This window comes from Castor canadensis, chromosome 12 (assembly GCF_047511655.1).
Source record: "Castor canadensis chromosome 12, mCasCan1.hap1v2, whole genome shotgun sequence".
In the NCBI taxonomy this organism is placed as follows: Eukaryota; Metazoa; Chordata; class Mammalia; order Rodentia; family Castoridae; genus Castor; species Castor canadensis.
The window spans coordinates 86,729,854-86,874,032 of record NC_133397.1 but is presented as its reverse complement, the minus strand read 5'-3'; the positions used below and the strand labels follow the sequence as shown (position 1 = coordinate 86,874,032).

At 43.2% G+C, this 144,179-nt stretch overlaps 1 protein-coding gene and 1 long non-coding RNA gene across 5 annotated transcripts; one reads left to right on the top strand and one right to left on the bottom strand.

Moving 5' to 3' along the window:
• Positions 1 to 30,754: 30,754 nt before the first annotated feature.
• LOC141415057 (uncharacterized) lies at positions 30,755 to 34,248 on the bottom strand. Its single transcript, XR_012440084.1, has 3 exons — positions 34,157 to 34,248; positions 33,604 to 33,725; positions 30,755 to 32,514 (listed from the first exon to the last, which is right to left on the bottom strand). It is a non-coding gene; the product is annotated as an uncharacterized lncRNA (long non-coding RNA).
• A 72-nt stretch (positions 34,249 to 34,320) lies between these two features.
• On the top strand, positions 34,321 to 143,927 carry Tbc1d8 (TBC1 domain family member 8). Of its 4 annotated transcripts, none has more exons than XM_074050376.1 (20): positions 34,321 to 34,637; positions 85,905 to 86,060; positions 104,147 to 104,265; positions 107,014 to 107,242; positions 109,748 to 109,988; positions 117,466 to 117,673; positions 119,440 to 119,637; positions 120,031 to 120,192; positions 121,552 to 121,702; positions 123,649 to 123,863; positions 124,898 to 124,973; positions 127,947 to 128,232; positions 128,989 to 129,118; positions 129,249 to 129,347; positions 130,651 to 130,719; positions 131,844 to 132,084; positions 132,568 to 132,633; positions 140,416 to 140,505; positions 141,027 to 141,124; positions 142,879 to 143,927. In XM_074050376.1, exons 1-20 carry the CDS (start codon positions 34,511 to 34,513, stop codon positions 143,329 to 143,331), a joined length of 3,414 nt encoding a protein of 1,137 aa, XP_073906477.1. In that variant the 5' UTR covers positions 34,321 to 34,510; the 3' UTR covers positions 143,332 to 143,927. The 4 variants fall into 4 exon arrangements, with proteins under 4 accessions (XP_073906477.1, XP_073906476.1, XP_073906478.1 ...); XM_074050375.1 differs by having other exon boundaries at positions 124,856 to 124,973; XM_074050377.1 differs by having other exon boundaries at positions 34,322 to 34,637; positions 85,905 to 86,015; positions 124,856 to 124,973.
• Positions 143,928 to 144,179: the final 252 nt, after the last annotated feature.

The following is a 144,179-nucleotide window of genomic DNA, read 5'->3' as shown; positions in this document are numbered from 1 at the left end:
AAAGATGCCATTCTGTGGTCACTTGGACCTGTTGCTTTGGGCCTCTGAAAAGGCAGAGTATCATTGCAGAGCATAAATAGGAGCAAAACTGCTCCCTTCATGGAGGCCTGTGAACAGAGAGGGGCCTGGAGTCTCAATATCCTCTTCGAGTGCCTCCCCAGTGACCTTCCTTCCTCTAACTATCCTCTCCTCCTAGTGATTCATTCACCTTCCAATAGAACCACAGGATGCTGACCTTTAACACATGAGCCTTGGGGAATGATCCACATACATAGTATAGCACGAAAAAGGATACGTACACATGTATGTGTGTATCTATGAATTATGTATTCATTTATTTCTTTTTGTGTTGCTGGATATGAAACCCTGAGTCTAGTGAATGCTAGGCAAGTGCTGTGGGACTCATCTACATGCCTAGCAGATTAGTGTGATATCTTGACCAATCATAGCTTTGAAGACACTTTTTACTACTTCCAGTTTGTGTACCCTGCTATGTGACTTAGGGACCCAGGTTCTCCTCTTTCTAGCTCTTCACAGTCTTCTTCAGGTTTTCACCCTCACTTTCTTTCTGCCATCCCTACTGTCTCTGTAGCTTCTTCTTCCTGTCATATATACACTGCCTGCTGTCACCACTGCTACTGCTGACATTGCTACCTGCAGGGCAGTGGTCTGCCACCACTTTCAGTTCCACCATTGCATTTTCCTCCTACCTCTGCTATCACTTCTGCCACTAACACTGCCAGCTACTCTGCCTTGGCAAGAGCTGCCTTGGCCACCAGCACAGCTCTGTTGCTGCTCCTGCTGTTGCTAGCATCATGGCCACTATACTCCCCTGCTGCTCCTGCCTCCATGGCTGCTGGCCTGTTCTGTTGTCTTCATGTTCCGAGTTCAACCACTCTCACTAATGATAGAAATCAAAAATAGGCAAGAAAAGACCACTGGCCAGAAGACTTTATTGGACTTAAAATAGCAGGGCAGCACAGGAGGATGTCACCTGGCTGACTCTCATCAAATGGAGTTAAATAAAATGCTTAGTCAGAAAGGTGATGTGGCAAGAGTTTGCACCAATCCTGGCAGTCCTTTCATGCAAATAGAACTGTGTGGACACCATTCATGGCAGAATTCCTCATATCACCAGGCAAGGCAGCTCCCTTAGTCATATAAAGGCCTATGTTTGCACTAATCACAGGCCTTCTTTTGGGCCACCAGGGAAGGGCTCCCCACTCTGGCCTGTATGGAAATGGCTGTAGAGTCATCTAGAGTTTACAGGGGCTTGTGATGGCCAAAATGTGGTGCAAGTTGTGTGCTGGGCCAGTGCCTTCAGGCAACAGAGTTGTGTTTTGGCAGCAAGCTGTGGTTGTCATGTAGCTTCCTCTATTTGTCCACAGACTGTCCAAAGCAGCTTGCACTGGTATGAGGGGAGTCTGGCTGCCTGGCTGGTAGTCCTTTTTCTTTTTGAAAAAGAGTCTTGCTATGTAGTCCCTGCTGTTCTCAAATTTGCATCCCCTTGCCTGGGCCTCTTGACTGCTGGGATTATAGGTGAACATCACAACACCCAGTAAAAATTTGCCCTTCTCAGAGGGCAAATTGTGTGGTGTTTAGCATATTCACACAATAGGAATCACCACTCTCTAGTTTTAGAACATTTTCATCACTCCAACATGTAACCTTATACTCACTAGTCCTTTCTTTTTATTGTCCTTTCCCCAACCTTTGTTCACCCCCAGGTTACTCTCTGCTCTATGCAATGTCTATTCTAGAGGTTCATGGAAATGGAATCATGTAACAGGTGTGGTTCGGTGACTAATGTCTCCCTTAACATATTTTCCAGGTTCATCCACGTAGCATGGGTCACTGCTTTCCATATTATGATGGAACAATATTCCATTGTGTGGATATGCTACATTTGTTGATCTGTTTATTAATTGATAGGAATTTTGGTACTGTGAATATCACTGTTTTGAACAAAGCGTTTCTATGTGAACATTAGGATGCCTCCATTTTGGGGGTCTTGCTATTTACTAAACTGATTGGCTGACCACATTCAGGATATTCTCTCAATCTGTAAGGAAAGTCAGCGTTGTGGACACAAACTCTGTAGTGCAGAAATCAAGTATTGATTACCAACAATTACACATCCCAAAGGCACAAAACAAAACTGTCACCTGCCATGGATTTCAGGAGATGTGTACAAAAACAAGGAAAGAAGGCCATTACTGCCACACAGCTCAGGGGCTGCATCCTCTGAAGGGGTGTGCTGTCAGAGAGATAGCAAGAAAAGGGGAGAAAGTGACATCTCTTGTCAGGACACTTAAAAATCTAAATGTTTTCTGTCATCTCTTCCTTCATGGGTTTACTTGTGATTTACACCAAACAAGCTGGGTGTAGTGACTCAGACCTGTAATCCCAGCACTGGAGGCTGAGACAGGAGTACTGAGAGTTCAAGGTCAGCCTGGGCTACACAGGGAAACCTGAAAAGACAAAACAAACAAGCAAACAAACAAAAACCATAGACAGGACTCAGAATGAAGACAGTTTCGGGCGTCCACCGGGGTATAAGGTTATATCCCTATGGTTATGGGTAATGACCATTCATCAGGATCCAGTGAAAGATTTAATCACAACTATGGCTTATTTTCTCCGCAGGTTCAAGTTGTGGATTTTCCTGCAATGCAGATAATATAAATGAAGAATTCATTAAAATATTTGGTAAGTCTCCTTCTCCTGTGACACTTTTGACTGTATTTAGAGGTGTGTGCTTATCCTTGGTTGTGTGCAGGTCACCTGTCCCTGCTGCTTTTCAGGAAAGGCAAGCCCTTTTTCCTTCCTTTCTTCCTTCCTTCCTTCCTTCCTTCCTTCCTTCCTTCCTTCCTTCCTCCCTCAGTCCCTTAATCCCTCTCTCCCTTCCTCCCTCCCTTCCTGCCTCCTTCCCTTTCATGGTACTGGGCTTTGAACTCAGGGCCTTGAGCCAGTCTACTACCCCTTGGTTTGTGATAGATTTTTCAAGATAGGGTCTTGCAAATACTTGCCTGGGCTGTATGCCAACAGTGATTCTTCTGATCTCTGCCACCTGAGTAGCTAGGATTACAGACAGGAGCCCAGTGAGAAGGCAAGCACTTTGCATTGTAGCTAGAATCAATTCCTATAATTGTCAGAGTCTCAAAAAATTAAGCAGAACCTGGAAGATAAACACTTGGAAAGAGCCCCATTCCTCAAAGGGTTTGGGTAGTGGAGGCACAGTCCCATCCTTTTTGGGTTTGTCAGGTACCGTGCACTTCCAATATTATGGAATTGTCAGGGTTCTTCTTTCTTTGGTCCTTCTCCGATGTCATAGGGTAGGCATTGCATTTGATCTTGGTTTTGCCTGTTAGCCCCAGAAGGTGTCCTGACTATAATACACTGGCCAAGCAGGGCTTCTGGGAGACTGTAAGTACTAGGTTACACTAGTAACCTAGACTGTAAGCACTAGGTTTGTAATGGAATTGATTGATGCACCCAGCATTTGTGGGTAGGGCCACCGGGAATCTCAGTACATTCTGTGTTCACCCTTATCCAGCTTCAGCCCTCTGTGACAGGCCCTAGTTACTCTTGAAGTCTGCCTCAACAATGACCTTTGTTCTGGCTGCAAGGGCCCATCTGGAATTTTTTTTTTCCCCTCTGTCTGGCCCAGGCTTTGCTGCTCTTGTGTTAGTGTGTCAGGGTGGTCATGTCTGGGTAAACCTGACATGATCTCATGTCACTTCTACCTACATGGCTCAGAGATGCAGATGAGACACCAGGTCACCTTCCTTCCTTGCTAAACCTCCAGCACTTTCTACACTTCTTTTTCTTTGTATTGTATGTCTTTTTTCTTCATAAAACCTATGTGCCATGTGTGCAAGTTTCTAATGAGCAGAAACTAGCCAGCTCGCTAGCTGATGTGGGGGTACCTCTTTAAGACAGGTGTTGATGAGGCATGTTGCTTTCAGCATGAGCCCCATGCTGGTGTTGGATTAAATGTCTTACACACATTGCTTTGCACCACAGTCCTGTGAGTTAAACCATTGCCTCCCTATCCTACTGGTGAGGGAACCAAAGAGCAAAGAGGTGAAGTCACTTGTCCAATATCATGCTTCAAGAACCAGCAGAATCAGGAATTGCTCTAGAACTGTATGCCACAACACCTGGCTCTCATTATAGAAGGATTCCTAGGAGAGACACTAAGGTCTTCAAGATAGAAATGAAGTGTATCCTGTTCATTCATAGGGCAGTGCTCACCCATTATTATGGTTATAATTTTTAAAAAGAGAAAAGAATCCAGGTACCAGGGTCTTACATCTGTCATCCTAGCTACTTCGGGCACTGAGATCAGGAGGAGAGCATTTCCCGGTCAGCAAAGTCAAAAATGTTTATGACACTCCACCTCTCAATGGAAAAAAGCTGGGTGTGTTAGCTGGCACTGGCATGCCAGCAACGTCAGGAAGCTTAAATAGGAGCATTGGAATCCAGGCCAACCTGGGCAAAAAGCAAGACCCTATCCCTACAACAGATCCAAAAGCTAAATGTATATGTAAACAAAAGCATAGTCGCGTAATCGTATGTATTTCAAAATATGGACCCCTAATCGATTGGTAACAGATTTGATACAGAAAACCTTTTGACATATGTTTTGCTTTATTTGTACCCCACAACGTTCACGGTTCATCGCGGGGAATGTATCGTAGGGAAAGACACCAGGAAAGAGAGGGAAAATGATGGTACTGGGCACGAAATTAATGAAACCTGGGGCAGAGTTCCAGCCACGTTTCTCAGGTAGACAGTGTTAACTGCACCGGATACCCAGTCCTATTACAGTTTTCAGAAATGAGTTAGGAAGCTGGAATTTCCCTTAGCAAGACAGGGCATTTCAGAGCATACCATTCCTTTTCCCTTGAACTTGTCACATTTACTGACATATTTAGAGACCTCTTGAGGTACTTACAGAGGAAAGTATGTAAGTCCTCTGTGGTGGTGTTAACCAGTCTTTGTTTGCTTCCCTGAAGTCGAGATTGGATATGGAGTTTCTCACCAATCCATATCGTAAAGTGGACCACAAAGGAGGAAGAACAGCGCAAGAGATTCAACAGCCAGATGGGAATGAAGGCAAGTAGATAGCAGGATGCTATCGTTTTAGCACGTGCAAAGCAGCAACTGGTGGGCAGTACCAATTTGAGATGGAAAGATCTGTCTGTAATCCTTTGGATAAGTTTCTACTCACTATGGATTATGGTCTAAAGTGTGACTATCCATGTGTTTTGGGGTGATCCCTGCTGGGCAGGGTCAGAGAGGCTCTGCCTTTCTGGAAGCCATTCAGAAGACGGGAACCTGATTTGAAAGTGGGACTCACTGTTCCTGGTATCAGAAAGCTAGCAAGCACAATAACTTTCCACTCAATACACATTAAACTCCCATGGGCATGACGTGGTTTGAGGGAGACATGTGATCATCAATAATTCACTCAGTGTACGATGAGAACAAATGTGACTTGTCACACCATAGAAATCACAAAATGAAGAGCATACTCTTCCTCAAAAGCAGCTCCATGTTGTTGCCGAAGAGTATGGAACTAGGACAGGTACATGATCACATGTATTAAAGACAGAATTCTGTATCAGCAACCTGCCATTTGTGGTAAATGTGACCTTAGCATCGGGGGCTGAGCCTGTGTTGGTAGGATGCACACAGTTGTGCAGTCCAGTTCCCAAGGGTCTTTTCCCTCTCAACTGACTGGGCTCCTCTGCAATCAGCAGTCCGGTGACATCTCTCTCCTCATTCACCTATTTCCTTTGAAAAACATTTCTCATACAACCATTCAACTTACAAATGTAAAGTGAAACATGGACCCACGATGCTCATAGGTGTGACTGAAAAAAATCTCTCTCTTTCCTCCTTATCAAAGAATTTAGTATTGTATGGAATTCCCAAAAACAAGAATATTTTCTGGATGCATTGAACAGAATTATTTTGAATAGTGACAATGGATAAAATTGGATTGGGGTTAATACATAATTCCTCTGGTGTGAGTTCAGAACCAAATATTTGGCTGTGCCAGGGCTCTGATAGATGGAGTCACACTCTCCAATAGAAAAATTGGTTGGGTTCTGTGGTTGCTACTCCACACAGAAGAAGTGTGTGCAATCCCTGGTCATTTTGAGGACACTGTGTTACCCTGTGACCATCTCCTTGTGTGAAATGTGCAGGGCAGAATGTCTTTTCTTGGCAGCCACCCAGATGCCAAGCAGGAGAGGGAGAGTGGCACAGCAGCCAACCCTCCTTCCATACATCCCATCTCTTTAGGAGATGGTGGGGCTTGTGAAGGGGCCAAGCACATTCCTGAGGCTAGCCAGAGGAAGACTGTCCATCCCCTGAGGAGCATGGGCAGGTGCTTCTGTCAGTCAGTGACCAAAGGCTCAAATTACTCACTTTATTATGGTGTAGGCAGGTTGGCCCTGAAGACAGACTACTTGGAATGTGGACATAGGAGGATCACTGTCTGAGGCTGTCCCTGAAAAAAACAAGAGACCCTATCTGAAAAACAAACTAAAGCAAAACAGAACTGGGCATGGGTCACATGGTAGAGTGCTTGCTTAGGAAGTATGAAGCCCTGAGTTCAAACCCCAGTACCACTAAAAAATAATAATAATAACTTATTTAAAACAAGAGTTATTTATTTCTAGAGTTTTCCATTTAACATTTCTGGGCCACTGATAACTGAAACGATAGAAATTGAAACTACAGGTAATGAGTGGGAGACTACTAGTAAGATAATATTAGGCTTGGGTGTTTTTGCTAACTCCGTGTTTACCACTCTTCTAAAATATTTTTATCAAGCACCCATTAGGCATAAGATAAAACAGTGACAAAAGACACAGCCTCTAAATGATAAATGTAATAAAAAAATATATAATAGGCAACAAATTCCTTATTTGGATAATTCCAACAAAAGTGACTCTCCAAGTAGATATTCCAAACTGACCTAGGAGGATGTTGGTTTGAGTACCTTGAATATTTTATCACTTTCTTTAGCCAATCAACAGACTGACCACTTAGAAGAAGAGGAAGAAGGTGACCAAGAAGCCTGGATTCTTACCTTAATTAAGAGTTTTTTTGTCTACAAGTAACAAATCTAATCCAAGACAGATTTAAGCAAAAAGGGGAAAGTTAGGTTATTTCGTGGTAAGCCATAGAGTTTGAAGCTGGACCCCGGAAGGAGGCCAGGGTGCCCAGGGCCCACCCTCATAGAAGACACTCCAAATTTGGGCAAGGGTAGAGATACACCGTTGGTGGAGGACCTTGGTGGAGTGTGCACATCCCAGGGCATCACCGGCCTGGACTTAGTGCAACCTGGCAGGGCTTCCACCAGGGGCTGAAAGCAGTCCCGGACACCTCCATGGGACCTGGAGTTCTTCCCTTTTCTCCAGGCGGGGGCCCATTCTGCTACATCACATCAGATACATTCAAGTAGCTGAAAGTACACACAAATACATTTTATAATTTTAAAAGAGTGAAAGATTTTATAATTTGGTATTAGAAATGAATAGAACTTGCAATTCTCCAGTCTCTGCCTCCTGAGTCCTGGGATTACAGTTGCATATTACCACACCTGGCTGATTTTTTAACCATTTCTCTCTTTATATTTTGGGGCCAATAAAAATTTCTTTCCAAGACTTGAATTTTTTCAAGAATCTTGGTGACATCAGTGCTGCTCTCAGTTCTGAACTCACCTCTGTCCCAGAGCCCAGAGCCCAGAGCTCAGTGCTCCCAAAACCTCAGCCCGCCCATTCTGATTGCTTCCTCACCAAAGCCCCAGTTGAAATCAATCCAGGGATGGTATCTGATGGCCAGATTTAATAAAAGGGGCCAGGTAAAAACTCGAGCTGCCTGGGGACAGACTGCGAATCTCAAAGCAGACATACTCTTTCCATTAGCAGCCTCTGAGGAGGCCAATTTCAGCAGAATCATTAAAAGTTGATGATTCTGCAAAAGTCTTCTTGTCTGCTGTGCTGTGTGGTGGGGGACACAGACAAGTGTAGTTTTCCTCTGAAATGGACTGAAGCACCAGGCAAAGAAAGACAGTAAAATAATCCCAAACTTAACCTTAGACTGAGCATGACATTCAACATTTTTAAAGCTTCCAGGAGACATTCAGGAGAAAAGGAGAGCTCAGGTAACCACTGAAGTAGTTCAAGGTCAGCAGATAGGGAAAGGAGGCCAAGGATTCCGTTCAGAAGAAATCAGGGAGAGCGCAGAGGACTTAAGGCAAGCATTATTTTTTCCTCCAAAGATTTTAACCAATCTTGCTTTTTGGGCTTTGGTGTTTGAAGGCACTGAACAATTTACGGGCTATACTGTGATATTTCTATACATGTATATAGTAAGTAATGATCAAGGCAAGGTAATTAGCATTTCGATCTCCTTCAACTTTGATCATTTCTTTGTGTTGGGAAATTTGAATTTCTCTCTTCTAGTTCTTTATAAAATATATGATCAAGGTTGTAAACTATAGTCACCCTACTGTGCTACAGAGCACCAGGACTTGGCACTCTGAATAGTATTTCCAAATGACTCACTAACACTAATAGTTTTGAAACATAGTACTTAAATTTTGCTGTATTTCTTTCCCATAAAGCTAGAGCTTAAGCTCAGTGGTTTTTGCTTATTGAACTACTCTTTCCTGGTTATTTGTCAGAGACCCATAATTGATCAACAGAACCACCGGATCTGGGGGAAAGTGCCTTAAGGGCAGTTTCACATCATAAAAGCCTCTTGCTATTATTATACAGAAGAAATGCTGGTGAGCTCAGATTGCCCTCTACATGGACTAGGAGGGGAGACTCTGTGTTGTGCAGGTTCCAGCCACATGCTGTGCTTGTTTCCTGTTTCTCTCTAGTTGTCGCTGGGAAGTTAGGCATGTGTGCACCTCCTTTTCCAGGTGACCATTGCTAATTGTTCTCCCCTAAATGGGGAAGCTCAGGTGGTCAGGATGTCTCAGCTCAATATGTAACACGTCAAGTAAGGTTGCTCTTGTCCCTCCCCACCCCCTAGGCAGGTGGACTCTTCCCTTGTATAGAGTGAAAGGGCTTCATGTGCTGATGAGGACGCCTTGGGAAACAGGCCTCAGTTCCACTGTCATGTCACCACAGACATGCTGGTTCACCTTGGCAAGCCTCTTAGCTCACATTACTGTTAACTCTACAGAAATTGGAAGCTAACTGAGAAGGTCCCAATCCCACAAACCTGAGCCTGCTCAGCCCAGGCTGGAGCATGGGAGGACACTAGCTCCCCAAAGTGGGAGGCAGCCACCCCTGCCAGGAAACCACCCCATGTTCACACCTTCTGTGAGATCTAGCTGCTCTTTCCCCTTGTCCCATTTCTCTCACTGTGTGAGGAGCCAAGGGAACTGAGACCAGAGGGGGAAGTAAGGGTCACTCCACAGAGGGGAACTTCAGTGGCTCAATAGCTCTCCAAGTTTGTCATTTGTCCCTTGAATGTTTGTGCACTTGAGCTGACAGAAGAAACTTCTGTCACTGAAGCAAAAACAGGGACAGAGGCCAAAACCAAAAGGAGAGCTTTTGGAGGAGACAGCCTGATTTCTCAGATAGTAGCAAGAAATAGGGGGAGGCAAGGGCCTAGGTGCTTAGAACTGTTGTTTATACATCGATTCATGGAGAAGACATCTGTACGGGCAGTGGGGAGAGAAGTAACCAGAATAGGGGCCTGTCTCCAGAGACTGAAAGGACAGTGGCAGCCACATGGTCCAGTTAAAGACATCAGATAAGGCTTCCCACAAAGCCCAGGACAAGTAGAGTTGGCATTGAAGGGGGCAGGTATATCTAGCTGAGGGACAGTCATGTGAAGATGCTGGGGTTGGAGAGGGCCAGGCAGGCATGCGAGGCTCTGCCTGTCAGCGTGTCTTGTACATAGGATGTGGGAGCTAAAGCTATAGGGTGGGGGTGGGGCTATGAGTGGAGTTACTGCCGTGCTGAGGGTTCAGGCTCTACCACCAGTTAGGAGGTAGGAGATGATGAGAACCTTGAATATCACTGGAAATGGAGGTACAGACAGGATGAGATTAAGAAATACTAAGGAGGGTAAATAACACAAGTCATTGACTCAGGTCAAGGTTAAACATTGACATGACTAATACCTGAGGTCACCCTGTGAACAAGAGGCTTTAATGACTAGCAGTCAAGGCAGATACTCTTTCTCATGATCCTACATGGGAATCCAGGCCAGCAGGACTTTGTTGCACTCTGTGGCCCAGGCTCATGGCAGCCCTGCCATTTCCCATTCTTGGCAACCAAAAAAGGCTCCATTTGGTACCATCCCAGCCAGAAGGAGGGGAGGAAAGGCATGGAAAAGAGCTCGTGAAAATCTTTACAGACCAGGCCTGAAAAGGGCACCATCATTTCTTCTCCTTTCACCTGTATCAGGAGAAAAGGGAGTATTTGGTCTCATGGCCACTTCAAGCTACAAGCAAAGCTCTAGCCTTGAGTCCAGGAAGAAGGGAGGACTGTGTTTGTGGTCAGCTAGCAGTCTCTGTCCTGACAGCTTTCATATGGGGGGCATCTGAAGGAGAAAACTAGATCCCAGAGTTATTGGGAATTCCCCAGTCCATTCAGGGCTAGCCTTTCATTCTGAAGACTACCTCTTCCCCCACTCCTGGGGACAGGGGATTAGAGATTTATTTCTTTCCAGGCAGCATGAGCCTCTGCAGGTCTGTTTTCAAAGCCAAGTTCTTCTGTGAGACCATTGGGGTCAATTGGGCTAGATGTTCAGTTAAAGAGACTAGACTCCAGAAACAGCTTTCCTAACAGCAATGCTAGAACATTATTTACGTGAGTCTCAAGGAAGATATGGCCCAGCCTGGTGATAAACTTTAAATATGCTCATCCCAGGAGAGCTCTCAGGAATATCTTTAGTGGCGCTCAGCCTCACAAATGACTCACTTATGCAGTGTAGAAGATGTCTTAAATTTTAAGCCTAGAGTATTTTTTTAGGGAGTTTTTTCTTCTGCCTTACTTATACATGTCTGACCTTTTTCTGAAGTTATGCTTGTGACTGGAGATCAATTTTGGGTACTAGAATTTTGGTATCAGAAGAATGACACTCTTGGACAAGCATGGGTTATATCTAGGTTATTATTATGGGACTTTGTGATCTGAATAGCATGGTTAGCATATGGTTAAGAAGTGGCTTAGCACATGTTTTCTCATATTTGGAAGATAGTGCCAAAAGATAAATACAGACACAAAACCAAACATGATCCTATACACACCTACAGGTGGAATATTTTGGCAATAGTGGAACTATTCTACAGAGCTTGGGGGAGGAGGGAAAGAAAAGAGAATGATACAGAGTCAACAATATTGTAATACTTCACATCTGCACAGGTAAAGGACATAATGTTACAGATTGAAAGACGTCAAATAATGGGGGGTGAGAAAGAAGGGTAAGGGAGAGTAACAGAGGGGGTTGAACTGACCAAAGTCACGTATATTCACAGTGGGGATACATCAAGAAATCCCTTTGAACATTGACTCTGGAATTAATAATGAAAGACAGGACTAGAAAATAGGTACAGTTTGTGTGCGGGGTGGAGTACTTGTTGGGGGAGATGGTGAAAGGAGGAGGTGAAGGTGAAGGAATATGGTTGATGGACTTCATATACAAATAGGAAATAGAATGATGAAACCTCTTGTGATTCCTTTAAGTGGGACAGGGAAGAGGTAGCAAGGGGGAAGATGGAGGGGGCGATCTAACCAATGTACAATGTAAGGCTATTCAGAATTGTCACAACAAATTCCCCTCTGTACGATGAATACATGCTAATAAAAAAAATAAAAAATAAAAAAAGAATACATAAAGAGACCCTCCCCCAAAAAAAGAAGTGGTTCAGTTTATAGTACCACATTTAGATTGCAACATAAAACTCCAAAAACCCAGTGTTGACTGTTTTCAAGTAGTTAGTCTTCACATACCAGGTGACTGGTTGCCCAGGTGTGTATTGTCTGACTTCTTGTCTCTTCTTTCTCTTCATTAAGCCATTTTATGGTTTCTTTGCACTTAACACAGGCATAGACCGGGAAAGGCAAGGCTGTGGAAAGTTAGTTCTAGCTAGAAGAAGTGCTCACCAGTGGCAAACATGAAGATGAAAAGGCTGGATCTAATGCTTTACATCAAGTCCTTGCAGTGCCCTCTGTTTCCTGAGCCTGGTGTGGCCTGTGAGTTACATTGTGACCAGAGCAGGCATTTCAGGTGCAGTGGGTGAGTTTGCTATATCTGGTTCACTTTGTACCCTCTGTCTGATAAGGCCTCCCCTACCCTTTTCTCCATGATGTAATTCACTAAAGACCTGATTAGAGAGGTAAATACAGAGAGGTAGAGAAGACTTCTAAAGCTTACTGAACAACCCATGCCAGAGCTAACTGTTTTTTAATCCTAATGCCTCCTGCAAAGGGAATCAGCCTCTAATTCCAGAATTTGGGGTCTGTAGTTAGCAAGCTCTCTCAGGTAAGGGCTATAAATTACTGAGCAGGGAGTTTCCCTCAAATCTATGAGAATGAGCCACACAGCTGGCAGCTCTCTGCCTGTGCCTGAGGTCAGTCTTGCTGTAATTAACAAGCATCTGGACAATCTAGCATTAGTGCAAATCCCAGAGAGCCCTTGACTTCTGCAAGCATGATTTTCTAGTTAGGCATTTTCCCATGGTGTTTTTTAGATGGTGCAGCTTGTGTGCACAGTGCTAGGGGAACAAAGGCCTCCCAGGGCAGCTGTGAAGCAAACAGAAACAGTCAATCTTGCTTCTCCATTCTGCTTCCCTTTTCTTTGGGTCACCTTAGAGAGGCCGGTTACAGCTGGTTACACACATCTTCCATGAGTGTCCAGGGAAAGCAGTGGAGGGAAGCAAGGGAAAATGAGAGCAAAGTGTAGAAAGCCGATAGGAAAGTTTAGTGGGGGAAATTTTAGTGATCACTGCTGAAACAGAATTATTGTTTTTCACTTAAAACTGCAACTGTTCCCATAAGCACAGAGCTGTATAACTCCATTTAAAATGTTTGTGCAGGCCCGGGGGTAGAGCTCAGTGGTAAAGCGCTTGCCTAGCATGTGCAAGGCCCTGGGTTTGATCATCAGCCCTGCAGGGGGAAAAAAAAGGAGGGAAAGAAGAAAGGAAGGGAGGAAGGAAGGAAAGGGAAAAACTGCTTATGGAAAAATTCCATGTAGGATGGCATATAAAACAATAAAATTCTTTTAGGAGTAAGTTTAATAAAAGAAGCATAAGAGCTGGTGGCTCACACCTGTAATCCTTAGCTATTCAGGAGGCAGAGATCAGGAGGATCATGGTTCAAAGCCAGCCCCAGAGAAATAGTCTGTGACACCCTATCTTGAAAAAACCCATTACAAAAAAAGAGCTGGTGGAGTAGCTCAAGATACAGACCCTGATTTCAAACCCCAAATCTGCCAAAAAAAAAAAAAAAAGAAGAAGAAGAAGAAGAAGCATAAGACCTGTATGCTAAAACCCACAAAATATTACTGAAATAAATTAAACAAGATCTACATAAGTAAAAGCCTGTGTTCATGGACTGGAAGACTTAATATTATTAAAATGTCAATACTATTCAAAGTGGTCTATAGATTCAGTGCAGTTCTTGTCAAAAAGCCAGTTGAATTTTTTATTTCAATAAAAATTATTAAATTGATCTCAAATTCCTATGGAAATGTGAGAAACTCAAAGCAGCAAAAAATAATCCTGAGAACAAAATTGGAAGACTCATGTCTTGATTTCAAAACTCACTACAAAGTTACAATAACCAATAATCAAAGCTGTACAGCTGCCATAGACATAAACATAAATCAGTGGACTAGAATTGAGAGTCCAGAAATAAAACCTTACATTACAGTCAATTGATTTTAGACAAATGTGTCAAAACAATTTAATGGGGGAAATAATAGCCTTTTCACCAAATGGATCTGAGACAATTGGCTATCTACATTCAAAAGAATTTTGACCCATTTGCAGAATTCAACTCAAAATGCATGAAAGACAAAGGTAAGTGTTAAAATGATAAACTCTTAGATGCATGTATAGGTGTACATCTTCATAGCCTTGTATTAAATAATGGTTTATTGTATATGACTCCCAAAAGTACAAGCAGCAAAAATAAAGCATACATAAAACTGGACATCATAAAAGTTGAAAATATCTCTGCTTCAAAGAACATAATTAAAAGAATGGAAAAATCCAGGGCATGGTAGTATATATACCTGTAATCCCAGCACTTGGGAGGCTGAGGCAAGAGGATCCCAAATTTGAGGCCAACCTAGCTACATAGTGAAACCCGATCTCAAAACAAACCAAAAAATGAAGAAATATTCTTAAGAACAGAAGAAAGGGAAGGAAGAATAGAAGAAAAGGAAAGGAGGAGGGGGGAAGAAGGAAGGAATAATGGAAGGGAGGGAGGGAAAGACCACACACAGAAGGAGATGATGTTTGCATATCATATATCTGATAAGGAGTTTTGCTATTATGCACAGTGCTACTGGCTGGATGTCTGACCCTCCCAATCTCATGTTAGGAACTTGATCCTCAAATTCATATATTAATGGTGTTTGAAAGCTGGTATCTGGAAAATCCAGGATTAGATGAGGTCACCAGGGTGGGATACCCACCAGATGCTGAGCAGATGTCAGCACCATGCTCTTGGACTCCCCAGACTCCAGAACTATAAACCAAATAAACTTCTGTTCTTTATAAATTACATGTAGGGTCTCGGTATTTTGTGATAGCAACAGAAAACAGACTCAAAAAGAACTGTTCACTCCTCAAAGTTGAAGCCCTAACTCTCAATGTAACTGCATTTGGAGATAAGGACTTTAAAAGGTAATTAAGGTGAAATGGGACCATAAAGGTGGAGCCCTAATCCAATAAGATTGGTGTCCTTCAAAGAAGAGGAAGAGATATCAAGGGTGCATGTGAAGAGAGGAGAGGTCATGACCTCACACAGCAAGAAGGGCGCCATGTGCAAGCCCAGAAGAGAACCCTGTCAGAAACTACCTTACCAGCACCTGGTCTCATCTTCCAGCCTGCAGCACTGTGAGAAAACACATTTCTGTTGGTCCAGCCACCCATTCTTTTGTATTTTGCTATGGTAGCCTGAGCAGACTAATAAGGACTTGTGTACAAAGAACTACTACTACTCACTAATAAACATATGGCCCATTTAGGCCAGGAACAGTGGCTTAACCCTGTAATCCTAGCTATTTGGGAGGCTGAGATGAGGAGAATTGCAGTTCAAGGCCAGTTGGGGCAGAGGAGGGGGTAGGTGGGTATTTGTGAAACCTCATCTCAACAAAGAGCTAGGCGTGGTGGCACTCATGTGTCATCTCAACTACTGTAGGAAGCATAAATAAGAGGATCACAGTTCAGGCCAGCCTAGACAAAAAGGGAGACACTGTCTCAAAAATAACCAGAGCAAAGAGGGCTGGAGGGGTGGCTCAAATTGTAGAGCACCTAGCTAGGAAGTATGAAGCCCTGAGTTCAAACCCCAGTACCATGACAAATAAATAAACAGATCAATTTAAAGATGGGCAAAGAATCTAAACAGTGTCCCAAAAACATAAACATATGGCTAATAAATACTTGAAAAGATGCTCAACATTAGAAGAGTATAAATCAAGACCATAATGAGATGACATTTCGCACCCACTATGATGGCTACATTCATAATGACAATAAATGCTCCAAGCACTAGCAAGAATGTGGGAAAATTAGAGCCTTCATTCATTGCTGATAGAGAGGTAAGATAGCACAGCTGCTGTGGAAAACACTGTACTAAACAACATTTCCATTTGAGCCAACTATTGTACTCTTAGGTGTATTCCCAAGAAAAATGAAAATGTATGTCCACACAGTCTAGCACGTGAATGTTCATAGCAGCATTGGCCATAATAGCCAAAAGGTGAAAAAATGAAAATGCCCTCCAACTGACAGAAGGACAAATACAGTGTTGTATGTTCATGCACTGGAAGGTTATTTGGTCATAAAAAGGAATGGACTCCATTTCTGTAAAAGTCCAGAGGAGAAAAATCTATAGAAAGCTCAATGGTGGTTGCCAGAGGCTGGAGGGGATGAGGAATGGGAGTGACTATAAATAGGTACAGGGTTTCTTTAAAAATATTTGGCAAGAATGTTCTGGAATTATGTCATGAAGTTGGTTGTACAAACTTGTGAATAGTCTAAAAACCGCCATACTGTACACTTTAAAGGGTGAGTTTTAAACTGTGTGAGTTGTTTCTCAATAAAGCTATTATTTAAAATAAAACTTGAAGAAAGTTTATACAGACACACAAAAGAATCTTCAAAGGGTAAATAGATAGCCAGCCATATTAGTTTGTTCACTAGTTGAAATATTTTGGAAAACCTTTGAGCCCTTGAAGATTTTCTTCCCTGGCCTTGTCTCCTCTTTCCTACATAATGTATGATGGTTTCTTCCCACCTCCCTACCTACAGCTGCACCCAGAAGGCACATTCTCAGCAGACAAGAGGTGCTCTCCGCACCCCTCGTGCCTTCTGCAGGGCAGAGGTCAATGGGAGTGCTGCTGGGTGAGGTCTGGTGTTCATTTCCCTCTGCAGGCTGAACAAGGCTGTTCTCCTCTCTGTACAGATTACACTATGAGATCTGAGCCTTGAAAGAGCTCGCATACAGAAGCATGTAAGTGTGTCTGATGATGTGTATGAGGTGGGGTGAACAGTACATACATTTTTCAGTGTGCAGCATCGTGTGTTGTTTGGGTTGTTGCCATGCATTGTGGACAGAATAGTGTCCTTAAAATTCATATGATGAAGTCTTCGTCCCCAGTACACCTCGGAATGTGATTTATTTGGAGGCAGAGCCTTTGAGCAGGTAATTCCCTAATCCAAGAGGACTAGTGTTTATAAATGGAGAGGGACACAGAGGAAAGGGCTTTCAGGACACAGTGAGAAGTGGCCACCTACAAGCCAAGGAGAGAGGCCTCACTAGAAACCCACCTGCCAGCACCTTGATCTGAGCCCTCCAGCCTCCAGCCCTGTGAGAAGCAAATTGCCTTTCTTCAAGTTGGCCAGTCTGTGGTGCTTTTTATGGCAGCCCAAGCAGACTAAGACTCAGTGTGGACATGGTTTTGTTTTTCCCCTCCCATAAGGTATAAAAATTTAAAACCAAAAAAGATAATGAATGATAAAATGGGGTAATGTATCATTAGTTTTAAAATTCACAGGCTAAAAAAGGTCTTCTTCATCCCACTCTCAGGCACCCCCTCCTCAGCCTGAACTCCTTGTTTTGCTCCTTCTCTGTCTCTCATGTTCCTTATCCCACTCTGGAGGTCCCTGATCTGTTGGCCTCTGCTGAGGAAGGATGTCTTTCCCACCAACCTGGGACATCATCTCCTTGTTTTCTAGACTCTCAGAGAAACCACTGCTCCAACCCTCATCTTAACAGAGAGTCTTGTCTGATTCCATTTGTTACATAAAGTCTGTGGAGACTGGGCCTTTTCAAGTCTAGACAGCTCTACTTAGAAACAGTTCTTTGATTGACTGACTGAGTCTAATTAGCACCTCTAAAAAGAACAGTTTCATCTATTTAGTTGCTTTGGTTAAAAAAAGAAATATCTTAATTTCTGTAGTTGGGAGTTTGAAAGGCTAGTTCTAAGAATAGTCATTTTTAAATAGTTTATACAGAAGCCAGGCATGGTGGCTCACACCTAGAATCCCAGCACTGAGGAGGCTGAGGCAGGAGGATCATGAGTTCAAAGCCAGTCTGGGCTATGTGATGAGATCCTGTCTCAAAAAAACAAAAAGTTTATACAGACTTGATATTAGTCTTTGTTAAAGTACACTGTTCAGAAAGGTAAAATCATGACTCTCATGCAAATATAAAATGAAAACATGTCAAAGATGATGTAACTAATAAGATGCAATATGCACTTAAAGAAACTACACAACTAGACATACACAGGTACACAATGTCATACATTGCTGGTTTAGGTACAGAACTCAATTCATGCCCAACAGGGTCATAAGCCATGACCTTTGGAGTTGTCTGCTCAGCTGACCAGAAATCAATCTGCATTTCAACCTGATGAAAATCTGCAGTTAACCTCTGTCCATACAGACTTCAAAATAGCCCTGACAATGAATTGTCAAGCTCTATGAATGAACACCTGCTGTGTCATTGGTCTGTAACAAATTGCCTTAGACTGGGGACTTATAAAAGCAGAAATGTATTTCTCACAGTTCTGGAGGCCAGAAGTCCATGATCAAGGTGCTGCAGATTGAGTATCTGGTGAGGGCTGTCTTCCTACTTCATAGAAGGTGAGGGGTCTTTCATAAGGCCACTAATTCCATTCATGAGGGTCTACCTTTATGACCTAATCACCTCCAAAAGGCTGTGCCTCCTAACTCCATCGGGATTAAGTTTCAACATATGAACTTTGGACAGACCACAGCACCTGGAAATCTCTTTTGACTGTTCCCAAGCATCTAAAATGATTTTTAGTGATTAATCACTAAAATGATTAATGCTAATGCTACCAAAGGCCCAAACCTTCATTTACTTAGCAAGCAATGGAGAGGAATCTGTGGACTTTGATTACTAATCTTCCCATGGCCATAGGAAATGAAATACAAAAGTTAAATTGGCTCTCCTCTGTGTTCTGAGGGGTAAAATGAGGAAATTATAGGACTCTGCCCTCTGAAATAAAATTAGTCATACCAATCTCTAAATTTTCCCTCCGAATTTATTTTATAAAATTCTTTAGGTTCTGTGTAGTCTTTAAAGTTCTTTTGAAATTTTATATTTAACAAAGTAGTACATCATTTTATAATAAATAATTTTATGACATATTATTCTTTAAACTGTTATTTCTGTTTTTGAGACAGGGTCTCACTATGTAGCTCAGACTGGCCTCAAACTCATGATCCTCTTTCCTCAGCCTCGCAAGTGCTGGAATTGCAGGTATGCACCACACTGCCTGGCTCATTGTTCTTAAATTTATAATGAAAATAACAGTCCCCCTGCTCTATCCTTTCCACCCTGCCATGAGTATGCTCTTTCTTCTTCCTATTTCTAAATAACATACTTTATTACTGGTTCTTGATTTTTAATGTAAGATGTTATCAGCTAACTTTCTATGATAAAGTATGAGGATTTATTTTATTTTATTTGTGTGGTGCTAGGAGTGAACCCAAGGCCTGTTCTTGCATTGCTAAGCATGTCTTCACTGGAATATATCCCCAGGCCAAGGATTTAGTTTTTCTCCTAATCCCTTAACTCCCTCATTCTCCCACCACAGTCATATAACAATGTTCAGTCAAAACCAGCATTAAGTTATTTTGTTTAAAGTAATACTGTCCACAGACAAGCCATATTTATATATTATGGTCACATTTTTATCTCTGTGAAACTTAGTCCCCCTTGGTGATAAACATTCCTCATTTTAAAAATCCACTTAATTATCTCTGTATTCCACACAGATTCTTTCTCAAACTCTCTGCAGAGCTATCAAGTTCCTCTCAATACAGTTCCTCTCAATCAGATAATCTCCCAGGCTAGTAGCTCCCCTGGTACCTTGGACTTCTTGTTCCTCACAAGATCTGGAGCCCTCTGGGTCTTTTGCAATTTCAGCTTGACCCTTGTTGGGGGAGTTCCCTTTGACTTACTTCTATTTTGACTCTTCTACTTTCTGGCTCCCATTTCCTTCTGTTTTCTTGATTTACTCCATTTTTTTTCCTCATGATGGGGTCTCACTATGTTGTCCACGCTGACCTTAAACTGGGCTCAAATGATCCTTGCTCCTCTGCCTACAGAATAACTGGCATTTCCCAATATTTCCTGAGAAAATATGTTTGGCAAGCTTGTTCTACCTCATTCTTGGTGAGTAGTTTGGCTGGGTATAGAATTTCTTACCCTCAGACTTTTGAAGGTTTCACTCCATTATCTTCTAACTTTAGTGTTTCCCCAAGAAGAGTAAGTGGATCTCATTCCTGGTCTTCTGTTTGTGATCTTTTTCTTCTCTCTTTAAGGGCTTAAGGTCATTTTTCTAGCCTGGGTGCTCTGAACCGGCATGATAATATGCTGTGGCATTGGGCTCTTTTTGCCCCATTTGAGGCTATGTGCTTCAAATGGAGCCTTTAAAGTTCATTTTTCATTAAAAGTGGTCCTTGCAAAGTGGAGGCTCAAATTCTCTAGTTCTGGGAAATTATTTTATATTTTTGTTTGTTTTACATTCAAAACAATTTTCTTCTCTCCCCTTTGTCTGTTCTTTGCGAACTCTAATTTGTCAGAGAACTACAGAGGGAAGCTATCTCCTTTCTCCTTTTTTATGTATCTTTCTTTCTTATCTTTATTTCCTGTCTCCTCAACCTCACCCTCCAGCCATTCTATTCAACTTTTCATTTTTGTAACTTTTAAAAAAATTTCAGTCTTCTTTGTTGTCTGTTCTCTCCTACCTTTTTTTGTTTTAAATAGTCTCTGTCTCTAGTGTTATGGTGCAATACTTAACTTAGTTCTCTGAGGAACTTTCATTATAGATTTTTTTTTTTGAGATGAGGTCTTGTTATGTTGCTCAGGCTGGCCTTGAACTCCCAGACTTGAGAGAACCTCCTGCTCCAGCCTCCTAAGTAGCTGAGTCTACAGATGTGTGCCACCATGCCTGTCTTTCACGATAGATGTATTTTTAAAATGTGTCATCTACTTTTTGCATTGTATCTGTTTTTATTTCTTTGTGGTATAATCTGTTGGTTTCTGACTCTCATAAAAAGGCATTTTCTAAGTGTCCTGAGATACTTTGTGGTCCATTCATATTCCAGAATGAATCACTGCAAAGCAAATGCAAGGTGTGTGAACATGCATGTGCTTATTGACTGGTGATCCTCACTGTGGGAACAAGGTACTGAGCTGGCTTTTTCATAGAAGGAGTCCCAAATGTCAGTATATTGGGTCATTTTTATTGCACTGTGCATTTTGTCAACTTTCCTGATTATGTTTTGGGAAAAAGACCCTACAGTATTCCCCCAACATTCAGCCAACACTTCTTATTTTTAGTCACATGTCTCATGCCTACCCTCAGAGGTAACTACGGACATTGAGAACTGATTGTTGAGATGTTCTTTAGCTATGTGTGATGAGAGCCCTCCAGAATCTCTTTAGATTTATGTTTTTATGTCTTCTAGACAATTTTCTATTCCATTTCAACTTCCCAAATGGTATTGCTGTCTAGTCTGCTGTTTTTCTGCTCTTCTGAATTCTTTATCATGGGGGTTTATAGCCTTTGAATCCCATTTATAATAACTCAGTAGGGTTTTAGAAGGGAGAAGAAATAAATGTCTAGATTGATATGCCATAATCTCTTTTTAAATTATTTTTTATTTTTGGTGGTACTGGGCTTTGAACTCAGGGCCTCAGATTTGCTAGGCAGGTGCTCTACCACTTGAGCCACTCTGCCAGCCCTCACGTGATCTCTTGATACAAGAGACACGGGACACAGGAGATGTATGAAGAAGCATACTGGCTTGCAGTAAACTTTTCCTCATACACAAAAGGAATGCAACTAACATCATTATTAAAAGTATAATACTGCAAATATATAAATCAACAACACATTTTTAAATTATATATCAAGTATTTTGTACTGTACACAATGCATGTGTTATACTGTTGCAGGAATGTCAAGCTGAGATACAGGACACTAAGGCAGTTTAGCAGGAAGCAATGTTTTTTTGTGCTGACACAGACCCAGCAGGCTCGTGTCCAAAGGCTGAGCCCCGAGAACAAAGAAGTCTCCTCTTATATACCCTTGCAAGCAGGTTACAGAAGCAAAAGACAAAGCTCAACCCACATATGGCTGCATGTGACTTCATTGGCTGTTTCACTCCCCCAGGGCTATGTGACCTTCTTCATGTTTCAGTTCTTTAAGTTTTATCTCTCTGTTCTGCCATCCCTTCCCCCTGCTACATTATCAGAATATAGCCTGTCTGTTTCTCTTCTGGTCCTCCTTTGATGCTCGGACCCACCTTGGGTCAAAGAGCATCATTTTGATTTAGGGATTTGTATTTTTATAGCATCATTACATGGGTGGCTGTTTTTCTCTCTATAGTGGCCTCTATAATGGTTCTGATGGACCACAAAACCAAGGGAACCAGGCAGGGTAACATCAAATATGCTCCCAAGACAAGACCCATTGCCCCGTTTTCCATGACAAATGTAGCCTGTAGTGTTTTTTTTTTTTTTAACTCTGGAACTTTTAGTATTGCTTACCGTATATGAGCTGATGTAACACCCAACCAGTTGGTGGGTGTATGTTACAAAGTATGGCTGTGGAGGTCCCAACAACGGCTGTCTTGTAACATTCAGTACATGGCAGAAAGCTTGCAAGGGCCAAACCAGAAGGTAAGAGAGTCCAAGTGTGTAGAGGAGAGTAGGGGTGCGTCCCTTGTTTGAGCTTCCACCATGTGTTCATAGGCAGTTTCCGGAGCGACTAGAGCAGGACTATGGTCCCGCTGCAGTGAAGATAGACAAGATAACAACAAAAGGGCCCCTACAATGGGGTTTTAATGGTTGGACATTTTAATTTTTTACCCAGACAGTATCTTTTTTTTTAACTGAGTAGAATTATCATGGCAACAATATATTATCAGTATATATGTCCAAGAAAATGTGTCATTTTGAAAAAGTTAAAATCACCATCTTTAAGTATCAAAGGACGTGTTTAGAGCCAATAAAAATAGTCACTTTGTCTCTAGTTAAGTAGAAGACCCTGTCTAAAAAATATGAGTTTGTGTCTGGAAGGGCTTTAATGCCAGATGGCCACACGTGTATGTGAACCATTTCCTCAATCCTCTCAGCCATGGTTATTTTTGAGAGGTCTGGCATGAGTAACTCCATTTGAACTCTGATGGAATCCCCCCCTTTGTCTCCAAACTGTTTGTCTCTGAGCAGTCTCCTCTGAAGAACTGTCTCCCATCCAAATACTAACCAGGCCCGACCCTGCTTAGCTTCTGAGACCAGACGAGATTGGGCACATTCAGGTTGGTATGGCCATAGACTGAAGATCTTTTTCAATTGGTCAATTTTTTTTTCTTTATCACAAGGATTTGATTTTTCTTGGATTTTGTTTGGTTGTTTGGTTTTGATCCCATGTCGGGGCAGGAGGTAAGTAACAAGCAGATCAGGTGGGAATCAGTGCCAATTAGACCCTTTTGGCCAAATTTAAGCTACAAAGAGGCTTAAAAGGAGTGGCTCTTAGGCGGTGGGCTTCTAGACAAGGACAATACAAAACAAAATCCAACAACAAAAGCAGATATCTAAAAAGCTAATCTGGTTGACACATAAGCACTTATTAGAGTCACTTTTTATGGATTCAGAAGGATCAGAACTGTAATGACAAAAACTTAAAAGAGCCATGGTTAAAATTCTGATGGACAATTTAGCAACTAACAGGACAGTATATCAGTACCATTAACTTTTTGTTACCATGTTTATCTAAATTCTGCATTTTACAAGACTTCACATACTTGAAAAACATAAATATATTTAGTATACAGGAACCAGCAACAGCATCACAGCTCTATAGTGGTTATATGTACATATTAGCTTACTTGTTGCTCTTGAAGTAAAACCTTTGATTTTCCCTTCAGTTGGTGGGGGGGCAGAGAGACAATGTCAGTGACCCCAAATAGGCCAGTCACAGACACAAATTAGGTACCGACTGTCACCCAAGACAACAGTTGTTTAACTGTGAGGTGATCTAGAAAATTTTACATAACCAATTCTTAAATGAACTTTTATTTATTTATTTTTGATTCAATTACCTCAGTAGTCAAAACCCTGACAAAAATCACCAGAGAACACAGGTAAGTAGTTATGGGGACAAAGTGTGGAGTTAGGAGGCCTAATGGCCAAGATCCATGGCTCAGATGTTGATAAGGGATCACATCCCAGATTGTTGACATTAACAGATGGTTCATGACATACAGCAGGATCCCATCAACCTGTAGTCAATGAAGCCGCCCTAAAATAACAGGCCCAATCTGGCCATCCCAAGCCAAAAATTTCCTCTGTCTGACATGTGGAAGGTGTAGGACTAACATCTGCACTCTGTTGAATCTAATAAAAACTGGAGGTCTTGACCTCCAGTGTAGTGTTTCTTTTTGAGCTTTTTTTCTTTATCTTAGGTGGAGGGTGTACTTTGCTTTTTTTTTTTTTAAATAAACTTTTGTTGTCTTGATAAGTTTGTGTATTAGGCCCATGTATTATAAGAGAGAAAAATCCCAGATTTTATTTACGACAGAATGAAACAGGCTAAAGTCATTTTTTTAACCACCCAAATTTTAAGATTTCTGCTGCAGGCTATGGCCCCTTTTCTTTCTTTTTTTTCTCCTCTGGTCTGAGTCATAATGTTAACCTCTGAATGCCTGTATCCTAGTGGACTTGATGAAATAAGTTTGAAAACTGGTTTTCTTAAAAGTAGTAGTATAGAACAGAGTAACAATTTTTTCACATTGACTCTATAATAAGAACCATCCTCAAGATATTTACATATTCATGTGTAAAAAGATTAAGGAATTTATAACAGAAATCTAGCTTTTTATCACCTTGAATATTATATCAACCTTATAACAGCAGTTTAAGAACCATTTTGAAGATGCTTATACACACACACACACACAAAAGTTTTAAGCATGCCAGAAAAAAATGTCAATTTAAGTGTGCATAAGATGACTGGAATTCCAGGAGCAAATTAAATTTTGCCCAATGTTGTAAACAAATTAACACACACAAAATTAGGATGCACTCTCAGAAAAATCTTTTAAAATCATAACCAGAGGGCTATCCCGTGGAATGGTGGATGATGCATCTGTTCTCTGTGAGTCTTCCTCTTTGGAACTGAATTTTTCTTACTCATCCCTTAACCTCAGTTGTGCTTTTTTCAGGGAAGAGCTCAACACCTCCCCTCAACCCAGTACTGGAGGATTCTTGTATTTTACCCAAAGTACTTTCTTTTTACTTGTGTTGGTTCTCATCCTGTTCTATCTTGCTGGTGAGAAAACCTGGTAGGTGCTCAACCTCCCTAATTCCCGGAGGTGACTTACAGACTTTCAGCCAGCTGCCTAACCCTGAGAGACCTGGTTTCACCCCAGACAGGGTTACTTGAGGGTCTCTGGGAGGTGATCAGTTTCCCCTTCTGCCTCCCAAAGGCAGGCCTATTATTTGAACCATGGTTCTTACCAGTCTGACTAGTGGTGCTCCCCTTCCCTTGATGGTTCCTGCACCTCACTGGGTTCCATTGTGCTCCAGAGCCCTCACTCCAGTTCACTAGGAGGATGAGTCCTTCCACCAGATAGAACTGTGCATTAGTGCCTGGCAGGATTGCTTCTCTCGGCAGTCTGGGGGATGCACTCCAGCTACAAGGGAGGTGACAAATCACCATCTCTGCAATCCTGGCAGTGAGCCCCCAAGAAATGTTGCAGGAATCTCAAGCTGAGATTAGGGACACTGAGGCAGTTTAACAGGAAGCAACATTTTATTGTGTCAGTACAGATTCAGTGGACTCCTGTCCAAAGGCTGAGCCTGAGAACAAAGGGGTCTCGTCTTATATACCTTTGCAAGCAGATTACAGAAGCAGAAAGCAAAGCTTAACACATATATGGTTGTATGTGACTTTATTTCATTCCCCCAGTGCTATGTGACCTTCTTCATGTATCAATTCCTTAAGTTTTATGTCTCTGCTATGCCATCCCTTCCCCCTGCTACTTTATCAGAACACAAACTTGTCTGTTTCTTTTCTGGTCCTCCTCCCTGCTACAATAATTTTATACATCTGGCAGTGCATTCAGTTTGCTTACACCTGCATCACCACAAACATGGCAGTAATGCTTTTTGCCAACACCTTATGATGGCTGTATTACTTGACCATAGGGATTTTTCAGCTCTATTAGTCATGAGACCCCCCCAATCATATATGTGGTCCATTATTGACCATAATGTTATTATGCAGGCATGACTGTAATTTAAATTGAAATCTAGGGCTGGGAATATAACTCAGTGATAGAGCACTTGCCTAGCATGTATGAGACCCTGGGTTCCAGTCCCATGATGGAAAAAAAGAAATCTAAATGGCCATACATGTCTAGTGATTACCCTATGAGACAGTAATGCTCTAGAGACTCAGAGAAATTTCCCCTCTCTTTACTTCACGGTATTTTCTGTGATATAAGGGGAATTAAATTTTTAGTCCTGTTATCAGTGAGATACTACCCCTCGATGCATAGACGATATATGTAACAAAGTAATTGGGGCATGAATAGTTTTATACAGATTTGTGTGATTAGGCAGTTGATTAAATAACATGATAACACATTTTTGGAAGAAAATCTTCTTCACACTAATAGATGTGAAGAAGTGAAAGGCAGGGACAAAATATATTTTGGATATACAGGGTAAGAGGGGAGTCCCATTCTTACTGATCTGGTAGTGGCTGAGTTCACAAAGAAAACTTTTTTTTTTTTTGTCAAACTGGAGGCTCCCAGAAAAAATGGTGTAACTCATACCTTGGGAGGATTCTAGTTTATGAAGGTCTTTTCGTGATGCTGGGAATGGAACCCAGGGCCTTGGGCTTGCACTCTACCACTGAGCCACATCCCTACCCCTGTGAAAGTTTTTTGAGTTGATTAGAACTGTTTTCTTTTCACTTAAGAAGCATACTATTGAGCTAGAATTTTGGGCTAAGAGTGTAGTTCAGTGGAGTGCTTGCCTAACATGTTCAAAGCCCTCAATTCAGTTTAAGAGAGAGAGAGAGAGAGAGAGAGAGAGAGAGAGAAAGAGAGAGACAGAGACAGAAAGTGTGTAATGTAAATAAGAGGGTCATTTATTTCATGAGGGTTATTAGTGTAGGTTCTCTGTTTTATAAAGAAATGAAACACACTGGTTATAGAGTCAGGACAGAATTTGGAGTATGATATGACTCATTTGTCCATTTTCTAACTGTAATTTTCCCTGGCAAATGTACTGCAGACCCACAATCATTGTTTACTATTTTGTTTGTTTGTTTTTAAACAGGTTCTATCTATGTAGTCCAGGCTGGCCTTGAACTCATGATCGTCCTGCCTCAGCCTTCCAAGTACTGGGATTATAGGAAAAATGCTATATCCCATGATGAGATACAGAAATTGCTAAGTAGAAAACACAGGATTTGCTTTTCTCTCCCAAGCTCTGATTTCCTCTCTTTTGGTCTTCTTCCTGTGCCTTGTTTGTGCCTTGTTTTTCCAGGGAGAAGACCCTGGCTGGTGTGGAGCCAGGAGGAGGATATCAGAGGACCTGGATATCAGCTGTACTTTCATTGGATGGTTATAAACCTGCTAATATTTTTTTTTTGAAAGTACAGAGACAGGGAAACGCAAGCAGAGGCCAGATAAATTGCCTAGATTATTGAGGCATCTGAGTATGTGCCTGCAAAAGGGGCTGCCATGGTACCTTTCTCTTGCATCAGCCCTGACGAGGGTGCTTTCAATGACTGCATTAACTAGGCCACAGACACAGAGGGCCTGAGACTTAGTTAGAGAAGGGAATGGTTGTTGTGTTGATTATAATTGACCTTAAAAGTCTTTAAGGCAGGCTATAACGTGACACCTTAGAGACAGTGCCAGATATCCTAACACCAATTATGAATACACATTGCAGAGGTGCTTTATGGTACGTGGGTGGAATCAAATGCCCCACTCCAGTTGCCTTTCTTTATAATCAAAGATTTTTGTTAACTAAACTAATGGAGGTTGGAAGATTGTGTGTGTGTGTGTGTGTGTGTGTGTGTGTGTGTGTGTGTGGTGTGGGGATCAAACCTAGGTTCTCCTGCTACTCTACTCAGTAGTGCTCAACTACTGATTTCCATCCCCAAAGAGATTTTATTGGTGAAATTTGTTACATTCAAAGAGGCAGATTGGCTAACACTAGCAAGGCCTTTGCCCCTCACCATCTGGAATGGCATCTAAGGCCTGACCTAACTGGTCCTATGTTCAGCTTCTGACAGAGGATTCTGGTTGCCTAGTGCCAGCTACCAACATTTCAAGAATAGAATTGTGGTTTTGCATTGAGTTAACATTTAATGCAAAGTCTGTTCAGAAACCTGAGACTTCAAGAGCTTACAGAATAGGATGTATGGCTACATTGGGCTCTCTTCCTAATAATGCTTAGTGAATGTTTGAATGTAGAGCAAAATTCTATTGGTGACTTGCTTCCATTTTAACAAATTACTTCTCAGTCCCTCCTCCTTCCCTTTCTTTCTCCCCACCCCATTCTTCCCCCTGTACTGGGGATTGAACCCAGGGCTTTGTGCAAGCCAGGCAAGTCCTTTACCACTTGAGCTATGCCCCCAGCCCTTTTGTTTGTACTTTGTTTCTCAGACAGGGCTCACTACCTTTGTCCAGGCTGGCCTTGAACTTGCGACCCTTCTGCCTCTGCCTCCCAAGTAGCTGGGATTATAGGTTTATAGGTGTGTGCCAACATGCCATCATGCTTGCTGGGCAGATGCTCTACCACTTGATTCACATCCCTAGCCCTTTTTGGTTTAGGAATTTTTCAAAAAGTCCTCCCATTTATGCCTGGGCCAGCCTGGACTATGATTCCTGCACAGCTGGAATGATAGGCATGGAGCGACTGACATGCACCACCAAACTCAGCTTTTATTGGTTGCTGGTGAACTTTTTGCCAGGGCTGGCCTTGAACCTTGATCCTTCCAATCTCTGCCTCCTGAAGATGTCCCTTGTGAGTCACCACGACTGATGACAAACATTTCTTTACTTAACTAATCCCTTAAAATTCATCAGCTCATTCTTAAGCTTCTTGTGACTTTGTGTGTGCTGGACAGAAGGCACTGTGGCAGAGTGTGTGGACACAGAGGGTTCCCTCACTGCACATCACACAACAGCAGCTGCCAGGATGGGAGCAGAATCCAGACCCTGTGTGCTGCCCTTCATAGCATTTAGGTCCTAAGAGGAAATACAAAGTCATGATTTGGAGAAGTAATCAAGCTAGAAATGTGAGCAAAGGTCAAGCCAACAAGATGAACTTGAAAGGAAATCAATAGTTTCAAATGCTCTATCGTTGTGAAGTTAAAAATTAAATCAATGTAAAACCATAAATAACTACATTTAGTATCTAATTAGCAATGAACAGAGCAGTTCTAGTAGAACTAAAGAGTGTTAATTATGAATGGATGCCAGAAATGTGTTACAATTTCTTTCTTGCCTTGGCTTTAACATTCTCAGAATGCTGTTCTTCTTACCCATTTCTCTCTCCTTTTCATTTTTCCTCCTCTGTATGTGGGAAGGGAAGGGCAAGGGGCAGGAAGTGATGTTCAGAAGGCTCACCTGGGCAGGGACCTGGGCTGTGAGTCTAGGAGGAGTCCTAGCCCAGTGACATAGTAAAAGCAACATTCACAGGGATGGATAGTGCTGTGTGTGTGGGTTCCCTCCTGACCTTGAGATATTTTATGGTCATTGTTGCAATTAGTATTTTTTCCTAATTTATTTTTAATTGTACAAATTATTTTCACTGTAGAAATGTAATGGGGTACAGTGTGATAATTGGATACATGTATGCAGAGTGTAATGATCAAATTAGGGTAGTTAACATTTCCCTCTCCTTCAATATTTTAAATAATTTTTTGAGACAGGGTCTTGCTATATAGCCCAAGCAGGCTATGAACTTGAGGTCCTCCTGTCTCAGCCTCTTGAGTGCTGGCATTTCAGGGATGAGCCACCATGCCTAGCACCAATTTTTGATCAACATGTATATTATTTGTTCACATTTTTGGGGTAGTGTGATATTTCAATATGGGCAGACAATAGGTACTAGCCAAATCAAGGCAATTAACATTTCTATCTCATTACTTGTGTTTGGAGCCTTGAAGCTCCTCTGAGAGATTTTTGATTTTTAATGTTTCTCTGCCTGGCAGCAGAGTCCATGTTGCCACAGATAGTGATGGCTGTGAAGTTTTGAACAGGGCATACTTTTATCCTGAGAGCTCATCAGCCAATATTAGGAACGTGTGAACCTTGTTTCTATGGTCGGTCTTATCTGAGGGCATGGCCACAGCAGGAGATGGCACTGGGGCTGTGCGTCCTCAGGGGACAGATATGTCCTAGACCAGGTATGCTTCTCCACATGTCCCGGGCCAAGGACACAGGCTAAGGGACTAGCATCTTCTCTTGGGGTCAGGAGTTATGTTCAAGTGGTATATCTGTATCCTGGGTTGTAAGGAAAAGGATCTTTGGAGGTCATTTTACCTCTCCAGTTCCCATCTTCCAGCTATAACAAAATAATTTCAGCAATCTATCTGTCAAGTATATGCCACTTCTTACTACTAAAGTATAATTTTCAAAAAGTTAAACCATGACTCTCATTGTAAATATAAAATGAGCATGAATGAAAGATTTTATATTCAGCTCCTGCACGGATGAAGGAATCATTCAGATGTTCAAAGGAGACTTTGAAGAAGAAACATAGGTATATGATTTAATGTATCATATATAGTAACTATAAATATAATAAATTATAATAAACATACTTAATAAACAATTATCTATATGAAATCATTATATAACATATAAATTATATACATATAATTAACATTACTTAAGAGTATTTATTAATCATATTACAGAAATCTATATGGACCAAAGTTTATTTGCATTGCTTTGCACAAGAGTCATTTACATTAGTTTTCTACAAGCTACCTTGTAGAGTGTTCAGTGATCTTCAGTATTTTCACAGCATATTCAAAAGCACTATGACATTTTCCAAAACATTTTCATTATCCCAATACATAATATATTAAATCACGACTCACAGGTGAATGTATTTATAAATACTGCTGAATCCAATCTTCTGTCCTTCTTGGTCCAACACTGTGGAATTCAGTCCCATATATGATCTTCAGCCTCTTCCCAATATATACGGGCAGGATTTTCCAATTCCCTGGTGTATGATCTGTTTTCACTCTCCCTCTCCTAACTGACCTTGACTTCTCTTCCTGAGCACTGCTGGGAGTTTACTCTTATTGTGGTCCTGGAATCCACAGCATGCATCTGGGTAGGTTTTGAGAATCAGTATCCACATGGGAGGCAGACTCCACTGAAGTCTTGAAAGGTCTTTCTGTAAGGCTAATTTCCTACTGTGCAGAAGAGTGGTGGCTTCTGCAGGCAAGGGAGGCTTGGGATTTAGAAATTCAGCTTTGTCTGCTTTCTACATGTTCCCACAACACGTCTGTGTTCCTACTCCTTCCCAATCAGGGTTCCAATCTTAGCAAGGGAACTTGCTGTAGCTGAGCACTTAACCTATGCAACAATTCTATAACCTGCAGAACTATATTGAGGATATGAAGTAGAACCTTGTCTGACCTGTGGCTATAGAGATAAGGGATGCCTTGAGTTTCACCATATCTGATGGGAATTTAATACTTCATGTTTATTATTATTATTATTTTGTAAACTCTCCATGGCAGTCAGAAGCAGCCATCTCACTGTATAATCTTTGTAATTATCACTGTTGCCATAGTAATCATGGTTAACAGCAGCAAGAGCCCCCAAGGCCTTGTCCTCCCTCTTCCCCTCACACCAGCTCTAATTTGAGTAATCCTGCCATTGCTCAAGGCCAGGAATTACTAGCATAGCTTTGTCACCTATGCGTTAAGAGATATGTGAGTTACCCAGCCAGAATGCCATATTGAGGAGCTAGGCTTCCTGGATCATTCCAGGCATCAGCAGGGTTTGGCAGGAAACAGAATCCATCTCAGTGGTTGGAAGACACTTGTCACTGAACAGCTATGGGCATGATTAGGGAAGCAACTACTTTCATTTGCTAGGATGGTCGTTACAAAGCCCCACAAACTAGGTGGTTTACACAACTGGAATTTACTCTCTCACAGTTGTGGAGAGAAGTCCAGGATCAAATAGGGTTGGTTCCTTCTCAAGGTGCTAGAGAAGGACCTGCTCCAGGCTCTCTCCTACCTTCTGGAAAGTCTTTAAACACTGGCAGCTAAACTCCAGTATGCACATGGTCTTCCCCCTGTGTTTCTGTGCAAATTTCCCCTTTTATGAGGACCCCACTCATACTGGATTAAGACCCACCCCAAACATAATCTTAACTAATTGTATCTGCACTGACTCTATTTTCAAAAAAGTTGTATTCTGAGGTACTGGGAATTAGGACTTCAACACATAAATTTGAGGGGATGCAATTCAACCCTAACATTACCCAAGTGTAATGAGCACCCAGAAACAAGTGGCAGGGGGAAGTTGTGAGCACCTGTGATCTTTACTCTCTAACAGCCCCTCTAGATTCCCTCTCCAACTTTCTCCACATTGCTCTGTGCCTGGGAGGCTGATCTCTGAAGACTGCATCTTCCAGGATTCATGCTTTCTATCATCTTCTGCTTGACTGAGCAAGGCGAGGCAGAGGCAGAAGCCTTAAGGGTAGAAGAGATAAGTCAGGTACTTATGGTACCCTTCCCATCCCTTACAACTACTTTCAGACTCCTTTCTCTCCAAGCTTCTCTCCTATTTAATATTTGGCAGGTAAGAACTTAATGACATTTACAGTATGGTTAAGTGTCAGTGTGTGGATTGTGTCAGGAGCTTCTGCATACACAGAAAAACACCTGATTTTCCTTGATGACTTACAGTGTGTCTGTCTTCTGCTGCTACTAACAGAATACCACAGACTAAGTAATTTCAAAACCACAAGTTTATTTGGCTTATGGTTCTGGAGGCTGGGATATAGAACATGCAAGGGCCTTCAGATGCCTTGTCCATTGGTGCAAGGTGGAAGGGGAAGACAAAGTGAGGGAGAGGGCCATACTTGATTTTACAATAAACCTTCTCTTATGATAACTTACCCACTCCTGAGATAATGACCTTCATCTATCCATTCCTAATAAGAGGTGATTAGGTCATGTTGGGGATTAAGTTTACACACATGAAGTCTAGGGGACACATTCACACCAGAGCTCAGAGTATTCCCAGTGCTTATACACATGCCCTGGGTAATCTACAGGGAGGTACTAAGGCTATTCCAATTTGGTAACTGAGTAAACTTAGGTACTGGACCTGATGAGGACTTCTGAGCTGGTCCCTTTTGATCCTTCCAACAGTTCCTAGGCTCCTGTGAAGGGGCAATTTGCAGGCATCTGGTGAGGGATTACTTTGTTTTTACTTTCCAGTTCTGTCCTAGGTAACAGTCACATTTTGTCAAAACCTAAGGGACCTTTTGATGGACCTCTTCTCTTCCTCTTTGGTTAGGGTGTTGGGTTTAACTGTCACTCTGTGCAGACCTCTTGGACTGTCCCCACCCCCAGACTACTCAGGGACCGCTGCCATGTGTCCATTACTACCCAGCCTGAAGGAAATACTCATTTCTAAATCTTACCTCCACATGCCCTGTGGCTTTCATTACTACCAATTACTTCACATGTTCTAGCTTTTCACCTGCTCTCAGAACAAACTTGAGGGGTTCATTTCCGAGTAAGGGACCCCGATGATGGCTCAACTATTGGTACCTTGTATGCCTCTGGAGGGATGTTCAGTGTTGAGTTCGGCCTGGTACTTGCCTCAGTTTCCCCCAACATCACTACTTCTTCCACGGCTCAGTCGGATCCCTTGTGAAAGCAAAAACCGTGCTCTAAAAGAAATGATAAACGTTTGAGGTCATGGATATGCCAGTTACTCTGATCAGACCGTTCATTACAGACTGCATACACTCACTGAAATATCATATAGCACTCCACAAATATGTACAATTATTCCAATTGAGTTTTTTTTTTTTTAGGTGTGGTGAGTGTTAAAAAAATCAGAACATATGCTTTAAATTCTTAAAGCTATTTTTGGTTACTTGTAAAAACGTCTTTTGTCATTTTAAAGACAAACACGCTTGCATTCTGTCTTCCTCAAGGTAAATAAATGCTGAGGGCTGGGCAACTAGCAGCTCAGAGAACAAGATGTTTTTTTCGCTAGGTCCTTCCTCCACCTCTCAGAAGGAGGTGCGGGGCAAGGACTCCTCCACACTGAGCTCTCTCCCTCTGGCGAGCGCGGCGGGGACGGGGGGGAGGAGACCTGGCAGCGAGATCGGACTTCCTCCCTCCACTCCGGAACTGTGCGCCCGAGCGGCTGGGACGCGGAAACCCGGGAGGCGCCGTGGGAGCCCGCGGGGCTGGAGCGGCCGGGGGCGGGGCCGCGGCGGGGGCGGGGCCAAGGCCGGGGGCGGGGCCGCGGCGGGGTGCGCTGTGGGAGCGGCGTCCGCAGCGCTCCCAGGACTGCGATCGCTTGCTGGACACCCGGCGGGCAGCTGTCCCCGCGCGCAGCCGCCGCCGCCGCCCCCTCCTCCTCCTCCCGAGCGGGCTCGGCCCCGAGTAGCACGCTACCGGGGCGATGTGAACCGGGGCCCGCGGGCGCGGCCGGGTCGCCGCGATGTGGCTCAAGCCCGAGGAGGTGCTGCTGAAGAACGCCCTGAAGCTCTGGGTGACCCAGAAGAGCAGCTGCTACTTCATCCTGCAGCGGCGCCGCGGGCACGGCGAAGGGGGCGGCCGCCTCACCGGTAAGGGGCGCGCTGGGGCAGGTCAGTCCCGGGCCTCGCTCGGCTCCGGGTCCACGGCCCCGAGCCCCTGGCTGTGTCGCAGGTGGCGACTTCCTGGGAGATCCCGGGCCACGATGCCTGCCTGGGGCTTGTTTTCCTTTCTAATGCATTTCTCTTGCTAGCTCCCGTCGAGGCCGGGCAGGTGCTGTAGCACCTGGAGGTCCGACTTGGCTCGGGAATCGCGGGGGAAACGCCGACTTGGAGAGTAACCAAGGGGCGCGGGGAGGGGGTGTAACCCAGGAGGGGAGCGGGCCGGGCCAGTGTGCCGGGACCAGGTGACAGCGGGGTGCGCCCGGCAGGCCCCGACTGGGCCATCTGGACACAGCTGAGGTTCCAGGTGGTGTCACCGCCAAATCATCCCGAGGCGCAGGTTGGGAGGCCCGGGCAATCCAGGATGGTCTGCTTTGTGGGTCTGGGACCGTCTCTGCACTCCGAGGGGGAAACTGAAGCAGTACAGTTCTCGAGCTTGTGATCTTAGTAGCAAAATTCAGCATTTCAGTCCGTCCCCCCCACTACCCAATGTCTTCTGAAGAATCGTAGGAAAACAAGACCTCAGGGTTGTGAAGTTAATGAAAAGCAAGGCATTTTTTCCCTATAAGTTATGATTCAAGCTTTGTGAAATTGAGACTAGCTTGCATTAGCTAGAACACCTGTTTAAACAGATTCATGAAGGAAAATTCTGTTGTATCTATGAGCTCTATGCTGGTTTCAAATATGGACATCTGAATAAGAGACATTAACTAGATCAGCCTTCTGTGGAGATGAGTGAGAAGTTAAAGGACTGAGATTGGGTCTCAGGGTTAATTATTGATACCTGTTTTTCACTCTCTGGCCAGTCTGTGGCACAGAGTCTGGTGGGGAAACTGACCATTATGCCCTAAAGCCACAGAACCAAGTGCAAAGAGAGTCATTCTGCTGTACTTCAACCACAGAGACAGCTGACAGCTGGATTTGCTAAAGGAGGGGGACTTCCCTGAGACCCCAGGAGTGAGTGGGAGTTGACAGAATTCTAGGTGAAAGGAACAGTGAACAGGGAAGGAATCTCGATGGAAGTGGCGTGGGTGACCAAGAGTTCTTGTAAGTAGCAGGGACAATTGGGACACAGGTGGGTTCTACAGGGAGGGGTTAGTTTAGAAACAGGAGGCCATAGAGGCCTTCCTGTGTCCCTGAGCAGCACAGTGGTGCTTAGTGCCTGCACTGTCAGGACTTGGAGCTTGGTAGCGCCCTACAAGGTGCAGCAAAAGTGAAGAAGCTGGAGAGGATTTTGTGCCCCAATCATTGAGGACAGCGTATGCTAATTTACAGTGTATTAAGTAGGTATCTGGTCTATAAATGGTCTCCTTTAGTAGAAGGTAAGCACAGGGCTTGGAGACTTGTGAAGTGGACGCATAAGGACTGTTTGTCCCACAAATGCAGGACAAACTCATTTTCTTAGTTCACTGTACACTGACTGTGTGGGATGCTCCATGTGCTTCTTCTGGAAAGAACCATGAGGGCAGGTGAGTGAGGGCCCTAGACCTTCAGGTTTGTCACCATCTAGCAGAGGCCAGGCAGGGAGCGCAAAGCTCCCTATCAGTAACTCGTTGAACTTCAGGCCAGCTTCCTGAGGATTTGTGACTCTGGTATCCAGAATCTGTCTGTGATGAGCTCAAAATATTGTGGACCCCTCCCGGTTGCAATCCACAACCAAGCAGGGTTTCATGTTGTAATACCTGTGGCTTTGGTATTCCTTTACTGTGAATATGCAAAAGTTTCTTTTCCTCTTTCCTTCTTCCTCAGCTTCCCGAGTGCTGGGATTACAGGCCTGACCAACACACTTGACTCAGAAATTTTTTTCTTTCTTTTTTTTTTTTTTTGTGATACTAGGGTTCAAATTCAGGGCCTACACCTTGAGCCACTCCACCAGCCCTTTTCTGTGAAGGTTTTTTTTTCAAGATAGGGTCTTGTGAACTATTTACCCAGGCTGGCTTCGAACTGTGATCCTCCTGATCTCTGCCTCCTGAGTAGCTAGGATTACAGGCATGAGCCACTGGCGCTCAGTCAGAAATTTCTTAAAGGCAGCAAGATCAGCCTAAAAAGGGGGAAAGCACACAAAAGGAGATACATTATTTCTTAGAGACCCAGAACCTGTTGTGGATTGTGCAGCACCATCTCCTCTACAGCTGGACACTTGACCTTTGAGTATTTAGCTGGGAAGCAGTGGCATGGCTATGCCAATTGAGCTACCCTGGCTTACCAGATTTTCATTGAACATGGGGCCACTTAGGAATGTGTTACAGTCAAGATGGTATGAGACACTGGGCCGCTCAATCTTTGTAGGTTTTGGAAAATGTATGAATTTGACAGGTTTTTAGCAATTTAAGATTTATGAAAATAATGGGTGCTACGATGATAAGCACTGTGGCTGTTTCTAGACTTTTGTTTGGAGGGAAGCAAACAGAGGTGGCTAAGTGGGATTGGAAATAAAATGTAAGGATCCCGTAATGAAAAAGTGTCTCTTTTATTGTGAAGCTAAATGTGTTATTAGTTAGATATTATATAAATGTCTGGATGTAAAAGATATCTGGATTGCTCAACTTTAGAAATACAAGCTTTTCTTTCAGGGTTATAATTTGCCTACCTACCTACTTACACACACACACTCCCTATACACATCTCCAGTTTTTTTTTCCTTAAGGCTTCTCACTCTCTCGTATACAATATACCTATGTATTTTCTTCATTATTTTCCTTACCAAATTGTCTGTTTATAAGGGTAGGTATTTTACCTGTGATGATGCTCAGTAAACATTTGTAGGATGAAAAGTGGGTGAATAGACACACAAAGAAGGATCCCACCTTTTTCTTATAAGTTAGGTGGGTGTGCTGGCCCAGATTTACTGACCATAGGAACATCCAGTTACTTCTCCACTTTCTGTTTCCTGTTTACCTGGCAGTCTGACTACAGGTGGGCAGTTGGACTGGGTGGGTGGGAAACAAAATCTCCCACCCCCTTTCCCCAGAGCTCCTGCTTTTGAGGGGAAAGGATCATGACACTGACTTCTCAAGTGACCAAGAGGGCAGGCACAGATGGGGCTATCCTTATCACCTCCTGGGGATTATTTCTTGTTTTTTGGGTGGTGGGGGAGGAAGATTGGCTGGAAAATGAAATCTTGGATTGTAGAGGCTGCTATCTCTTCCTCAGGTTAGAACATGGTGCTTTCAGTATCATATGTTTCCAAAACTCTGCTGACAGAAACAAAGGCTATCTTGGGAAGGAAGTGAAGTTATACAATGTTCACTTGGATACAGTCTCCAGCCCCTGGGAATATTTCTTATGAAAGTTCAGTCTTTGTGGGAGAACAGAGTGGGAGAAGTCAGCAAGTGGGAGGCGGTGGACAGAAAAGTACACCATCCCTCCCCCCTCCCCCAGGACTCTTCTGAAACCTTTAAAGCCAGTGGGATAAATGTAACTGAAGACCAAATGTCATTGCCCAGAAACTGCCCCTCCACAGGATTGTATTTTTTCAGTGTTCCCTTATGTGCATTCCTATATAATCTTGCAATTCTTTCCCCAAGGAGGTGGGTCATTATAAAGTTGCAGTTTGAATAAACTTGATGTTTTTTGCTTTGCAGAATGCCTTAAGCCTGGTTCACACCTTTGCATTTGTAATTGTGGCAGACTAACTGATTCCTCAGTTAAGGGTCAAGGAAGGAAGTGTGGGGTAGTGGAAAATAGTGGACAACACTGGCTTTGGAGTCAGGGTAAGTCTGTTGGTTACCAATCTGGGCTGGGAGACCAGGGGCTAGTTTATCAAAGTCTTAGAGCCTGTGTTGTAATTAACCCTAAGACAGAACAGTAATAGAGCTTACTTTAGAGGGTTATAAACTGTTCTACAGCCTGCTCCATTAGTTTTTATTTCCACAGCACAAGGGTTCCCATGAAAGTAAGGCTTAGAATTAAACAGGCTTAGAATTGAATAGTGTACGGCAAGAGCTTATTTGTGCTTGGGCACTCAGTAGGTTTGAAAAGAGAAAAGCCAAGTAACGTTTAAAAATGTGAGTAACATGAAAACATCTGAGACTAAATGTGTAAAGAAGTTTACATGGTAGTGAAGGATATAAGAAATATTATTTATCTGTTAGAAAATGCAGTATTTCCTGAGTGCAATTAGAAAGGTAACTATTTCAAAGCAAATTGGCTAAATATTGCCCAATAGCCAACGAATGGGAAGGCATTTTGCAAGATGTAGGTACGGGGCTTTGACCACATAAATGGAGAACTTCACCTTGGTGTTTGTTCATGCATTGAGTTTGTGCCCTAACACCATGCCTATAGTGAACCATCTATTGCCTTTGGAACAAGTACCCAAAGAGTGGGGGATTCACGTAGGGGTCACCAGACATGTTCAAAATGACTCTGTTGGAAGGGTGGAAACTGGTGAAGCCCACCATGGTGTTACCTTTCTTGGCCACTGTGTCTGCTGTTGGCTGGAGTCCTGCTCAGGTAGCCGAATTTGTTGATGGATTTTGTTTTCAGCAACAATGTAAATCTTTGGTTCAGCAGGACAGCCTGTTGCACTGGGCAGATGTCCCACATGCTGGCTGTGGAAGCTTGCATGCTTTGGTCTTGCTTCCTTAAAGCACTGTAAAAGGAAGAGACCACCAAGAAAGGGAGGAGTTTGAATTCAGGTACATAAATCTGAAGAATTAAATAGGTAACTACAACTTTAAAGGCCTAGAAACTGCTAATAATATCTTAGAGGTTTCCAAGAGTTGCATTTAATGAGAGCACAATAGGGGCCATTTATTTGTAATTAGATAATCAAAGGAGGCATATTCGGTGTCACTACAGGAGGTATAGTTCCTATGAGTGGTGAGTGACCAGACTCAGCCCTTCAGCCTCCCAGGACCTCCAATGAAGAGCAGAGAGTGACTGAGAGAATGGTAGCTTTTAAAGAATTCATTTCCTAGCACTAAAAGGATATGATTTTACAATCTTAACCACACATGTTCTGGTGGCAAAGGAATTATTTATGAATCATTTGTTGAAAATGAAAGTGGGAAAGCTGATAATGTTCCAGCACAGATTTTCCCCTATTTTTAAAAAAGAATCTTTCACCATTTACTTTAAAAAGTAGTGTGAACATATTTTAATTGCTCCTTGTAGTTGCATGAGCTGCCCTGGCCCTATGTCCCAGGCTGCTTCTCCTCCACTTTCTGTTCTTAAGCTCAGACTCTCCAATGTGCTGGGCATTTTTTTCTGCTGGACCTTCACTAGCTGTCCTGGCTAACCTTTGTGCCCCAAGTCCCTTACCTCCCCTGCTGCACAGTTACTTCTTGTGACCCTACGATCTCAGCCTGAGCTGTACTTCCTTAGAAATATCATACGTGCCCCTTCCCTTACCTGGTCCTCTTGTATCACCTGCCTTTATGACACTGATCACTGTTTGTCCCCTTGTGGCACTCAGTAGCTTTATCTGTTTAAAGCAAAACAGAGCATGAGCTCCAGGAGGGAGGTCCCAGGTTTCATCCCCCTCTCTTCTGTTCTCAGTGCTGAGGTGGTTCTTGTCACTGGAGCACTCTTGATAAATGCTTGTTGAATACATGGATGTCCAGTAGCAGTGCCAGAGGGAAGCCTATGGCTTGAGAAAGGCTTTGCATCATCCTGGAATGGAAAGTGAGCAGAGCACAGGAACAAATAAAGGAATGTTGCCCCTAACTTTCTCATGCCCCAGCTGAGTACTGTAGGGACTGGCAGTAGCTTGCTAGCTGTGCCAGCTGTTTGACCTGCCCACTGGTAACCCTGCAAATGATTACCTACGGAGCCACAATAATTCCCCCAGTGCTCTGGTAGCCAATTAGCACAGTGCTGAAAATTTGGGTCATTTGTATTCTTCAATGCTGGGGAGGGTGGGGGAGGTATGGGCTTTATTATTTTTCTGCTGCCTGCCTACTTTAAACAAAACGGAAGAAAAATCAACAGCAGCACAAGATCTCCTTATGAAAAGCACTGCATTTTGTGGTGTGTTTTTAATATGAAATTTTCCATGTGCATCAAAATATATATGTACTGTAAATGTAGAGTACTGGTAACAGAAGAAACACCATATTCCCAAGCACCTTTTACCAATAATGAAGTATTTTCACATGCTCCCTCTCCTGTGGAAACCACTGCCCTGAATTATGTGTCACTGCAGCCTCACTTTTCTTTGTCATATTAACACACACACACACACACACACACACACACACAATATAAAACTACTACGGAGCTGGTGGCATGACTCAATGATAAATCACCTGTCTAGCAAGTCTGAGGCTCAGAGTTCAAACCCCAGTACCACACTGCCAAAAGAAAAAAATTGTAGTAATAATATGTGTATCTTTCTCTACTCAATGTATTATTTAGTTTTATGTGATTTTGTAAGTTTATACAAGGGAATCATACTTTATTCACACTTTATGTATTTTTCTACAGTTTGGTTACCTTCTCCCCTCGATACTTTTCTCTAACATTGAGCTGCAGTGATGAATGTAGCTGTAGTTCACTCATTTTTATCCAAGTATAGTCATCTATTGAATGAATTCACTGCTACTTACTTATGCTTTCTTCTGTTAGTGGATACTTGGGTTCTAGCTGTCATTTTTGCTTTGACACATTCTGCTGCTATAAACATCCTTGTGTAGTGTTCAGACCTGGAAAAGTTTTTCTAGAGAATACGTCTCTCAGTGACCATGGTGGGGTGTATCAGTCGAGATGGGCTAGATTATGCTGCAATAACAAACACCCTAATGTTAGGTCCCATTCATGTGGCCAAGGTGCAGGTGTGAAAGATTTCACAAAGGCCCGAGTTAAAACAGAAGCAAAGTTTTATTTACTTTCTAGAGGAGGAACGGGCCAGATGCCCTAGACAGCATCGCTGCTGTGGGGTAATTGGTGTGCATTTTCAAGGGCTTCTGTGCGGCAGGGTTGTAGGAACATGGGTGGGGAGTGGAACGTGTGGTCATTGGTCTCTTTGACAGATGGTGGGGTGGGTATCCTGATTAGTACGGCCCACTGACCAGGGTGCAGTGTGGCCCAGAGGCATGTCTTTAGAGTCTCTGGCTACTTTGCTTTCTCAGACTAGAACAGAGAAGTTACTAGCTGGGTTTGCTCTGAAAAAGATAAGCAAGGGTAGGCAGGAGCCTGCACAAACAGAGTCCACATACAAAATGGAGTCACTCAGGCCTTCGTTAGCTTTGATACCCAACAGTGTATTTAGTTCTCCTTGATGCTTTACACCCAGTGTGGGGCAGCACAAGGCTTTTCTTGCAGTAGGCACTCAAAGATGGTGAATAAAGGCTTATTCCCAGTGTTTCGGTGCTCATTGGTGCAGGGGGAGGGTTTCCACCTGAGGTGACAGAGATCCCTTGGCTTACATTACACTGGCCACAGAAGCCACATGGCTTATGTGGAACCTCAGAGGCTTGAGGATGTGCTGTCCTTCTGTGTGCTTGGAAGGAGAGAACTGGCATTTGTGAGTGGCCCATAACACTGGATCAGAGGAGTGTGCATTCCCAACCTCGCTAGAAAATCTTAAGCTGTTTTCAAAGTGAGTGTGTGAATTTCTGGCAGCAGTGTATCAGAATTCCCACAGTGGTGCTCCTTGGCTGAGAGCTGTTGTCATTGTTAGAGGTGTTGCCTTTTTGCCAGTCTGGTAGATGTTAAAAGAGTATCTCAGAATCCTGAGAGTATTTCTCTTTATTACTAATTGAGTGAGAGTATTTTTATGTGTGTATTAAGTATGCTTTTTCCTAAGGAAAAGTGTTTGTATCTTTTGCCTGTTTTTTTCTATTGGGTTATCTGCCTTTCTCTTATTTAATTTTTTAGGAGATATATGTGTGAATTTGTAATTTTTTTCAATTAGATATATCATAAACTCTCTCATAAAATAGCCTGCTTTTTTGTTTTTCTTGTGGGTCTTTTGAAGAATAAACATTTAATTTTCACCTGTCAGATGGGTCTATTGTTTTCCTCAAGAGTTCGTTACTAGTTGCTTGTTGAAGAGGAATCTGGGATAATGGATGGTGTGGAAAGGTGCAACTATTCCTCACTTGTAGTTAAGTATCAGAGTCCTCATTCCTATAGCAAAAAACAGCTTAATAAGAGAAAAGCATGACAAATTTTTAAAATCAGAGCTTTTCATGATACAGGAAGCTTCCTGAAATAAAGACCCAAAGACCAGGAAAAGCTGTCTGTTTTTATGCTTGGGTACCAGGAAGATGGGCAGGCAGTGGATATGGGTTGTCAGCTGATAGGATTCCTCCTATCCCCTCCTGCAGTGCCTTCCTTGCACTGGGCAAGAGCAGGACCCTGGGAATGGGAGTTTTCAAGGGAGAGGGAGGGAGGGAGTGACCTTTTTTTGCTTGCTGTGGGTGAGAGTTGCTCTGTGTCTAGTGGCCACCTTGGGGAAGAGCAGTTCTGGTTTCTAGGACTCTTCTACAACTCTCCTGGCAGCAGACAGTAGGATGGGAGGTCAGGAAGACCTTGCTCCTGAGGTCCTTCCAGTCTCCTTTGGTTCAAGAACTCAGCATGCCAAATGCCATACTTTGAGGTGTCATGTTCTGAGCCCCACAATAATGAAAGGTAATGCTGAGATGACAGTGAGAGCTCCTCCAGGTCCGGATTGAGTGAGGGCAGCAGACTGCAGGGAAACTTCTAAAAGACAAGGTGACAGATCACACAGTGTTTTGGCATGTTAAAAGAATATCTGTGCCCAGGGAAGAATTGTCTGGAGAGATTATTATACATAGAGAGGGAAACAAGCCAGAAATTCTGTGACAGCTGTTAACTCTAGGGAAAATGAAAACTTGCAGAGCATAGGAAGGCTTTCTAGTTTTACTATAAAGCTCAGGCCTCACTCATATTTATGCAGTTATAATAACATAAGGACCACCATGTGATGTAGCCAAAATTACCGTGTAATTGGGTCATGAGTGGCGGGCAGCAGTGGTGGTCAGTGAAAGGGAGCTAAGTCCTCCACTTCGGAAAGTTGACAGCTAGTGGCTACATTAAGAATCCAAGGAGCTGGGTGTGGTGGTACATGCCTATAATCCTAGCATTCAGGAGCTGAGAAAAATTTGTGTTCTAGGCTAGCCTGGACTAATAGCCAGACCTTCTCTCTCTCTCCTTCTCTTTCTCTCTCACATGTGCGCGCACGCACACACACACACACACACACACACACACACACACACACAAAACCAAACCAAAAAAACCAAAACAACCCAACCCAACCAACCAAAACAAACAAACACAAAAACAAGGTCTGGGCCTGGGATCAATCTCTAGCATTGGGGAAAAAAAATCCAAGGAGTAGTACTTGTAATCATGTTACTTGGGGATGCAAAGGCAAAAACAAAGATTGGGGGAGGAATCAGAAGAGTTCACTCGGGGAGCAGTGGGGTAAGAGGACTGTCGTTTCCCAGTTAAGTCTGGTAGGGTTTTATGATTCTTTATTTGCACCTGTCACCTTGACAAAACAGGATAGAATCTGAAAGTTGGGACAGCTTTGCATTTTTTGTGGCTGGTGACTCTGTGGCGGTGACCTGGTTTGGGACTACATTGGAGCAAAGGCCTTTTGTTGCCCCATGGACCCAGATGCCCCGTGGAGGCATGTGTGGTCTGTGCTGTGTCCTTGCAGTAAGCCGTATTTAACCTTCAGTTTGCCTGGCATGTGTGGCGTGTCGCTTCACACAGACTTATTCCTATTTTCAGACATGCATCTAACCTAGTCAGGTAAATTTCTTTGAAATTGAAAGAGATCTGTTCTGGATTTTCCCTGCTTTCTTTAGAGAGGAAATTAGTTTAGAGTTTTAAATTCCTGCTCTTCGTCTGGTGCCTCGTCTCAGAGATGTGATTGTGGGACCCACTACTTCTAGAGTCTCAGTTTCTTCACGAGCAAAACAAAACAAAACAAAAAAACACCCAGTTTTTATTTTACAGAAGATTTTGAGCATCATATTTTTTGTTTTCCAGATTTGTTGGCAAAATCAATTTAATTTATTAAAACGGAAGGAGAAAAAAAATCTCAGAACATTTTTTTGCCAAGCCCTGTGCTCTCATGAAGCTTATAGTCTGGAGAGGTGGAGATGGTGGCGGTGGGGTGATTTTAAGCCATGAATACTGCATTATAAATGATGTTGAGTGCAGGATACTCAAGAGAGAATAACAGACTAATTTAGGATGGAGTGCCAGGAAGCAGACCACTGCGGAAGAGGTGCAAGATGGTGTTAACTGGGCAAAAAGTTGAGGAAAGCCTCTTGAGCAGAGCAAATGGCAGATGCAAAAGCCCTGAGGCCACTGAGTCTGTTTGGACAAGTTAAGCCTGAAATGCCTGGGGGTTGTCTAGTAATCTCTGTTGTAGAGGAAACCAGAAAGCAGACTGAGGAATGGCCAAGGCAGCAAGAATGTTTTTCCTGAAGCTAAGAGAAAGTGTGTATGGGAAGGAGGAAGGAACCCACTCTGCAGTGAAATTCAGAAAGGGCTATTTAGACTTTGGGGAGCAGTTTGGGTTCAGGGAGATATTATATAGGAGTGGGATGAAGACCAGTGGGTGATGCAGAAGCAGAGATGGTATATGCAGCAGGCCCCTCTCAAGTGAGATGTGCTTTTTCTCCTGGTTAAACATTTGTTATTTGTCAACAGAGTGTCTATTGAATGCTGATTCTACATGTGTGATGGATTTGGGGAAGACCTGCCAGGCCTTGATGGACCAGGGTAGGCCTGGCGTGGTCAGGGGACTAGGTTAGGCGTAAAGGTGAGGGACCTCAGTGCTCCATGTGTTTAGTCTGTTATTTCTGAGGAATTTTGTTTTAGAAATGAGGTTAAGTACTCTGTATTGAAAAGAGAAAATTGCCTCAAAGAATCTGTCAGTGACTTCCCATGACATAATAAACACACGTTCAGTGTCTGTCCCTGGCTCCTGGCACAGAGCTTCTAGAAGTCCTATCATTTCCTGAGTGCTAAGAGTGTTAGAGACATCTTTTGTTCTGATGGTTGGTTTTTGACCCCAATTGCTCATACTAAGCTCCTAGATATTTAGAATTCCCTGGTGACAGGAGTATCTTTTGTTCTAGTGAGGCAACCCTTGGTGAGGCTCCTAGGTGGGGCTAGTTACCTGAAAGACCAGCCCTGGGAAGAAGCTTGGAGCTTTTAGCCCCAGCTCCCATTCTCCTGGGGCAGAAAGGAGCTTTAGGCTGACCTAGTAATCAACCAGGCCTACATGATGAAGTCTGCATCAAAACCCCCCAACTCTGGGTTCTGGGAACTTCCAGGTTGGCAAACACTCCATGTTGCCTGGAGGGTGGTGCACCCTGACTCTATAGGGATGGAAGGTTGTGGGCATGGATCCCTTCCAGGCCTCACCCCATGTACCTCTCTGTTTGACCATTATCTGTACCTCTATCATATTCTTTATGTTGACTTCTGGTGAACTTAAGTGTTTCCCTGAGTTCTAGGAGAAGATCATGGGAACAGCTGGTTGGTGAGAAGTGCAGCAGACAACCTGAGGCTGGCAATCGGTGCCTTTAACCTCTGTGTGCTGGGACAATTCCAGGTGGTTGGTGTTCTGATTAAATTGTAGGACATCCATTTGGCAGTGGGAGAGTTGGAGAATTGGTTAGTGTAGGAAGAACCAAACACATTGTGTGTCAGAAGGCATATGAACAGTAGAGAAAAATGCAGCACGTGGTGGGATTGTTTTTTTGTTCTCCCCACCCAAAGAAATAATTTACACACACACACACACACACACACACATACATTGGTGGTACTGGGTTTGTACTCAGGGCTTCCTGCTTCCTAAGTAGGTGCTGTACTGCTTGAACCATGCCTTCAGCCCTTTTTGTCTGGTTATTTTGGAGATAGGGTCTTGCTTTTTTGCCTAGGCCAGCCTGGACCATGATTCTGTTTTCCCCTTCCTTTCATAGCTGGGATGACAGGTGTGAATCACTATTCACAACTTTTTTTTCTGTTGGGATGTGGTCTTGTGAACTTTTATGCCTGGGCTGGACTTGAACCATGATCCTCACGATCTTAGCCTCTCAAGTAGCTTGGGATGACAGGCATGAGCAACTGGTAGCTAGCCAAGGAAGTAATTTAAATGGAATCCAAGGATGCTGGCTTAGCAGTGGACAGTGATGGTTTCACCTGGCAAGAAGAATTCTTTGAGAAGAACACAGTAACTTAAAAATTGAGCAATGTGGGCTGGGAGTGAAGCTCATTGGTAGAGATGCTTAACCGTGTCTGAGGACCTGGGTTCAACTCCTAGCACTGAAAAAATAACTTTGGGTAATGTTACTTGCCTGGCATTTGGTATCACATGGTGTCTATGTGTGGGGACACCTCCTGGGCGGTCTTGCCTAGGGTAGATGCTGGTAGGAATCTGATCTGGCACCACAAAGTGTTCTGTCAGACTTCATGTCACAGCTTTGTCGATATCATAGTCTGGGGCTTGGGGGTGTGGCTGTAGTGGTAGAGTGTCTGCCTAGCAAATGTACATATACATGTGTTTTAAAAAATAATATCAGGATTTCAAAAATGTAATTTACTTGTAGAAAGAAAATATAGGTTGAACGTCATTTCTTTTAATTACATGGGCTGACAGGTTTGGCTCTCCTGACTTCATTTTTTTCATTACTGTGACAAAATGACCTGACATAAACAACTTAATGGAGGAAAGATTTATTTTGGTTCACAGTTTCAGAGGTTTCAGTCTGTGGTCAGCTTGTTCCATTGCAGTGGGCCTAACGTGATGCTGAGTGTCATGGCAGGAGAAGGTGGTGGAGTAAGTAGCTCACCTCATGGTCGACAGGAAGGAGAGAGGGGGAAAGGGAGAGTGGGAAACAAGGCGAGAAAGGGAGGGAGGGAGGGAGAGAGAGCCCAGGATAAGATGCAGCCTCTAAGAACATGTCCCCTGTGACTTCCTTCCGTCAGCTAGGACCCATCTCCTAAAGTTTCTAGACCCTTCCATAATAGTACCACTAGCTTAGGGTCAAGCTTTCAATTGTGAGCCTGTGGGAGACTTTTCATATCCAAGCCATAGTAATTACAAAATCCATTTGACAGGGTCTTAAATAAATCTGTGGCCCATTGGTTGGGATACAGGGAAGTTTTAATGCAGAACTATAGTACCGTTCTTAAAATGGGACTTGCTTAGTGAGGAAGAGTTTGGATTGAACTCTGAACATTTTTGCCTTGAGAAGCAGGATATGCATGACAGAAACACTTTTAAAAGGCACAAACACCATTAGCTCAACCACAGAGATCCAGAGAGCGCAGAGAGCTAAAGTAGGGCCAGGGTTTCTGTTAAGTTGCTGTTTTGCTGGAATAAATAACAATCAATGTAAAACCTGAGCAGGGCATTAAGGTTGCTTTTAGAATACATAGCTGTGATTGACCATCTGTCAAGGATCTGATCACTACAAGGATTTGGCTGGAGGGAAGGATCAGGCTAGATGTTCATAAATCCCATGTACCTCAACTGTGTGTGCATGCACAACTGTGAGTTTTTACCTGTAGCTTCCCTTAGATTCTTCAGGAAAATGAGAGTTCAGATACTCATTCAGGTTTCCAAGGGGACCCTGTTTAGTTCCAGGGTAACAGAGCTGCCTGCTAATGTGCAGATCAGCGTACAAAAGCAACATGAAGGACAAAAATTGCTTGAGGTAAAAACGACTTTAGAAACCAGCAGCCTACCTGTCTCTTGATAATTTGGTCATGCTATTAGGAGTTCTTGGGAGATTGTGCCCCAGGAAGGTTCCCTGAGTAATGACCAGTCCATGCAAATTGTTTTCCTCTCTGTGTATTGGCCAGTGGAATTGTTTAATTTGATAATTTACACAAGTTGTGCAGCCATTCCACCACCTACTGCTAGTGAACCTGAGGCAGCTTGGAGACCAGGGAGGCCCAAGGTGACTGTGAGTATTCTTCAATAGGTGTATCACTTGGGAAATTGATATTAGGGAAAGTTGATGGTATTTTTTACTGGAGCAACAGTGATGATTTCTGCTGTTTGGATGGCATAAAATGAAAAGGTCTGTACTAAGCTTATGTTGTATTGTCTTTCAGTCTTTTGCTGGTCCTTATTTATCCAAATAAAATATTTAGATTTGAGGAGAAAAAGAGTTGGAGAGCCTGTTGTACAACTGGAAGAGTCTCACTGATAGAATGTGTGTCACATTGTACAAGCTGTTCTTTCTCCTTGTTTGATTTAACTTCCTATACCACCTGTAAAACCAGATGTGAGCATTCTGTGCTAAAACCCAAAAGTTAAGTTAGACACTGTTAAAATTTGTAGGCTGTCAAGGCTGTGAACTGTACACCCACAGTGAGTCCAATATACCAACCTAATGTGGACTTTAATCATGGTGGGTGAGCTTTGTTTGCTTGCCCGAGGCCCAGTAGTAGGCAATGAACCAAACTAACTGATTGACTGCTTGATTGACCAAGCAGTAGCCAATCAAGTAGTTTTCTATGTCTCACTTCCCATTTCTGTAATTACTTTCAGATCAGGTTGTTTACTGGAGTTTTCAGAACCTATTCTCATTCTGGGGGAACCTACCTGGCCTTGTGCCCCACCTTACTTGCACCTTGTCTCAGTTTGGTTTTGCCCTGCTCAAGTAAACTCTACTAAATTTAATTGTCTAAGGGATTTTCCTTTCAAGAGTTTGGGTGTAGCTGGAGTGGGAACCAGGTAACTAGGCATAGGTTACTTACAGAGCCCATTGTGCTCACTGTCTTCTTGCTGCATCTGGACCCTTGAAGCACCACAGATTTGTATTGGTTCTCTTTTTGAGACTGTGACAAAAAACCTGACATTAGCAACTTAACTGAGGAAAGAATTATTTTGGCTCCTGGTTTCAGAGGGTTGGGCCCATAGTCAGCTGGCTCCACTGCTATGGGCCTCAAATGAGGCTGCACATCATGGTGGGTACCTGTGGCAGAGCACAGCAGCTTGTTCATGGTCGATGGAAAGCAGAGAAAGACAGGATTCAGGACATGCCCCCAGTGACATACTTCCTCTAAGTAGGCCCTACTTCCTGCTTTCACTTCCTCTCAGTGAAGCTGTCATATTATGACTCCATCAAGGGATCACTCCATTGATTAGGACAGAGCCCTCAGAATACAACCACTTCCCAAAAGCACATCAGTTGGCTGCTGAGCCTCAGTATATGAGCCCGTGTGGTGGGGGGAGCGTTTGTTTCATAGTCAAGCCATAACAGAGCTCTCTGAGTTTGAACAGAGTGTTTGGTCTGGGCTGAGTTTGGAAGTTGTGAGAAAAATAAGACTGGGTCCTGTAAGGAAATCTCAGATGTCTGACTGGGCCAGACTGTCCCCATCAAAGAAAAACGAACCTGAAGTGGGTTCAGCAGGTAGGTAAGACACCTGGAATACAGAGAATTGTGGGCTCATGTGGATCCAGGGAGAAAGAGAACTCCACCCTCTGAACTCCAGCAGGGTTAATTTAAGCTGTGAGAGAGCCCAAAACCTTGGGGTTTACCAATGGTCAGTGTATGCTGTGACAGGGCATAGGAAGTTTATGGGATGTGTGGTGACTGCTGGGTTATACAGCAACTGGATTAGGACATGATAAGAATTCCTAGAACCTGTACTTTTTTAGAGGAAGGGGTGCCTTTACCAGCAAGAAGCTGGAACTACAGCGGCCATGATGATGGAGTTTTGCTTTGATAAAATTGTTTCTTTTTAGGGTCCATTAGAAAAGCAGGGATCAAAAACCCATGAAAACAATGAGGTGCATTTTTTGATTTTCAGACAGGTTTCTCACTGTGCAGCCCACGCTTGGCCTCAAACTTGCCATCCTCCTGCATCAGCCTCCCAAATGCTGGGGTTACAGGCTGGGCTACCATGCCTAGCACTGGGATGTATTTTTAATCGTCACATGGAGGCTTTTAAGAAAGTAAACGTGTGGGGGTTGTTTATAGAAGCCGAGCCCTTTGATCAGTGTAATGTGGAAAGAATGGTGGTCTAAGTGGAAGATGTTCTATCGTCCCTCTTTGCTAATGGGCCTCGCCCTGGACCCAGTAATTTAGTTACAAGTACGCAGGCAGTGAGGAAAACTGCCTGGTGTTTTATTTTTTATTTTTTATTAGTGAAGGAAATTTATGTATGCATGTGGAGCGGAGAGAAGATTAAGTCATCGGAAGGTTTTATAATGAAGAATGCAAGAACAAGTGTCACCTTTGACCACTGTGTCTTAACTTGGCTTCTTCCACTTCTCTTTGTCTTGGAAAGTAATGGTATTTAGGCCTAAAATAATCAGTGAAGAAGAAGTTCAGGGTGAATTGATTCAATCTTTCTGAGATCAGCAAAGTGGGCAAGGTGTGAAGAAACGATCCTCAGGTGGAATGGTTTTGACACCATGAGTGGGCCTTTAGGAGAATGGAAGATGGTCTGTGAACATGCCTGATCTCATCTGACCTTGGAAGCTAAACAGAGTCTGGCCTGCTAGTACTTGGATGGGAGAAGAATGGAGGATGGTTTGTACAAAGGTCTGTCTGAATTAATGACATCTCTCTTGAGAGAAGAACTAATCTTTAGAAGATTGATAACAGTCTTTTTTGGAGGTTCTATCTTTAAATGAGGAGAATTCAGCTTTGCATTTTGATATTTTTTCGTGTACCTTTGATTTTATTCAGTATAAATATGCTTATGTAATATATTTTGGATGATACTTCCTGAACTCTTTCAACAGTTAGATTTGTTTAATGAGCAACTCAAGCAGACTTAAGAATGTAGCAAGTATATTAGATGAATGTAAATGGATAGACATTTGTAAATAAGCTTGTCCTAGTTTGGAGAATCTTTAACTTGACGATTTATGTCTTGGAGTTGGGTTGTTTAATTAAGTGGTTGATATTTGTGATATATCTTAGTCATTTTTAAGTAAATTAAAATACTAAAGCTTATTATGGGATTAATGTGAGTCTGACTAGAGAGAGATTTCCTAGTTAATGATTGGGGTAGGCTATTGGAGATAGCTGAAAATAGTTCTGAAAATAGCTGTTCACTACTCTCAGTGAGAAAATGTGGAAAGTGTCCTAATTGGAAAATATGGAGTAATGAAATGATAAGATGGTTGCAGCTGACAATGTGTGTCATTTAACAGATGCTTGGCCATCTAATTGAAACACATTCTACTAAGGTGTGGGAACATAGTGACTAGGGAGGTGTAGTTTCTTCCCTCGTGGAGGTCATAGGAGAAACAGAGGTATGAGTACAGTATAAGTAAGAAAACACAGAAAATCAGGGCTGTAAAGAAGAGATGGCCTACTTCCTGTTACCCATGTTCGCACCTGCAAACAGCTGAAGGGTTGAATTGAGCCCAAGTCAGCAATTTGCACTGTCACTTAGTACCAAACATAGTGCTGGTCTCACAGTGTAGAGTTTGATAATGGGTAAATTCTGCCAATGGGCCATCTTATTTTGTGCAGTATAGAAAAGTTCAGGGTATTTCAGTCTTCTAGTAGACCTGAGGAGTGTTGTCCTATGATGAAACATGTTCCTAAAGATTGTACAAAATGCTGATGCAAAATAGCTCAAAATTGCTGGCTTCCTAGCTTGTCACTAGAAACTATGGTTGCTAGGAATTGAATTCTAACAAACATGGTAATTAAACTAGAAATAACTTCTGTGTGAGGCATCTATGACATGTTTTTGGTAACTGAAGCTGCAAGATCTAACTATGCAAACTTAGAATTTTGCTGGTTGTGTTGAAACAGTTTTCTTGGAATGTTGGTCTGCTCTTGATAGAAAATAGGGCTTGATAAGATCTTTTGATTACTTAGGAAAAATGAGTTTTCTATTGAAGAGCTGAGACTTATCCTGTGTATTTACCTTTGCAGTCTTTTGTCATTTCTTGTTAACTGACTGACTGCTATTCATTGTGACCTGTAATCTATTATGGTCAAAATTTTTCACACTTGATATTGTTGACAAACTTTCAGTCAAGTTTTAAACTTGCTTTGACTTAATTTTGAACACTTTATATTTTTGACAAACTTCTCAGTCACTTTTTAAACTGGCTTTGACTTCAAGCTAAGTTTGGAACATTCTAGAAGGGTTCCTGGACCATCTGAAAGAAGCACATTAAACTAATTCAGTTTTTCTGAGCTATTAAATTGTATGGGAAGCATGTCAAATAAGTGATGCTGTATCTTCTTTGTGTTGTATTTATGTGGATGCATTACATGTTTCTGAAATTATTTTGTAAATTTCTGATAGTCCTGGTATAACACTGGTAAATTCTAGCTACCGTAAAATGTATGCAACGGAAATAGCTGAACATCTTGTCAATTGTGACATTACTGTAATGAACTCTTGAAAAGTGTTTCCTCTTTAAAGACACTCATGGAAAGAACTCTGACAAGTATTGGGGTTTTTGTTTGTTTTATAATTTAGGGATCATATCTTTGGATTGAGAAAGAATTCCTGGAATTCATGGAGAGACTGATTGTTCATGAGAACACAAATCCAACAGAAGGCAGAAGGAATTGGTTGGATACTGGGGAAATACTTAAAAGAGGTCTTCATGCTGCGCTGGCCAGTGCTGAGACAGTTGTGATGTGCAGTTTGAATAATCTCCTTAAGAGTGATCACCTGTAGTAACATAACAAATGAACTATGCTTACACACCTGAAATACAGAAAGAAAACTTGAAAGGAAGTAAATTCATTGTTAAGCATGGACTCAGGGAGTCCCTGAACAGGTGTCTTGTTTTCCCTGAGTCTTTAAAGTTTCCATGGTTTTGCACCCTGACTAACCAGAGTGGACAAAGTGATACATGTTAGGGGAAAATTTTGGTGTAGTGATAGTTCTAAAATGGCTAAAGTGGCTCAGGACTGTTGTTTGGTTTACCACACCCATAATCCTGATGGTGTGGTTCTGCTACCTTTTAGACTATTTGAGGGATCCCGTAGTTGCTGTCATTGATGGGATATGGATATATTCTGGACATAGTCTGTGTTGTCTGGTTTTATAGGTGCTTTCCAAGGAAGAAGTCTGATGTTATAACAGTAATAAAAGTGGGTGTAGCTCAGTGGTAGTGCACTTGCCTAGCAAGCACGAGGCTCTGGGTTCCATCACCAGTACCACAAAAGTTACTCGAATGTGTGTTTTCTTTCTAAGACATTCTTGGAGAGAGCTCCAGCCATGGTGAAACCCATTTCACTAGGTAGACTATGAAGAAAGTATGCCAGGTTCTTCTCACCACCTACACTACAGTAAAGCTTCAGGGCTTAGAACTTAAGGCCACATCTTATATTGCAAGGGAACCCTTTGGACTCCTGGATCCGTTTATCTGAAGGAAACTGTAAGGTAAAGCTGATCAGGAAAAACTTCCCCAGAAGTAGAAGACATCTTAGATGTTGACACCTTTTCCCAGGATGCTATTTGCATTCATGAAGGTGTTTAGAATCAGAATTATATAAATTAGGCAGTTTTCTCATTACTTCAACTTCAGAGAGATGAACATTTTACTATAGAGCATTCTTTTAAAAATTATAGTTTTTCAAATAAAAAGTAGAATAAGTAGAAAAGTGTGCACCTAGAAGCAGTCCACTTTGATTTTTAATAGTGTAATCTGTCAATTTGAATAAGATCGTAATATTTCAAATATAAAATTTTTACAAGCTAAAAACATGGGGACTTTTCAGAAATGTCAGTCATAAAGGACAAAGGCTGTGAATATGTTCCCAATAGAGGAGACTGTAGACACGATAAACTCCCCTCTTTGGGTGGATACTAAGTACATGGGAAAGTGCTGGAAGGACATCTTGGGACAACTGCAAAAACTAGAATAGCAATGATAGATGAAAATATTGCATGTGTAAAATTCACTGAAGTTGACCACTGTGCTTTTGTTGTGCAAGGAAATTCCTATTTTCAGGAACAGCTTGTGCTCAAATGATTTAGACGAAACTTGAATTATATTATTGTGAAGGAAAGAGCACATGGGGTAAGCTGCTAACAGTAGGCAAACCTGAATTGTGGCAAATGGCATGAGTGTTGTTTGTTTCTGTTTTAGCTTTTCTGTCCTATTTTAGTTCATGTGGCTTTTCTTTATATTTAAAAAAAAATTTTTTTTGACTCAAGGTCTTGCTGTGTAGCCCAGACTTGTCTTGAATTTGAGATTCTCTTGTTTCTGCCACCTGAGTCCTGGATTATAGTTGTGTAATTACTGTGCCTGTCTAAATTTGAATTTTTTTCTAGGTAAGAATTGAAATAATTGGGCTGGGTGTGGCCGTGCAACCTATACTCACAGCACTCTGGAGGCTGAAGCAGGATTGTGAGTTCAAAGGTCAGCCTGGGCTACTTAGCAAGACCCTAAACTCTTTCACTACCCCCCCAAAAAGTGAATAGCAGTACAGGACAAGACCTCTCAGTGTGTGCTGTATATAACCCTATGTATGTTCAACCCAGGGAGAATTTTAAGGACTCAAGTTGAAAACATCTTGTGGTGTCTCATGGTACTCCAAGAGGTTGACTTTTGTAGTCCTTGCCCTTGAAATTGGACATATTCAGTGAAGGACCTTAGAGCCTATGACTTCTGACTTTGGGGTTCTGCATGGTCTGTGGCAGGTGGAGCAAGGAGACTTGCTCAGTCCTCCTCACAGGGACTGAGGCCCACGGCACATATGTGTGCAGCCCTTGGCTTGGGGCCCTGCATTGGACCTAGGGTTCAGCCACCTGTCCAGTAGACTTAGCCCCTCAAAGCCCGGGAGCCTCTGGTGGGCGCCTCCAGGCTACTCCTATCCTTGCTCCCTGCTATTCAGCAGCTCAGCAACCATCTGGAGACTACTGGACAGGACTAGACACATTTTCCTGTTTAAAAATAGTTCAACAGCTGTGGGTTCGAGGCTCCCAATCCCGAGGATGCCTTATTGCTGGGGCTCCCAGGGGCTGTGCTCCCAGAGGTTGTGCCAGGGTGCTTGTTAGAGCTGGGATTTGAAGACGACCAGGCTGTGACCTTCTTCCTGCACATGAGAAAACTAGGGCCCAGGAGGAGGTTTGGTGACCTGCCTGAGGCAGAGGTGGGCTCACTTGGTTGTCACTTACTTGGGTTAGCCCTTTCTAGCAAGATAAAGGAGCCCCCATATGTGGCTTTATGCTTGCCCCTCCCCACATGGCCCCTCTAGAACTTGTTACCACGTGTTCTGGGTTTGCCTCCAGTAAGACGTGTGTGAGGGTTTAAGTAGCACATAAGAAGTAGAGCAGGAAAATCCACAGAACATGTAACTTTCCTAGTTTGGTTGTTTTCCCCCCTTTTTAGCAGTGCTGGAGATTGACCTCAGGCTTGCACTTGCTACTCAAGTGCTCTATCACTTGAGCCTCGCTTCAGTCCTTTGCTTTTTTAGTTTGTTTTTCATATAGGGTCTCATGCTTTTGCCTGTGTGGCCGTGGACCTTGATCCTCCTACTTCTGTCTCCTGATAACTTACCATTTAAGGGTTCAAGTTCAGTCGCAGTAAGTACATCATAATGTGCAACCATCACTACTACCTGTCTCCAGAACTTTAATCTTCCCAAACTGAAGCTCTGTATGCATTAAATAAATAACTTCCCTTGCCTTCAGCTCCTGGCAATTGCCATTCTGCTTTCCTGTCCTCATGAATTTGAGCATTTTAGGTCCATCCTCTAAGTGGAATCATGCAGTGTTTATCCTTTTGTGTCTGACTTATTTCACTTGGCATAATATCTTCAGGAAGCCTGTGAATATTATTTAAGGCTGAATAATATTCCATCAAACACATAGACACACACACACACACACACACACACACACACACACACATTTTCCTTATTCATTCATCCATTGAAGGACCTTGGTATCATTTCCATCTTCAATTAATGTTGCCATGAATGTGGGTGTAGAAATATCTGACCAGGTCCCTGTTCTCGCTTCTTTTGAGTATATGCCGAGAAGTGGAATTGCTGGTTGAATGCTCATTCTGTGTTAATTTTTGAGATGTTCTCTGCTAATGTGTGTAGACATCCCTGATCATCAAGGGCTTAGACTCAGTTTGCTGGGGCTGTAGCCCTGCCCTGGCCCCTGCCTTCCTGAGCGCTCAGCCTGGCTCTCCACCTCCTCCCTTTTCTTTCCATTAAGCTTAAGTGGAGAGTCGAAAGGACCACCTGTTTTTTTTTTTTTTTAATTCATTTAAGGACAATTTTTGTAAATTGGTGCTTTTAGTCTTTTGTTTTGGATTTCATGTAGTTTTGTTTTTTATAACTAAGCAGTGTTGATAGTTGATTTGACTTGCGGGATTTTTCTAACTTGTTCTCAGTTACATTTAGACTTAACATTAAATATTATGGGGGAAAGAATGGGACTGTCAGGAGGTAGGAAAGGAAGGAAATCTTGTTTCTATTACGTGGATGAACTTGGGCCTGGTTTCCTTTTGTGTGCAAGTGAACTAATGATCTGAGACTGAGAGGAATGTTAGGAATGATTGGGAGGATGATCTGGACTACCTGGGGAGGAACAGCCGCTGTGCTCAGTTACCAGTCTGTTGTTCTTTATTCATTGTGCAACAGTTGGAAGCTATGTGTGGTCTTCAAAATTAAACAAACCAAAAACCTATTGTCCAAACCTTGTGTCAGGGGCTGACTTTGGTCCTCCACTTGTGAAGGGAGAAGCAGTGACGGTGGGCAGGGCATGGGGCATTGCTCAGGTTTGAATCTCCAGGACTGTGAGACTCATGGAGCCCCACTCAGCTTCCTTCAGGCTCAGATGAGGAAGCTGGGCCCTCCCCTCCCTAGCTCGTCTTAGCTCTGAAGGATCAGGGATTCCAAAGCCTGAGTGTGTGCCTGGCCTGTTGTCTAGAATTCTGTTCTACTCTCCACAGGTGGAGACACATCTCTCAGTGGCTGTAAAGTCATCTGAGAGATTTAGAAGCCCAGAAATGGGAGCCTGATGTTCTAAACTCCACAACTTCAAGGCCATGAGGGAGCCAGAATTGCCCATTACCTGGTTGGTGCTGAGACTCTGTAGCCCAGAATTCCAATAGCAGCCCCCAAGGCCGTGTGGCTCTAGCACCATCCACATTCAGAAGGGGAAGGGGCTGTGTGTATCACTTCTGCTTGCTCAGAAATAGAAGCAACCCATCTTTAAAGAACTGGGTAGGAGCTCTTTGCCTTCCTCAAGATGTGGTCACTGTCTAAAAATTGACCATGCCTGACTTTGTGCTTATCTATCTTCACTTTCTTCAAGGAAGAACAGCTATCTTTGAAGGCCCTTTCCATTCTTTATTAGCAGAACAATAATAGTGTTTTGCATATTTGTGTTTCACTTCCTACATTGTTCAATCTGAATGTCAACTTTTGTCTGGGCCACTTGGTACCCCCATTTTGGAATCTGAGGTTCTGCATGGCCCTCTGATTTCTCAAGCCACTGGAAGCAGTGCCCTGATACCTTGTCTTTTCTCTCCACAGTGCTGACTGGCCAGCAGTGCTCACTCCAGAGGAGTTTATGGGAAGTCCACACATAGCCAGTTGTGACGCTTGTGGTAGAAATTCTTACTTTCTAGGTATTATAACCTAATTGGGCCTTAAGAAGGGGAGAATGAAGCCTGAGTTCACAACTCGAGTCCCACAAAGTAAATACATAAATAAAATAAAATGTCTAGTGAGTGAAGGAAGAGCTGAGAGCTCAAATATAGTTTGGGGACGTCTCTGAAGTTAACGAATGTGTCTTGTTTGCCCTGCCTAACTCTGGCATTAGGGAAAGGTGACAATTTTAAGGCATTAAGATGCTCCCAAACCTCTAGGGTCTCCATCTTACTGCTGTACTATGAAGGCCACCACACCTGCCCTCTGCAGGCTGTTCCACATTATTGTGAGGTATGCAAAGCCAGGAAATGTTGCCTAGCACATGTAATTGATGAACTTGTGGGCTTGTGGTTTTGGAGTGACTTTCAGCAGAGGACCACTGGAAGTACAGCCTTGAGGCTGTCCCCCAGGGCTTTCTTTGGGAATGAAGTAAGGATTTTTTTGAAATAAATGGCATTCTAACAGATCATACTCTACTGTACTTTGTGAAGATAAAACTTGTGGAAAAAAGGCTTTTGTCTGTATGTGCGTGTGTGAGTGTCTTTGTATGTTTTCTGAAGTTCCTGATGCTGCAAGTGCTTCATAAATCTGTCAGAATGGTATTCCTAATGATGCAGAAGTCATGGAAAATGTGGTGTTCCTGTGGCTTTTTCTTTAAAGCCTTGTCTTGTGTTCCTTAGGAGGGAGTGGCTGGGAGTAGAAGGTTAAGGAATGCAGGGTTGTGTTGTCAGAATCTGAACTCTGGCTCTAGCACCACAAGTGGGCCCTGTAGTTGGAGTTTTGTGGATTGCAGGGTTGCACTTGTTTCCTGGAAGTGGTGCTGGCAGAGGAGTAGCCGGATGGCCGCTCCCGCTGGATTGTTTAGATGCTGAGTGCATTTGTCATGCAAGACTGCCTGTTCTTTCTACACAAGCATGAAAATATCCTTTGCTCAGAGGAAATTGATTTGCGCACAAATGGCACGAGCCTTGGTGAGCTTAGATTGTCTGGGAAACAGCCTGGCTGTGTAGAGCTTAGTTCTGAGGATCTCTGAGAGGGTGAGGGCTCTGACTCGGGGAGCACTTCGTCCTTGCCTGATCTGTGAGGAGTGCCACCGTGTCCCATCCCAACGCTGTGAGGGACTGTCCCCAAGGGGCTCCTCATAACTGGACATAGAATTCTCCCCAGGGCTTTGTAAGTAGTAAGCAACTTCTCCTGGCAGCTGCGCCCAAACAGGGAGTTTGCCCTCCAAGCTGGAAGGGAGAGAAGTCACATGCCCAAATTCAGGCTTAACTCGTGGTCAGGCTACTGCAATGATGTCCTCTGGTCCTCCCTCGCCTTCCATAGGAACTCTGACCAGAGCTTCTCTTACCTCAGCTAAGCGCTTACGTACTGATCAGCATGAAGCTTCCTTCCTTCCTTCCACCCTTCCATTGCTTTTGGGAAATCTGAAAGCATTTCTCATAGTTTTGAGATATCAGATGGCCATGTCTTAGGCACCCAATATTTCAATGCTTTCTTTATGTCATGGTACAAACACTTTCACAAATAAGTGTCTGTAAAGAAAGGAGAAAGGGGATTCATGCCTATAATCCCAGCTACTATGAGGCAGAGATCAGAGGATCACAGTACCAGGTAAACCAGGGAAAAAGTTAGTGAGACTCCCCCATGTCAGGAAACAAGCTGGGCATGGTGGGGACCTTCTGTAATCCCAGGTATAAGGGAAGCCTAGGTAAGAGCATTGAGGTCCCAGTTTGGCTAGGGCAAAAAGTGTGAGACCCTTTCTGAAAAATAACTAAGCAAAAGGGGCTGGAGTGTGGCTCAAGTTAGTAGAGTACCTGCTCAAACCAAAAACTAAATAAAGAAATAAAAGAAAGGGAAGGTTTGAGAAAGGGAAGGAAAAAAGTTTGAGCTATTTTTCTGTTGGAAATTATAACGAATCCTCAACCTCCTTTCTCCTGCTAATCTGGCGGCCTCTGGAGGAGTTGGAGTTACAGCCAGGGGCCATGGGAGGAAGTGTTTTTTGGCTGAGTGGTGAAAGTGTATGGCTTTGTTCTTGGATCTAAACAACCAGCTGTCTGATGAAGTGAGGAGTCCTCCTCCCACAGCTCTGAACATACAGGAACATGGAAGGAGCCAGTGTCCTCCCCTTGGAGCCATGGGCAGGATCAGTCACAAAACATTTTCACAGGGCTTGTGGGGGAGCTGGGAATCCCATGCGTGATTGTCCCCGCTGGAGGCACTGATAAGGAGCAGGCCAGTGAAACCACCTGTAGAGAACTGGCAACATCTTTGTGATCCTGCTCTGCCCTAAACACTGGGAGATTGTCACTGAGCGCTTGGCACTTAGTTAGCAACAGTCACACCCTGTCATACCCATAGCATTCACAAGCTGCTCATTTGCCCTTTGCCCTTTTATCATCTGGCTGAATCTCCTGCTGTTTTATGTAGTCACAAGTCCTTAACCTTGAGGTGAGCATAGTTCTCTGCCTTGCCATGGCATGTCCCTCTGTCCCTTTCACCCTTTACTGGCAGCACTTTACACAGCTGGATTACATAGCTTCATCACCTGCTGGGCCGGATACTTTATTCAACAGACCCCACAGTGCAAGAAAATACACCCATTTTACACCCTGACCAAAGTTTGCCCTTACTGTGTGGGCTTGGGGTATGGCACCCTGCTGGGAGCTACAACACTGGTAGAAAACCCAACTGGGTGGGCTGATCTTCAAATTCTGGGGGACTGTTGGTTTCAAATTTATTTTCCAGCCTTAACAATCACCATCTTGAATGGCCCAGGCCTTTGTTTTTGTCCCATGTGTGGTGTCCATGGAAGCAATCTATCACAAGGGCTGGCTGGCTATCCTTGGGAGTGAAATGGAACAAAATCACCACTATAATGTATTTTAACTTTCAGTCATGATTTAATTCTTTAAATTAGAACATAAGTATGATGATGTTTTCTTGTGTGGTTTCGTAAATAAATGCCAAATGTAGAAAAGTAGAAAAATGCAGGAGAAAAACGCATCCTAGTGTTCAACTTTTTCTGTGGATTTCCAGCTGTACCTGTGTGGTTGTGAGAGCCTGAGGAGTATGGATGCCTTCCAGGAAGTTCTTCCCCCTGGTGAGGTGACTGTGGCTCTATAGGACTTGCCACTCTCCTGCCAGGACACCTGTCCTATTTCAGCAAGTGACCTGCAGGTGTGAGGGCCTCTTTCTGTATCACTCCTCAAATCTCCCACCTGTCAGCCCAAGCATTGTAGCAAGAGGCTGCTTTGGGGACTTTTCCATGTGAGTGCCAGCCCCTCCCCCACTCACTTGCTGTGTGACGTTGTACCAGCCAAGAAACCTCCCTGAGCCTTGGGGATAGAACCATATCCACTTTCAGGATAGGGAGACAACTAGGAGGTTGTGCATGGGAGGAGCTTGTGACAATCCCTGACAAGTGTCCTGTGTGACACTAAGAATGGAGTGGACTGAAATGATTTGCATTCATGCAGGCACCACTGGTAACAATGTTATAAAGGACAGAATGAGATCTGGCTCTCAGATTTTCCCATAATGCCCCTCAGAGTTCTTTGTCTCTTAGTCTCTCCTCAAAGAGCTCCTGCAGAAGAAAAGCTTTAACTCTCCTGGTCAGCGAGAGGAGAGGAGAGGATCCTTCCCTCAGGCTCTGTTAGGTCAGGCTGTCTGAGGTCGCCATGCAACTCATGTCCCATGTTTCTGTGTTGCTGAATTTCAAAAGGGCTAAAGAGAGCTACAAAATAGAAATATATAAGGGAATAATTTTTTAAATCCTGCAATTATTTTTTACATTGAGCTCCGATAATAGGGATCAGGTCCTAAGCTTTAAGGCACAGTCACCCCAGGTGGGTATCCTTCCTGGCATGCAAGTGTGCATATGTGTGTGCTTGTGAAAGACGCTGGGTCCTTGGCCCAAGCATAGTCTGTGGCCATGAGCAAGCTGTTAAGGTGGGCACAAGTCATCTGCTATAGGGGTCTGTTCAGAGCTTCCTGGGACTCCCTTTCTTGTCGTGTTTGTGCCTCGGGTCTCTCTGTTCTGATATGAGCATTCTTGCATTGGCCTTTGCGTTGGTTACTTGAGCAGTGAGACGGTTGGGTAGCTTCATCCTAACGTGGGCTGCCTTAGCGCACCTGCCTCACGTTCTAGCTGACCGCGGCAGCCAGCTGCATCTGATTGCAAAGGCTCTGCTTACATGTGCAGTTCTCAGCCTCGGCTGCACAGGCCAGGTCCTGGAGCACTACCTGGCACTGTCTCAGGCCACACCCCAGGCCCCTAGTCCCTCTGGCATCAGGACTTCCAAAGCTCCTCTGGTCTATTGCTCAGCTTGGAGAACCTGGTAGAGGAACCCACAGCCAGGGAGGAGAGCCTGGGGTCATGGATGCCCTTGGAGAACAGAGGGCATTCCTTTCTGCTGAGCCCAGAGGGTGGTGTGGGGGGAAGGGGAGGCAGTGAGAAGGAGGAATGGAATATTGAGGGTGGGAAAGGAGGTTTGTGCAGAAGCAGAGAGGCGGGGACCAGGTGATCCATGTGACGTCCTCTGCACCTAGTGTGGTTCGTATCCCACTGTCCTGTTCTCTGGCTGGAGGGGGCTTCATGCAGGGGTAGCATGGAGCTGAGGTTTCAGCTGCAGGTTTATGGGGAATAGTTGCTGGGGCCCCATATAACCAGAGGCTCTTCACTCGCAGCCTGTGACCACCTGAGCAGGCTTAAGCTATCTGAGACAGGGCCCCAGTAGGACCTGAGGCCCCTGGGTGGGGGCTGGGGTGTTGAGAGCAGCTTGAGAGCCACACCTGTTGAAGTGACCCTGATGAAGTGACAAGAGTGGCATTAGTGGCACTGGCTCTTGTGGATGGAGAGGACATTTTCAAGAACTGGCTGAACACTGACCACTGTCTCCTTACAGAGAAATCCTGAGGTGTTCACCCTTTCCCAAGGTTAAACATTATTTTGGCCTCCTTAGTAGCTAACTAGTCTTCAATTGTAGCCTCCTTCCAGAATGGGCCCTTTGCTGCTGTTAGATTATTGACAAGACCGGACAATGGGTAAAATAAACGGTGACGTTAATGGCTAGTACATAGAAATTTCTCACAAAACCCACTCTGGGTGCAGAAAGGCTGGCTGAGTGAGATGTTTAGGTTATGAGAGAGAGCTAGGTTTTGTTTTGTTGTTTGTGGTGCTGGGGTTGGGATCCAGGGCCTTGGACCAGGCAAGTACTTTTCCTCTTAGCCACAACCCCAGCCCTACCATGGCAGGTCATGGAGAGACATCTCCTTGTGCAGTTCGAGCCTCCTCTGGCTGGGGCAGGAGCCCCTCTCTGGGTTGGGCAGTTGGTGAGTTTCTGAGGCCGCTTTAATTAGGTACCACAGTCACAGCAGCACAGCAGTGCTAGAGTCTGCAGAGAACTAGGTGTGTGCTGGGGTTTGCTCCTCCTGAAATGGGGGGAGGGGTGTGCCTCCCTTATCTTGTCCCAGCTTCTGCTGGTTGCTGACATTCTTGGGAGTTCCAAAGACAGGCAGCTGACCTTTGCCTTGTCTTCATGTGGTCATCTGCTCATGAGGACCCCACTCTAGTCCAGTGTGACAATCAACTAACATTAAGTTCTGTTTCTCCTAACATTAATGTACAAAACTACATCTGCAGTGACCCTTTTTTTTTTTTCAGTAATAGGGCTTGAACTTAGGGCCTTATGCTTGTTAGGCAGGTGCTCTGCCACTTGAGACATGCCTCCAGCCTTTTTGGCTTTGGTTATTTTTCAGGTGTAACGCCTCATGTTTTTGCCCAGGGCTCATGTTGGACTGCAATCCTCCTACCTATGCCTCCTGAGTATCTGAGGTTACAGGTATGAATCAGCATGCCTGGCTTGTTTCTTGAGATGGGGTCTTGCTAACTTCTTAAGCTGGACTGGACTCAAGTCACAATCCTCCTGATCTCTGCCTCCTGAGTCGTTGGAATTACAAGTGTGTGCTATCATGTTGGGACTGATGGAGGTGAGGCCACACAAGCCACACAGCTAATAAGGGACAGAATCAGGATTTGAATCCAGGACTGTGTGACTCGAGGGCAACATAGGACTTCCATAGTTGACACTAGTTGACAGTGACTGCATTGTTTTGGGATTTCCCATGGAGCACAATCCCTAAGTCTTCTAGTCCTTCCCATTACCCAGCTACAAGAAACCAAACAATAAGACACTGCTTTCCCACCCCCTTTCCTTTCACAGGAGCAATAAACAGCACCCATTACCAAAAGGAAACTCAGAAGCGCTCGATTAGTTTGGTGGAAGTGGTGACACTGAGTGGATTTTTTCCTTATACATATTTCCATTTTTATCATGTTAACAACCCGAGCTTCTGTGTAGTGGAATAAAGAGAAGCCTTGCAGTCCTCAGCTTCTTACCACCCTCCTGCATATTGCTGGTCTCTTTTATGTCATTAGTCTTTCCTGACAGGGCCATGTGCTGTTTCTTTGGATGACTGTCATCTCTGGATGTAAGAGCCAGGTCAGTAGAAGACCTGGGTTTGTGATGGCCTTGGCTCCACAAAGGCCCTGGCTGGTCTCATGGACCAAGAATCTGCAAGGCTACTGCAGCCCTGTTTTAAGGCAGGCTTGGACCCACTGGATTTCAGGATCACAGTTCCCAGCACCAATCCCCGCAAGAATGAGATGGCCAGGGATATAAGCTGCCTCCATGCCATCTTATTAAAGTTCCATTTGATTTGATTTGTTTTTCTAATTACTCTCTCCAAGTTTGTTTTTTTGGCACATGTTTGGTGGTGTTGGGGTCAGAAAATGAATCTTTGGGGTCAGAAGGACAGATTTCTTAAAAAGCAGGTTAGGTGACCATTGTCCCCGTGTTGTGCAGTGGCCACAAAGCCAGGCAAGCTGTCACTCTGTTGTCTCTCCCTTTCTTCCTTAACTCTGCCTTGGATTTGTCAGGGCTCACATGTGGCTGAGTCCTGGCAGCGTTTTATAGACCCGGTCTGTGATAAAGTCGCCTCCCAGGGAAGTCAGTTTGTGGGTGATGGGTTGCTTTCTGATTTCCAGTGGCTGGAACCCCCCCTCTAGAGGAAGGGGTGCATTCTCCCTACCCCACCTTGCCCTGCTTTCCTACTTTTTCTGTTTTCTGGAATTAATAGTTACAGTCCCATCCTGGAAGAAAAGTCCATGCATCTCAGACAACTCATTTTGTACCTCTGGAGACTTCTACACTGTATGCTTATTTTTCTCAAAACAAAGAAACTATTTAATCCTTGAGATAAATTTAGTTACTAAAGTGTGTATCTTTTGCCCAGTCCAAGATAAGATTAGTGGGTTACTGTAACAGAAGCATGGAGCTGTTGGTGCTTGCAAGTCGCTGGAGGAGAGTGACAGATGGCAGGCTTTGAGGAATCGGATTTCATGATCAGATCTGCTGTGAACATACTCCAGCTACTTAGCATATGGAAAAACAGCTTCCTTCAAAGGGGCTCAAAGACTGTACTCTTTGAATTTATCTTATTCAAAGGGTTCATTGACAAGTACTTATTGAGGACAAACCAGGAGCCAGGTACAGCAGGTGTTGGAACAGATAAAGGATCCCAGCCCTTCTCCTTTGTCCCCTTGTATGTGTACTGAAGAAATACCCAACATTTACTCATAGCAAGTTAGGTATAATTTGGTGTCTTGCATCAGGGACAAATGTTGACATGAAAGTCAGAAGAAAGTAGGGGTTTTGTTGTGAAGATGGTAAACAATCATGCCAAATGCTGCTGTGCTAAGGTTGTTGCCTTTGGCATACCTATATAGAGCCTGCTGTGGCCTTGCTGGCCACCATTTGTACCTTCTCTCTAGCAAAAGACCAATCAATTAATGTGTGCCTGGCACCGAGTGGATGTTCAATAGATACTCTTTTTAAAAATTGCCATTGCACGTGAGTAATTTCTTGGGATGCATAGAGCTTGTTAGGCTTAATGAGACAGGCATTCGCATTCCTTTCCTGCATCTGTTTGCAGCTCTGTGGGCTTCCAGGGGAGCACTTCCCACGTGAGGAGCCAGAGCCCACCACCCGAGCCCTGCCTTTCATTTTGAACTTGAGCTCTGGAAATGTCTTCATCCACTGGCCCCTTGGGCTCCGGTATTGATTTCCATTTTGCAAAGGAGGCACACTGTTGCCTTCTTTATTTTTCTCAGATTATCAAATCCCTCTAAGCTCTATTTCCTGCCTTTAATTATGTCCCGAACCATTAAACCAAAGCGTGGCTCGAGGGGTGGAGGTGGAACGGTGGCCCTGATGGCATATGGTGCTGCACTTGTGATTACGTTCAGCTGGCAGACTGATGTGTGTACCACGTGCTCTGCATCTTGTTGGACAAGTTTAACGCCTTTCTGCAGCTGCCTCTGAACCTGAAATGAGAAGTCTTTGTTTCGTGTTCAGTCTTGTGTATCTGTGTGTGGTGTTTTTCTTTTTTTTTTTTCTCCCGTTTCCAATTCTCAGTGTCTCCTGAGTGGGAATGAAATACTCTGAATGTGTGGTCAGTTAGAAACGAGGCTAGAGGACGTGTACCAAGTGGTTATTGCAAAGTAGCAAGATGTGAAATAAGCTTAATTTTCTGTATTGTGCTTTTTATAAACTTTCTAAAATTCCTGCAGTAAAATGGATTAATTTTATAGTCAAAACATTGCTTTAGTGGGGCAAATGGAAACTCAACGTTATTTTCTTAGGGTTTTGAAAAAAATATTTTTTATAATTGGTCTTCTCTGTGACGCGGGGATATAGGCAATACATGTTGGGCTTGTTAAAAGAGGATGTCAAGACTGTTTGTGGTGGTACACTCCTGTATCTCAGCTACCAAAATTACAAAGGCAGGAGGATCTCGAGTTCCAGGTAAGCCTGGGCAACATAGCAAAAGCCTGTCTAAAAATTAATGTGTGTGGGGGGGAGCATCAAGAATGATAAAGTATTCATACCTGAACAAGAGATCTACTGTAGCCCTCTATACAGATACAAAAGTGTGCCAGGCTGTTAAAATATTTGATCTAGGAATATACAGATCCAATGAATGGAGAAATTAGAACTGTTTCACCAAGTGATCCTGGTCACCTTGAAGTAGCAGAAACAGACAAGAGAACACTGCCTGCCCTATTATATTTGATTGCAACACGGAGCCATAAGATAATTTTTCCTTTTTGTCTAGGCTTCATGGATTAGGGGTTCTGGTTCTTTGTGCAGGAAGGTAGGGATTAAAATGGGAAACAGAAATCTGTATTAGTAAGGCGTGTGGATTTGCACAGGGGAGGAACACCAGGACCATGAGCTTTCTATCGCAGGAGCAGCTGGGTCCTCCTTCCTGGACATGGGAGGGGCCTAGATGGGCTGTGCATGGCCCTGGATGGCCCTGGCTGTGGCAGTGGAGGTGGAGCAAGTCTGCTGTCTGCCTGTTCCCGGTGCCTCTGGCAGCTGGCCTTTCTTCTGAAGACTGTTCTGATCTTAAAGCCAGCCTCTTTGCTAATCTTGATTTTTCTCTCTCCCACCATTCCCGTGGCCTTCCATTTGTATAGACTTAAATGATCTTCCCTTACAAGACAGGCGATAGCCCTGTGTAAGCATGTGCCAGAAGGCAGACATTGCTTAAAGGATGGCCTAGCTATGGGAACGAAGGGAAGTGCTCATCCCCTCGGCAGCCACAGGTGCCAGCCTGGAACATGGTGACGTGCTGGGAACAGCCATCCTGACGGTGTTTCTGGGCAGGATGCTGGCAGTCATGAGCTGTGAGCATGACATCAGCCTGCTTAGAGGATCAGGCACAGGCCTCTAGCTTCACTCTGAGGCAAAGCAGACAGTTTGGACCCCAGCCAGGGGTTATTTACGGATCACGTTGAGGAATATGTCAGAGTTGAGCAGCGTGAACTCAGACCATGTTTATGTTCAGATGTCTTCGTGATTCCTCTTGTGGGGAATGGGGTTAGAAGACACACTGGGGGGAGTGGTACTGATTGGGGTTTGAATGCAGTGTCTTTGAGCTTGCTAGACAGCTGCTCTGCCACTTGGGCCATGTGTCAGCCTTGTTTTGCTTTAGTTATTTTTCAGATAAGCTCTTCCTTTTTTGCCTAAGGGCTGGCCTTAGACATGATCCTCCTAAGTGTCCCAGAAAAGCTGGAATTAGAGGTGTACATCACCACTCCCACTTTGTTTGTTAGATGGGCGTTTGGCTAACTTTTTGCCTGGGCTGGCCTCAAGCCATGATTGTCCAGATCTCCTCCTCCCAACTAGCTGGAATTAGAGGTGTGCTGTTTTTTGTTTATTTTTTGAGACGGTCTCACTGTGGAACTCAGGTTGGCTTTCAACTTGCTGTGTAGCCCAGCCGGGCCTTGCACTCGGAATCCTTGTGCTTCTACCACCTAAGTGCTGGGATTATAGGCATATACCACCGTGCCTGTCTAGGAAAAAACTTAGGTTTACTTTTGAGCTCAGCTGCAGAAATATCTGAATGCTAGAATTTCACAGATGTACCATCACGATCATGTTAAATTTACAATTCAGTGTATTCAGGATATTCACATTGTTGTGTAACCATCACCACTATCCATCTACGGAATTCTTTTAGTCTGCAAAGCTGAAACACTGCAGAAATTTTCAGTTCAAGTGAAGACCCTCCCCCTCCCCAAAAAAGTCTCCATCTCCTCTAATTGCTGCAGGGTCAAGAGTCAGTCTGGGCAGTGTAATGCCCCTGGCTGATAGAGGCTGGCAGCCACCCTGCCACCTGCCACCCTCTCACGATTTCCTGAGAAAGTAAAGGGATATTCCGTGGATGTCGTTGTTCCCATATGTCTGGGGTGAGGCAGACAGTTGACTGCTTGTCCTGATCTTGAGGATGAGGGCCTGTCCTGCCCTCCCAATGACCTTGAAATGCTGCCCAGGTGCACATGTGCTCAGACTCTGGGGTTTGTGTTGAGGATTCAGCAGGCTTGCCCATCATCTGCAATGGACACATGATCACCCTGTTGTCCACTCAGTGGTGAGAGATGAGCTTATTAGGTGGCTGTGGCTGGAGCATCCTAAATGACTTGGTGACTACCCTGTGGCTTTACCCACTGGTCTGTTGCATTCTCTGAAGAATAGCACTGGTACCTCTTGGTTTAGCAGAGATTTGTGGGAATCCTAAGGGATTCACACTGAAAGGGATGCTGAATTGTAGAAAATGATTTGGGGAAAAAAAGTTCAAAGATTATTCATTCGGATGGTGAACATGACTTGGCATAGAAGAATCCTGTGTTGAAAATGCAGATATCCCCAAGACTCCTTCCTTAGTAGAAAGGACATCCTGGGATCTTTTTAGTATTAATAAAGGATTTTTCCTTTATCTTGCTTGTGTGTTAGTGCATGTGTGTGTGCTGGGGATTGAAGCCAGGGGTTTGCACACAATAGCCACCCCAGCCCTCTGGTTCTGAGTTACTCACCTCCCCATACACCAACACAGTGACAACAGCCAAACGTAGCAGCCCGATATGAAGCCAGAGCACTCTAGCCCGTGCTGGTGTCCCCATCCTTGGTTTCGGTGCCCTGGGAGGAGATTGTCACACTCTGAAGACTGATGTGTATTGATGGGAAGTGTTTGCTCAAGTCACAGAACTTTCCATCATGGGGCTGCTTACATAGATTGTATCTGAGCCCAAAGTCATTGAGGAAGACCTGTGTTCTTTAATGCAAGGACAAAAAAGGAGTGTTGGTATTTTTAAAAAATGAGTTCTAGTACTCTATGGAGCTATTTCTGGTAGAAGCAGAGAACTTTGCCACTTCTGCCTGGGGTTAAGTACAAGGCCCAGCATATAGAAACCACAGAGCTGTGGGAAGGCTTTTCTCTGTGTCCCTGTTTGTCCTCTGTCTGGCTGTCATTTCATTTTAAGCTAGTCACAGGTCTCATTCATGGACATGAGATCCAGTCAGGATAAAGGGCTCACAGTTCCATTGCATGGAGACAAATTATTAGTGAGCCCCTCATTCTACAGCTTGTCACTCGACATCTATCTCAGCAGCAGTTGTTATTCTAAGAACCTAAAAATAGGAGTGTTTTGCTCGCTAGGATGCCAGGAGGATGTTCTGCAGTGCCAGACAAGCCACATGGAAACCAGAATGCACCATACAGGCTGCCCTGAGTCCTGGGAGGGGACTTGTCCCTGGAGACACAGGGAAAGGCTTGCCAGTTTCGGACTGTTGAGGAAGAGTCAGTCTGAATGTAGATGGAAGGGTAGGTTTTTGGATGATGGATCATTTCTAAAAATAATCGTTGCCCTGTCTTTAAAAGAGTTGTGGCCCACAGAGGTGAGCATGGACTCTGAGCAAGAGCTGGGCAGGTCTAGTGCCCCTTCACTTAGTGCTCAGAGCCTCAGCTGGGCCATCTCATCCATCCAAGGTGCTGTGAGGATTGGGCGAAAAATACACACAGTGTGTAGGGTGTCAGTATTTTAAAGTCACTATATATAGAGAGAGTATACATAGAGAGAGAGAGACTCTAGATATAGACTATATAAATTATAGATATAGTATTTATTAGCCTGCTAATAAATATCACCTAGAAGACAACAATGTGAATTCTGCTTCCTTATAAAAGGACTGAGTAACATTTTGCTTTACTTACATGCATAAATGACCCACTAGAAATTTGCAGACACCTCACCCTATTTTCTAAGAACTTTGAAAACTTTCTTTGCCATACACATCTTTTTCCTTTGCCTATTCAACAAAAACCTAAGAATTTTTCCTCTCTGAATTTTCATAACTCTCTTCCTCTTTTTTCTCCCTCTCCCTCTTTCTTCCCTTCTTACTCCCCCATACCTTTCCCTCTTTCTTTCCATCTTCTCTCTCCCCTCTCTTCCTGTGCCCCTCTCTGTCCCTCCCTCTGTTTCTCCCTCCCTCTCCCTCTTTCTTTCTGGGGATTGAATTCAGGTTCTCTGAACTTGCTGGGCAAATGTTCTACCCTTTGAGCCATGCCCTCCAGCCCTGAGTTTTATTTCTCCTTGCTGCCTTTCTTTTCCAGAGCTCTGCTGAGAACCTTCTTTGCCATGCCTTTCCGTTTTGCATCTTCTCTGTGATTTGGCCCTTTGGACATTGAATGACTCTATTCTGGGTGCTCTGGTTTGCCCCCTGCCCCTCTTTGGGTTTCTACAGGTTCTGTTTACATTTGTGCTAGTCTATAGGTAGGCACTGACTGGCTTGACTATTCTTGTCACTTTTTTTTTTTTAGAAATAAACTTTATTTCCTTTCTAGAATAGTGTTAGATTTACTGAAAAACCATGATGATAGTGCGAGTTCTTGACACCCCCACATGCAGTTTCTCCTATAATTGACATCTTGTGTTAGTGTGCTCTATCTGATACAATGAATGAACTGACATTGGTACATTGCTGCAGTAGGCAGAATAACAGCTCCAACCTGTGACTACATTAGGTTATATGGTGAAGTAGAGCTGAGGTTGCAGACCAACTGACCTCAAAATAGTGAATTATCTTGGATTATACAGGTGGTCCAGTGTTGTCACAAGGGTTCTTAGCACTGCAAGAAGGAATCTGACGAGAGGTAATGCTGGAAGAACTTGCCCTGATGTTGCTGGCTTTGAAGATAGAGCAAGAGGCCATGAGCCAAGTGAAGTGGGTGGCCTCAGAAGCTGGAAAAGGCAGCACATGGATTTTTGCCTGGCCAGAAGGAATGCACCTGTTGACACTCTGGTCTTAGCTCCTGTTATCTGGGCTAGATTTGTGATAGCACATTTGATTTTATTTCCTTAAGTCTTTGTTCTGTCTGTTCCAGGATCCCTTTCAGGATACCACATGACATTAAGTTGTTACTTTGTCTCTACTGGCTTCTCAGACTTCCCTGTCTTTGATGATCTTGACATTGTGGATTACTGGTCATGCATTTTGTAGAATGTCTGTCAGTTGGGCTTTCCCTGATGTTTTTCTGATGATCTGGGGTGACTGGCTTTTGGGATGAGGAAGACAGAGGTAAACTGTCCTTCTCACATTTCAAGTCAGAGGCGCATACTAGCAACATGACTGTCTCTGCTGCCGTTCACCTTGACTAACTGACTGAGGTAGTATTTATCAGGTTTCTCCACTGTAAAGTTACTTGCTCCACTTTCCATATCATCACTTTTTGTGTGTGTGTATGGTCAGCACTTTCTTACTTCCTGTGCTAACAAAATGTCCTAATCTCATCTTGTGTATCTTCTGCTCCAGTCCTGGAATGACCCATTTCTCCAAGAGGCCCTGATCTTTTTATTGGAGCCAGACCTGGAAGCTTGGTGTCTTCATTGCTCTTGGACCTTCTCAGATGACAGAGCAAGGAACTATATATCTGTATACTAACCCTTGTGCACATATCCAGAAATATTTCTTTATGTAACTATATTAGCATTTTCTAGAAACAGAACCAATAATCTTTCTATTTATACACACAGAGTGTGTGTTGCTTGCTTAATGATGAGGATATATTCTGAAAAATGCATTGTTAAGTGATTTTTGTCAAATGAACATACACAGAGGTAAATTATATCGCCTAGTACACACCAAAGCCTACATGGTATAGCTTATTGCTCCTAGACTATAAACTTTTATGTTGAGTTATTATACTGAATACTGTATCTGACTGTGACAGAATAGTAACTGTTTGTGTATCTGAACATAACTAAATGTTGAAAAAGATGCAGTGAAAATGCAGTATACAAGACAATGAATGGTTCACCTGCAGAGGACACTTCGCAGAACAGTAAGACCCCTGTCACCAGCATGCGTCACTGTGTGGACTTCAGAAACATACTACACTAATTTTAAACAAACTGTTTTTCCTTGTTCAATAACAAATTAACCTTAGCTTACTGTCACTTTCTTACTTTATAAACTTTTAAGTTATTTTTAAAAAAAATTTTTGACTTTTTTCTAATGGCACTTAACTTAAAACACATTTGTATGGGTATGCAAAATTCTTTATATCCTTAGTTTATAAGTTTTTTCCTATCTTAAAGTTTGTCTATTTTTTTAACTTTTAAAACTTTTTGTTCAACTAAGACACAGACACACATTGGCTTAGGCCTTCATGGGGTCAGGATCATCACTATCACTCTTCTTCCTCTACATTTTGTCCCATGAATTGGAAGCTGTTCAGCTCAGGGAGCTGTCACCTCCTACGGTGACAAGGCCTTCTTTGGTGTCCCTCCTTTTGGACCTGCCTGGAACTCTTCTTGAGGAGAGATGTTCCTCTGCTCAGAGATAAGGACAGGGGAAGTATAACAAAGGCAGAGGCTATGAGGAGCTGAAGTAAAGGGACTGCATACTGTGGTCACTGGAAGATGTTCAGGGAGCTGCCCAGCCCTAAGAGCTGGAGGTCCTGATACCTAGTGCCCAAAGGCCCGTAACCCTCGCTGCTTTTAGGAGCCGAGGTCCTGACAGTCAAGGCTTGGGAGCTGTAACACTAACTAACTCTAACCACTACTACCACTAGCTGCTGCTAAGAACTGAGAATTGCACTAGGTGTTGAGTGCTAAGCCACCTGCAGTCAAAACTCAGAGCAGTGAGCCTCTAATCTAGCACCCAGAATTGTAAGACTCTGGTTTCTACAGCCTGGAATGATAAATCTCAGTTCTTAGGGCTAGTTCTTAGTCTGTCAGTACAGTCCATAGGCCTCAGGCACTCAGGAGCCCAGGACTACCAACGCCAGAAGAGCTACTCCTCACCTACTCATGATTTCCATCTGAGCAGAGCAAAAGGAAAAAAAGATAATGCACCATGAGCATTCCTCTCTATTGATGGACACCTGTTAGTGTTGGGTCCACCTTCTCTTCCTGCCTCTTCAGCTATACATTCCCTAGGCAACAGGAACTGTTTATCTCCATTATAATCTTGTGAGACTACTGTAATATGTGTAGTCTGTCAGTGACCAAAACGCCATGTGGCACACGACTGAGTGGCAGAAAGAGGATTTATTGGAGAGAGAGAAAAAGAGAGAGAATATTAGAGGAATGAAGGCTGAAAAGGCCTATAATAGGTGGTCTACAGGTGGAAAACCAGCGAAGCTGATAAGGCCAAGTGTCTAAGAACCTCTGTGTGTGTGTGTGTAGTCTCTGGTGCAAGTCTTGGAGTCTAAAGGAGAACCTCTAGTTCTACCTCTGAGATCCAAGGGCAGGAAGATGTCCCAGCTCCAGAAGAGAGAGCAAATCACCTTTCCTATGCCTTTTTGTTCTATCAGGATCCTTGGCTAATTGGATGGTGATGACCCAAAGTGAGGCAGATCTTCCTTCCTTGGTCCATTGATTCAGATGGTCAAGGTGACAGCTGAAATTATCACAGGAACCCTTTGTATCTTTGGTTAACAGAGCATGAGTTCCTATCTGTGTCTGACTCTCAGTGCTGTGTGGGCATTCATGCTTCTGTCCATTGCCTATCTGTAAACTCCCACACCAACATCGAGAAATCTGCCTTTCTCTCTGCTGTCCTTTTGCTTAATTGTTCATTTCTATTATACAGCTATAGTAGCATCAGAACTGTTAACCTATACCCCATGGAGTACTGTACCTAGTACATTTCTTTGCCTTTCTTCCTATAGACTCCATTTATTTTCCTAAGTTAATTAAATCAATATCCTTTCCCACTATTGCCATTGGTAAGGTGGTTCATACATTTGTTGTACAGTCAGATTGCTACATTAAGTCCAAGGATCTCATGGCTTCTTAAATGATTTCATTTTAATGTTTTCTTTTTCGGTAGTGCTGAAGATTGAACTCAGGTCCTTGCACTTGCTAGGCAAGTGTTTTACCATGTGAGCCATGTTTCCAGCCCTTTTAGCTTTGGTTTGTTTTTCCAGATAGGGGCTCATGCTTTTGCTAGGGCTGACCTGGAATCATGATCTTTGCATCTCTGCCTCCCACATAGAATGATTTAAAAAAAAATTGGAATCCTTAAGGTTCACGCTTAGTGATGTAAAAGTTGTGCGGTTTTGACAAGTGCATAGTGTCGTGTATCCAGCACTATAGTATCGTACAGAACAGTTCCACTGCCCAAAACTTCCCTGTGCTTCATGACTTCATCCCCATGCCCAGAAACCATGGACCTTTCTACTCCTCTAGTTTTCTCTTTTCTTTTTTTGAGAATAATTGGAATCATACAGTTTGTAGTCTTTTTTAAGAGGGCTTCTTTTACTTTCCCTTCTTGATAGATTATTTCTTTTTATCGCTAATACTTCATTGAATGGATGTACCACAGTTTGGGTATCCATTTGTCTAAGGACATATTGATCCATTCTAGTTTGAGATCATAATGAGCAAATCTGCCATAGACATTCATGTGCACATTTTTCTGTAGACATATATTCATGTCATTTGGGCACCTAGGGGTGTGTTTGCAGGATGGTATGCTAAGACTGTGTTTAACTTTTCTGGTCCTATTGGGCCTCGTGTGTGCTAGGCACAGTGCTCTAGTACTTGAGCTACTTCTCCCAATCCAAGACTATGTTTAGTTCTAGGTTTTGGGTTTTTTTTTTTTTTTTTGGTATTAGAATTTGAACTCAGGAACTCACACTTGCTAGGCAGGTGCTCTATCACTTGGGCCACTCCTCCATCCCTCTATGTTTAGTTTTGTAGCAGCTTCCAAGCTATATTTAAAGTATTTGGACCATTTTCATTACCGTTAGCTTTAACTGCAGTCCTCTCATCCATACTTGGTGTTAGCTGTTTGGTGCTTGCCATTCTGTTAGGTGTACATTGGTGCCTTCTGTAATTCCCTGATGACTACAGATCCCAAACAACTTTTCATATGCTTCTTTGCCATCTGTACATCTTCTGTGGTGAAATGTCTGTTTAGATCTCTTGCCAATTTTTAATTAAGTTATTTGTTTTCTTACTGTTGGGTTTTAAGAATTCGTTGTACATTTTGATACAAGGCTTTTATCAGATAGTTATTTTGCAAATAGTTTTTCTCAGAGTCTTGTCTTTTGATTCTCTTAAATGTTGTTTGTAGAGAAAAATGTTTTGTGTTGAGACAGGGTCTCACTAAGAGCCCAGCCTGACCTCAATCTCAGTCTGCCTGTTCAGCCCACCAGGTGTTGGGATTATAGGTGTTGCACCAAAGCAAAACATTTGAACTTTAGAATGTAATCTCATAACCTTTTCTCTCCCATGGATCATGCTTTTGGTGTTATCTCTAAAAAGCCATCTAGGTTTAATCATAGTCAAGGTTTTCTCCTGTGTTATCTTCTAGAAGCTTATTCATTTTGTGGTTCACATTTTCCACTTGAGTCCTACCATGATGCACTGTGTGTTATTTCTTGTGAAAGTCATAAGGTCTGCTGTCTGGGTCAGTTCTTTTGCATGGGGTGTCCCATTCAGCACTGTTTGTTGAAAGACTGTTCTTTCTGCCTTTGTTCGTTGGTCAGTTGACTGAATTTGTGTGGGTTTGTTCTCTGCCATGTCCTATGCAGCCATCTTGATTTTGTAGCTTTGTAGTAAGTCTTTTCAATCATTCACGTGAGCACTCCAGATTTGTTCCTATGTACTCCATTGACTCTTCCAGGTCTTCACTTTTTCATACAAACTTTAGAGTTGATTGTCAATATGAATAAAATAGGGATTTTTAGTGGGGCTACATTGACTCTAAAGATGAAATTGAAGAACTTGATACTCAACAGTATCGAATCTTCCAACCAGTGGTCTGTTTACTTAGATATTTCTTTGATTTAATTCATCAGAGTTTTGTAGTTTTATGCACTTAGAGCATATGTGTATTTAGTTAGATTTATGCCTCACACAAGTACCCATTACTGTTAGTAATGGTGTTTATTTATTTTTTTCAAATTCCAGTTGTCCATGCTGATATATAGGAAAACAGTTGTAGTAACCGTGTATCCTACCTCTTTACAGGACTTGTTTATTAGTTCATTTAGTTTGTCCTTTTGATTCTTGAGATTTTTCCACAAAGACAAGTGTGTCACCTGTGAACCAAGTTGCATTTCTCTTTTCCCTATCTGTATCCTTTTTATTTCCTGATTTTGTTTTATTGTATAAGCTAGGACTTTCAGTATGATGTCAAATAGGACTATGTGAGCAAATTGTCCTTGCCCTATTCCTGATCTTAGAAAGATTCATGTTCAGTGTCTAATCATTAAATATAAGATAACTGGGGGGTTTTGGCAGGTATACTTTATCAAGTTAATTAAGTTCTCGGTTGCTACATACCTAAGAGGTTTTTTTTAAGTCATGAAGGTATCGGATTTTTGTCAAATGCCTTTTCCGTATCAATTGATCTAATTATGATTTTCTTTTTTAGCCTGTTGATTTGATATATTTTTTTAAAATCTTGAACCATCCTTTCATACTTAGGATAAGTCTTACTTGCTCATGGTTTATCATTCATTTTATACGTGGTTTGATTCTGTTTGATAATGTTTTGTTGAGGAGTTTTTGCATGGGAGATGCTGGTCTATACTTTCCTCTATTGGATCTGTTTGCATGTTACAGTAATGCTGGCTTTGTTACCTTCATAGAATGAACTAGAAAAGTGTTCCCTCTGCTTCGTTTTCTGGAAGAGATTGTAGAGAACCATTACCAATGTTCTGTTATGGTTTAGTAGTGTTCACTGGTGAAACCCCTGGCTGGTGGTTTCATTTCTTTAATAGATATAAGCTTGTTCAGAGCAGCCATTGTTACTCCTTGTGGTTTTGGTAGTTTTTGTTTTTGAAGGAATAGTTTCATTTCATGTAAGTTATTGAATTTGTGTGCATAGAGTTGTTTATGGTTATCCTTTTAACATTATTGTGATCATTTTAACATCATAGCAATTATTTTAACATCCAAGGGCTCAGTAGTGATAACCTCACTTTCATTGCTAATATTGGTCATTTGTATTTTTTTCCTCCTTCTTTGGTTACCCTAGCTAGAGGCTTATCAATTTTATTGATCTTTTCAAAGAAGTAACTTTAGGTTTTATTAATTTTTCTCTGTTTTTAAGTTTTCAAATTTAATGATTTTAGATCAGATTTTTCTTTTGTTTACTTTAGTATCAAATTGTTCTTTCTCTAATTTCCTAAGGTCAAAGCCATGTTTACTGATTTTAGGACTTTCTGCATGTGTCACTTGTGCATTTGATATTAAAGTTTTCCTGTAAGCCCTGCTGTTGCTGCATCCCACAAACTTTTCTAATTTGTAGCTTCTTTTTCATTTTGATCAAAATATCTCTGAATTTCTCTTGAGACATTTTATATGACTCACATATTATTTAGCATTAAATGTGTTTCACTTCTACATATTTGGGAATTTTCTAGTTCTCTTTCTGTTTATTTGCTTCTCATTTAATTCCACTGTGGTCTAAGAATATGTGTTGTATGATTTCTGTTCTTTAAATTTGTTAGGGTGTTTTATGGCCCATCTTGGTGAATGTTCCATGTGAGCTTGAGAAAAATGTGCTGTTGTTCGATAGAGTATTTTGTAAACATCAATTAAATTCAGTGGCTTGATAGTGGTTCTTTTAGGTTAACTGTGTGCTCACTAATTTTCTAAGAACTTGATTTATCAGTTATGGAAAGATAGATGCTGAGGTCCCCACTAGAATAGTAGATGTGTGTATTTCTCCTTATAGTTCTGTCAGTTTCGCCAATATATTTGATTCTCATTCTCGTTCTCTCTGTCTCTCTTTCACTCACTTACACACTTTCAATCTCTCCTTTTGGAGCTACTGGAGTTGAACTTACTAGGCTCTCTATCACTTGAGCTGTGCCCCCAGCCCTTTTTCCTTTCGTTATTTTTTTGAATAGGGTCTTGTATTTTTGGCTGGGCAATTCTCCTGTTTAAGCCTCCTGTGTAGTTGGGATGACAGGCATGCCCAGCTTATTGGTTGAGGTGGCGGTCTTACTGACTCTTCCCTCACCCCCAGGCTGACCCCATCTTGATCTCCATCTCTCAAGTAGCTGTAAGAAGGTGTTTCGGGCTGCCATCCTCTTAACATGTCAAGTATACTTTGAAAAATATATATATAATAGTTGCCCTATGGTTTACAATGTAGTTTTAAAATTAGTTTATGTTTACCTTGAAATAATATTGTACTGCTTCACATGAAATACAGGCATCTTATAACAGGGTCCCAAGCCCTCTCGCATTGTAGCAGGTACTTAGAAACTGTTTTGGCTAAAAAGGACTGACTCTTTACTTGGGTACACAGGTAACTAAAAGCAGGATAAAAGCCTGGCCTCCCTGCCTTTATTTTGCATCTGTCTCCTTTGTCTTAAAACCTTGGGTCAGACTCCTGCTTAGCTCTGCTCCAGCACTCAAGGAGTGCCATCCCATTCAAGGCTGAAGGCACAGAGAGGAGAGTGGCGGAGGCATCTGTCAGCTTTAACAGGTCCTGCTGCAGACCTGGAAAAGGTGCCTCCAGTCATTGTCCTAAACATTTAGTCACCTTGGATTCCAGGAACTGCAGAGCTTGCAGACAGATCACCCCATGATGTGATCACTCCAATGGAGCAATCATCTCATGGGGGTGATTGTCCCCTCAAGCCCTAAGGACTTCTTCAGCCCTTCAGAACCAGAACTGAGACAGTGATCAACCAGACCACTGTTTGACCAATGCTGCTTAGTTATGGAAACCTCCCCCCAACCCCAAATTCATCCTCTATTCAAATCAAAAGCTCGTGTCAGGATCTGAAGATGGGTTGAGATACTTACTTTCCATCTTTCCCAAATGACCGTTTTGAGTAAAATCCTTTCCTGCCTTTTCACATCGCTTTCTCTGGGGAGAGTATTAGAACCCCACAGAGCTGGGCCTCTGGCCTAGGACTCCAGTGACATCATCTTTTATGGCATTACTGTCATTCATTTTAATTACCTACCTGCTACATGCTAGTACTTTTTCACTAGTATCACTTCAGAAATTTCTTGTTGATCAATTAAGAATAAGAAAAATAAAGCTGGGCCCTGGTAGCTTACATTTATAATCCTAGCTACTTAAGGGGCAGTTTAAGGCCAGCCTGGTAAATGGTTTGCACATCTCGTCTCCAAAATATCAACAGCAAAATGAGCTGGAGGGGTGGCTCAACTGGTCGAGTGCCTGCCTCACAAGGGCAAAGCCTTGAGTTCAAATTCTAGCTCTACCAAAAAAACAAGAAACAAAAAGATTTTTTTTATTTTGCCTTCATTTATTTCTTCTCTGACACACTTCATTTCTTTGTATAGATCTGAATTACTGACCTGTGTCATTTTCATTCTCTCTGAAGAATTTCTGGCTGCTTAGGTCTGCTGGAAAAGAATTTCCTTAGTTTTTACTTAAGAGAGTCTTTACTTCTACTTCAATTTTGAAGAATAATTTCACTTGGTATAGGTTTTTAGGTTGGTGTTTCTTTTCTTTCAGTTCTATTTCACTCTAGTCTTATTTGCATACTTACTAATGAGAAATCTGCTGTAATTCTTGTTTTCCTGTTCCTAAACTGTCTCCCTCCCCCTCCCTCCCCCTGCCCCACACACTTTGGCTTCTTTCAAGATTTTCTCTTTGTCTTTGGTTTCTCCAAGTTGCATATTATATACCTAGGTGCCAAAAAAAATTTTTTTTAGGGGGAAGGTACTGAGGTTTGAACTCAGGGTCTCACACTTGCTTGGCAGACATGCTAACTGCTTGAACCATGCCCCAGCCCTTTCTGCTTTAGTTTTTTGGGTAGGGACTCATGTTTTTTGACCAGAGCTGACTTAGGACCACAGTCCTCCTGCCTATACCGCCTACAGACATCCACAACTCTATCATACTTGGTCAGATGTAAGCTTTTGTTTGAACATTTGTCTGCTTGGTGTTCTTTGTGGTTCTTGGTTTGTGATTTGGTGTCTGCCATTAAGTTTTGAAAAATTCTTGGCCATTGTTACTTCAAACCATTGCTTTCTGTTCTCTCTTTTTTCAGTCGTGTGTGCTTTGGAATTTTCCCTAGTTGTTGGGCGTTCTATATTTTATTCTTTCTGTGTGAGTGTGCTTTTTAGGCTGAGGAGTTTCTATTCACCTATCTCAAGCTCACTGGTTATTTTCTTTTGGTGGTACTGGGGCTTGACCTCAGGGCCTTCACCTCTAGCCACTCCACCAGCCCATCTTTGTAAAGTTTTTTTTGATATAGGGTCTCATGGAACTGTTTGTCCAGGTGACTTCAAACCGTGATCCTCCTCATCTCTGCCTCCTAAGTAGCTAGGATTACAGGTGTGAGCCACTGGCGTCCGGCTTAGCTCACTGACTCTTAACTTGACCGTGTCTGCTCTACTGATGAGCCCATCAAAAGCAATTTTCTTCTTCTTTTGGTGGTGCTGGAATTTGAACTTCAGGCTTTGTGCTTGCTAGGTAGGTACTTTACTACTTGAGCCACACCTCTCGTCTTTTTTGCTCTGGTTATTTGGAGATAGGATCTCACTTATTTTTCCAGGCTGGTTTGGTCCACAATCCTCCTATTTTATGCTTCCCCTCGTCTCTGGGATGACAGGCATGTGCCACCATGCCTGGCTTTTTCTCTTGAGATGGGTTCTCATGAATTGTTTTGCCCAGGCTGGTCTGGAACCCTGATCCTCCCGATCTCAGCCTCCTGTGTAGCTGAGGTGCTACTGTGTCCCTCTAATGGTTGAAGATGGGGCCTCATGAACTTTTTGCCTGGGCTGCTCTTCAACTGTAATCCTCCTTATCTCAGCCTTCCAAGTGCTAGGATTACAAGTGTGAGCCACCATGGCTGGCTTGTTTTTATTTTTAGCATTTCTTTTAATTCTTAGAGTTTCCACCTGTCTGCTTACATCACCTATCTGTTCTTGTTTAGCTTTTCATTAGGGCCTTTAATCCAGTATATTTTGAATTCCCTGTCTGTATGACCAAGCTCTGTAGTGTATGTGTCTCATTCTGATGTGTGCTTCATCTCTTCACAGTGTGCTTTTTCTTGTCATTGCTTTGTTAGGAGCAAGATATAATGTCATGTAATATGAGCTGAGGATGTAGACCTTTGCTGTGAGTTTTGTTTTTCTGGCTGGAACTGGGTGTGCTGTAGGTGTCAGAGGTTTCATATTTCTCAGATGTCCTTGTTTTGTTCTCCCCTTTTGTCTTTGGACTCCTTCAGGAACTTCTCAGTTAGTCTGAACCTTGTCACCCTCTGTCATTATACTTGGAGCCTTTTGGGGAGGTGGATAGATGGGAGGAGAGGGCTTCTATAATGATATCAACAAATCTCAGTCCTCAGTGGGCTGTGACCCTGGACTGTGACCCTGTGAGTTTCCTAGCCATTCCCACCTCCCTTCCTCTGAGGACAGGAAAGTCATTGGAGGTATAGGAGTTAGAGAATTCCCTCCCTCTACCTAGGAAAAGGTTCTGGAAATTTCTCACTTGGAGAGTAGGACTTTGTTTTTGAGAATTCTCTAAGGCTATTGCACAATGGTTACTCTTCCCTCCCCCAACCTTGTGGGGTTTCTGGTGTTGAAGCCCATGCAGATTTGGGGTTCCCTTAAAACTGCAGCCTTCAGAACTCTCTTACCATCATGCTGGTTCACACTTAGCCCCCAGCAGTCTGTCAGTGTCACCATTCAAGTGTCCCTATGGCATCAGCACCAGGGAAGGTGACCGTGGCATTCATTCTGGATTTTTTCAGGTCTCTCTAGATTGTGGGGTTGTGGTTTGACCTGTGACCTCAATTTTCTGATGAGTCCAAGAAAAGTCCCTGCTTTTCTCAGTCTGCTCAGCTTTCTTTTTGTTGTATGGATGGAAAGTATGACTTCCAAGTATTTTGCATGTTAGAGCTAGCACTGTAAGTCCTGTGTGGCTTTTTGATTGTCGCCCTCCCCACCTTCCCCCCAGTAAAATGGGCTGAGTTGACATGGACATCCGACCTTTCAAAAGCACCTGAATCTTGTAGAGAGGAACCACTGTTCTTTCCAGTGGAAAACCCCAGCTCCTGCATGTGGCTTCCCTGAGTTGCTGCACACCTTCCCTGATTCCTGTTTCAGTGTCTCTATAGTCCTTCTGGGTTTTCTTGGGACTGGGGCTGTAGCTCAGTGGTCAAGCACTTGCCTAGCCTGCATAAGGCCCTGGATTTGACCTCCAGTACTGCCAAAAAAACCAAACCCCAAACCACAGTAAAGTGTGGGTTCTGTCATAGATCTTAGTTGGAGGTACTATGGGTGTGGGGAGGGGATGCGTGGGAGCCTTCAGCTCCTTTCTGATCTTCATCAGCTTCTCCATTGCTGTTCCCCATCTCTGCTGGACAAACATGTTGTTTTGTCAACCTTTTACAAGCAGACCTTAAACTCCCACCCCCAACCTGGTATTTGGAATCTATCTCAGCTGCCACTTGGCTTCTGTGTTAAATGACAGCCTCTTTATCCAGCATACAGCTTTCCTGCTCCTTTAGTTATCTGGAACTTGAGAGCAAACCAGGAAGAAGGCAATAATTCTTAGTAGCAAAGAACTGAGTGTCATAAAAGCCATGTACCTTTTCCTCCTTCTTAAGTGGGGCAAATCAAGGTTAATTACAACGGGAGAAAGAATGACTGTAGTATAGATGCCAGGCCACCACTGTCATAATCAAGTGATCAGGCAAAGATTACCAAGACTGGAACAAATCAAAATTGCCTGCCACCTGATAGCGAGTGTCCCTTTTGTGATTCTTATCAAAGACAGACAACCTGAATCTAAATGTGATAGAATATCAGCTTGCACGCCCGCATGAGCTTGTCCTAGAAACCTAACTGAGGGTGACGGGAGATGCAGAAAAGACAACAGACAGAAGAAAAAACATGCATAAAGCTGGGTCCAGGTAGGCTGGGCGCGCTGATGGAGACACACCAGCTCTCTCCACCTCCAGTGAGTTTATTATATGCAGAGGCATTTCTCGGGGGAGGGGGCGTGACACTCTGATCCTCAGGAACAGGAGGAACCTGTGAAAGCTTCTCTCCAAACGTAAACATTAAAGGAAAAAACAGCTGTACTGTATCTTGCCCACTTCTGCAGCTAAGGCTGTGCCAATCAAGTGTGCACTTTTACTGTGCATAACTATACATTTTCTCTTCTGTGGCTTGGGGCGGTGCCAAACTCAAACACGCAGCTTGTTCAGTACACCTGTCGGCTCCCCACAACATCAGACATATTAAAGGTGTGGGATGAACTGCAAAAGAACTGACCTGTGATCTTCAAAAGTGTCAAGGTCAGAAAGTCAAAGATGTCTCCAGACCCCACAGATCAAAGAGGTGCAACACCTAAATGCAGTGTGTGATTCTGAACCAGATCCATTATAGAGAAAGAACAGTATAGATGGTTACTTCTGATGGTTGGAGTTAGGATTTTTTCTTGTCTCTATAATGGGGCAAAAGCTATCTGCATTCAATAGAAAGTTGGAACTTGGGATTCGGGTCTTTCCCAGAATATGCAGTAACACCCTCTTGTGACACAGGGGAGTGACAGTGAGCTCCCTCCCATTGGTCATGCAAGGAAATGACTCATACTGTACAGTGTGGTATGCTGTTGAGGTAGGACGTTTGTTAGTTTTGGGGGGTGTATTCAGTCTATGCATTTTCAACTTACGATGAGTTTATGAGGATGAAACCCCTTGTATTGGGATGTTTGGCAACCTAAGAATGGGATCTGAGGACGAGACAGTGGGAATTTATCAGTAAGTTTTCTACTTCTGATGATTGTGCTGTGGGTGGGTAGAGGATGTCCTTGTTTGTACAAACATACACTGTTGTATCTGGGGATGATGGGTGTTAGGCCAGTAACTTACTCCCTCACGGTTCAACTTTTCTTTATCTAATACCCATATTACTTGCTCAGGCAACTTGAGGCCCTTACTTTCCAATTTGGTAACGAGTATATGTGAACGGAGGTGAGTGGCTGAATCTTCTCAGCGATTCTGGTTGCAGCCCAGGGAGGACTCAGAAGAAGCAGATGTGTTGTTGCTGCCATGAACTCAGGGTGCCTTCCGTACAGCAGAACACCAGTCCTTTCCTCATGTTCTCTCCTTTACAGTCTGTGAAGGGCTTTGATACGTTTTGTTACTTGCTTCTCACAGTACCTTTCTGGAGGAGGTGGAGGTTAGTTTTTGCATATTTGAGATGAAGATCATGATGGTAAGGTAATGAAGGGAAGCACGTGGTACTTTTTATGGGCAGGGAAATAGCCTACGCACTTCCCCAGTGGTGGCTGTGTTAACTCATTCTCACAGTTATCCTTACGTGGTAGTACACTGTGGTTATTTTCTTGATGAATGAGAAAACCAGCACCCAGAGAAGTTAAGTAACTTGCTAAAGTCCCATGGCTTGAAAATTATGGGGCTGGGGTTCAACTCAGGCAATCCTGACTCCAGAGATGCTGCTTTTATTTACTGGGTCATGCTGACTTAACTGGGTCAGGTGATGACTCCAAGCCCCTTGTGCACTTACTCACTGATTTAAAGAATCAGTGTTGGATGCCTACAAACACCAGCTGCTGGGGAAATGGGTACAAGGCAGCTGGGGCCCCTGACCTCCTGGAGCTCAGACTCTTGTGAGTTGAGTGAAAGAAGTGAATCGAGGTTTGTCACTGACCACGCTGCCTCATGTGCATGGGAGCAAGCATCCGCGTGTCGCCTGCCCAACCTGGTTTGTCCCTGGGCTCACAGGTGCACTTTCTTCTCTTTCTCTTCACAGGCCGCCTGGTAGGTGCTCTGGATGCAGTACTGGATTCCAATGCACGGATTGCCCCATTTCGAATTCTGCTTCAGGTTCCTGGATCCCAGGTTTATTCTCCCATAGCATGTGGTGAGTTACTGAATGGATCAGACGTTTACTGGGCCATAGCCACTGGTGAGTCTTGTTTCAGCTGGAATGTTCCAGACCTTACAGTCTATGCATGCTGAGTGTCTGCATATCAGTGAAGCTTGAAGGTAACTCATTAGAACCTTGTCTGCTTAGGAGCTTTCTTTACTCTTTCACCTCCTCCTCCTCTGTCACCTCCTCCTCCATGGCTCTGTCTGTCTTTTTAACCATCCAAAACACATGAAGGCTATGAGCTTGGGCATGCCCAGCTTTTGAGTGGTGTGTTTTGGGGTGCTCATGCCTTGTTGAGTGTGAATTGAACTACTCTCTTTTTAATCTTGGGTCTCACTTAGGTGTGCTCCCGGGTGTTCACATGCTGTAGTGACACGAGAGCAAAGTTTGAGGGCTAGGTCTGACTTGGGCAGACTTCACTTGTTCTGTGTTTGCACCAAGAGAAGGAGTCATTTGACTGCTGGGCACTGAGGAGACGTGGAAATCACACGCATCTCCTCTTGAGGCTGCTGTTTCTACTGCACGTGCCACCTGGTGTTCAGGTGCCTCCGGGCCTGGGTACTGTCACATCCTAAGAAGCCCCTTCTCTTATAAACCAAACCAAATGTCTCTTTTTTCCTATGCAAGTACTAAGTGCCCCCTTCTAGAAATTTTAAAAAAAGGAAAATTATCTGTAAGCTTTTATTCAGTGCTAATCTTCTAACTTCTGATATGCATACATCCATAGAGGTTTTCAGTTTTTTCTTTTGAACACTTTATTAAGTTCTATAAACTTTCCTTGTTACCTCCCATTCACTAGCACCATTGGGCTTTTCCCCTGGAAGAGGACAAAAAGTACTGTCCAGTCCTAACCACTGTTAACATTTCTGCATGCTTTTTGTCTGGTTGGTTTTGCTTTATAATTCAGGTAAATCATTCTGTATTTGTGTAAAACTGTAAAAACTGATGTATGCTCAATATGAAGAAATCTACATTGAAAAGTATTTAGAAGAAAATATCTGTCACCTCAAATCCTAGCCATTCAAAGCAACCTCGAGTTACACGAGGTGAACATTCTTCTAGAAAACTTTCTAGGAAGTCACTGGCCTAAGGATAAAGGACTTCTATAAAATGTAACTCGTCTGACAAGGCTATCTTACAATAGAAATATTAAGTTTGCTTGCCTTCAATAGAAGGAAAAAACTGAAACCAAAAAATGTTAAACTTCAAATACATGTTTCTTTAACACATGAGAGAGTATTTTTTCTAAAAGGTTCATGTCAGGTTAAGGAAAGAGATCTTTGAAAACATTACAGGATTAGAATTGTGGGTTTTGAAAAACACTGTTTCAACTCTTGTCATTATTCACTGAAAGTCCTCCCTATGTGGACAAGGGTGCTAACATTCTTATTCTCCTTTGTTAATTTTTAGAAAGTTCTTAATTTTACATTGGATTTTCCATTCTGTCCTGTGACTATATTTTCTGTTATTGTTTGGCTCAGTTCTTTGCATTGATTCAATTGTTTCTACTTGGGTATGGCTTTCCTACTCCAGAATATTTTATTTTGGTTTATCTCTTAACTGGCAGGATTTCTGTTCTTTTTTGAGTAATGTCTCATGAGGCTCTTGTTCTCTGAATGTTTTCACACTTGGAAATGTGAAACCCTTGCTTTTAGGCTTGTGATCTCTTGGCTGGGTATGATAGTCCTAGGCTATCTAGAGCTTGGTGGCTGATTCTCCAGGGTCTTCCCTGTATTACTTGATACAGAAAATCTCAGGCTGATCTGATTTTCTACTTTCTACTGTGAATGATATGCTGTCTGCACAGGTAACTCTGACTTTGTCTCTAAGGTTTATTAACTTCATGAGAATCCATTACTACCTTGAGCACAATGTCTTTAAGATGATATGTTCTCATAACCTGAAAATTGTTTTATTTAATCATTGCAGGAAATTTTCTTTTGTCACTTTGCATATGAATTGTATTGTTAACTCATTTTACTTCCTATTTATTGGATTCTTGACTTGAAAGACTTTTTATGTTGGCTAGCTGTTGTGGGCATTTAATTCCTATTTGTTTTTCTTTAATCTGTACTCTTCACTCTGTTCATAACTCTTGAATTAATCAGTCAGTATATTGTATACTTTGCTGGTTTATACTTATTGGCTGGCTTTGTCACCATATTGTTTTGATTCTCATTTCACTACTTCAGGTCTCCATTCACTTCATCATCTTACCTGTGAGTTTCTGTTTTGTTGACTTCACTTTCTTACTTGGTTGCTTTGGATGCATTTGGGAGAATTTCCTTTTCTTCATGGAGTGTTCCATTGTCTTTTAGGATGGAGTGTCTGTCTTCAGGTTGTTTTGTTCTCATCTGCTTATTTCTGTTGCTGTTCAGTGTTTGTGTGATGACTCTGCTGTTCTTCCTTACCTGGCTTATTCTGGTATTACTGATGTTATATTGGCATCAACATGGTGTTACTTTTTCACTTACATTTTGGGGGAGGACTGACATGGCTACTGGGCTAGACATGGGGGTTAGGAAATGGGATCGTTTTCTTTCCTCACACATCTCCTGGGTCCACTCATCCTTGTGCAAAAGAATTATTTTCCCTGTGGATACAGAACTTTTGATGTGCGTATTTGGATTTTTGTCTCCTAGGTTAGCTTCTGGGGGACTGACAGGGTGAGGATTAGCCCACATGTATTTATTCACCATATTATGCAGTTCTTACTGGCCACACTGCGTCCAACCTAGGCTGTGGCTCGACTGACTTCTCACATCTTTTATTAGCAGCTTAATTTGGTTCTGATTTTTCAGTACTTTAAAACAGTCAAACATCTGTTCACTTCAACTTTTCCAGACACTTTTCAATCCCCCAGTTAACTGATTTGAAATGTTTGGTGCCTGCTATGTGCCAGGCACCTGCTTGGTGTTGGGGATTCTGCAGTGACTTTGTGAGGGGCAGTCTCCCTCTACCAAGCCCTACAGGGCTGTGGGGAATATAGATAGCAATGAGGAAATGAAGGGTGCAGATGAAGAGCAGGCTAGAAAAACCAGAGAGGATAGATAGCACCACTGAAGAAAGAGCATATATGAGGAACAGCTGCACTGAATGGATGAGTGTTTGCAAGGCCTTTTACATATTTTGCCAAATTGCCTGCCACAGAGTTTGCATCAGCTTCCCCAGCTACCACTCCAGCAAGGCAGCAATCCTAAGCAGGTGAAATTCCCAGACCCTCTTTCTGTTGAGCTAAGTTCTACGTCTTACAGTTTGCACTTGGTTAGATTTTTGCCTTGGGCCTGACATAGGTTGGGTTTGCTTTATTTTCTGCTGTCATCTTGTCTACAGAAGACCCCCTGAGAAGCTCAATACTCTTTTCAATGTGCTTTTCTTGGATTAGGGAAGAAAGAATTGTGAGCATATTTCAGTCTTGGGCCCGTGGTACTCATTGATCTATTGGGGCCTCTGCTGGCAGTTGTTGGGTGTCTTGTGCTGTATTACTGACTTGACACACTTATTATTTCATTATGTCTTCAGCACTGAGAAAGTATCCCTGCCCAAGGTTTCAAGTCTCAGATAAAACACAAACAAGAACTATAGGAGAGGGCTGGGTAGAACAGCACAAGGGTAGGAACAGGAACAGTGGCCTGCGAGAATGATCTTTCTCTTCACTTGAATTTGGCAGTTGCACGGCAGGACAGAGAGACAGCTGAGCTTTTGAGGGTAAGTTTTTTCTTTATCAGTAGAGGTGGGAGAGATGATTTCCTGGGTGGGCTACATTATTATTTGGCAAAAGATCTATGGATGACTGTGGTTTGCAAGAGAAACAGGTTGTTATTCCTTTAACTCAACATGGACAAGAGTCCCAAGGCTTTATGAAAATGAGTGGCTTGAGAGAACAGGTGAGTTGTTGGAGAGGTTGTGGACAGAGGAGTGAGACCAGTCCTTCAGAGTAGAGTTCAGCTGTCCCCTCTTCCTGACATCTTGTCAGCTGCTTTCTGCATCCCAGTTACCACTGTCATTTGTTTCTTACCTGCTTTCTTCATGGAAATAAAAGGTGGCTGAGCGTTGTGCTGCCTGCTGACCTTCCAATGCTCAGGATAGCACTGAGCAAGGTCCTGGCTGAGCAAATGAGCAGGACAATATGGGAAAGAAGGGGACCGAGGCTCCCCAGTGAAAATTTTCATACATAAGGACAGGAGAGGTGATGCAGGTCCACGTGGCCCCAGGTTTAGGATTTCTCAATCGTACAATGTTGCAAAAGAGCAGCGGTGTAACCATTCCAATTTTCATTTTCAGTGTAGCACAGTAGTCCGTAAACTACATGATATACTCAACACTTGATAAACAGGGCTTGTCTTGGATGAGTTTGCCCAGTCATTACAGGTTGATGTATCTGTCCTGAGCACCTTTAAGACAGGTGGGCTAAGCAGTGATGGTCAGTGGATTAAGTGTGTTGCATGCATTTTTGACTTATAGTAGCCTCAAGTCACAAGTTCGGGACATCAACCCACAAGTTGAAGAGACTCTGTAATTACAAATGAGACCTTGGGCCCTTTCTGATAAGCCAGGGCAGGACTATTCCAGGGCAGGTTGTAGGCTTCCTCATAACTATTGAGAGTCAGAACTGCAAGATAAGATCATGTTTCTTTAAAAAAGTTTTTTATTTTTGGGCTGGAAGTGTGATTCATGTGGTGTAGAATGCCTGCTTAGCAAGTGTGAAGCCCTAAATTTAAACTCTAGTACCATAAAAACAAAAAAGATTAAAAATGTTTTATTATTGTAAAATATCCATAATAAAATTTACTATTTTGGCCTTTTCTTTCTTTCTCCGCCTCCTCCCTACCCCTTTCCTCTTTCCTCTCCTCTCCTCTCTTCTTTGGTGCTATGGAGAGAACCTGGGGCCCTGCCTATGCTAAACCAGCATTGTACTCTGAGCTACACTCCCAGCCATGTCTTAACCATTGTTACGTGTGCGCCTTAGTTGAATTACGTGCCTTTACAATATCATACATCCAACATAAAACTCTTTGCACCTTCCTAAATTGAAACCCTGCACCTGTTAAACAGCTATTCCTCATTCCCCTCTCCCCACACATCCCAGGAAAGCACCATTCTACTTTCTGACTCTGAATTTGGTCTGGGTACCTCATATTAGTGGAAGTATACAGTATCCATCCTTTTGTGACTGGCTGCTTTTGCTTAGCATGATGTCGTCAAGGTTCATCCATGTTGCAACATGTTTGCTTGCTTTTTGGAGTCACATACTTCAGAGTGATCCACAATAGTGACATGGTGAATGGACCTGGTGAATGGCTCTGAGGAGCTAATCCCTAGTCAGCTGGGGTAGGGAAGAGAAGGTGGAGATGGACAGAGACCCACTGAATGGATGCTTAAGCCCTGGAGGAATGGGATAAATGGAATTTGCTATCATTTCTGTGTCTGGTGGTCTCCTTCCTGCACTTGAGAAGTCTAGGCCATGCTGGGCTACACTGTAGCTGATCTTATTCCCATGTGAGATGAAGCTTTGTTGTGGCCTTCTGGTAGGTGGTTCTCAAAGCCTTTGCTGTGTTCTTGACACACACACCTTATTGTTTACCATGCCCTGCTCACAGGTGTACCGTTGTCCTTACCTGAGTTCCAGGAAACAGAAAAAAACATGCACAAGAACTGCAGGACATTGAGTTATCTGCCTGGAATCATTCTGACAATTGATTTGCTTTCATAGTAATGTGACTCCCTTTTGCTATGGATTAAGGCCTGGGGGACAGTCATTTCTGGTTCCTAAAAGAGGACTTTGTTGGTGGCAGAGCTGAGGTTTGAACTCAGGGCCTTGCCAGGCATTTGACCACATGCCTTCAGCCCTTTTTGCTTTAGTTGTTTTTGAATAGTCTTGCATTTTTGCTCAGACTGGCCTGAACTATAATCCTTTTATTTTACACCTCCCACAGTAGCTGGAATAACAGGTATGTGCCATCAGACTGGCCTTGAACTGCAATCCTCACAATGTCCACCTCCTGAGTAGTTGAGGTTATAGGTGTGAGCCACCATGCTCGGCCAAAACAAGTGAATTTGTTAGAGGTATACTTAGAGGAAGTTAGGGTGGGTGTCTCTAAGGAACATGGCTGAGGGGTCAGAAGCTCTGTGAGAAACTTGTCACACTTAGTACAGAAGTACTTTTAGTAAAATGCATGTCTTTACAGACTTTTGAGTTTGGACTTCTGGCCACTCAAGTAGTTTGGCTGTGTTTACAGCAGTGAAGTACAGAATTTTCCTGTAATTAACAAGACCTGTCCCCTGGGATTGAGTGCAATGCAGGACAGTGGAACAATAGAATAAAGGAAGAGCAGGGAAAGTCAGGAGCCCACCTTCCATGGATCAGTATTGGATGATTGGGTAGAGTTGGGCATGCTCCTGGATGGGCAGGGGTAAGCCTGCATCTTAGGAGCCAGTAGGTTTGTATAGTCATCCTTGAGACTTGTGGGTGCCACACCCACAGATTCAGCTGACCATGGACCAAAAATACTCAGAAAAAAATTGCAGGATTGGAGGTGTTGCTCATGCAGTGGAGTGCTTGCTTTGCAAGTGTAAAGCTCTGAGTTCAAATCCTACCCAAGTCCTTCCCATAAAAAAATTGTGTCTCTACTGAATATGTATGACTTTTCTTATTGTTATTCCCCCAAACAATGTGGTATAGTAACTATTTACATATCATTTACATTGTATTAGGTATTATAAAGCATCTAGAGCTGATTTAAAGTAGAAGGGAGCATGTGCACAGGTTCTGTGTAAATACTGCACCATTTTATATAAAGGGCCTAAGCATCCTTGGATTCTAGTATCTTTCAGGGACTCCTGGAACCAGTCATTCACAGGTACTGAGGAACAGCTAGAGTCTGAAAAATTTAGCTAATAGTTTAGATTTGGAAAATGAAAAAAGAAATCCTTTTGAAATTTCAAAGATCATTAAGGGAAACTGAGATATTTTTGCTAATTAAAACATGTTGTATGTTTTTAAAAATTGAGGATCACAGGAGTTAATGTTTTCCAGTATAAAAAACCTTCCCTTTCTCCTACTTGCCTTACTCATTCCTTTCAACCGCTTGTAGGAGGTGCAGTCACCTGACTTTATAGAGGGACAACTTGAGGTGCAGGGGCTCAGTCACTTGCCAGGGTCACACCAGGTGCCAGGGACTGTGCTGAGGTATAGCTTCAGGCTCTGACAGAATGTACTTTCTGAGTGTTCTCTGTGACGCACGGTCTCTTATCCGTGCCCTTGACCATGGTCCATGTTTTAGTTTCTTGTATTCTGCATTACTGCTTGCTTTGTCTTTGGAGAGAGAATTTTATTAAAGGAGGAAATGTTCCTGGGTGGATCAGATTAGTCTCTTCCTGAACTTCGTGCCAGGGTGGCAAAGGACGTGCCAACTAGATCTTTGCTCTAAGCACTGGGTGCTTCAAGAAACATCCAGGAGGGAACCCAGAAGGAGAAAAGTTATGTCCCTATACTGAGGTCAGGCATTGGGAGTTGTCACACTTGTTTTCAGTTGCTCGGCATTTCCTTAGAACAACACTAGCTGGAATTTTCCACGTGGGTTCACCTTCGGTAAATGGCTGAAGGGTGCCAGCTGATACTTTTTTTTTCTATCATAGAGTTACTGTTGCAGGCTCTTATTTTTATTTTTAAGTAATTTTGCTTATGAACAAATAATGACATTTGCTGAAGGTATTCTTCCTTCTGTGAGGGGTTGTTGTTTATAGGTATTAAAAAGCAGGTAAGTCCAGCCCTTACCTGTAGTACATCCTGAGGTCCAAAGTGATGTTCAAAATAGCTTTAGAGCTGGATGTGGTGGTACATGTCTGTTGTCCTGACTACTTGGGCGGCCGAGGCGGGAGGATCACTTGAACTTCATGAGTTTGAGACTAGCAGAAAAGGCAGTATGAGACAGAAACCCTGTGGACTCGCTTCTGCCTGGGAGGGCTTCTCCTCCCAGCTTCAGTGGGCAAGTCCTCGTACTGCAGTGCCTCGCACCCCAGCTGTCCCAGAGGGCTCATTTTAGAGTGGCTGTTTCTCTGGCTTTTACAACACATGCTACAACCTAATACATCTAAATTGTCTGGGGGTGGGAGTGATCCTGCTTTTAAAACTACAGGTTGAGTGTCCCTTATCCCAGATGCTTGGGACTAAAAGTGTTTTGGATTTCATACTATTTGGAGGGGTCGAATTATTTGCATATACATAAGAGATATTTGGGGGACGGAACCCACATGTAAGCATGAAATTAGTTTTTTCACACATACCTTGTATACGTAGCCCAAAGGTAATACACAATATTTTTAAATAATTTTGTGTGTGAAACTAAGTTTCATGGTGTAGAATTTTCCACTGTGGCATCATGTCACTGCTCATATAGTTTCAGATTTTGGAGGGTTTTGGATTTGGGGGATTAGGGATGCTTAACCTGTAATAATAAAGAAATAATAGGTGGGGTTATATACCCCTATTTTTGCCTTCTTTTGCTAAGAAGGGGTTTATAAGTTTTTTGTTATAAAGATTTTCAAACAGTTCAAAGTCACAAGGATGGTGTGATGAAATCCTGTACTGATCACTCAGATGCAACAGAATGGAGGTTTTACTCATCTTGATTTTTCTAAGCCTTTTTTTCTACTCTGAAGTATTTTAAAGCAAATGCTAGAAATTATTATACATCACCCCTGGAAATTTGAGTAAATGTCTCTGAAAAGGATGGCCATTCTGACATCACTACAGTGTCATCATTAAACTAAAAATTAATTGTGGTCCATTGGGTCTGGATGGTTATAATTTGTCGCCAAGAATTACACTTCACATTTAGCTGTTGTATCTCTTAATCCCTTTTGATCAAGAAAGAGTCCATCTCACCTCCCCCACCTCCCTTCTTTTCACATCATGGACTTAATGAAGAAGTTGGCCCCATTTTTCTGAAGGGTGTCATACCTTCCTTCTTAAAGGTAACATCTAGCTCCGTGCTCTGATTTTCATATTTCTTAAAAACTGGAAACTTGCAAAGGTTGACTTACACTAAGGGCCTTCAGAGATGAGGGATCCACTTGAGACTGGAGTAGATCTCTCATAACAAGGTTAGTTACTGCGAGGGCAGGTTGTTATAAAGTGGGTTTGCCTTCCTTAGCTCCTCTCTTGCTTCCCCTCCTTGTTTACTCTCACCAAGTGATACCATCTGCTGTAGCATGATGCACTATGAGGCCCTTTCTAGATTGAGCCACTTGGTCTTGGACTTTCAGCTGCTCAATCTTTGAGCTAAGTAAACCCTTATAAATGCCTCAGCCTAAGTTATTTTGCTACAGCAACACAAAATAAACCAAGATGAGCACTCCCTTGCTTTTTGGCCAGGAAGGTGTTAAATGGTCATCTTAGACATTTCCTCCTTTCTCTCTGGGATCAGCCATTCCTCCAAGTTGCCTGGCTCCTTGTAGTGGGGAAATGGTATTTAGGGATTACAGTCTGGGTTAGTTGTCATTGCTTCTAAGACTAAGTAAGAGTAAATCTAAGAAGTATGTACAATGAAACAAAGTCATAGATTCATACTTAACTCTTCCAACTCAACTGTGAAACTATACTATTATAACTTAACTTTGGTTTAATGTTTTCATATCAAAATTTTGATTTCTAACAGTAGTCACATAATTATTTATGTTTGTCACATAATTCTCTACTTGTCCAGCTATATTCAGCCTTAGAATCTATTTAACCAGGAGTGTAGTCAAAAAATTATTTCAAATAGTTATTTTTTCTGTGTAATTATTTCAGTAACCTGATAAATTTTATCTCCTTTCTTAGGATTGAGTTTGTTCTTTATTGTTTTATTCTAACTTTTTAAAAATGTAAAACAGAGTCATGATTCCTCACCTATAAAACCAGCCAGGTATTTGTACAAACACCCTCGCTGCCTCTTCCTGGGGGTCTTCCCTCTGTTCTATAGAACCCTTTCTTTCTCTGGCTTTGTCTTTTGCTGTTTTGCTTTATAAATATTAAACAAACATGCAATTTTATATTGTGACAAACTTCACAAATTTCCTAAATATTCTGTTCCAGCCTGGCCCTTTGCATTTAACATATCCTGGAAATCAATCTGTATCAGAGTAGAGAGTTTATCTTTGTTTTGCGTTTCACTGTGTAGGAAGTAGCATAGTTTATACTGGTGCTCATTTAGATTGTTTTCAACCTTTGACAAATAACAATCCAGCAATATCCTCATACCCACGTTATTTTGTACCTTTATTATTGAATCTTTAGCATAGAATCCTGTAAGTGGGATTGCTGGATTCAAGGATAAATGAATACAAACTTTTATTAGATACTGCTAAGTTCTCCTTTTTCCCCCATTTTTATTAGGATATATATTTGTACAGGGGGAATTCATTGTGACAATTCTGAATAGCCTTACATTATATGTTGGTTATTTTACCCCTTCTTCCATTTCATTTGTGGCAATTATAGAATTCCCATCAACAATGTATAAAAAGTATGTGCTTTTCCACAAACTTGTCATCAGATATATTGTCAAACTTTTGGATCTTTCCTCACTGTGTTGGAAAGACATGATGTTTCCATGTGGTTTTTATTTATGAGAAAGTTGATCATCTTTCATATTTAAGGGCTGTTTTAGAAACTTCTTGAATTCTATTAATTGCCTAGTTTCTTTTTCTTCTTTTTTCCCCCCCTCAACTTTTATTTTATTATATATTATTTTATTTGATTTTTTTTTGCAGTGCTGGGGATGGAATCCAGGGCCTTGCACGTGCTAGGCAAACACTCTACCATTGAGCTACATCCCCAGTTCATCCCTCAATTTTAAACTCTCTTCTATATTAGGAATATTGGCCATTTATTTGAGATAAGAAATTAAAAATGTTTTTCCTGCTTGTCATTTGTCTTTTGGTGGCTTTAATTTTGATGTCTTCTACCACTCCATTTTTTTTCCTTCTTAACGTAGTAGGATTTGTATTTTATTTCTTTTATACTTTCTGATTTGGTGTCATGGTTAGGGAGGTTTCCCCATTTCTGTATTGCAGAGGAATTTTCTTCAAGTGCTTGTAAGCTGACTTTTTTATCAGTACTGTTGTTAGAAGCTGTCGCTTCATATATCTGACCTGCAATGTTTCTTATCAAAGCCTACTGTCATATTCTTTCTCTCTGTCTCTGTCTCTGTGTCTCTCTCTCTTGGCACTGGGGTTTGAACTCAGGGCCTCACACTTGCTTGGCAGGTACTCTACCACTTGAGCCACTCCACTAGCCCCGATTCTTCTCTTTGTTCCTGTGAGTTGCGTTTCGTGTTTATTGCTGGTTTACACCAACTTGATTGTGAGGTTTGTGTTCATTATGATTTTTTCTGTGCTTTCTCTGCTGGGACTTATTAAAGATTCTTGGAATTGTATGTGTATGGTTTTCATCATAGTTGAAAATTTTCACACATATTTTTGTGTGTTTGTTCTCTGCTTCTTGCCTCATTTTTCCTGGGGCTCCATGGTTCACTGACGCTCTGTTCTCTCTATGGTTACTGTTAATCCCATTCCCTGTTTTTTGTTTTAGTTCTGTCACTCTGCCTTCAAGTTCCCCAGTCTCTTTTCTCCAATCTACTCACTTCTACTCCTATCAGTGTATTTCTTATTTCAGAAACTGTATTTCCTTTCCTTAAAGGTTTGACATGGGTCTTTTTATTATCTACCAATTAGCATCTCACCAGGCTCATGCCTTTCCCTACCGTTTGAACATGTGGAGTTACATTTTTAATAGATGCTTGGTGTCTTGTCTGCTGAGTCTGCTTTCTATGCCACTTCTGATTCTATTTCTGCTGATTTTTTTTCATTTGGCCATAGGTAAATTTTTGTCTGTATCTTCTTTTCCTGCTTCTGTTTCTGCGACGTGAATCTGATGTTACTAATACGGAGATGTTAAATGGTTTCAATTATAAACTGAATAGTACTGGGGTTGGAAGTTAGGGCTTATGCTTGATATAGGCAAGCATTCAGCCACTGAATCACAAAAAGTAAAATCTATTTTACTTTTAGTGTCAAAGATGGACTTTGTCTGATTTTACAAATTGCAAATATTTTTAGCAACTCCTTTCATTTGAAGGCAAAAAGGGCAAAAAATTATTTCCACAGATTGTTCTATAGTGAGAACTATCTGGGTAAAACTCCTGTAAATCATAACAAACTTCCTGTGAAGATGATTGCTTTAGACTTACGGGTTAGATCTTTAAAATATCCACTTTCAGAATACAAGATTTCTGAGAAAATAATGGGCTTTTTGGCCCAACCCTGACCGTCCATCATTTGTGAATTTTGCTTAGATCCTGTGCTCCCAACTCACTCTGCATGGGAAGCGTGGTGAGTAACTAACAGTCGGGAGCATGACCTCCACTGTCCCCATACTTTTCTTACCCTTCCTGGGCTACACGACTTTTGGACAGTAGTTGTTTAGTATTTGGCCAGTAGAGAAATGTGTCATCATTTCAAAGTCACAGGTCTGAGCTGTGTACACAGAATATGCCCATTTCATGGGACATTAGGATGTTGGTGATTGGAGAAGGCCCTAAATTCACTGGGGTGTTTATTATGGAGGGAGAAACAGACACTTTTTAAAACTGAAGCTTGGATCAAGTTATTTGTGGCTGTGTTCATGCAAAACTGTAGGTGTAGACAATGAGATGCTTGTTTTATTTCCTGAAAATGCCCTTGGGGAAAACCTAAGAGAATAACTATCGTATGTTTCAACATGACTCAGCTGCTCAGTTCTCCCATCCGCAGTGACGTCACAGACCAGGAGCCCGTCAGAGTCACAAGATCTGGCTTCGGGGTTGGTTCTTTTCTTTCATTAACTTTTACTTCTCATGTACAAAGTGGTGATAATGGCACCTATCTTATGATATTTTTATGAAGGTGAATGATATTGAGTATATGGTCACCTAACAAAATGCCCGACACGTGCTCAGCATTCAGAAAATGTCCTCAGGCTGCCACCTGTGCTTGCTCCAGTGTAGAATTAGTTTTTCATAAGTCATCACTGTTGTTTGCTTTGTGGTCTTAGTTAAGGTTTCTAATACTGAATCTGATTTTTTTCAACTGGATTTTAATTTTCTTAGAGAATGGAAAAATCTACTTCTGTAAAATGAGAGGCCTTAATAAAATAGGGTATAATTTTGCTAATTGTACCTCTGTTGTAATCCATAGTCCTGCTATAAATTTTGGTTTTAGACAGTTATATTAGTCTTAGAGCTACCCTAAGAAAACACTACAGACCAGGGGGCTTATACGACAGGAATGTACTTCCTCACAGTTCTGGAGATCTGAGATCGAGGTCTCACAGGGTTGTTTTCAGAAGAGGTGCCCTCCTCATCCGAAGGTAGTTGTCCACCTTTTGGCTGTGTCCTCACGCGGCTTGCTTCTGTGCATTGTGTCCTTTTGTGAGGACACCGGTCCTATTGGATCATGGCCCCGTGTTAGGTGCTCATTTAACCTTAATAACCTCCAAAAGCCCTTTCTTCAAACAGTCATGTTGAGCATGATGTCGTCAGCGTATGAATTCTGAGGGACACATTCAGCTGTTAACAACACTCCTCCTCTGTCTTGTTTTGGAAAGGGTGAAGCAGAATGTGTGGAAGCATCCCTGAAGTGTTGATTTAATGTGCAGTCCTGTAGACCTCTTACCATCCTGCCTCTGTGATAGATAGCAAACTCTTCTTTTTCTTTCTTTTTGGAGGGAGAGGGGTGGGAGGAGGTGGCACTGGGGTTTGAACTCAGGGCCTTGTGCTTGCTAGTCAGGTGCTCTACCACTTGAGTCACGCCTCCAGCTCTATTAGTTTTAGTTATTTTTCAGATAGGGTCCCCCACTTTTTCCTAGGCTGGCCTCAGACCATGATCTTCTTACTTATGCCCCCTAGGATTACAGGCATGTCCACCATGCCTGACTGGTTTGTTGAGAGGGAGCCTGCCCCAAACTCTCAGTTTCTTATTTTTCAACTCTTCTTTACCTGTAATGCAGTGACTTTAAATTGTGACCATGACTCACAGACAGAAACATATTTCTGCGTGTGCATATAACGAACAATTCACAATCCAATGGCTATCCCTGCTAGGAGGTGTGTATTCTATTTTCAATTCCATTTCACTGCTCTTCACACTATTTTCAGATGGAACTTCTTGATATCACTTGAAAGACACTGCTGTACTGCTGGAGCAGGACTGGGTTGTGTGACATGTATCAAATGACTTTCTTTTTCAGTCCTTTGGGGTTACCGACGTGCATTTCTCTTGCCTTCATTTACGGTATCTGTGAAGCCTATCCTAAGACTTCCCTGCAGAGGAAATTATAGTTTGGAAAATTTCCCTGCCATTTGGCAAGTTTTTCAGGAAATGGACAGTAGGGTGGAAAGGTTTCATCCTAATGATTGTCTTTGCCGAAGACATACACAACTAGGTCTTACGTTCACAGCTAGGCAGGCTAACAAAATCTCCCTGTGGCTTAGCCTCAGGTGTTATGTGCTTATTTTCCCTTTCTAGGTATGGGATTTCTTTTGGCTTAGAATTATCTATCCTTACCTTATATCCTTATACCCCACTATGTGGAAGAATTGTTTTTAAGCATGGAAGTCTAACTTTTTGACATCTGTCTCCCACCCTAATTCCATGGTGATATATGAAGTTGGGGCTCAATTGTGACTTTATTCTTATAATCTAGAGTTACCAGTTGAGGCCATATGCAGCTGGCTGTTAACTGTTAACCTCTGGGAGCTTTAATGACAGGATGATGAAAACTTTGTATCATAGCATCTGGGAAGTTGGGATCGTGGGGCAAGAGTGAGCTCCCCCTGAGTCAAACACAGAGTAGCTGTCAATGTCTAGCTGTGGAAAGTCCTGGACCTCAGGATTATGTAAATGGAGTTAAAAATTCTTCCTTCTTATGGGAGGGCCCTGGTTTGCCCTTCATTTGACATTTGACCTTGGATGAACATATGAGTCTCCATTTCCTCCCTTCATCTTTAATGCCCATCAGTGGAACAGACAAGAACCACAAAGGTCAGGTCTTTCCCCTCTCTTGCTGCTCACCACTCCTCTTTTTTTTTTTTAATAAATGAGGAAGTATACTCAAACATACAGCAAAAGACTGAAGGTCAGTAAGGATATTCCCTCCTGAACTTACTTACTGAACTCAGCATACTGACCAGTTGGTTTTATTATGAGATAATAAAGGATCAAGGCAGAGCCCTGGCTGCCCCAAGGAGTCTGCAGGTTTATAGCTTTGGTGGAACCCAACTTTGTAAAGAATGTGCAACCCTCCCTGTGGCAAGATGCTATGGCCAGCCCACCAGATGAGGAGTGCTCTTTTCACTGTCACCCACACAGCTGCCACCCAGTGCATTAAAGCAGTGGGAGACTCACTCCAGAGGTAGATGTCCACCTGAGCCACGTCAGCACACAATGGCCATAGCTGGCTGAGGAACCAAGCAGACATGCTTGGTCCCAATTCAGGTAGAGAAAGATTAGAAGCTTCAAGAACATCATGCTGTCGAGACTGGAATCATTTGATTTTGTTTTAAAATGAGCTTTCCAACTAGGCTTAGTGGCCCCTTCCTATAATACCAACACTTCCTATAATACCAGCACTTGGGAGACTGGGGCAGGAGGATCAAGAGTTCAAGGCCAGCCAGGCTTCAGCCCACCAGATTACAGGCTTGCATCTGTAATCCTAGCTTCTCAGGAGCAGAGATCAGGAGGATTATGGTTCGAAGCCAGCCTGGGCAAACAGTTTGAAAGACCCTATCTCAAAGACACCCAGCATACAAAAGGGCTGGCAGAGTGGCTCAAGTGATAGAGTACAAGCATGAGGCTCTGAGTTCAAACCCCAGGCAAGCCTAGGCTACAGAGTAAGACCCTATCTCAAAAAAAAATAAATAAATAAAAGAAAAATGGAGCCAGGCATGGTGGTACGTATACGTGTAATTCCAGCTATGAGGAAGGCAGAGGTAGGAAGGTCACAGTTCAAAGCCTTCCCCTGACAAAAACAAGACTATCTGAAAAATAAGCTAAAGTGAAAGGGACTGAGGGTGTGGCTCAAGTATTTGCAAGGCCCTGAGTTCAAATCCTAATACTGCCAATAATAATAGTAGAAAGTTTTCCTTATCTTGAGAGGTGTGGGGAGACCCTAGATGGGAGGGGAGCAAGAGAATCGTGAGCACACCTCTACACCCAGCTCCTAGTTAGCCCTAATTGGACTGCTTTTTGGGGCTTATTGATCCTTAGAGAATAAGACCAGGAGGTGAGACAGAGGGAAGGTAGGAGCATCCCTGGTCACATGCTCTTGGTACAGGGAACAGGGAGCTTAGGCTTGTGAGTAGCGCACTTGTCAGGGAGCACCATGGGGCTTGTCCTCCTGGTGCTGACAAGAAGACTGGCTTTCATGATGAACCAAGGATACTATTTTGGGCAATGTCGTGCCTAATAATTGGGAGAATACAAGGGAAATTAGTACTGTTGTTTTTCACTCTTAGGTACATCTTTTTATTCCTTCCTTCCCAAACCCCCACTGAGAACAGCAATGCTGATTGAGACATTCTTCATTTGCATGGACCCAAATCCACAACTCCAGAGTGAGGCCTCTGGCACTTTCTTGCATGGAATATAGGTTGAGTATTCCTTATTCAAAATGCTTGGGACCAGAAGTGTTTTAGATTCTCTTGAGTTACTGAATATTTGCACAGACATAGTATCTTGGAAGGGGAGCAAAGTGTAAGCATGAAATTTATTTATGCTTCATTTATACCTTATCCACATAGCCTGAAGGTAATTTTATACCACATTTTCAATTTTGTACATATAACAAATTTTGTGTGCTTTGAGACATCAGAAGTTAGGTATGCAACTTTCCACTTGTGACATCACATCCATGCTCCAAGTTTCAGACTTTGGAACCTTTCAGATTTTGGATTTTTGGATTAGGGATCCTCAACCTGTATCTATGTGATCCTCACATGAATTTTCACTCTGGGAAAGGATGGCTGCAGGTAACCTTTACAGAGAAAGGAAGTTGAATTTTAACAAAATGCATATCTGCTTTTGGGTAAGTGGTTTGTGGCTCTTGTGACCGTCTGCTTTTTAAATTGACTAGCTGATTGTGCACTGTTTTTGGTAGCCCTTGATTTCTCTGAGGTTAGAGTCTATGCTGTGTCCCGTTTTGGAACTGTAGCCAAGCTACACCTACCTCATATACACGTACCCTTTCTTGACCAGGGTATGCTTGCTTCAAGTCAGTGGACTTCACTGAGTATCTGCTATGTGCTGGGCTCCTCTCTAGGAGCTGGGCACAGCCCCTGTCCTTCTCACCAGTGGCGATGGCTTGGGGAGAAATGATCACTATTATTATTATTCCTTGAGAAATAATATAGATGCCTAAAATGACTAAGCTTTTTGTTAATGTGTTGTTAATGCTTCAGTAATATGATGAATGTTTTAGTTGCCTTTAAAAGAAACTAAATTACCTTGTATGATTTTACACTTCGGTGTTTGGTAAACATGTACTGTTAAGACCTCTTTATCCAGGTGTTTAAGGGATATTGCTGTAAATGATATGAAGTATCCTTTTGTAAATCTGTAAATTTCCTAGACAATTGCTCGCTAGATTGAACTAAGCTGGTTGCAAGTGGCGACATCCTTGCATGGCCAACAGGGCTTTGTCTCTGGAACCTGGGCTTTTCTACTTGTTGAGGGACCCTGTTTTCATGGGGGTACAATGAGAGATTGTTCAGAATCTGTCTGCTACTCAGGGCTTGTTCCATGCCAGAATGCCTGTGTAATTATGAATGTTTTTGTCACTTGAGTGGTAGGTGCTCTGAGTGTACTGAAATGGGCAGGATGGCTGTTGTCCCAGGGGCAACCCATTCGTCAGCTGGCCTGTCATGTGGCAGTGGGACTTCTGTTTGCACATCCCTCTGCTATGACAAGGGAGACCACAGCTTCTATAGAAGGTGCCTGCTTTTCTACTGGGGAGCTGGCCCAGGGTGAGAGAGTAACATAAACTCAGGATATGCACTATATTAACTTTTAGTTTCAAATGTCTCTATCTTTCTATTCTAATGTAGGTGCCACTTTAGAGGAAATAAACCAGCACTGGGACTGGCTGGAACAGAATCTCCTCCACACTTTGTCTGTCTTTGATAATAAAGACGACATTGCCAGCTTTGTCAAAGGGAAGGTAAAGGTAGGTCCTTTGATTTTAGCATTTTTCTTTACCTCCCCATCTTTGTCAGAACATCCTGAATGCTGCAGCACACTGACAGCTTTCTCCACCCTGGCTAAACTCTAGCTTAATACATAATGCCAAGTATGTTTGACTTCTCACTTGTCAAATTTTGCAGAGTCAAGTCCAGCAAAATTCCCTGAAATGAAAAGACAAAACAAATGATGTGATTCTGAAGCCTAGTTCCTGTTGTCTTTTACAGAATTGAAGGCCCTTTTTTGTCGTGGGAGAAAATTATAATGTTAAGATTTGTGTTTCCGCAGAGCACACATTATTTGACTCCTTAAATTAGTTATTTCCAACTGTCTTGCAGCTATGACATCTTGTGACATTTTGTTGAGTCTAGTACTTTCCTCCTGTTCATAGTGGATGTTTATTCTTAAAATACGTGAAGTGGAATTAAAACCAATTAAATTTTGAGAAGACAGGAGTGGGATAATTTGGGAGGTATTTGTTTATCCCTTCTGTGAGTTATAGCCTTATGTAACTAGTCTTGTTGCATAGCATGATGGGTAATCAGTGGTTTGAAACCCTACGGGCCAGGAGAGATGGCTCCTCATTCCAAGCCAGACTCATTAAACGCTTGAACATGTTAACCCACTATACGGGTTTGCTCCCTTAGAGTAAAGCATCTCAGATCATGGATTTTTGTTTTCTTCAAAAAGCTTGGCTTTCTCACACCTCAGGTGATACACCTATTAGTACAGGGTGTCAGAGTGAATTTTTTATTTTAGAGAAACAGAATAAACATGCCTCTAGGAAGTGGAAATAGAAGGACTACAAGTTCAAGGCCAGCCTGGGCTACATAATGAGGCACTGTCCACAAACAAACCAGTGCTGACTGGTATCCTCTAGGTGAACCCCAGGCCTGTGGGGTCAGGGTAGGCCTGGACCACGGTGAGGGTCCAGGAACATGCCCAACCCTTATGTCCCCTCATCCTGACTGTGACTCCATTCCCTGCATCAGAGGATTAGTGACAGCCATGTCTTTTTCTTTTCACACTTGACCTTGTTAGCAAGGTCTAACAAGGATAGTAGTGGTTTTTTGATTAAGGAGTTCTCTTAATTGGGAGGAAGGAATTCATTTCTGCTACAGCATTTCAGGAATGCTTCTGTAGGAGAAGAAAACTTCTGTCCTCTTAGGATCTGGTGGGGAGTGGGGGGGGGAAGCTGGAAATTAAATTGATAAATAGCAAATTAATAAGAAAAAAGTTTATTTTAACACATGCATGATGCATACATGAGGCTGAAACTCAGCCATAGTAACTGCAGGGGTGGTTATAACTTGGCCTGGTATAGCATCTCAAGGAAGAGCCGTAGGGGAAAGGATGATAGGATAGGGGCTTAGGCTTTGGGGGCAATAAACATGGGGTGCTAATGGAAGATAGAGCTGTCTTTGTAAGACTGTTTCATGGGTTTCTCTGCTGGTGAGAGTCTAGAGCAGTCCCTGGTGACTAACAAATCCTCCTCTTGTACAAATGGAGATATGTCCTATTTTTAGGCTGATGGGGGGGAGGAGGGAGAGATGACAGAGTCTTTTGGGGTCTATTGTTTATCAGTTGTCTTCAGCTCAAAATAATCCTTATGTCAATGTGGCATATTTGAGGGTGACAGATTCTGATCCCTGATACTTTAAAGCTAAAATGTCTTAAAAAAAAAAAAAAAAGACCCCTTTCCCAGTATGGTGGTGCACATCTGTCTGTGATCCCAGCACTGGAGAGGCTGAGGCAGGAGGATCAGAAGTTCAAGGTAAGCCTCGGCTACATAGTGAGACCCTGTATCGAAAAAGAAGGAAATGAAAGGTTTCCAGGAGACCAGGCTAGGGAGCAAGGGAGCCTTCAAACAGAACCTGGAGTTTGTTCTCCCTTTTCCTGTGGCCAACCACAGAGGGTCTGGGCTTTCCTACTCGTGGCCCTGGACATTTGCCCAGAATACACAGTGGTAGTGAAATATATTAGGCTTCACAGGGTGCCACAGTTGTTAGGGTAATACCTACTTTTGTTTAAATGCAGTGAGGGAGAGATTCATTAGTATTTTTAAAAGACTAACTTTGAACTCACATTTGGGTAATTCTTCAGGTCTATGCAGTAGGTTCTCATGTAAGAGTTCATTATTTGGTTTTCATGTGTCAGTTAGCTTTCCAGAACTATAACAAATACTGAGATCCTCAGCTTATCGAGAGAAAAGGTTTATTTTGACTCACAGGTTTTTTTCAGTCCGTGAGAGATTGACCCCATCACTTTGGGCCTGTGATATGACATCACATCATGGTGGGAGCATGCTGCAGAACAGCACTGCTTGTAGTGGCAAGGGAGCAAAGAGAGAAGAGGGGGCTGGGTTCCCAATGTTAAAACCCACCCATAGCTCCCACCTCCCAAAGATTCTACCACTCCCAATGGGCCACACTGGAAATCAGGCCTTCAACACTTGGGACTTTGGGGGACATTTAAGATACAAACTGTAGCATTCCTGTGTGGAAGAACTGGGAGAACTTGGAAAATAATTTGAGAACTGGGTGTTAGAAGTCATATGATTCAACCAAACACTTGTGACCGGTAAAAGGTTGAGTGTCAGACTGGGTATTGTGGAAGTAGCTCAGATTCTGAAGGTGCCTTTACCAGTCCATCCTTCCTGCTTCCTGCCCCTGCCCCTCCACCTTTCCTCTGCCAGACTCAGTGGGTAAGAGACCTCCATCTCTCTGTGCCTTAGGCTTTGATTGCTGAGGAGACCAGCAGCAGGCTTGCAGAGCAGGAGGAGGAGCCTGAGAAGTTTCGAGAAGCCCTGGTGAAGTTCGAGGCCAGGTTCAACTTCCCTGAGGCAGAGAAACTGGTCACCTACTACTCCTGCTGTTGCTGGAAGGGCCGGGTGCCCCGCCAGGGCTGGCTGTACCTCAGCATCAACCACCTCTGCTTCTACTCCTTCTTCCTGGGCAAGGAACGTAAGTGTGACAAGCGAGCTTTTGGTCCTTCACTGATAAAGTCAGCCCTGGAAATGCTTAGACTTGCTTATAAGAGACATTAAGTGTATGAGTGCCACAACAAAAGACTGCAACCTATGATTGAATGACAGCTAGTGATACTTGATTCATTTCGAAATGACATGTACAGATAATTATGCTTAAGTTTACGTGTTTCTGCTAGGGGGCTTGATTTGAGGAGGGCTTATTTTTCCCTACTTCTTTAAGATGCTTTTCTGTGTAATTCACTTCAAATAGCTACTAACGGGTTTTTACTATTGTGGATTGCTTTGCAAACACAGTCATAACCAATGACTGAGTATTTCTGGAAGAGTAGAATCTGTTCCAGCTACATTTTTTAATTGCCCATCCCTGAAGGTCACAATTACTGGATGCACTGTTACTACTGGAAAGGGGATTTTTCACCTGGGTTCACCTGAGGTCTAGGCACTGATTGACTTTGCACTGTCCTGGGCCATGGCATTCCAAGGTGAAAAAGAAAAACAACAGTGTCCCTTATAGACTGAAAGTTTAATATGCCTGTGCTGGGTGGCATGGGTGCTTCACGTGTACGTGTATTTTCTTTCTGCATTTATATCTAAAGTGGAGGCACCTCTCTTGAATGCTGCTGTAGCCAGCTTCCTGCACTTAGTGTTTGCTTCTCTTTCTGCCTCACCAGCCTCACTGGGAGGCTCTAGGACACACATCTATTTGCAAAGCCCTCTCCTACTCATGGCATATGCCTGGCCTAACCTTGGCTGTTCTTATTTTCCTTTCTGAAATGCTTCTCAAAATGAACACCCTGCTTTTCTTTCCTTTCCCTGTGCTTAGCCTGCTAGGAAACTCCTGTTCATCCTTCAGAACCCAATTCACAGTTTGTCACCTCCAGAAATCCACCCTTGGGCCCAAATAATTTGTACTATATTTGTGTTTCTGTGTTGGGTTCCATCCAGTCAATAAATGCTTACTTGCTTGCATGTCAGTTTTTCTACTTTTATGAGCTGCTAAAATGCTTCAAAATGCTTTGCTTCTCAAAGCAGTTGCTTAATGAACTAAAGTTGATGTAGAGTGAGTGCGTGTACACGTGTGTACATGTGTGTGCATGTGTTTGTGGGTGCGTGTGTGCATGTACGTGTGTGTGTGTGCATAGTGGGGATACTTTGAGATGGGTACAGTGGCTCACACCTGTAATCCTAGTTACTCAGGAGGCAGAGATTGGGAGGATCATGGTTTAAGACTAGCCTGAGCAAGAAGTCCACGAGACCTCATCTCAATCAATAAAAGGCTGAGAGTGCAGTCACTTCTGTCATCCCAGATATGTGGGAAGTATAATAGGAAGATCTCTGTTTGAGCTGGCCTGGGCAAAAAGAAACTAAAGCAAAAAAGGGCTGGGGGTGTTACTTGGCAAGTGGAAGACCCTGAGGAGTACAAACCCTAGTACCTCAAAAACAAATAACCCCCCAAAACACTTTATGTGAAAACATCTAGAAGTAGATGAAGTTTATGGAGCCTTTTCAAATTATTAAAACACTAAAAACTGTATTGCAAAGTAAATGAAAATAAATAAAAAACTAAATTATTCCCTACTTGATTAGAAAAGGAAGTGAATTATTTTCTCAGTAAATGAATTATTATTTTATTATTAATGATTGTCACTAAAGCTGATTGTGTTAGGGTAATGATGATATTCAATAATGTTTGTGATTTTACGTTATATATGTGTCTCTGATGAGTCATTCATCAGGTATAAGGTTATAATTCTCCCCTTTTCTCTACATTAGCACATTAGCAATCACTGTATCAGAAACATTTCTGAGAATACAATACTTGTTTTTAAAATGCATTATTTGTACTGTATTAGTTTACCTTTTTTGAGAGATAGAGTCTCAGTTTGTTGCCCAGGCTGGCTCCCATCTCCTGGGTTCAAGCGATCTTCCTGCCTCAGTCTCCTGAGTTTCTGGGAGCACTGGCCATGAGCCACCACTCTCAGAGGTATTGCTTAGAGGGTTTCATAAAAACTACTTGTAGTCTCTCTTCTAAGCCTAACAGTCTCATGTGACACAGTCTACACGTTCAACCTGTTTCTCTAAGCAAAAGCATGAAGAATCTTCTTTTATACTAATTTTTCTCCAAGTGCACCAGGAATGCTGGTTTTAGAACCAGAATTTGTATGGATTGAGAAACTTGCATGTTTAAATGCTCTTGAGAAAGTTTGTGTGTTGATAACTTGCTGTCCTGGAATCATGTTCCTGGGATGTGCAGTAGCCATCAGCTTGGAACACTTCACATAAGTCTGTAGGGAAATCATTGAATGGGGGGCTAGGGGTTCACCAGCAGCCGTCACCCAGTTCTGGGCTCTTCTCTCTGCTGGCTTAACAGACATTTGCATTTCATCTTAAGGAAAGCTTCAAACTGTTGCTTGCTGATGAAGTCAACTTTAGCTCCAGTTATGTGGCATAATACGTATTTGCTGTTTTCCTCATACAGTTAAACTTGTAATCCCTTGGGTTGATATCCAGAAGTTAGAAAGAACATCCAATGTCTTTCTGACGGACACCATCCGGATCACCACGCAGAGTAAGGAGCGTGACTTCTCCATGTTTCTGAACCTGGATGAGGTCTTTAAGATCATGGAGCAGCTGGCAGATGTGACACTCCGGAGGCTGCTGGATAATGAGGTCTTTGACTTGGACCCTGATCTGCAGGAGCCAAGTCAGATCACTAAAAGGTAGGGCGTCAGTTCCATAGTGTCCCCAACCTGCACCAGTGCCCCACAGTTCTGCTCAGCCTCAATTCCTTCATTGTGTGGTTGTCCCTCTGTGCCCACAGGACATTGGTTCCAGGACCTCTCTCTGTACACACCAAAACCTGTTGATGCTCCTGTCCCTTATGTAAATGGCAGAGTATTTTCATGTAACCAATGCACATCTTCAAGGTGCTTCAAATCATCTATAGATGACTTAGGATAGCTAAGACAATTTAAATGCTATATAAATTGTTATACTGTATATTAGGGAATACCAGCAAGGAAAAAAGATTGTGCATATTTAATATAGATAGAATATTTTTTCCTGAATATTTGATTCATGGTTGGTTGAATCCAAAGATGCAGATCCCATGGACACCGAGGGCTAGAAGTACCACGTCATGATTCCCTTGTGGTTATCATCCAGATGTCCCCAAGCTGTTGATCTTGGCAGAGCTAACAATTTGAAATGATTATTATTCATTTCCTTTGTGCAGGAGATGTTGATTTCTGGATCCAGTTCCTCTGTTTTTCAGATATTACTTCAAAATTGATGTTCATAAAAAGTACTTCTAGTGCTGAGAGCTGGTGGCTCACGCCTGTGATCCTAACTTCTTGGAAGGCTGAGATGGGAGGGTTGTGGTTTGCAGATAGCCTGGGCAAATAGTTCATGAGATCCCTTCTCCAAAATAACCAGAGCAAAATGGACTGCAGGTGTGGCTCAAGCAGTAAGCACCTGCCTAGCAAGCCTGAAGCCCTGAGTTTCACCAAAGAAACAAAAAAATCCCACCAAAAAATAAAGTACTTCTAGAATATGTAATACAGGCATTCTCATGATGAGATCCACTAGTACTACACTTTATTAATGAAAATTAAGACATTTGATCTTTTTAAAATGTTTCTGGATGTGTTTGGGGCCTCGTATATGCTAGGTACATGCTTGATCCCTGAGCTGCTTTGTTTTGTCATATTAAAATTAGAAAACTTTTGGGGACAGCTGAATCTATTTTGATACTAGTTCGTCATCAGAAATACACCTTTCCTAATAGAATAAGTCAATATTGTTTATATCATTATATAAAGAACGCTTGTCAGGTTGTTGCTTCAGTTGTCACTTTAAGGAAGCTCAACTTTTTCATCTGAAGTGAGACATGGAGTTTGAGCTTGACATCAGTTTTGGAGTCTGGGGATCATGACTGGGTGGGTAACCACAGCGCTGATACAAAGGTGAATTGTTACAAAGGTATCCTTCGAGAAGCAAGTCACCATAAAGTAGATGTTTTTGATGTAGTTACAGAATCACCCACTACTAGTCATTTTTATAAACCAAATCTTGTGATAGTGTAAAATGCACTTAACATAAAGTTTTAGCGCCTCAGCAGTTAAAGTGTGCGGTCTGTAGCCCTCACACTTGGTGCAGCCAGTAGCACCACCCTCTCCAGAATTCTTCTTATGTTGCATAACTGAAACTCTGCACCCAGTAACCACCAACTCCCTACTCAACCTTTCCCCAGCCTCTGGCAACCACCTTTTTCTCCTCTGTATCTATGAAATAGACTAGCTCCTTTATGTAAGTGGAATCATACAGCATTGTCTTTTGCAGCTGGCTCATTTCCCTTAGCATAATCTTGTCAGAGCTCACCCATGTTGTCGCATGCATTAGAATTCCTTTTTAAGGCTGAGTAATATTACATTGCATGTATACACCACATTTTGTTTATCTACTCATCTGTTGATGCATACTTAGGTTGTTTCTACTTTTGCTCGCTCACATATCTTCTCAGCCTGGCCCCATTAACAGCCCCTCACTCCATCTTAGTTAGGGGTGTCTGTCTTAAAAGGAAGACAGCCAGTATAGTAGGAGCCACACTCTATTGTATTTCTTCAAATCTCTGAGGTGGATGGTTTTCTGAGTTCATTAGTCCAGCTCATGAAGTTCTGTTAAAAGTGAAAAGGCACTAGGTATGGTAGCTCATGCCTATAATCTCAGCTAACTCAGGAGGTAGAGATTGAGAGGATCGTGGTTTGAGGCCAATGCGGGCAAAAAATTCTTGCGATCCCATCTCAACCAGTAAAAACTAGGTGTGGTGGCACATGCCTGTCATCCTAGCTACTTAGGAAGTGTAAATAGGATGATTTCAGCATAAACATGAGAATCCATTCAAAACATGGGAACACCTAGGACAAAAGTGGCTGTTGTCCTGACTTAAGCAGTAGAGCACCTGCCTTACAAGCACAGGGCCCTGAGTTCAAACTCTGGTACTACCAAAACAACAAGCCACAATTATGAAGCCCTAAAGAAACAAGTTTTGGGTGTCCAAGTCATCAAAGGGCTCATATAAGCCACCAGATAAAGCTTTAACCTGTGTCCTATGCGGATGCACACACCTGTGAGTGTGGATTACAAGCAGGTTGTCTCAGGCACAGGAGGCCATTTAACAGCCTCACGCATGCCAGATTTCAGGTGATACACGTGTGACAAGCAGAGCCACATCTGGAAGTGAGGAACGAAAAGGAAGATCAGGAGTCTCTAGCCTCTAATCATTTCTTGTTTTGGAAGAAAAATCTTGAGCGTTGGCTGTGTTCATTAATGTTCCAGAATCCAGGGAAACTACAAAGGCTGCCTACCCCTGCCCCACATTCTGCCTGAGAAGTATTAGAAAGAAGAGAAGAGAGGAAAGGACAGAAAGGGTCTTTGGGGTGGACAGTGGTTGAGTTTCCAGGAGCCCTGGGGTGGTCAGGGCTGGGTCCTAGATGCCTTGGGGGCTTCTGGTCCACAGCCGTGAACTGCACCATAGTGACTTCCTCCCAAAGGAGAAAGCAGGGCTGCCCGCCCATTCCCTGGCAGTTTCATCTGCAGCTTTTGCCATGGAGACCTAGGCCTGGGGTGTAAACAGGTAGTGACTCAGTCCCCCTGGCACCCTGCCAAGAGAGCACCGGTTTCAAAGTTTAGGAAAATAGTCTCCTCATCTCAGGGCCCCGCAGAGTGCTGGAATGCCCCTCTGGCTCTTCCCTTCTTCCATCTCACTTCCCTTCCCAGATAACAGCTTTCCAGTAGTGCCCTTGGGGTCATGAGTCTGATTACTCATTTGTCACCTTGGTCCTGTGGTCATTCCACTGGGGCTTACAGACCCTGGCAGGAGTGAGGCTCAGACCTCTGTGGGAGGGAACTAGACCAGGGATTCCCGAGGGTGCCATCCAGAGTCAGAGGCAGGCAACTGAGGACAGGTCGGGGCTGTCCAAACAGAATGGAGGGAAGAAGCAGGGAATAAACTGATCTTGAAATTTCCAAACAAGCAATCTCTCCTGAAGTTGGGGGTCAGAGAACGAGAGAACAAGCAGTATTTTGGCGGGGGAGGTGGAGGCTGGAGGGTGGTTACCTTCACTAAGTCTGTTTTAAAATCTCTTGACTGGATGCAAATGGTGGAGAAAACACAAAGCCACGTATGTGGAAACTTGTTTCCTGTGATGCAAGCTTTTTCTGCCAGTTGTAAAGGTGAACTAGGCCTGCCAGGGGCAGGTGTCAGCAGCATGCCTCTTCCCCTGTCTGGCTTGGCCGATCCCTACGGCCTTTTTCCACCTTGACCCACCCCTTCCTGGCATCAGCTGCACAACAGGAGCACCCAATTCCCATGCACGTGACCTGAGCTGATCCCTCCTCTGGGAGCGATAAGACAGCTCTGGGGCTCCCTCATCCTGCCAGCCCCCACCTCTCAAGAGAAGTCCCACATCTCACCTTCTGCAAACCCATAGGACGGGGTGCTGGGACTGTTGACTGTCTGCTTGTGTGTCTCTGGGTGAGGATGGCTGGAAGAGGATGAAGGCAGGAACCTTCTCCTGCGAGTGAAGGGTCCTCAGAGATCCCTGTGTTGCAGAGGTCATGGGTCTCTTGAGGGGGTCAGTGGGAATGGATTTCCAAAGGAATTGCAGCTGTGGTTTCCTCTGCATCCTACCTTCACACTGCCACTGCCAAGGTCAGATGAGCTTCATGTCCTATCCCTCAAGAAGTTCCAGACCCCATGTGTTCTGTGCTAGCTGCCACACCACAGTGCCATTCTACCATTTCCTGGTGGGTCACAGAGCAGGTTTGAGAGATGAGATGTTTTATTTGCCCACAGCTTTGAGGAAAGGCACAGGTATGTACCTTGCCTGACTTGTTGCTAGATTGTTACTTCTTGACATTTCCCAGTCATAAAGTGTGGGTCTGGGGGTGGCCACATAACAGAGAGGCTTTGTGTTAGAGGGCAAGCTGACTGCAGAGGACTGTTTGTCCTCTCTTCACCCAGAAGGGCAGGAATCATGGCAGGGAGTATCCTGTCTAGTGCATGAATGTGAAGTTCTTGAAATCTGAGCTAATGGAGAGCAGACCTGCCCAGTCTGTCATCCAGCCTGAGTTTGGGGAAGCATTTGACCTTGAACCAGCTTTAAGCCAGCAGGTTTTCTCAGCAGTCAAGAATTTCATATTCGTGCACTAGAAAGTAGCATCCTTCCTAAAAGAGTTCTACAAGGTTCATGGGAGAAGAGAATGGGAAACCTGTATTTGATACATCTTTACATAATCTAGGAGGGACAAATCAAATTCTGGATTGGTGGAGAAATTAATGAGCTCTCTACCTCCAAGTTTCTTGGGTCTGAAGACTTCAGAATTAAACTTGGTTTTAAAGGTCATATAACCTAGAACTTTCTGCACAGTTGGCATGCACAAATTGATTTTAGCTTCAATAACAAATTTGAAACATTTCATCTCTAGTTCTGATCAACCACATTTATGCCCTCCTAGTAACAGGCTCTTCCAGTGGCATTTATGAGGATGGGGTAGTTGGTGGCATCTTTCTCTGTGAGTCCCGGCTGTAGCACTCCTGGGAGACTGCTGTGGCCTGTGCACACTGCACTGTGGGGTTCTGGGTCAGGCCCCACCCCGGGGATGCCTCCGCAGTGGCCAGCAGGCCTGTGTTAGCTGCTGTCTTCCGGAATGTTAGATCAGGACTGCGGTGTGTTGGTCTTTCTATGGAGAAAAAGCAGAGACATTAGCAAGCACTGGAAGGCCTGAGAGGCAAGTTGTGGCTAGTGGGCTTTGTTTTAGATTGCTGTTCAGAAAAAGGAGCTGATATATTTAGCATCAAAACCTCCGCCCGCCTTAAAAGAGACTTAACTGATGGTCTTGCTCTGATCTGCATGAAGAGCTGGTTTCTCATCCTGCAGGTCCTGTGTCTTCAGCTCGGTTATGCTAGAAATTTAAATACCTGTATCATAAATGGTTACAAGGGAAATTAGAAGGCCACTGTTGAGTAGGGAGGAAGGAAAACAACTAAGATTTTAAAGTCCTTCCTGGTGCTTTCTTTTTTGTAGCTGAGATTTGTGTGTGGTATATACCCACTGCTCAGTTGAACTGTTGCCTTAGGCTGCGGGTGCACTGGATAGAAAGCACTTGCTCTGTCTCAGATACCTCAACACCTTATTCTTTATCATTTTGGCAGTACTAGGGTTTGAACTCAGGGTCTTGTGGTTGCTAGGCAGCTGTTCTACCACTTAAACCAAGCCTCCAGTCCTTTTGCTTTTCATTTATTTTTCAGTTGAAATCTGGAGCTTTTGCCCAGGCTGGCCTTGGACTGTGATCCTCTTGTCTCTGCCTCCCTAGTAGCTGGGATTACAGCCATCTGCCACCATGCCCAGCCCTTCAATACCTTATTCTTAATTTGAGGACTTGGGTACACAATGAATACAAGTCCTTCTAGCTTTCCTATAGCTCAGTGCAAGCTGCTGTGACGTGTGCTCCTTACCTTGTCTCCAGCCTGGCTTCACTGTCTCCTAAGGAAGGGATGATGTGCTTTGGGGAGGACCAGGTGTCCACACAGCATTTGTAAGATGTGCACGGGGAGGAAGCAGTGACTATGCTGTCATCAAAACCAGCAAGGCCAGCATACCTTGGGGACGAGGATGTCAGTTTTTCAGTTTAGTTTATTTGTATTTACTAGTCTCATTTGAATTTATTTTTAACCAATACCTAAAACCAGAAAAAATTAGACATGTTAATGAGGAACCATGTGGTGTTTTGACACTTTACACGTATGATGTTTAAATTGGGTTAAACATCTCTCTTCAAACACTTACTGTTTCTTCATGGTGGAGACATTGAAAAGCCTCTCTTCCAGCTTTTACCAGTAGTCACCATATTGTGCAACAATACACCAGAAAGTTGCCCTTCTCCAACTGGAACTCAGAACCTTTTGGTTACCCTCTCCTACCTCTCCTTCCCCCCACTCTCTCCAGCTCTGGTAACTACCATTCTCTCCATTTCTAGGACATTAACTTTTTTACATTTAAATTTAAATGTTTTGGACGTAGTCACCCTTAGGCAGTTTGGGGTCATCTTGAGGGACCTTGCCATTCATTCTTGCAGTGTGTAAACTTCTGGAACATTCTTGATGCTTCCCCAGCACCTCTCTGGAGGAAGCACAGGCTCCTTTGGATTTTTGATATTTAATTCATGGATTTCATACCTTTCACCTTTTCAAAGAAAAGGACATCATTCAGTTTTTTTTACCATGTTCATAGAACTGCAACCATCACCACAACTTGTAGCATTTGATCACCCCAAAAGAAAAACTGGTCACAAGCATCACGCCTCATCTCTCCCTCTCCCCCAACCTCTGAGCAAGTCACTAATCTATTTTCTGCCTTCACGGGCTACCTTTTCTGAATGTTTCATAGAAATGGAATCAGGCAAGATGTAGTCTTTTTGTGACTGGATGCTTCTGCCTGGTGTAATGATTGTAGGCTTCATCCATGTTGTAACTTGCATTGCACTTTGCTCCTTTTTCTGGCTGTATAATATCTATCCTATTAGAGGGATATACCACATTTTGTTTGTCAATTCAATTAATGGACATTTGGTTATCATGAATAATACTACCGTGAATATTTGTGTGCACATTTATGTGGATATAAGTTCTCAATTCTCATGGGTATATATACCTAGGAGTGGAATTTTTTGGCAAATAGTGAGTTTCTTTTTAACCTTCTGGGAGTCCTGCCAGACTGTTTTACAACACAAGCACACCATTTTGCACTCCCAGCAGCAGCATTTGAGGGGTTCCAATTTCCCCATGTCCTTGACAATACTTAATATCATCGGATTTTCTGATTCTTGGATTCTTTTCCCATTTTTTGTGGCCCCCCCCTCAGTGTTACTCAAATGAGGAAGGAAAGCTTGTTTTGGCACATGAATTCACCAAAGTATTTGTGTGCAGGGATGACTTGCTGTGTTGTAGTACTTTGCTCTCAGGGTTGGGTGTGAAGTTGGAGTCTTGTGAGGCCAACAGGTTCTCAGAAGCACAACACCTCTGCATTCACTTAGTTCTTGGGTTGTGCGGTGGATTTAAAAGCAGTTTCCTTGGTGATCTTGCAGGTCCACGCATCTTTCCTGCCTTTTTTAATTCTCTCCCCCATCCTTCACCAGGGACCTTGAAGCCAGAGCACAGAATGAGTTCTTCCGGGCTTTCTTCAGGTTGCCAAGAAAAGAGAAGCTGCATGCGGTTGTGGGCTGCTCCCTCTGGACACCCTTTAGTCGCTGTCACACCGTGGGGCGGATGTTCACCTCTGACAGCTACATCTGCTTTGCCAGCAAGGAAGATGGCTGCTGTAACGTCGTTCTTCCGCTCAGAGAGGTAGACTCAGCCTCCTACCTCTGCTGCCCTACTCTGTGCTTCCTAAAACAGCCATTTATCATTGGAATGTATTTGAGTCCATTTTCTGTTGCTCTGGCAAAATACTTAAGGCAGGGTAAACTTAAAAAGAAAAGAGATTTACTCAGCTCAGCAGTTTTGAGGCTCAGGAGCATGGTACTGAGTTTCTGCTCATCTCTGGTGAAGGCCTCATGGTGAACGGCATGATAGTGTCGGGAGTACGGGAGAAGGAGACATCACCTGGCAAGACAGGAAGCCAGAGAGTATAGAGGGGCCTATCTTGGTTTTCTGTAGCAACTAACTAGGGTCCCATGAGAGCTAATTTAAACCCTTCCTGCAGTTACCTACTGACCTCCTATAGGCCCTACCACCTCCTAATAATGCCCCCTTGGAGACCAAGCTTCTAATACTCCCACAAACCTCCAGGGGTTCAAACCATGTCCAAACCATAAGCACTGGCAACGCTGGCTTGAGATAGGGCACAGGAAGGGACATTCACACAGCACAGCTTGCTCTCTGAAGATGGACATCCAGAAGGCTGGGCTCTTTGAGGGGAGCAGGACCTGAATTGGACCATTACCCATTTGGCTGTTGCTTTTTCTGTTGTTGCTATGGCAACCTGAAACTTGCCTGGAGGTGATGGGTAAAAATAGAATACTCCAACCTCCACATTATTGATAAAGCTGTTATTAAAAAGTACATACCTAGCAATTAAAGTTTTTCCAACAGCTTTTAGGAATGAGTGCTCCCCTTCCACCCACCAAAAAAACCAAGAAGGAAGACAGGCAACATAAAAAGCTTTACCTTTTGAAAATAAATGGCAAATTGCTTGACTTGTATACTCTCCTAGAACTTTAGTTAAAGAATTAAAAATGCTTTCTTTAATATGAATCAGGTCCTTTCTTCCTGTAAAATTCCATAATTCTCCTCTTGGAAATGCAGAACAAGCGGAGTTGACTTCCAGATCTGAGTAGCTGAGCTCTGTGGCAGGCATCCCGGCTGAGACAGAACCCACAGCTCTTACCCGTCAGACCTGTGGAGTCTTGGTTCTTGTATGAAATGCCCTGAGCACTGTTCTTTAGTAAACTCAGGTCTTTCGTTCATACCATCTCCTACCTCCATGCCATTATTCTGCAGTAGATGTTTTCATTTTACAAAAATTCTTGTCAGTGAGATGAGAAATACATGCATAACATAGAGTTTGCCTTATTGATAATTTTTAAGTGTGGCATTCGGTGGCATTGAGTACAGTCACATTGTTCTACACTGATCACCACCTCCTGTCTGCAGGACTCTTTCATCTTTGCAACTTGAAGTTCTGTCCCCATTAAATGCTCACTCCCTCTCTGTCTCCCCCCGCCCTTGGCACCCACTAGACAACCATGCCCTTATGAATTGGACTACTATAGGTAATTTGGAATCATCCAGAAGTTGTCTCTTTGTGACTGGCTTATTCCACTTAGTGTGGTGTCCTCAAGGTTCATCCATGCTGCAGCGTGTGTCAGAATTTCCTTTTGAAGGCTGAATGACATTCTGTTATCTGCCTATACCAGAGTGTGCTTATCGAGTCACTTGTCCATGGCACCTTGGGCTGCTGTTATCTTTCAGCCATTGTGGATAGTACTGCCTTGCACACTCGCAAATCCTCGTGCCAGTCCTCTTTTAGTGACTTGGATTTGCCTTCTGTCTTGGGATGTTTGACAAACACGTAACTGGACACTGTACTTTATGGGTCATTTTTGCACCAGGTAGTGAGCATTGAGAAGATGGAGGACACAAGTCTGCTGCCTAACCCCATCATTGTCAGCATCAGGAGCAAGATGGCCTTCCAGTTCATTGAGCTTAAGGACAGAGAGACCTTGGTGGAGAGCCTGCTGGTGAGACTGAAGCAGGTCCATGCCAACCACCCCGTGCATTATGATACCTCTACAAGTGACCATGACATGGTAGGAGTCTTCACAGTAGTGAATGTCCATAACTGAAAACCCCTTTTCTCCCCACCTCCAGGGCAGTGGTCTCCAAAGGGAGAGGATAGAAAGTTGACCTACCTGGGCATGAGACAAATGCGCTGGAGACCTTTGGGCTTGTGCACCTGTCTAGTGTCACTTCTGATACACTGCAGTCCTGAGCGGGTGTTGCATAGACCAGAGGGACTGGTAGGGACAGCCAGGTCTCAGGGGCAGCTGTGACCTACTGAGAGGAAGTTTTGGCATCCTTAAGGCATAAGATATGGACCTGGGCTTGCTGGGACCTGTATCCTGTGACTTCCTCTAAGAAATACTTTATTTTTAGTCACAGTGACCGTGCCTGTTTCTTCTTGCTTTTTTCCTGCCTTATAGACCTCCCCTGTGTTTTACTCGGCAAGCGCGTGCAGCGAGCACAGGTTTGGGGGTCTTGCAGTGGAGTCTTCTCAAAGTCAGCAGGAGAGTGAGAAGGAGAGGAGCTCGCTGCCGCAGCCTGAATCCCTGACTGCCATCTTCCAGAGCCCTGACTCCCGCCTGGTGAGTGAGGGGTTCCGCCTCTGCTCCAGCGGGCTTTGCAGAGCTGTCTGTGGGCATGAGTGGTCACCCAGCTGTCTGGCTACCATGGAACGTGGCCACAAAAGCTAGCTGGTGGGTATAGGTGGCCAGGGACCTCAGCAGCAAGTGCTCCCCTCTTCCTTCCCCTAGGCACTAAGAAAGTTTCAGACAGATGTCCCCACCTGTTCCGTTCATGGCCACTCTTGCTATGTAGCCTGGGCAGCTAGCAGTGCTGTCCCGTGGGTTTCCAGGTGCAGATCATGTCTTTGTCTTGTTAGCCACGCTGTGTGTGTGCAGCTCATTATGGGATTCCTCTTTCTGTCTGGAACAGAGGTTGCCTGTCTTCTAGTGTAACTGAGCTGAAAGTAATTTTTGCTACATTTATAGATTTTTTTCTTTACAGAGAAAATCTGAGGCAGAAGTCATGTACAGTTGGTGACTAGACCAGAAACTGTACTTTGACAGGTGGAAAGCCATGTGTCAACCACAAGGACCAGGCAGTGGCTGTGAGCATTGTTGCCTAAGCCACTTGTTGGTCACATAGCATCCTCTGTGGCCAATCGTTAGCTTTATTTACTCAAACCGAACCTTCTCCTTTTTTATCCATAGGTAGTCAACTAACTGTTACTAACTAAATGCAGGTGAATGTTGGACTTCTGTGAGTAATTCTGCCATTTGTGGAGAGTGTAGATTATTAAAAGTCATTATAAATGTCCTTTCCAAAAGGCTCTAAACAGTTCTGCTATCTAGGGATAATTTTAAGGTCTTTGCAGTTACCTAGAGAAACAGTGCAAGGGCTGGTGGAGTGACTCAAGTGGTAGAGCACCTGCCTAGCAAGCATGAGGCTGTGAGGTTAAACCCCAGTATGAGAATGTTTGCTTCAGGTTCCAGCTTTCTCTCTGGCTATCACGAAGCTCGGGGCTAATTGTGACACCTCTTGCTCCCCCCATCCTCTGAGCTGAACTGTGTTTTAGCAGTTGGCTCCATGTCAACACCCAAGGACACTTTTCCTCATGTCCCCCGGTTCTCCACCACCCTTCATCTGACCTGGGCTGCTTTAGTACTTGGGTGGACATGTTCTCCTTTTAACTTTGCCAAGGAAATTACATCGTGCTTGTGTAAATTCTCCCACCAGGTTCTCAACTTCGTGCTATTCATCCTGGCATCCTCTGAGCCTAGTAGAGGTTCAAATATATCTGCTGCACAAATTTAAGTGTCACTGGCTGTCCCCATTGGTCCCTGGTAAACAGGCCTTATTTCTGCCATGACAGATCAGGGATGGGCTATAGTGGCAGATGTGGACTGGCTTCTTTGTACATGAACAAATGTTTGTGTTTCTAGTCCCAAGAACAGATAAAAATCAGTCTCTGGAATGACCACTTTGTGGAATATGGTAGAACCGTGTGTATGTTTCGTACAGAGAAGATCCGGAAGCTTGTGGCCATGGGAATCCCTGAATCTTTGCGTGGAAGGCTCTGGCTCCTTTTTTCTGGTAAGGGTCTCAGTGTGCTCTGGCCAAATGTTGCAGGCCTAATGTGACAGTGTGTATCTGTAGACGAAGTCATCTGTCTTTGGATTATTTCTGTAAATTCCTAGCCATGGACCTGGGAGCCCTTCTTGTGTTAGCTGTAGGACCTCGTTCAAGTTCTCCAAGGTCTCTGCGCTGCAGTGCCTCCTTAGGAAATGTGAAGTCTGGACAAAGTGATCTCCTCTCTCTTAAAGAAGACTCTGTCATTCTATCTGTGGTGCTGAGAATTCTTTTGAGATTTCCCCTGGAAGTGAAGTGTCTTTAGGGGTATGAGCCCTGTGTACTAAACAGAAAAGTCTTCTTGCACTGCTGACTGGCCTTGGTGTTTAAATGCACCCCTCAGAGTAGTTTCTATTGGTCCTTCCTTCCCTGAAGGCATGGGGGTACCACAGGAGTCACAGTTGCACATTTCTCTGTCCCGTTCCCTGGTCCTACACCACCTGCTCTTTCAGGGGTGGCCCTTTTAAAACTGAAAATGTCTCCTGTGTTTTTGTGTTTAATAAAGCCTGTATATTCATAGTTGAAAAATAACAAAGAGATGAGTGAGCAAAGAGGATAACACTACTCATCATCCCCGCTCTGACGATGTAATGCCATTGGTCTGTATTCTTCCAAGTCTCTTTAACACACACACACACACACACACACACACACACACACACACGCACACACACAGACACGCACGCTCACACTGTTTGCATGCAGGCCTGTATTTTTCCACTTGGGATATAGGAACATCAGTTCATGAAGAGCTATCTTTCCCTAGTGACAGAATGTTTCCTTTTTGATGGGAAGATTTCTAGAGTGTTTCATAACTGAGTGTCAGCAATGGTGTAAATGCTGTTCATTACATGCAAATGTCACACTGGTGATGAGGAGCAGCCGGTTACTACTTCAGGGGGAGAGTTGAAGCTAGAGAGGGTATTTTTACCATGCTTAGTCAGAATTTGAAATGTAACTACAATTTAAGGTAGAATTGGGTTCATTTCTGCTCTCCCTGCCCTTGGAGACTCACCTGGCTGCCTTTTCCAGGGAGTAAATGCTGGCTGAAACCACAGGTGTGGGACAGGCCGATGAGTGAACAGAGTCTCACGTGTCCTGCCATTGGCAGTCACTCACCTGTGGACATCACCAGCCCCTCTGAAGGTGACTACTGCTTGGAGAGTTTCTTTTTGTTGTTTATTTATTCACATGTGCATACATTGTTTGGGTCATTTCTCCACCCTGCCCTCCTCCCCCACCCTTCTTGGAGAGTTTCTTGTACTTGGTCATCCTGAGTTGGTTTGCACCTTCAAAGCTCAGTTGGCAGTGTGGGCTCCTTGGTAATGATCTGTTCTCCTTATTTAATTCTAGTCATGCCTTCTTGTATGCCTTGTACAAGTTGCTCAATAATTTCTTGTTGAATTAATGCATGAAAATTGTGTGTGTATATATATACAGTAACTAAGAATTGCAGCACATTAAAAGCATATTAAAGTGGACAGGTGCTTAAGTGAAAGAGCACCTGCCTAGAAAGCTTAAGATCCTGAGTTCAAACCCCAGTATCACCAAAAAAAAAGCATATGTTAATAAAGTGATTTCTTTTTTGTATGTGCAGATGATAAACCCAGGACCTGGCACCTGCTCAGCACATGTTGTCCCACTGAGCTGTGCCCCCACCCCTGAAAGTAATTTTTCACATGACCTTTTCCTGTCTCTGTAGAGCATTCTTAGAAAAACTATTTTGTTTCTGTTTTGGTTTTCGGTCAGGCTGTATGACAGAAATGAAGTCCTTTGGTATATTCTCAAAATATTTTACATTCCTCAATGAGCAAGGAGACCCACTGGGGTCATCCAGCAGGAGGAGCCCCTCTCGGTAGTGACACACCTGGTAATCATTTCTCCTTGAAATACTGCTTTCCAACCCTCAGATGCTGTGACGGACCTTGCTTCACACCCTGGTTACTACGGGAATCTGGTGGAGCAGTCCCTGGGGAGGTGCTGTCTGGTGACTGAAGAGATAGAGCGGGACCTGCATCGCTCCCTGCCGGAGCACCCTGCCTTCCAGAATGAGACAGGAATTGCTGCCCTGAGGAGGGTGCTGACAGCTTATGCCTATCGGAATCCCAAGATTGGATACTGTCAGGTGAAGTGAGGTGTTCCGGGGTGCAGAAATCCCATAGTCTGTCTGTGTTGACCCACCAAGGGATTTGCTCTGTTGTCAGCCTTCCTGAGGACTGTCCTATGAAAAGGCACTGGGCTCAGTCCTTTCCCAGAAAGAATACACCAAAGAAGGGTGGAAGGAACCCAATCTGTATGGAGAAGCAGGATGATCATTTGAGATTTCAGATTGTACCCAGTGCCTAAAAAGGGGAACGTGCTCACAGGCTCGTTGTCAAGGCCCCTTGTCAGGCTATGTAATGGAACCAATGGAACTTCAGACCGCCACAGGATTTATAGGGGTTGAAACAGGAGTGCCCTTTGGGGAGGAAAAGATGACTAGGTCAAGTCACTGTCCTGTAGCAAATGTGAGTGGAGGTAAGAGGCATTCTGAGCCATACCTAAGTGGAAGGAAGTAGTCACCAAGCACAAAATAATAATCAGCAAATTAAAATAACAAAAGCCAGCACAAGACTAGACAAGATAAGCCCTAACATTTAAATAGTTAGGTTTTCTAATTTCATTTTCCTGTGAATAAGCGAAATCAATGGGTGAATGAAGTTTGTATGTGCATGTTTGTCTTTGTGAACAGACAAAAGAGTAGGTAGATTCAAGCCAAGCCTTAGGCCTGTATCACAGCTAAATTCAGCCCTCCTTGGCAGGAGACAGGGACTGAATGGTAGCTGATGGCTCAGCTGGGTGTCTCTCTGATGGCCATGTCATGTCATGGTCATATTCCCTTCCCAAGTGTGCTAGATTCCTCACCTACAGCACCCTTCCTCTTGTGAATCACTTTGTGCACTTTTGTTTTTGTTTTGTGGTGCTAGGGATCCAATCCAGGGCCTCATGCATACTAAGCAAAGCACCCTACCACCAAGTCACACCACCAGCCCTGGCTTGTGTGTTGTGTAGTTTTAATGTCTCTGTGCCATCATGTGGCCTGGTCAGTAACTGTCCCTTCTGTGACCCTCTGAGCAGTCTATGAACATCCTGACCTCCGTGTTGTTGCTGTACGCCAAGGAAGAAGAAGCCTTTTGGCTGCTGGTTGCCGTGTGTGAGCGGATGCTGCCCGATTACTTCAACCACCGAGTGATCGGTAAACCACCTTCCTTCCTCCTCTGTATCTGGGGCATGGTGACAAAGGCTGGGAAGATGGTCACCGTGAGTCCTGGTCATAAGATCCCTGTGCACCATGCAGCTAGCCTCTGCAAAACTAACTCAGAAAATTCTTTTTGTAGATCTCGCAATATGGGGAAAGCAGGTTAACTCGAGTAAGCTCCTGATGTCAGCTCCTACAGATTTTGGAGTAAAAACACATGGTTTTAGATGGATAACGGAACTTGAAAAAGGAAAGTCTCTAGGCTGAAGAGGCAGGTCAAAATGTAAAAATGAGTGGCTTTGCATTAGAAAGGGAAGGGCACTCCTCTTGGTCACCCAGAAACTCAGATGGAGATAGTCCTATGTTCCCCATAAGAGAGGAGGCTGGTGGGACAGAGCCCGAGACCCTCAGAGCCGCACTGATACAAGCTCCCACATATAGAAGGAGACTGTCATAAAGCTTCTTTGATGCTATCTGGGCTTGTACTAGTCAGGTTTTTGTTACTATAGTGAAATAACTGACTCAGGCTACTTCTGAAGAGAAAGAGGTTTATTCAGCTCAGTTTTGGAGGTTGAGGCCATGGTGCCTGTGTCAGCTGTGGTGAGGGCCCCATGGTGAAGGCACATGTTGAGCAGGTGGTCACATCTCTAGCCAGGAAGCAGAGAGAGAGAGAGTTGGATGGGCTCAGGCTTGCTCCTTTTCTAACAACCCTGTTGGGAGAGCAATCTCGTGCTTCCAGTGACCCAAGGATCTCCCACTAGGCCCGACCTCTGAAAGGTTCCCCACCTCCCAGTACCAAGCCTTTAACACATGAACTTTTCAGGGCTGCAGCAGGACTCTAGGCAAATCTCTATCCGCATAGCCTGTGCCTGGAGCCTCTGTCATTCATGTGGTTGAGATTTAAATGTGCACTGTCTCTGTGGACAGGAGGCCTTCTGGTGAAGAAGTAATACAAAAAGTGTTAGGGTTTAGTGACATCTTTAGGGACACTTATTATTAATCCAGATGAGAGAAGGAAGTGGTCTAAAACGAAGGCGGCAGTGCAGGAACAGAAACAAAAAAACCAATATGAGGCAGAATTTGGCAACTGACTGGATGTAAAGGGCAAGGCAAGAAGAAGGGACATCTGAAGACTGTGGAGAGCAGAAGGATGTGACACTCTGGGGCAGGAAGGAGGAGGGGTGTGGTTAGACGGGAGGAGCCCTTCCTTTGTGTTTTTGGACACAAGTTCACCTTTGACCATCTTCACTGGCTCCCTTCATTGCCTGAGTGGTTAATTGACCCGCTTCCCTTTTCACTTTGTGTTGTGGTAGGTGGTCTAATGTACAGAGTAGAAAGGAATAAAAAGCACTGCGGTGTCATTGCATGTTGTCAAAGCCACTGGTTAATGAACGTTGGTGTGTGACAGCTCAGCCCTTTATGACTGTGTGTGACACTACCTTGAGGCACTGGCACATCTGGAACATTTCTATCACCACAGAAAACTCCTTCTGCCCCCTCTCTGACACAGGCAATGCTCGGTACTGGTTTCTGTCACCACAGATGATTTTGGCCTATGTGGTCGCACGTGTGTGCCTTCCTTCACACTAGATAACGTCTGCAATAGGCATCTGTACTTTGGTGGCGCGCCACTAGTTTGTTGCACATCACTGCAGTATGGTACTACCTTCATGCCATGATTTGCCTGTAACTGTCACCTGTTGATGGGCATTTGAGTTGTTCTCAGTTTGGGCCTGTGACAAAATTGCAACAGACATTCATGAAGAAGTCTATTTGTGCACACGTATTGCTGTTACTCTTGAGTGTTTACCTAGGAGAATTGCTGGGTCATAGATTAGATGTAATTTTAACTTAATAAAAAATTGTTGGTTTTCCAAAGTGAGGGGAATGTGTTCATATACTTCATGCCAGCAGTCTAGGAGAGTCTCAGGTGCTCTAAGTCCTTGGTAACATTTAGGTTTGTCTTTTTCACTTTAGCCATCCCAGTGTGTTAGAAGTGTTATTTACCTTGGTGGTTTTAATTTGCATTTCTCAGATGATTATTGGGCATAGTTCTTTGTGCATAGTGACCGTTTGTTTATCATTTCTTTTGAGTGTTTAAATCTTTAGGTTGTTAGCTGTGTACCGGTGGCTCACAGCCACCACTAGCTACTCAGGAGGCAGAGATTAGGAGGATCATGTTCGAAGCCAGCTTGGGCAAATAGTTCTTGAGGCCCTAGCAAGCATAACTCCCTGAGTTCAAACCCCAGTGCCACTAAAAAAAAAAAGATCTTTAGCTTACTAAAAAGAAAAATTGGTTGTTGCCTTCTTACTAAATTTTATGGATTCTTTGGATATAAGACATGGCAAATGTTTTCTCCAAGTTTAACACTTTTGTTTTCATTTTATTAATGTTGTCTTTTGAAGAATAGCAGTTTTTAATTTTAATGGAGTCCAATTTATAGGTTTTTTTATGGTTAGTATTTTTTATGTCCTAAGATATTTTGACTTGTTCTTATTCTAGGAGTTCTATAGGATTAGCTTTGTATTTAGGCCTGTGATCTATTTCAAGTGTGTTTTTCTGTATGAGGTAAAGCCATACCTCCAGCCCTTTTTGCTCAGGTTATTTACCCGTACCATTCTGGACTGCAGTCCTCCTGTTGTAGGCTTCCTGCCATGGCTGGATGATAGGTATACACCACCACCCAGCTTTTTTCTATTGAGATAAGGTCTTACGAACTTTTGCCCAGGCTGGCCTGGAACTCCGATACTCCCAATCTCAACCTCCCTGGTACCTAGGATTATAGGAGTGAGTCACTGGCACCCAGCTTCAAGCACTATTTTTTGAAAAGACTATCCTTTACCCATTGAATACCTTGATCAAAATGTCAAACATCAGTAAACTGAGCACAGGTCCTTTTCTGGGTTCAGGCTGACTTTTATAGAGTGTGACCCCTTCCCCACCAGAGCTCTGTGGCCTTCCTTTTGCAGGGGCTCAAGTGGACCAGTCTGTCTTTGAGGAGCTCATCAAGGAGCACCTCCCAGAGCTGGCAGAGCACATGAATGACCTCTCAGCCCTGGCATCCATCTCTCTCTCGTGGTTCCTGACCCTGTTTCTCAGCATCATGCCTCTGGAGAGCGCGGTAAATGTTGTCGATTGCTTCTTCTATGATGGGATCAAAGCCATCTTTCAGCTGGGGCTAGCTGTGCTTGAAGCCAATGCCGAGGAGCTGTGCAGCAGCAAGGATGATGGCCAGGCCTTGATGATCCTCAGCAGGTGAGCTTCAGCCATGTTCTCCTGTGGCTGACTGGGGATGAAGTAGGTAGCAGCTGGAAGACCACAGGAGGAGCTGTAGTGGGTGTTCTAGCTCTGTGGGAGCTTCTTTTCCACAGTCTTGCCACCTGTTCCCTGTGGTCTCCTCAGAGCTGGTTTACCATGTGGCAATGACACTGGCGTAGGATGAAGGGTACTGTCTTCCCTCACTTCCTCTACCAGTTGAGGGTCGGGAGAAGAGGGCTATAAATATTTTTAGCTAAGAAGATTGAATGTCTTAAGTCTTAAATATACTCAGTGGCCTTGAACAGGGCTGGGGCACCAAGAAATGCTGGTCTCAAATAGCCATCTGGAGGTTTCCTACACTTTCTGTATGGGGACAGGTGAGTGGAAGAGAAAGGAAAATCACACTATATTGAGCACTATAACCTGGGTACATGGTGGCCAAGGGTAAGCCAAACACCACTGAGGTGGTTTCCTTTCACAAATTGCACACATGCGCAGAATTTGTTCTGATTTTACTGCAGAGCCTCAGGGCCCAGAATCCTATGCAGAGCCAGATCCATAAGCCTGGCTTTGGAAGTGGCTGTCCTTTCCTCTAGCATGACCACAGTATTGGCAGTAGTGGCTGCCTTGCCCTTCTCCAGGTGTTGCAGTTTGAAAATGCACTTGGCACACTGATGCCCTGTAAAGGTAGCAGGTGTTATATGGGGCCCAGCTGAGGGTAGACCTTGACCTTTAACGGGGTGGTGTGCTCAGATTTTTAGATCACATTAAGAATGAAGACAGCCCACGGCCCCCCATTGGCAGCCACCATGCCTTTTTCTCTGATGACCAGGAGCCCTACCCTGTGACTGACATTGCCGATCTGATCCGGGACTCCTATGAGGTATGGGAGCTCCTGTCCCATCTGTGAGTGCCCCTTCTCTGCCTGGGAGGGGGACAAGGAGGGAGGGTTTGGGTTTCCTCTATCTGGGCACAGCAGGGACTCTGAGTGAGTGGTCCCTGTGTCCCTGTAGAAATTTGGAGACCAGTCTGTGGAGCAGATTGAGCACCTGCGCTGCAAGCACAGGATCAGGGTGCTCCAAGGCCACGAGGACACCACTAAGCAGAATGTGGTGAGCAGAGGACATTGCATAGTGGGCTCGTGGGACTTGGGAGCTGACCTGGAAGCGCGGCCCTGCCTTCTCTTCTCTCTTTTCCCTCCCCTCCATCTCTCCTCTCCCCTCCTCCCCCACTCTTCTCTGTTCCTCTCCCCTCCCCCCTTCCTTTCCTTTTCTTCTTTTTTTTTGTGCTGAACTAAAAACTTAATAGGGGTGTCATTATAGAAACAGCATGAGATTTGGGAGTCAGACTGTGGGCAATGTCAACTACTAGGAGCATCAGTTTCCCTGACTGTAGACTGGAAGTCACACCTATGATGTAGGATTAGATGCGGCATGGTGTATAAGATGCCCAGGCAGATGGCCTGCAGCGAGTGCTGTCATTCTGAAGCATCTGCTTGTCTGTGCTGTGCCTCTGCTAGCTGTGTGTGAGTGTGTGTGTTTGTGATTGTGTATGTGTGTGTGAGTGATTGTGTGTTTGTGTGTATGTGTATATGAGTGTGATTGTATGTGAGTGTGTGATTGTGTGTGTGTGTGATAGTGTGTAAGTGGTGTGTATGTGTGTGAGTGTAAGTATGATTGTGTGTGTATGTGATAGTGTGTATGTGTGAGTATGTGCACGTATGTGATTGTGTGTGTATGTGATTGTGAGTGTGCACGTGTATGATTGTGAGTTTGTGAGTGTGTGTGTGTGTGTGTGTGTGTTTTACTGGGGTTTGAACTCAGGACCTCACACTTGCTAGGCAGGAGCTCTACCAATTGAACCACATTCCCAAACCTTTTAAATTTAGGTTATTTTTCAGATAGGGTGTCACATTTTCCCCAAGGACAGCCTCAGACTGATCCTTCTACCTATGTCTCCTGCATAGCTTGGGTTACAGGTGCACACCAGCATTTGGGCTTACTTGTTGAGATGAGGTCTCATTAACTGTTTGCCAGGGTTGCCTTAAACCATGATACTTCCAAGTCTCCACCTCCTGAATGAGTAGCTGGGATTATAGACATGAGCCACCACACCTGGCTGTGTTAGCTTTTGGACTTCTATTAGTGCTTAACACACTTTCCCAGAGGCACTATGTGTGAACTGAAAAGAGGTTGAAGACAGAACACCTGCAGAGGTGCTGCAAGGCAGTCTTGGTGTCAGAAAGGGATATATGCTGCCCTGGAGACAAGGAGCCAGTACATAAGGGAAGCTGTGGCACAGTGCCCCAGTTGTCCCCCACTAGGAGGGTGAAGCCCCATCCTTCCACTGACTGCCCTCCAGCCCCAGGGTCGCGGGCCTGGAATTCACTCCATCACGGTTTGTTCTTTCCTCAAGCTCCGTGTTGTTATCCCTGAAGTCTCTATTCTTCCTGAAGACCTGGAGGAACTCTACAACTTATTCAAGGTATGGGAATCTGGGAAGATGAGGGAGTTCCAGGCCTCAACCATAGCACCCAGCCTGCCCTTGTTGGACGTGGTGCCTCAGGGGTCTGCCCTTTTCCTTTCCATATTCATACATTGTTTGTTTTTCTGTGAGAGTCTGTGTTGAGTAGTTATATTAATCTTTGGTCTATATATGACAGCTGTTTTCCACTGGGCAGGATTTTACAGGCCTTTGGCATGACCATATGCGTGGAAATTCATGGTGTGTCTTGGGTTCTTCACAATGAAAACTTACTCAAACTTTGTTTCCCACCTAAAAGTTCCTGTGGTACCTTTAACAGTTCTGGGGTGGCTATTGAAAGCATGTGATTGCAAGGAATACAGAACTCAAATTACAAATGGCATTTTGGCTTGCACACTATAGCATCTGCATTTGCTTCTGTCACATCCTTGAGGACAGAGGTCTTCAAGTGGCAAAGAGCTCTGCAGTCGGGAACTCAGCTTTGGGAGCTGAGTTGTCCAGAGAGGAGACGATGCATCTGAAGAGTACAACCCACCCCAGTGACAGGGCCAGTTCTGTCAAGATGTCAGCTTGTCTTTTTTCACTGTTAATTTTTTAAATTGTTAATATATTCAGGTGGTACAAAATTCAGAAAAAAATAAAAAGAAAGCAGTAAAAAAACTTTTACTTCTACCTCTGGGCCCACACCCCTTTTGACATTCTCACAGGTAACCAGGTTAACTAGTTCCTTCTGTAGCCGATAGATTTGTCCAGTCCTTTCTGATTTTCAAATAATGATTTTTAGTGGAAATAATCAGAATAAAATAATCTTCTTCATAATTAAAACTGTCCACTTAAAACTAGATAAAATGACAAAATTTGTGTTATGTGTGTTATTTTACCACAACAACGAGAATAAAATTTAATAAAAAATGGTCAAAACTTCATACTCACATGGGTAAGGCTAAGAAAGAAACATGTCTGGATGGAGTGGTGATGCTGTAAGAAATATCCTTCTCACTTGTGCTGTGGTAGTCTGAGCTCAATAAGCCACAGTACCCGTGAGAGAGACCGGGATGGGCTTGGCTTAAGTGTGCACCTCCCAGGGTGGGCTTGTCACAGCTTTCTCTGCCCGTCGTTTCAAGAGAGAACACATGATGAGCTGTTACTGGGAGCAGCCCAGGCCGGTGGCCTCACGCCATGACCCCAGCAGGCCTTATGCAGAGCAGTACCGCGTAGATGGCCGGCAGTTTGCGCACCTATTCCAGCTTGTGTCGCCGTGGACCTGTGGGTCCCATACAGAGATCCTGGCTGAGAGGACTTTCAGGCTTCTGGATGATAACATGGACCAGCTGCTGGAATTCAAGGCATTCGTGACCTGCCTAGGTATGACTCAGTGTAGTGGATGGAGCAGGGGGACCTGCAGTGAAATGCATTTGCGACTGCCTGACATGATTTATGATTTAAATTTAAAAGTTTGCTCTGCAGCCTACTCTCAGGACCACCCTGATGCTCCCTTATGGGGGAGGGGAGAGGAAGGGACTCAGGAAGTCAATGTACAAGACCATTGACTTGCTCTCCATGGCACCCAGGGTGTGGCAGTGACCTGTTGGGAACTATGTTCCTAAACGGTGTCCATATAATTAAAATCTTTGAGAAGTACAAGGCTAGACACATTGATGAGGTTACCTTGTAGCTTGGTCATGGGCCACTGCTCTTACTATTTTCATTTCTAACACGGCGAGTGTCTGGGTTGGAGGCATAGGGTTCAACAGGCCTTCCTGAGTACCTCTCCACACGATTATCTGCCATGATAAATGTACTTTGACCATTTGTATCCAGTGAATTTCTCTTTCTCTTGAATTGCAGATATTATGTACAATGGAGAAATGAATGAGAAAATTAAACTGCTGTACAGGCTTCATATCCCTCCAGGTAAGAATAAGAAAGTCAAGTAAAAAACTCACACTGGGCTCTGCCTCAACATAAGATCAGCCTTGTGCATGACACTGACCTTCCCTTTTTAAATTCCACTTAGATGTGGGAAATAGGTGTTTCTACTCTGGGGTTTCAGATCCCAGGTTTTGGGCACTGTACTGCATGACCCAGGGCTGGGCTGCCGAACTTGAAGGTGCCCTTGAACCACCTGGAAGGCTTGTCACACCAGGCTCCTGAGTTCATCCCAAACTGCTGACTCTCTAGGCTTGAGAATCACTGGCCTCTGTGATGCGTTGGGAGCAAGACCCTGGTTACCTTAATGGACTGTTATTTTAGGTCACTGTTTTTGAACACCATTTCATTTTTTCAGCACATAAGATCATACTTCCTTCAAATTTACACAGTGTTAACTCAGAACAAAGGAAGTCATTCTGAAACCTCTGGCGTCAGCCTTGACTTTGCAGGAATAAGAACAAGGAAGCCTGAAAGTATTCGTGGATCTTTAAAAACTAATAGAGATAAGGGAGAGTCCGCGAGTACTGCCATCTCAGTGCTGTGGGCCTGGCGTTGGATGATGCCCTGGACAGAACTTCTCAGTGAGGAGCCTAGGGAGGCACTTGGCTCTACAGGTTTCCAGGGCCATGAGATCCTGGTGGCTTTTATGACTATTAAAAATGCATATATAAAAACTGAAAATGCACATGGACCTTAATGGTGGGTTTCTGGGTATATGTCCAGAATTCAGCCATTACTGAATTGATGCCTGATACATTAAGCACATGTCCCCAGGGAGCTCTACTGTCACACGTAGCGCCTCTGCCACCTTCCAGGGACCCATTATGACTTTGGTATAAATTGTTTAGCATCAGTGAAGTTCTCCTTTTATGCCAACTGCAGTTACCAAGTTTTTATTTTTTATTTAATTGTCCCTTATTTCTCACAAGTGTTTTCCTACTAACATGGAAGATACGCAGTTCCTTCATTCTCATCATTGTCTTTTCATGATCATGATTGTCCATAATAAATAAATAAATAGAACATGATTGAGTTTATTTTTTTCAATTATTTTAATCTTAATTTTTAAGTAAACTTTTCATCTTGGAATAATTTGTACAAAAGTTGTATAGATAGTACAGATAGAATCTATCTTGATTTATTTTCAATTTTATTGGCTTTGGAATTATCATTTGAGATTTTTGATTCTTGATATGACTTCATTATGAATACTATGTTTCCAAATTACAATTATATTTCTAAAAAGTATCTGTATGCCTTCATGCTTCCAGAAATCAGTTCAAAACTTTGTTTTTGGGGGGTACTGGGGTTTGAACTTCAGGGCCTCATCTCCCACTTGAGCCACTCTGCCAGCCCTTCAGAAACTTTTTTTAACATTATATGATTATAGCATTTATACTGTATGACTCTGAATTTAAATTAAGTTGAATGGAAGGGAAGACTTGATAAATTATTATTTTATTTAATAATTGACTTTTTGGCAGTGCTTGGCACTTGTAGCTTGATACTTGAATTTTTGATGCAGTTAAAAAGTCTTAAGAATGTAGACAACCTAGAACCTCTATTTAAAAATATCAATTTCCCAAGGCCATGAAGACTCACAGTTCCTTTAAGTACTTCTCATTTAAATGATTTTAACAAATATGTACTTTTCACCATAGGTAATATTTTTTAATTTAAAGTTGATGAGCACACTCACCGGGAAAAGTTTAACGTCACTGATTAGAAAATATAAGGATTCCCTCAAATTTGAATTTGTGTATCCAAAGAATTCTCTCTGCTTCCAAGTCTAATTTCTCTCCTGGCCAGGAGGCAGTGTGACCAGAGGAAGTAACATCAGCGCTTGCCACAAAAATCCACCTGAATAGAGAAAGCTCGGCCCTCTGCAGGCATTGTCCAGGAGACAAAGGTTCTTTTGAGCTGGGTTTAGACAGGTCTCTGGTGCACTGTAGAGCCTAAGCCAACAGAAAAGCTTCCTAGCTCCAGAGTAATTCCAACACTATTTCCCACAGGAACTAGAAAAGAATCTTAGATTACTTGATACCATGTCAGGTATCCATGTCAGGTGGCATAGAAGTGAAGAATATTCCAGAAGACTATGAAGTCCTGAGTTTTCTTTGTAGATTAATAAATCTACAATCATTTGGCTAAGTTGGCTCCACTAATCGGACTTCTAGAACTGAACTTCCTAGAAGAACATTATTTTCATTAGAAGGAAACAGCAAATAAACTACTGAGAAGGATACACTGGAAGGGTCAAAGGACACCCACAAGTGAGCCATTTGGAGGCTTTCTGTGAGCTTTGGTAGTGAGAAGGACTGTGATACCTCACTTGACCAGCTTCTGGGAATGCTGGACCGTAAGAAGTATGTTCCTTTATTTACAGAGTAGCATTTCAAAGCTGTACCTGCTAGCCTGGCCCACAGTGAGTGATGTTCTTGTTGGGGGTGTGGCTCAGTGATAGGGCACTTGCCAAACAGGTGAGGGGCCCTGGACTGGATCCCCAGAAACCCCTCTCCCAAATGTTGTTCTTTACATACTGACCCTAGTGAAATTTGAGCTGTCCATTCTTTGTGTTCAGCTCTGTTGGAAGGAACAGAGGTTTCTTTCTGAGGTCTTAACGTAATCAAGAGCATTTGCTGTCCAAAGGAAGTTTTGTCAAGAAGTTGAATTAAAAAGAACATGTTGAATAATTCCAGGTTGCATTGTGGATAAGGATAGTTATCACAAAAGGACTTAAAATATTGAACATCTAAGTGAACGTAATTAAAAATTGAAAGAGCACATGAAATTACATTAATATGTATTGACACAATGTGGTTATAAATACTTCACTTCTGACATTTAGCCAGGGTTATAATTTGAATCCTAAAATACAATTACACATTAGTATAGCAATATATGTGTGAATGAGGGAGAGCTTTGTTACTGTGAAATACTTGATAAGAAAAAGTGATTACATTCAAATTCTAGTCACATTAGCCAGAAACATGTTATATTTGTCAGTGAAAGAAAGGAGGGAGCTGGTTGATTCACAGAAGGATCTCACATGCTCCTTGGGTGGCAGTGATAGGAGGATTGCACTTTGAGGCTGGCCCTGCCAAAAAGTTAGCAAGATCCTCCCCAAAAAACAAGCCATGTGTGGTGGTGCACACTTGCAATCCCACCTATCAAGAGGCAGAGGTAGGAGGATCATGGTCTGAGAATGGTCCTGACAAAAGCATGAGACCCTATCTGAAAAACAGACTAAAAGCCAAAGTACTGAGACATGGCTTAAGTGGTAGAGTGCTTGTCTAGCAAGCCTGTTGCCCTCAGTTCAGTCCTCAGTACTGCCAAAAAATAAAAGAAGAAAAAATCGCATGCTTGACCAGCTTCTGGGAATGCTGAACTGTAAGAAGTATGTTCCTTTATTTGCAGAGTAGCTTTTCAAGGCTGTACCTGCCAGCCTGGCCCACAGTAAGTGAAGTATAGTTGGAGGTTCTGTATTTGAAACATTCAGATCCTTAGGACAAAAAAGGACTTTGCTTCAAGTATTTCAAGTAGTTTCTTTCTGATGGTGACAATCTGTTTGAAGAAGTCATCTAAAAGTCCTCTTCAAGAATTGCATGTAGTCATTTCAATGTTAATGAAAAAATATCTGTGCCACGGTTTTGATAATGCTTGATTCTTTTTTTCACTTGACACTTTACCATCTGCTGCATTGATTAGAATGGATCTACTTTCCAAAACCACACAGCACATTTGGAAATGGTCTGCTTTGCCAAGAATACCTACAGATGAGATAAGTCCTGACATGTGTCATGGATACATACTCCAATAGCATTATGGGATGGGATATTCTGTGTTTGAAATAAACATCAACGGGACTGAAGAGACAGAGCATGCAGTCACTCCTGCTTGCCTAAAAACTTGGCAGTCAAGTTACACCTGCCATATTGGTCCTTCACTTTTTAGTTAGCCTTTTCTTATGTCTATCTTAACAAACTATACTGAAACTATAAACTCCTATTTTTGACAATATGCCAATGTGTCAAAATATTTCCTGGGATCCAAAAAACTGAAGGATCCCTCCCTATGTGCTCTAAGGACCAAACTGTTAATGGGAATGACCTCAATGGCCTATGTACAGAGAGCTCACCAGGTGAATTGGAAGCAGCTAAGTTAACTGATGAATCCAGCCTGGGAGGGAACTTCCCTTTGAGAATGGAAACAGTCATTCTGAAGACTGAGGAAATTTGCAAAAATTGGCTTTTCATAGGACATCAAAAACAGTAGTTTCCAGTCCAATATTTGACTAGATAACAAGCAGTTCTGGCTGCATTGTAGACCTGTTCTGGCTCTGGCTTGGAATCTTGAGTTAAAGATGCCTCTGAGCATTTTGAAGAATAGGGAAGTGAAGGATGTAAACTTCATAAAAAAAGCTTTTGTGAAATTAAGAGAGTGCGTTGAACCTTTTTAACAAAAGAAATCCTAGGTGCTAAAGATTCCTGGTATGCAAATAGTCAAGAAACCACCAAGAAATTGGCTTTATGACCTGTGCCTCCAGTAGTTAACTCTATCTTGAGTGATTTTTCCCTCTAGTAAACACCTGATAGACAAGTTGGACATCTTGGTCGATTTTCCTGCTGATTCCAACTTCCTCATCCATCCAAGTGCAAGTCCTTGTGGCTATAATTTGATTGCTGTTTCCAACTAGGATGGAGGGAGTGGAGCAGGTGCTACACTGCTTTTCCTAGACCTAAGCATGGTGGAGAGTGGTATTATTTTGATGGCTAGTGTCTCAATTGCATCTGAAAGCCAAGTTGTATTGAGAGCAGTGTATGTACTCTTCTACCAGAAATAAGACACTTTCTGTGGAACTGGTTTTTCCCCATGGGCATCAAAGGGTTGAAGGTAGCAGGGGTAGCAACAGTGGTGTAGAAGATTAAACTGCACATTGATTAACAAAGCTCCTTGAAGCTTGTGGTGGCTCTGGAAGCAATGAAGTTGTCCACCACATAAACTCAAGTCTGGAATGGGACGTTCAGATAGCCAGATGTTTGTAGTCCTTTATCTGATTTTGACTTGTGCAATACTTGAAGTGAGATGCAATGAAAGCTTTAATAGAAAATGTCTCTCCATTCACTTATAGCCTGGAATTATGAGCTATATGTTCACAGGAATGTGAAAAATAAGGTGATGTTTATAAAAGTTTAAATACCTCATTTGAAAAGATTAAAAGTATATTTAAAGATTATATGTAAGTGTAGTATTTACTGTTCTCCCAGTGTATTGTATTCTACATTTCTGATTATAACTATATAATGGCATGAGTTTTTTTCAGTAAACTCCACATGGCAAAGAGATTTGGGAAGCTGTGCTCTGGTGTTGGCTGGCCCTTCCAGCTCCTCATGACTGTTGGGAGCTCACCAGCTGCTTTCTGGATACTCATCTACCCTGAGTTAGTTGTCCTCTTGTTTGTGCTGTCCTCTGTCATGCACAGTAACCCTTGAATTACTGCATTTTGTACACATTTTCCCTTTGGGGACATCAGCTCTGTGGTATCTCAGTAACTATCACTCAGAAAGTTCATTTTCATCCTCACGGCCCCAAATACCATGTAGGGTTTATGCCTTTTTACTTAGTTTCTAAGTGGATTCTCACAGGTGTCACTGGCTATAATTTATTTTATGTAAAGTTGTTGGAAAAAACTGACCTAACATCTTGGTTATAGGAAAAAGCCTAAGCATCAGAAAAAGAAAAAAATGTCCCCAACTCCCTAAACCCAGAACCTCTGAAGTAAGAGTAGCTGTCAAAGCTTTAGTGCCTTCTTGTGGAAATTTATTGAATTACAACCAAATTTTGGCTTTGATTTATTCTCCATGACTCACTCACTAGTAAGTTCCAATCTTTATAAAATCAGGATCTTTCTTTGTCAAACCCCTGGATAACTTATTTAGTATCAGACTTAGTTATTATTCACATGTTCAAGTCACCCATGTAAAGTGTACAAGTTAGTATTTTTCATATGCTCAGTTACGTGATGATCACTGCAATCAATTGCAGAACCTTTCATCACCCCCAAAAATACCTCCTTCCTACCTTTTAGCTGTCACTCCCAATCAGTCTGTCGCCACCCCCCTCCCCAGCCTGGAAACTTGCTGTTTTCATGAATTTGCCTGTTGTGGGCATTTCATGTAAATGGAAGGATACACTGTGTCTTCCCTGCCTGGCTCCTTGCACTTAGCATGATCTTTTCAAGACTGCATCCATGTTGCAGCCTCATTCCTTTTTATGGCTAGCTAGTACTCCACAGAATGGCTATGCTGCACTTGGTCTATTCATTAATGGGTAGACATTGGGTTTTTTTATTTTTTTAAAGATTGTGAATACTACTGCTATGAGTATTTTTGTAGGCATTTTTGTGTAAGCATGTCTTCAGTTCTCTTGGGTAGTTAGGTCTAATTTTTTTTTTTGTGGCAGTACTGGGGTTTGAACTCAGGGCCTTGCACTTACTAAACAAGCATGCTACCATTTGAGCCACTCCTTCAGCCTTTACGTTTCAGTTATTTTTCAGGTAGGGTCTCATGCTTATTTAAAAATTACTTTATTAGCATAAATTAATTTACAGTGGAGTTTCATTGTTATATTACAACTTGCAAATAATGGTCTTTGATTAAATTCAGCTCATTTTCTGAATTCAGCTGTTCTCCTTTTAGCAGTTTTTGGTTGGTTTCATTGTGCTGTATTCGTGCATATGCATAATGTGCCCCTATAATACTCACTCCCCACCATAGGGTCTCATGCTCTTCGCCAGGGCTGGCCTTAAGCCATGATCCTGCTGCTCTGCCTCTCAAATAGCTGGATTACAGATACAAGCCACCACTCCTGGCTTTAACTTTTTTGAGGAACTACCAAATTGTTTTCCAAAGTGGTTGAACTGTTTTACATTTCTACCAGCAATGTATGAGCGTTCTGATATAATTCTGTTTTTACTCTGCTTTAAGAAAACTCCTAACAAGATGTGGCATTGAGTTCAATAAGGCTTTTTCCCACTTTGTTGTTTTGGCTGTACTGGGAGTTGAACTTAGGACTTTGTGCAGGCACCCTACCAGTTGAACTACTCCACCAGCCCTTTTTTGTGTTGGTTATATCTGAGACAGATTCTTGCTTTATGCTCAGGCCAGCCTGAGCCGCAGTCCTCCTATGTATGCTTCCCTGTGCAGCCTGAGTGACAGCACGCCACCATGCCCAGCCGTTGGCTGACATGGGGTCTTGCCACCATTTTCCCTGGGCAGGCCTTGACCTTCAGACCTTCTGAGCTCTGCCTCCCAAGTAACTAGGATTAACAGGTGTGAGCCACCATTCCTGGCCTTCGACTCTTCAATTATTTAAATATTGCAGTTGTGTGCTCATTGTAGAGAAATCATTGTCATGAAGATTAATTATCAATTATGGTGCCATTCAGAGATTCAGCATATTTACTTCTAGTTTCATTTATATGTGTACATATGTTTGTGTATTTGTTTTACCGAATGACCCTTTTTCCCAGGTCAACATCAGCAATGTCCCTGGGAGGATTTATATGTTGTTAATTACAACAGTATCCACATACATGTGAAACATCTAATTTATTCTGTGCATTTGAGTTTCTGGGCTCCACAAAGACCCTTCGATCCAGATTGGGAGTTGCTAACCTTATTTCTTTCTTACCTAAAAAGCTGAATTTTTCTGTTGATTTTGATTAACAGAAAATGTGTTCATCTTTTTTTTTTTTTTTTAAAGCACTCACTGAAAATGACCGAGACAGCCAGTCACCTTTGAAGAACCCTCTGTTGTCCACGTCAAGACCCCTGGTTTTGGGAAAGCCCAATGGCATGTATTTGCTTTCATTATCTACTTCCTACACACACACACACACACACACACACAGCCCTAGTGTCCCTCAGGTTGTCCTTGAGGCTCTTCCTATAGCTTCCTGTCTCTCCCTCCCTCCTGTGAGGCTAATGCTTTCAGCCAGAAAGATACTGTGGCCACCTCACCCATCAAGGAGTGCCTTCCTTCTCATTGCTGTTTCTGGGGTTCCTTTTGTAGCAGGACACCCCAGCTATGTGGATGGGGATCTGTGGTCAGTTGTAAAAAACTCTTGGATGGAACTGACTGCTTTTCAGTTTTATATGAAATTTGCTTTGTGGAATCCCTGCCTGTAGAGTAACACGATAATTTGGGGCCAGATCACCTAGTCCCGGGCTTAAGGTCCTCTGAATGATGGGGGGTGGAGCCCCATACAGGATCTCAAAGGGAGTTAGCCCGTGGACATATGGAGAGTTCCGGACTCTTTCTCTATTTTCCCTTTTGTATTCAGAATTTAAACTACTGTTTTCCTTTGTCTCAAGGTGATTCAATCGACTATCAGAAACAACTGAAGCAGATGATTAAGGATTTAGCCAAAGAAAAGGATAAAACTGAAAAAGAGTTACCCAAAATGAGCCAGGTATGAACTTACTTCTGGGAAGAGAAGGAAGTATTTTGTGAAGTGATTTTATCAGATGATTGCTTTCATTGTTAAGCTTGGGCTTCTTTGCTTCCAAAGTCCAGGATCTTGTCAATTTGGGGAGTTGAACATAGTGTTAAGATTAAATTGTCATTAAGTCAGATGTTCAAAGCTCTTCAAAACAAGAGGCAACCATACCCTTGAAATGTTTATATCAAGGCTATTTCCTTAGGGTGCTACCAGCATTGGGGTTATTGTGGATATGGCAATCTTAAAATCTTAGTGTACTCTCTACTACCTGAGCATTTTCCAGAAAAGGGTTCTATGCTACATGTCACATGATGGTGCTAGGTTTTGTTTTTAATTTGAAAAGGCCTGTCCCAATATTTGAGAAATGTAGGCTTAAAGAATGCTCCTAAATTATAGGACTAGTTATCCTGTTGCTGTGCAGAGAGCCTTCAAGAGTGGAATTTAACATGCTGTGTTTCTCAAGCCTTTTTTTTTTCCTTCTGATGCTGGGAATTGAACCCAGGGCCTCACATATGCCCGCAAGTGCCTCGACTGCTGAGCTACACCCCAGCCCCCCTTGTTTTTTTGACCACAAGACATCTTGTGGTAGTTGTATCTGACAGCAGGTAAGAAATGCTGTGTCTACTCTATTGGAGAGTTATTTTCAGACTTCCCTTCTATTCCTTGGGTGTACGACAAAAGTTTTACCACCCAGAGCTATCTATACTCACGGTTACTTAAAAAAAAAAAAAAAATCACCAGATAATTTATTTGGAACCAGAATTAAAATAAGTTGGCAGCTGTGAAAGGTAGTCAGAAGCTTATCCTGATACTTCTGACTAGTTGTACAACTAATCTGTGACAAATTTCCAGATGTTTCATTTATTTGGGACTGGGGTTTTCTAGGGTTTAGAATTTGAAGTCTGGGAATTTGCTATCTGCTTTATCATACACTTGCTTAGGCTTAGCAGCTCAGTCTCTATCTCGTGCAGATGAGCAGGTCCTCAGGCCTGTGGGTACGTGTTTTCTCCAACCTTGTCCAGTTTTCAGTATAGAACCAAGTTCCTTAACACCAGTAGGCCTCCCATCATAAATGGGCCAAGCTGCTGACCAGATGAGTCTCTGGAAGCATGGTCATGTCACTTATATTCAGTCCTGCACTCGGTTCAGATAAGTTCTATACAAAAACGGGCCATGTTAATACCTTGCCTTCCTTCCAAATAACTGTGGGTTTCTCTCAAATCATTATAGTAGTTCTCATTTTTCTATTCCTTTCCATAGCTAAATCCTGCATTGGGAGAAGGCATAACAACATCCTCAATTTCCACAAGAGCATAGCTATTCATTTTCTAGCCTTTAGATCCTACCATGAGCACATCCCTGTTACTCCAGGTTAAATGTCCACATAGGCCTGGTTTCTTTGGAGAATTTCTACCAGCTGATTTGCTGGGTTAGTGTGCAAATCATCTAGGAGTCTACACTCTTTAACACACTGCTAAGTAAATACATCTTATATCCTGCTGCTTCAAAAGTAGTATGAAGAGCCAGATGTGGTATGCATGTCTGTAATCCCACTATTTGGAGACTGAGGAGGCAGCAGGAGAACTGAGTTCCAGGCCAGCTTGGACTACCTACCTGTCCAAAAAAATCTAATAGTTTGTGCTTTTCTCAAAGTGTAAAGGTTAAAAAATTTTCATTATACTTCCATCCTAGTTGTTGATACATATTGACTTTTCTAATTCTAGAGAGAGTTTATCCAGTTCTGCAAAACTTTGTACAGTATGTTCCATGAAGACCCAGAAGAAAATGATTTGTATCAAGCCATCGCCACTGTAACCACCCTGCTGCTGCAGATTGGAGAAGTGGGCCAGAGGAGCAGCAGCTCAGGAAGCTGCTCCCAGGAGTATGTGGAAGAGCTGCAGGCTTCGGCTCCTTCTCCTGAGGACTCTGTTTTTGCAGAGACTGGAAAGCTCCCCCAGGACTCACAGGCATTTCCTGAGGCCACAGAAGGGGACTGGACTGTCTCTCTTGAACATATTTTAGCATCACTTCTTACTGAACAGTCACTAGTAAACTTTTTTGAAAAGCCACTAGACATTAAACCCAAACTTGAAAATGCTAAGATCAATCAGTACAGTCTCAAAACCTTTGAAACAAGCCACCAATCACAGCCTGAACTCAAGCTTAGTAACCTATAGCAAGATTGTGGTTTGCTGTGGAGCACACGGGAGTCTGCCATACCAAAGCACGGACTGGACTGTTTCTTGGGTTTTAGACCATAAGCCCAATTTCAGTCTAGGCCATTTTGAATACACCTTAGAAACCAGGTTAATCTGGAGAAGCAGCCTGGCAAAACTGGCTGGGTAGAGGAGCTAATACAATAAGTGTTTCCATTTACTCTTTAATCAGTTGGACACCATCAGTTCCCTTGACACTGACTCAGTTTCACTTCTATGATTTGCTGAAGTGGGTTTCCACTGTGATGCTAGTACAGTTCTTTGATGGACCAGTCAGATGTCAGTATCAAACAAGGGATAAGAAAAGCCCCATGCTATTTTCACTTTGAAAATGGGAGGTCAAGAATCAAGTTCACTTTCAAGATAGCAGAGGCACTGCCTGTGCAATTGTTATTTGGCTTTTTTGTTTTGCACTAATTTTGTTTCAATGCTGGTAATTGAAACCATTTTAATATATTTGGTTGTGTTCACTTTATATGCCCTTCCAAAAATGTGTACAAACCATGCTTTCAATGTTGGCCTGAGTTTTTAAACAAGAAACCTTTTTTTTGTATTGACTCAGTCCTTTTTCTTTCACCTTATGCGGACTTAGGTAGAAAGTCCTCTGTCTACCTATGTTTTCAGCACACTGCAACACACTATAGATAGCACTTGATCCAACCTTGGCTTCTAGGGACCTTCTGATGGCAGTGGTGTACAAGCTAACAAAATTTAAGCCCTGCACAATTTTGCTTTAAGGTTTTAAGTTAACATGTCTATTACCATAACCTCATGTAATCGGGACTAAAAAGAGCTCACAGGGCCATTAT

Bases quoted from the DNA above. Each gene is read 5' to 3' on its own strand.
- Tbc1d8 (XM_074050375.1), top strand. From the start codon at position 34,511: ATGTGGCTCAAGCCCGAGGAGGTGCTGCTGAAGAACGCCCTGAAGCTC. The intron at 34,638-85,904 runs GTAAGGGGCGCG...TTCTCTTCACAG, and splicing joins AGGGGGCGGCCGCCTCACCG to GCCGCCTGGTAGGTGCTCTG. The intron at 119,638-120,030 runs GTAGGAGTCTTC...CCTGCCTTATAG, and splicing joins CTACAAGTGACCATGACATG to ACCTCCCCTGTGTTTTACTC.